Source organism: Bombina bombina, chromosome 1 (assembly GCF_027579735.1).
Source record: "Bombina bombina isolate aBomBom1 chromosome 1, aBomBom1.pri, whole genome shotgun sequence".
NCBI lineage: Eukaryota > Metazoa > Chordata > Amphibia > Anura > Bombinatoridae > Bombina > Bombina bombina.
Genome location: NC_069499.1, coordinates 1,106,234,052 through 1,106,378,230, shown reverse-complemented (window position 1 = coordinate 1,106,378,230; position 144,179 = coordinate 1,106,234,052).

Sequence of the window (144,179 nt, the reverse complement as noted above, 5' to 3'; positions counted from 1 at the left end):
TGCTGTGACTGATTACCTCCCTCAAAAACGAATTTTGAAGACCCCTGAGCTCTCTAGAGACGTCCTGGATCAAGGAGGAAGAAGCAGGAAGACTGTGCTAGAATTTTAACTGCGCAACAAGGCACTAAAAAAGGCCCCTCCCACTCATTTACAACAGTGGGAGACCGGATATAACGGTTTCTATGCAGAAATATACGTTAGCCATGTGGAAAAAAAAGAGAAAAAATTCATGCCCAAAAGGATTTATCACCAAAGTACCTCACAAAACGAATAACATGCCAGTAAACGTTTTAAAAACAAACTTCTTTTAATGTCATGCAAGGTTATCACTAAGCCTGCTACCAGTCGCTTCCACTGCAGATAAGGCTTAAGCATTATTTCAGTATTAACAGTATTTTCTCAGTCAAATTCTAGTCCCTAGAAAATAACTCTACTGTGCATACATTCATCAGCCAGATACCAGTCACTACTACTGCATTTAAGGCTGTACTTACATCATACGGGTAACAGCAGTGTTTTCTTAGTCAATTCCATTCCCAAAAAATATTGTACTGCACATACCTCATTTGCGGGGGACCCCGCATGCTATTCCCATGTTCTGAAGTTACCCCACTCCTCAGAATGTCGAGAACAGCCAGTGAATCTTAGTTACGCCTGCTAAGATCATAGAAAACGCAGGCAGTTTCTTCTTCCAAATACTGCCTGAGATAGAAAAACAGCACACTCCGGTGCCTTTTAAAATAACAAACTTTTGATTGAAGAATAATTAAGTAAAAACTCCAACTCCTCCCGCGACCACCTTCTTTGTTGAGGGTTGCAAGAGAATGACTGGATATGACATGTGAGGGGAGGAGCTATATAGCAGCTCTGCTAGGGTGATCCTCTTGCAACTTCCTGTTGGGAAGGAGAATATATCCCATAAGTAATGGATGACCCGTGGACTGAACACACTTAACAGGAGAAATTTATTCATATGCATTTCCCAAAAAATGAAACTGACAGTCTGAATGAAGGAAATATACTGATTAACCTGAATCATGGCAAATATAAGTATAAAACATATATTTAGAACTTTACATATAAAGTGCCAAACCATAGCTGAGAGTGTCATAAATAAAATAAGACATACTTACCAAAAGACACTCATCTACATATAGTAGATAGCCAAACCAGTACTGAAACGAGAATCAGTAGAGGTAATGGTATATAAGAGTATCGTCGATCTGAAAAGGGAGGTAGGAGAAGAGATCTCTACAACCGATAACAGAGAACCTATGAAATAGATCCCCAATAGGATGACCATAGCATTCAATAGGCAATACTCCCTTCACATCCCTCTGTCATTCACTGCACTCTGAGAGGAAAACTGGGCTTCAGCATGCTCCCAAGCTCATATCAACGTAGAAATCTAGCACAAACTTACTTCACCACCTCCATAGGAGGCAAAGTTTATAAAACTGAATTGTGGGTGTGGTGGGGGGGGGGTGTATTTATAGGCATTTTGAGGTTTGGGAAACTTTGCCCCTCCTGGTAGGAATGTATATCCCATACGTCACTAGCTCATGGACTCTTGCCAATTACATGAAAGAAAGTATCAAATTTGTAAAATTTGGAAAAAGTGTGAAGAGACGACCAAGTTGCAGCCTTGCAAATCTGTTCAACTGAAGCATCATTTTTAAATGCCCATGAAGAAGTCACAGCCCTAGTAGAATGAACCGCAATTCTTTCAGGAGGCTGCTGTCCAGCAGTCTCATATGCAAAACGGATGATACTCCTCAGACAAAAAGAAAGGGAGGTAGCCGTAGCTCTCTGCCCCTACGTTTTCCAGAAAAACAACAAATAATGAAGATGATTGACGAAATTCTTTAGTCGCCTGCAAGTAAAACGGACCACGTCCAAGTTATGTAACAGACGCTCCTTCTTAGAAGAAGGATTGGGACATAATGAAGGAACTATAATTTCCTGATTAATATTTTTGTTGGAAACAACCTTAGGAAGAAAACGAGGTTTGGTACTTAACACTACCTTATCGGAATGAGCAATAAGGTAAGGAGAATCACATTGTAGAACCGAAAGCTCAGAAACTCTGCGAGCAGAAGAAATAGCAACCAAAAACAAAACTTTCCAAGATAACAACTTAATATCTATGGAATGCATAGGTTCAAACGGAACCCCTGAAGAACCTTTAGAACTAAATTCAAACTCTAAGGAGGAGCAATAGGTCTAAACACAGGCCTGATCCAAGTCAGAGAATGACAAAAGGATTGAACATCCGGAATATCTGCCAAACGTTTGTGTAGCAAAATAGATAAGGCAGAAATCTGTCCCTTTAAGGAACTTGCTGATAACCCCTTCTCCAATCCTTCTTGGAGAAAGGACAAAATCCTAGGAAACCTAATCTTATTCCATGAGTAACCCATGGATTCGCACCAATAAAGATATTTATGCCATATCTTATGGTAAATCTTTCTCGTAACAGGCTTACGTGCCTGAATAAAGGTATCAATGACCGAATCCGAGAACCCTCGCTTAGATAAAATCAAGCGTTCAATCTCCAAGCAGTCAGCTGTAGAGAAATTAGATTCGGATGATGAAAGGGTCCCTGAATGAGAAGGTCCTGCCTCAATGGAAGCTTCCACGGTGGCAGAGAGTACATGTCCACTAGATCGGCATACCAAGTCCTGCGAGGCCACGCAGGAGCGATGAGAATCACTGAAACCCTCTCCTGTTTGATCCGAGCAATCACCCTGGGAAGGAGAGCAAACAGTGGAAACACATAAGCTAGGTTGAACGACCAAGGCACTGCCAAGGCATCTATCAGTTTGGCCTGAGGATCCCTGGACCTGGATCCGTATCTTGGGAGCTTGGCATTCTGACGAGATGCCATAAGATCCAGCTCCGGCCTGTCCCATCTGACAATCAGGGTGGCAAAGACCTCCGGATGGAGTTCCCATTCCCCCAAATGAAACGTCTGTCTGCTCAAAAAATCCACTTCCCAGTTGTCCACTCCTGGAATGTAGATTGCTGACAGATAACAAGAGTGAGCCTCCGCCCACCGAATTATCTTGGATACTTCTGTCATCGCTAAGGAACTCCTTGTTCCTCCCTGATGATTGATGTAAGCCACATTCGTGATGTTGTCCGACTGAAATCGGATGAATTTGGCCGAAGCCAACTGAGGCCAAGCCTGAAGCACATTGAATATTGCCCTCAACTCCAGAATATTGATTGGAAGTAGAGACTCTGACCGAGTCCACACACCCTGAGCCTTCAGGGAATTCCAGACTGCACCCCATCCTAGTAGACTGGCGTCCGTTGTCACTATCACCCATGAGGATCTGTGGAAGCACATACTTTGGGACAGATGATTCTGCGACAACCACCAAAGAAGAGAGTCTCTTGTCTCCTGATCCAGATCTATCTGAGGAGACAAATTTGCAAAATCTCCATTCCACTGTCTGAGCATGCTCAGTTGCAGAGGTCTGAGATGAAAACGAGCAAACTGAATGATGTCCACTGCCGCCACCATCAATCCAATTACCTCCATGCACTGAGCCACTGATGGCTGAGGATTGGACTGAAGGGATCGGCATGTATTCAGAATCTTTAACTTTCTGACTTCCGTCAAGAAGATTTTCATGGATATAGAGTCTATTAGAGTTCCCAGGAAAGGAACCCTTGTCTGTGGAATTAGTGAACTCTTTTCTAGATTCACCTTCCACCCATGAGTCCTTAGAAAGGATAGAACCATGTCAGTATGAGACTTTGTCAGCTGATAAGACGACGCCTGGATCAGAATATCGTCCAGATAAGGCGACACTGCAATGCCCCGCGGCCTGAGAACCGCCAGCAGAGACCCTAGAACCTTCGTGAAGATCCTGGGTGCCGTGGACAGTCTGAAAGGAAGTGCCATGAACTGAAAATATTTGTCCAGAAAGGCAAACCTCAGGAACTTGTGATGATTTCTGTGGATAGGAATATGAAGATATGCATCCTTTAAGTCTACGGTAGTCATATATCGACCCTCCTGGATCAATGGAAGAATTGTCCGAATAGTCTCCATCTTGAAAGATGGAACTCTGAGAAATTTGTTTAGACTCTTGAGATCTAAAATGGGTCGGAACGTTCCTTCTTTTTTGGGAACCACAAAAAGATTTGAGTAAAACCCCTGCCCCTGTTTTGGAATGGGATGAATTACTCCCATAATGGAGAGGTCTTTTACACAACGTAAGAAAGCCTCTCTTTTTATCTGGTCTACAATCGTGAAAGAAGAAACCTTACCCTTGAGACACGATTTCTAGTGTCCATGGGTCCTGAACGTCTCATATCCATGCTTGGACAAAGAGAGAAAGTCTGTCCCCTACTAGATCCGGTCCCGGATCGGGGGCCGCTCCTTCATGCTGTTTTGGGGGCAGCAGCGGGCTTCTTGGGTTGTTTACCTTATTCCAAGCCTGGTTGGGTCTCCAGATGGACTTGGCTAGAGCAAAATTCCCTTCCTGTTTAGCGGAAGAGGAAGAGGGGACTCCCTTGAAATTTCGAAAGGAACGAAAATTACTCTGTCTACCCCCTTGATTAGATCAGAGCTTTCCAAACTTTTCAAGTTGGTGACACACTTTTTAGACCTACATCATTTTGCGACACAGTAATTCAGTTGTACTGGCAAACAGGAGGTTAAACTAACTAGTTTTAAGAGATACAGACACATACATAAATTATATAATAACAAAATGTATTTACAAGTAACAGTATGTAAGTATGTGCAAGAATTAAAAAAAGTTTAACACCAATAGCTACTTACTATTTTAATATGATGTTTGAGGTTGATAGGATGAACAGTTTGTGAATATTTAGAGGAATATTATTGCACTACTTGGAGCTAGCTGCAAAACCCCCCCAAAAAACACTGACTTCTGACTTCAGCTCAGTGTTTAAGCTGCCACCCTCAGAGCTCTGTGATTCTGACTAACTACTGCCCGCACTGCAAACACACTGCTGTACCACTCACTGACTACACATGCAGTTACGAGCCGATTGAGACTACACGTGCAGTCAGGAGCCAATGTGCTGCCAAAGCAGTCAATGGGAATAGTTTCAGTTCCCGTTGAGCTGCGCCAATAGGTTAAGATGATCTGTGACCCGATAGGTGTCAACCACATGATATGAGTAGCAGGCAGGCAGAAAGTCGGAAACAAAAAAAAAAAAAATGATAAAGTCCAAAAAATTTGTGTTGAGGCAGGGACACACCTACACACTGCTGCTGACACACTAATGTGTCACGACACACAGTTTGGAAAGCACTGGCTTAGATGTTTTATCCTGAGGTAGGAGGTGACCCTTACCTCCCGCAATGTCAGAAATGATCTCTTTCAAGTCAGGGCCGAGCAGGGTCTTTCCTTTGAAAGGAATAGCCAAAAGCTTGGATTTAGAGGACACATCCGCAGTCCAAGATTTTTTTTATTTTTTATTCAATAAGCTTTATTGTGAAGAAAAATTAAATTATACATAAAGAAGAAATAATAAACATTCAATGTCATAAAATACATTGGCAACAATTAGTAATGTTTTACAAAATTATTTTTGATCTCGGATAAGTGCAGTGAATTCTTTCTATGGTAAAGAGATGTAGCGAAACAGTCTTGAGTCAGCTACAATATTATAGTCCAATGTACTTTGATTCAACCTTGTTTTTACCAAACTTATTTTGTAACAATTTCAAATCACACAATACAAAATAAAGTATCGAAACATAGCTGTGTCCTGAGCTAGATCAGAACTATCTAGTAGGAGTACAGTATTTAAAGAGAGTACAAAGAGAGAGGAATAAGAAAAGAAAAGTGGGAAAAAGAGAAAAAAAAAAGGGGGGGGGGAGGGTTTTCTTATCAGGACGAGGACCTGGCACAATACAGTGCTTGAGTTCAGGGGAGTGACGGAGTCAGTTACAGAGGAGTGCCCCTCCACTGGGCCAACATCATCTCATGAATGATTATTTGGTTAATCTTATAATAGTGTAGTCTTTCTAGTGCTAGAATGTTATTAACTGTCGTTTGCCATTCAAATTTGGAATGTCTGCTTATTTCCATTTTTTTGGAATAAGCTTCTTTGCTCCAGTGATCATGAGTAAGAGTAGGGCCTGAATATGTGTTTCTTTTATTTTCGGTATGTGTAGGAAGGGGATTGTTTCTAGTGCCGCAGACCAAGATTTTAACCATAAGGCTCTGCGCGCTAAAATGGAAAATCCTGCATTCTTAGCCGCCAATTTGCCGATCTGAAAGGCGGCATCCATAACAAAAGAATTAGCCAGCTTAAGGGCCTTAATTCTATCCATTATTTCCTCTAAAGAAGTCTCAGTCTTAAGAGACTCTTCTAAGGCGTCAAACCAAAAGGAAGCCGCAGTTGTGACTGGTACAATGCAGGCCGTCGATTGAAATAGAAATCCTTGATGAACAAATAGCTTTTTTAGAAGACCCTCCAACTTTTTATCCATAGGGTCATTGAAAGCACAACTGTCCTCAATAGGGATAGTCGTACGCTTAGCCAGGGCAGAAAAAGCTCCCTCCACCTTAGGGATCGTTTTCCAAGAGTCCCGAAGCTATAGGGTATATTTTCTTAAAAATAGGGGAAGGTCAGAACAGAATACCCGGTCTTTCCCATTCCTGTGAGACAATTTCCGAAATTCTCTTAGGAACTGGAAAGACATCAGAATAAGAAGGAACCTCTAAGTATTTGTCCATCTTACACAATTTCTCTGGTGGTACCACAATAGAGTCACAGTCATCCAGAGTCATCAAAACCTCCCGCAGCAACAGACGGAGGTGTTCAAGTTTAAAGCTGAAAGACATGACGTCCAAATCTGTCTGGGGCAAAGCACTTCCTGAGTCCGACAGTCCCCCCTCAGACAGGTTCTCCCTACCCCCCAATTCAGAGCACCGGGAGGGTACATCGTAGATAGCCATCAAAGCATCAGAAGTCACAGGGACCACAGGGGCTTCTGTCCTGCTGCGTTTGCCCTGTAACACTGGCAACTTAGACAAAACTTCTGTAAGGGTGGATGACATAACTGCAGCCATATCCTGCAGAGTGAATGAAGTGGACGCGGTTGAGGAACACGGCGTCGCTTGGGTGGGCGTTAAAGGTTGTGACACTTGGGAATAAAGTTGCGGCATACCCTGAGTCTCATCAGTCTGAGAAACATCTTTAGATATATCATTGTTAAAGAAAATCTGCTCTCTACATTGCAATGCCCTCTTAGTGCATGAGGGACAAAAAGTAACCGGGGCTTCCACATTGGCTTTTAAACACATGGAACAAGTAATGGCATTAAGGTCATCCATTGTAAAAAAAAAAAAAAAAAAAAAAAAAAAAAGGTATGCAGTTATGTAATACACTTTTTACATACAAAAACGTTGCAAAATAAAAACAACTGTGCCTTTAAAAAATAAAAAATCTTTTGCTCAGCACACTGTACAAAACACCTTAATAACTGTGGCTTTGGAAAGAAAAATGTTTTGTTTTTACGTATCCCAGTAAAGTTAACTAATTATGAACAGTAACTGCACACTTTAAAAAATAAAATCACCTCGCCACAGCTCTGCTGCGGCGCCTACCTGCTCCCTATGACCCAGACACAAACAACAACCCGAACAGCAGAGTGTCTAAACCGCCAGTGTTCTACCACCCACGCGGTCCAGACAAACACCGGAGTCAAGTACACTATCCGACTCCCTGGAAGACACTGCACAGCTTCTCTCAGAGCGCGAATGAGTGTCCCACCCATCGTGGGCGTACCAAAGCGAAACTCCCGGGCGGCTCAGTACAGAGCAAGAAAAAAACAAAATGGAGCTGCCGGGATAAATGTTACACATAACAAAAATGTCCAACATTTAACTAAGCCAGTCCCCCATTCAAACCAACAACTCCCGGTCTGCTGTGACAAACCCCTGCCGGGAGTATACTAGAGCAGTGCAATTCCCCGGAGTGTAATACTCCAATAAGGTCCCCAGCATCAGCCCAAACGTGGAAGGGTTAAATAGTGTGTCTTTCCTTACTAAAAACACCCCAAATGAATATTATACAGCCCAATAAATAGGCCAAATAATGATAGCAGCCCTCCAGAACCGTGTATAGTAGGACACAGACATAGGGTAGAAGAGCCAGCTCACAGAGGAAAATGACAGTCTATTCTGAGTTACTAGGTGTCACAGAAAGTAATAGATTGCACATACCTCAATGCTGAGTAACAGCATGACTTGTCCCACACTGCCAGAGGTCCTTCTCCTCCAGGAATCTGTGGGAACAAAACTGGGCCTTAGATAAAATCTGCTAAGATCATATTCGGCAGGCCAGCACACAGTCTGGGAGTCACAGAGAAAACGTATCTGAATCTGCACAGATCCCATTGCTTTACCCTTGAGTAAAATAGTACACACTGGTACCATTTAAAAATAATAAACTCTTGATTGAAGAATCTAAACTAACACCTCACTTTACCTCTTCCTATCACTAACACAGGCAAAGAGAATGACTAGGGTGGGAGGGAAGGGAGGAGCTATATATACAGCTCTGCTGTGGTGCTCTTTGCCTCCTCCTGCTGACCAGGAGGTGATATCCCATAAGTAAGGATGAAATCCGTGGACTCGTCATATCTTGTAAAAGAAAATGCTTTAAGGGGCTATCTTTGATTTTTATTAATTTATATACTTCAAATATGTATATTTATATTTTTATGTATTATAGATATATTTTCTGAATATTAAGACATTATAGATTCATAGATGGGTTTTTTTCATTTGACATCATGAACTAATTCTTAATTTAGTAGAGTAAAAGTATTTAATGTAAATATATATATATATATATATATATATCTACACACACTCACACACTCAGAGGCCACTTTATTAGGTACACCTTGCTAGTACCGGGTTGGACCCCTTTTGCATTCAGAACTGCCTTAATTCTTCTTGGCATAGATTCAACAAGGTGTTGGAAACATTCCTGAGAGATTTTGGTCCATATTGACATGATGGCATCACGCAGTTGCTGCAGATTTGTCGGCTGCACATCCACGATGCAAATCTCCCGTTCCACCACATCCCAAAGGTGCTCTATTGGATTGAGCTCTGGTGACTGTGGAGGCCATTTAAGTACAGTGAACTCATTGTCATGTTCAAGAAATCAGTGTGAGATGATTTGAGCTTTGTGACATGGTGCATTATCCTGCTGGAAGTAGCCCTCAGAAGATGGGTACACTGTAGTCATAAAGGGATGGACATGGTTAGCAACAATACTCAGGTAGGCCATGGTGTTTAAACGATGCTCAATTGGTAATAAGGGGCCCAAAGTGTGCCAAGAAAATATCCCCCACACCATTATATCACCACCATCAGCCTGAACCATTGATACAAGGCAGGATGGATCCATGCTTTCATGTTGTTTACGCCAAATTCTGACCCTACCATCTGAATGTTGCAGCTGATATCGAGACTCATCAGACCAGGCAACGTTTCTCCCAATCTTCTATTGTCCAATTTTGGTGAGCCTGTGTGAATTGTAGCCTCAGTTTCCTGTTCTTAGCTAACAGGAGTGGCATCCGGTGTGGTCTTCTGCTGCTGTAGCCCATCTGCTTCAAGGTTCGACGTGATGTGTGTTCAGAGATGGTATTCTGCATACTTTGGTTGTAATGAGTGGTTATTTGAGTTACTGTTGCCTTTCTATCACCTCTAACCAGTCTGCCCATTCTCCTCTAACCTCTGATATCAACAAGGCATTGTCTTCCACACAACTGCGACTCATTGGATATTTTCTCTTTTTCAGACCATTTTCTGTAAACCCTAGAGATGGTTGTGCATGAAAATCCCAGTAGTTCAGCGTTTTTTTAAATACTCAGACCAGCCTGTCTGGCACCAACAACCATGCCACTTTCAAAAAGTCACTTAAATCCCCTTTCTTCACAATTCTGATGCTTGGTTTCAACTTCAGCAAGTCGTCTTCACCACATCTAGATGCCTAAATGCATTGAGTTACTGCCATGTGATTAGCAATTTGTGTTACCAAGCAATTGAACAGGTGTACCTAATTAAGTGGCCGGTGAGTGTTTGATTATATATATAATATATATATATATATATATATATATATATATATATAAATTTGTAATTGTGTTTTTCTAATGCAATTGCATATCAAATCTTTAGTAGATAAATAATTGTATAATCTTTTCTATAGAAGTGTGATAAACCACAGTTATCTACAAACCCTTGGATGACTAATGAGCATTAAAGGGACATTAAACACTAAATAAATGCTTATCATTTTATATTACTAATCTCAAAGTGTTTAATGACCCTTTAAGAACACTATGCTTTTTTATGGGAAGTGGGAGGACTTTAAAGCTCTGTCATGTTGGAGTGTCTTTTGCCTAATCTTAGTGGTCAAGAGGGGAATATCGCCACATGTGATGACTTGTGGACTCACCATCTGATGAAAGAATTTAAGTTATATATCCATACAAATTTTAAACAGAGCTGTGCCTCTGTGCCCAGGATTGAAACTCGGACCACTGTTGCTAGTTCTCTCAGACCTCGCAGAGGTGGTCTGGTTCCTGTCTGACTGACCAAGTGACAACAATGACTTAGTAAATCTAAGAACTCTCAAGTATATCTGAGGCTTCCTGACTTATTTCAGACCCTCCAGCACAACAATAATGACTTTTTTCAAAAGTTGCTAGTTTTTTTCTAGGTTAGTGAAACACTCAATCGGCACAAACAGCTACTACATATGTTAAGACTACCTCATACATCAGTAATCCTGCTAAGGAATCCCTTCCTGTTAGTGAAAAGATAATGAGAAGGACCCAAGGAATTTGTTTCTATTCTGTGTCTGCAAACTATATAATTTCTCATTCCTTTTGTCCAGTTAGACCACTAAAACCTACCAGCTCTGAGAAACAATCCTCTTCTGCTGCAGTATCACCTACATCTGGGAAAATTACAGTGCCAAGTGAAATCTGTGAGAACTACTTAGGGTATTAAGGGAAGTACTACCAGCCTCACAGTCCAGAAATATATTGAACCTGAGGTTAGTTTGGGCAGTGTCTTTATGCAACCCCTTCAGGATGGGAATTCTCCTCCCTCAGAAACACCTATTATTCTACTGTTCTGTACTACTGTGAAATGGATGTTCTACTACTGAGGAAGCATCCGATCAAGAGGAGGATACTTTGGGAAATACCAATAAGCCACAGACTACTGTTGCTACAATCAGAAAATCTAATAATCAGATAAGAAGGCTGTAAGAGAATTATCCATGACTGCCGCTAAGTCTGAGGAATCTGTCTGAATCTGTCTGAGGAGGAACCCTTCCTGAATCAGAGACTTCTTCCTCAGACATCAAATCCCTCGCTCCCACTTCAGAGCGTTGTGAGGGTATATCGGATACGGCTACCAAAGCGTCAGAATGCTCATGATCTGTTCTTAAAATGGAGCTATCACGCTTTGCAGGGAACACGGGCAGTTTAGATAAGAAGGCTGTAAGAGAATTATCCATGACTGCCGCTAAGTCTGAGGAATCTGTCTGAATCTGTCTGAGGAGGAACCCTTCCTGAATCAGAGACTTCTCCCTCAGACATCAAATCCCTCGCTCCCACTTCAGAGCGTTGTGAGGGTATATCGGATACGGCTACCAAAGCGTCAGAATGCTCATGATCTGTTCTTAAAACGGAGCTATCACGCTTTGCAGGGAACACGGGCAGTTTAGATAAGAAGGCTGTAAGAGAATTATCCATGACTGGTGCTAAGTCTTGTAATGTAAAAGGGTTAGATGCACTAGAGGTACTAGGCGTCGATTGCGCGGGCGTAACTGGTTGTGACACTTGGGGAGAGGCAGACGGGCTACCCTCGTTACCTTCAGTCTGAGAATCATCTTGGGCCACATTCTTAAGTTCAACAATATGATCTTTAAAGTGTACAAGTGGGACACATTCTGAGAGGGGGTTCCACCATGGCTTCAAAACACATTGAACAAGGATTTTCCTTAGTGTCAGACATGTTTAACAGACTAGTAGTCTACACAAACAGGGTTGGAAACCACTTTAATCAAAAAAAAAACACAATTTGAAAAAACGTTACTGTGCCTTTAAGAGATAAAAAGAGCACACAATTTTACAAAACAGTGAAAAATGCAGCGATCCTTTTGAAATTTTCACAGTATGTACCTAAAGCCTCAATAAGATTGCACCACAAGTTTCAGAACGATTAACCCCTTAATGCCCAAACCGGAGCAGCCTAAAGCCAACACCCGGTTAAAATACTACAGCACCTTGCCACAGCCTTGCTGTGGCCCTACCTGCCCTTAAGGATCAGATTTGGGGGAATATAGCTTCTTTATGGCCCTCAAACAGCAGCAGGACCCTCCATGTGAAGCAGCCTGAACTTCTCTGCAATTCTAAGTGAACATCTGAGGCGCAAAATTAGGCCCCTCCCACTCTACTCCGGAGCTGTGAGGCCTACTAAATCACTCCTAAGTGAATAAAAAACAGCCATGTGGGTAATAACCCCAAAAAGAACCCAAAAGGGCTTTCAAAGTGTCCTGCAAAACAATTTTTCCTTAGCTAAACAATCGATTGCCCTGAATAAGTGTCAACCAGTATATTAGCCCTATTATGTAAGCATTCAATTCCTTACTAAGTCTGTGAACATAGCTTACCCTCCCCTCATGGGGATATTGTCAGTCTCTTCTAGCATTATCTCAGTCTTGTGTAGAAATAAATGACTAAACATACCTTATTGCAGATCACCCTGCAAACTGTTCCCCCCAACTGAAGTTTTCTGGTACTCCTCAGTCCTGAGTGGGAACAGCAGTGGATTTTAGTTACAACATGCTAAAATCATTTTCCTCTCAGCAGAAATCTTCATCACTTTTCTGCTAGAGAGTAAATAGTACAAACCGGTACCATTTAAAATAACAAACTTTTGATTGAAGATAATAAAACTACAACTCTAACACCACATTCACTTTACCCTCCTGAGAGAGACCCTAGCGCTTAGAGCCGGCAAAGAGAATGACTGGGGGGTGGAGCTAGAGGGGGAGCTATATGGACAGCTCTGCTGTGTGCTCTCTTTGCCACTTCCTGTAGGGAATGAGAATATCCCACAAGTAAAGGATGAATCCATGGACTGGATACACCTTGCAAGAGAAACACCTATTATTCTACCGTTCTGTACTACTGTGAAATGGATGTTCTACTACTGAGGAAGCATCCGATCAAGAGGAGGATACTTTAAGAAATACCAATAAGCCACAGACTACTGTTGCTACAATCAGAAAATCTAATAATCACAAAGTTCTTCTGGCCTTGTTGAGCTATCTCCAGTTCAGGCAGTACTCTATCTACCTCACTTAATGATCTGCTTTCTCCACCTTGCCTAGGAATGGTATATCAATTTTCTATTTCTAAATTGGTAGAAGCCAACAAGCATACCTCTTTACCTTCTAGTTCAGTTTACACAGGGCCGCCATCAGGGGGTGACAGGGGTGACTCCTGTCAGGGGCCCAATGGGCCAGGGGGGCCCCATGAGGCAAAAACTAAAAAAAAAAAAAAAAAAAAAAAAAAAAAATTTTTTTTTTATTACAAGGAGTAAAGTATTAGCATTTGAGAGGATTTCTGAGTGTGCACCAAACCACTATGCACAGTGTGAGACAGACTAGGCACTTACTTTGTACAGTGTGTGCGAGTCAGAAGGCAGATCACTTTCATTTGCTGAGGAGGTAGGACTTACTTAGCAAATGTTTTTTATTTCTTTGTGCAATTTCAAATTGTAACTTCAGTATGGTAGTAGTTGTATGGTGGGGCCAGGGGTCCATAAAAACAATTTTTTTTATCAGCAGTGTATTTATGATTATTTGACAATGCTGTAGAAATTAGGGTGTGTGTATGTCTTTGTGTGTTTTCTGTGGATGTCTCAGTGAGGGAGTGTGTATGTATGTCTTTCTGTGTTTTCTGTGGGTGTCTCTGTGTGTGTGTGTGTATGTCTTTTGTGTGTTTTCTGAGGCTGTCTCTGTTTCCGTGTGTGTATGTGCAAGTTTGAGTTTATGTGTGTGTGTGTCCATTGTCTGTTCCTTTTTAGGACATTTTGACCTTACTACTCATTATTCACATCTTTCTACAGACTTTGAGACTAATGAAACCTTTCCAGAAGTTCCCAATCTACTATTTAACCTTTAAATTATTGTTTGGGCAGTTCAGGGCCCTTCCTTTCAGCCACTGCATGCTGTTGTTATCATTTAGTTGACATCTTCCTTTACAAAAAGATAATCAGAACTCCATATTTTGTTTTCTAAATCTCCTTTTTTTTTTTTTACAAAACTGTAGTTTACCTCATTACTTTTAAGGTCAATGTAAACAAGTGCTAACTGTCTGTTTGGGTGTCTGTGTCTGAGTTTCTTTGCGTGTTTGCTAGAGTGTATATATGTGAATCCTTATGTGTGAGTGTGTGTGTGTTTTAGTGTACGAGTGTGTCTGTGTGTTTGTATGTTACTTCCTTTACAACATTTCCAAGTTTAAATAGACACTTAAGAATAAAGTGCATATACATTTTAGTCACTTGGTCAAAAATTGCACGTGTCAAAGGAGGGGGGGGGCCCTGATCAATGGTTAAGTCAGGGGCCCCAAAATTTCTAGTGGCAGCCCTGAGTTTACAGCCCGACTACTGGTGACATAGGAAAAACCTCTACTTTACCTGTTTCTTCCGCTAGTCTTTCTGTGATGCATTTGGAGACTCTTCCTCCAGGCTGTGTAAAATCCTCTGATGGAGCCATAATCTGCCTTGAAGAGCAAGTTTATGAACAGGCAAAAGCCGCCCAGAGGGCATCCTTAAGGGGGGGGGGGCACTGTCACATCTGTGCCCAAGATTGAAACTAGGACCTCTGAGGGCTCTTGCTCAGGCTGAGAGTTTCTTTGTGCTGCTACCTGCACTGGCTAGCTCTCTGGCTCCATCTGCTTAATAGCTGCAGGTAGTTTCTCAATCAGCACTGCTATTTAAGGAAGCCTCACAGACCACTTCCTACCCTGACATTGTGGTTTATCAGCTATCTTTTATGCCTCTGTCCTGAACCTGAATTTTTGTTGTTAAGCATTTCTCCTAAATCTGGCTTGATTCATGACCTCTCTTTTGGATCTTCCCACTGTATGACAAATGATTGGACTACTTATCTGCATCTCTGAACATTGCTTGTTTTCTGTCTACTCTTCTGGATTCTTCCAGATTCTTCCAGTGTTTGATCAGACTGCTCCCTAGTAACTGACCCTCTGATGACTTTTGACTACTCTCTCTCGTTACCTGCTGGTCTCTGCTCCTGTTATCCTGTGTCATCATCCTGTAGCTAAGGCATCCTGCTTCTGTACCTAAGTTCTGCAGAGGGTACCTGCCAAGCACTGGTATCCTGCTTCAGCACCCAGTTTTGCAGAGGGCACCTGCAAGCACCAGTTTCCAGCTTCCGTATCCAAGCTCTGCAGAGGGTATCTGTCAATTACTTGTATCCAGCTACTGTAACCAAGCTCTGCAGTGGGTATATATTAAGTACCAGTATCACGCTACTATACTCAAATTATGCAGAGGGTATTTGCCTAGTACCAGTCTCCAGCTACAGCCTTGATTCACAGTTCACGGTTTACTCTAAGCTGCGTTTGGATTATAGCTAAGACTGCACTTGCGCAGTGGAACTTTTGCCCATTGTGGCTTCTAATAACAAGCACGTATGGTGCATCCCTTATTGGATGAACCACACACCAGTTAAATTGACAGAAGTGAAATTTTTGACAGTGAGACAGCCGGAGGGCAGGTAACGAGGCAGGATTGAGAAATAAAATTTTAATAGAAATAATGCAAACTGGACAATTATTGTGGTATCAATATATATGTAATAATAAAATAATGTACATAAAGTAATGTCATTTATGTGAATTTACCATCACTTTATTTCCTTTCTCCTAGTAGACTGGAGTTTAAATACCCAACCCAGCTTTAATTCCTAACACTTCCCTGTACAACTTAGAAAAGATAAGCAAGGTCTCCAGCACTTTGTCAAACCAACTTTATTCAGACACAAATAGCGACGTTTCGGTGTCACAGCACCTTATTCATGCTTGATATTGACATGAATAAGGTGCTGTGACACCGAAACGTCGCTATTTGTGTCTGAATAAAGTTGGTTTGACAAAGTGCTGGAGACCTTGCTTATCTTTTCTATGTGTCTGGGGCTTGGCAGCGCCCTTGGTCTACCGTGCACACTCCACACTCCCAGGTGCTGTTCCCCTCTCGGACTTTTGTTCCCTGTACAACTTAGGCAAACATATGGCCAAGTTAGGAGAGTACAAGAAAAGAAAGATTGAAGCAGTGTAAATAAAGTGCAAAATAGAACTGTTGCTAACCGAATAGAAAAAGGGACTGATCTCCTGGACTCTCACTATTATTAAAGAAGTAAATTTATTAGGTAAGCATAAATTTTGTTTTCTTTTATAGGGTGGTGAGAGTCCACGAGCCATCACATGTGGGATCTATTACCAAAGCTATGGAGTCCACAAAAATGCCATGAAAGGGAGGTATCAGTTGAAACTGATCTAGTAAAATTAGCTGTAATGTGTTTTGGAGGAGTCTTCCCTGCAACCAAGTAGGGCCAACGAACCAATTGTTTCAGTACCAGCTGTAGCCCTCTGACCTTTGCGGGATCCCGAAACGTGAACAATGCTGAACAATGTCTAAAATCTTTAGTGGCTTTTAAAATAGTGGCTTAAAATAAAAATTTAGGGCCTGCACCACATCCAGAATGTGCAGGAAACACTCCATAGAATTTTTCAGAGCTGGACATAATGAAGAAACAACAATCTCTTGATTTATGTTATCTGACAAAACCACCTTAGATAAGAAGCTGTAACGAGTCCTCAAAACTGCCTTATCTTGATGAAAAGTCAGATACGGAGACTCACAAGAAAGATCTAAAAGTTCTGAAACAGATCTACCTGAAGAAATGGCCTATTGAAAAATCCTTACTGGATAAAAAGTTGGATATCAAGACAATGCATAGGCTAAAAAGTAGGAGCCTGCAAAAGCCCTTAAAACAAAATAAGATTTTTAAAAGGAGCCCTGCAAAACCCCTTTTAGAACAAATTAATTTTTAAGGAGGAGAGACCTGTTTAATCACAGTTCTAATCCTTATTAAGGCCTGAACAAAGGCCTGAATGGCTGGCAACTTTGCAATATTTGTGTAATACAAAATGAAGAAAGCAATAAGCCCTTGTCTAGACCAACTTGAAGAAACGGCAGAATTCTAGGAATCCTAAAGGAACTCGAAAACCTTTGCTGTCACACCAGGAATAAAATAATTCCATATTGGTGGTAAATCTTCATAGTCACCGGTTTTCTGGCTTGGATAAGCATGTCAATGACTGAATCAGAGAAACCTCTATGGCTCAAAAACAGAATTTATGCTTACCTGATAAATTACTTTCTCCAACGGTGTGTCCGGTCCACGGCGTCATCCTTACTTGTGGGATATCTCTTCCCCAACAGGAAATGGAAAGAGTCCCAGCAAAGCTGGCCATATAGTCCCTCCTAGGCTCCGCCCACCCCAGTCATTCGACCGACGGACAGGAGGAAATATATATAGGAGAAACCATATGGTACCGTGGTGACTGTAGTTAGAGAAAATAATTCATCAGACCTGATTAAAAAACCAGGGCGGGCCGTGGACCGGACACACCGTTGGAGAAAGTAATTTATCAGGTAAGCATAAATTCTGTTTTCTCCAACATTGGTGTGTCCGGTCCACGGCGTCATCCTTACTTGTGGGAACCAATACCAAAGCTTTAGGACACGGATGAAGGGAGGGAGCAAATCAGGTTACCTAAACGGAAGGCACCACAGCTTGCAAAACCTTTCTCCTAAATTTCACCACAGTGTCTTAAAGCATTAAGAGTATTGCACACCAAATTTCAGAGCTTTAACCCTTAAAATAACGGAACCGGAGCCGTTTACAAATTTAACCCCTATACAGTCCCAGCTATAGCCTTTGCTGAGACCTAACCAAGCCCAGAGGGGAATACGATACCAATTGACGCCTTCTAGAAGCTTTTCCAGCAAATTTCAGATCCTCACACATGCATCTGCATGCCCTGCTCTCAAAAAACAACTGCGCAGTAATGGCGCGAAAATGAGGCTCAGTCTACAACTAGGAAGGCCCCCTGACTGGAAAAGGTGTCTAACATAGTGCCTGCCGTTTAATAAACGTTCCCCAAGTTTATAAATGCGAATTGTCAGCATAAATATGAATAAAATGCCCAAATAAAGCAATCGATTTAGCCCATAAAAATGTCTACCAGTTTTTTAGCCCATATTAAGCCCTTTATTCTGTTTGTTTGACTAAGAAAATGGCTTACCGGTCCCCATGAGGGGAAATGACAGCCTTCCAGCATTACATGATCTTGTTAGAAATATGGCTAGTCATACCTTAAGCAGAAAAGTCTGCTAACTGTTTCCCCCAACTGAAGTTACTTCATCTCAACAGTCCTATGTGGAAACAGCAATCGATTTTAGTTACTGTCTGCTAAAATCATCTTCCTCTCACAAACAGAAATCTTCATCCTTTTCTGTTTCAGAGTAAATAGTACATACCAACACTATTTTAAAATAACAAACACTTGATAGAAGAATAAAAACTACATTTAAACACCAAAAAACTCTTAACCATCTCCGTGGAGATGTTGCCTGTGCAACGGCAAAGAGAATGACTGGGGTGGGCGGAGCCTAGGAGGGACTATATGGCCAGCTTTGCTGGGACTCTTTGCCATTTCCTGTTGGGGAAGAGATATCCCACAAGTAAGGATGACGCCGTGGACCGGACACACCAATGTTGGAGAAATCAGGCATTCATTCTCCAAGTCATTAAATTCAGAGCATTTAGATCTTGATAAAATAATGGTCCTTGTGATAGAAGATCCTTCCGCAGAGAAACATTCCAAGATGGATAACTGGATCTTTGAACCAGCTCAGTACTAATAATGAATTAGACTATATCAATAAAATTAAAACACAACTTAAGGATACACACACATATTTGTCCCTAGTAATCAAATTATGAAATCTAAAACCATGGTAGAAGTAAATTGCAGTGGGGAAAGGGTGAAGGTTGGATAGATAAGACAAATTAGTACTTTCAGGTTAAGCATCCTATATGCCCAATCCTATACAACCAAGCTAAAATACATAAAAATCTTGAGTGCCCCCCTGGGAGACCTATAATATAAGACAAGGGCCCTAAATTGCACCCCTTAACGATTTATGTGGATTCTCCTTTACAACCAATAGTAACAAATATACATTCCTTAACAAAAGACAGATAGATATTTTAACCACAATGGATGTGAAAAGCCTTAACACAGCTATACCGCATGTTGAAAGCTTGGATAAGATTAAGAAAGCCCTTGTACACTATCCCTATATTTGACAACCTTGTGATTTCTTGCATAATCTGCTGGAACACTGTTTAAAATTAAATATATTTTGCTTTGAGAACCAACATGTCCTATAGACAGCGGGAACATCAATAAGGTCCAATGTGGCCCGATGACATGCAAATCTGTATATACAAGAATATTAAATATAATGAGATTCTATGAATCTCCAACGTTGGAGGGATGATGAATTATCTTTTCTTGAAAGGGTGGAACAACATAACAATACTGATTTGTCTATACAGTTTAAGTTTTCACACAATGCTAGGCAGACATATATTTCTGCACTTGAAAATGTATAAAACCGATAAGAGCTTTGCTCAGATCTCTTCTTTTAGTAAGCCTACCAACAGAAACTCCATCCTAAATGCTAACATACAGACTACACTCTTAGGATTATTCCAAGGGTACAATTTGCAAGGGTAATAAGAAAAAATTCTAAGAAAGGTAGTTGTGCAAAACAATTGAAAGAAATGTGCTTAAGTTTTAAAAAAGGGATTATAAGAATAAAACAAACTCCTGCATAATTGAGCTAGACTACACAGGATATACTATTGCAACATAAGGAGACTAGACTGCATGAAAGCATCAGGGATAAAGAATTGGCTAACCTAAAAGCCTTAATTCTGTATTGGATCTACTCCAAAGGAGACTCTACCGTCATCAGCTTAGTCCATAGATCCTGAAAGGACCTCTCTAGGAAATGATTTTCTCTTAGCCAGAATAGAAATGCCCTACTCCTATAGGCAACGTGCGCCCTGATATTTAATGGAGGAAATATTGTTTAAAAGACAGGAGACGGGAAAAAAGGAAACCCAGGCTTCTCCTATTCCTGCAAAAAAAAGTAAATTTATGCTTACCTGATAAATTAATTTCTTCTACGATATGACGAGTCCACGGATTTCATCCTTACTTGTGGGATTTATCCTCCTGCTAACAGGAAGTGGCAAAGAGAACCACAGCAGAACTGTATATATAGCTCCTCCCTTCCCTCCACCTCCAGTCATTCGACCGAAGTTAGGAAGAGAAAGGAAAAGCCAAAGGTGCAGAGGTGACTGAAGTTGATAAAAAATATAATCTAAATCGGTCTTAAAAAATGACAGGGTGGGCCGTGGACTCGTCATATCGTAGAAGAAATTAATTTATCAGGTAAGCATAAATTTACTTTTCTTCTACAAGATATGACGAGTCTATGGATTTCATCCTTACTTGTGGGATACAATTCCAAAGCTACAGGACACGGATGAAAGGGAGGGTGAGGACAGAGACCTAAACAGAAGGCACCACTGCTTGAAGAACCTTTCTCCCAAAACCAGCCTCAGAAGAAGCAAAAGTATCAAATTTGGAAAATTTGGAAAAAGTGTGAAGAGACGACCAAGTTGCAGCCTTGAAAATCTGTTCAACAGAAGCATCGTTTTTAAATGCCCATGAGGAAGCCACAGCCCTAGTAGAATGAGCCGTAATTCTTTCAGGAGGCTGCTGTCCAGCAGTCTCATATGCCAGACGGATGATACTCTTCAGCCAAAAAGAAAGAGAGGTAACCGTAGCTTTCTGACCCCTATGCTTTACAGAATAAACAAGGAATAATGAAGATGATTGACGGAAATCCTTAGTCGCCTGCAAGTAAAACTTCAAGGCACGGACCACGTCCAGGTTATGTAACTTACGCTCCTTCTTAGAAGAAGGATTAGGACATAATGAAGGAACAAGCATTTCCTGATTAATATTCTTATTAGAAACAACCTTAGGAAGGAAACCAGGTTTGGTACGTAAAACCACCTTATCAGAATGGAAGATAAGATAAGGTGAATCACATTGTAATGCTGAAAGCTCAGAAACTCTACGAGCAGAAAAAATAGCAACCAAAAACAAAACTTTCCAAGATAACAGCTTAATATCTATTGAATGCATAGGTTCAAACAGAACCCCTTGAAGAACATTAAGAACTAAATTCAAACTACAGGGTGGAGCAATTGGTCTAAACACAGGCTTAATTCTGGTTAAATCCTGACAAAAAGACTGAACGTCTGAAACATCAGCCAAACGTTTATGAAGTAAAATTGACAAAGCAGAAATTTGACCCTTTAAGGAACTTGCTGATAACCCTTTCTCCAATTCTTCTTGGAGAAAAGACAGAATCTGGGAATCCTAACCTTACTACATGAGTAGCCCTTGGATTCACACCAAAAAAGATATTTACGCCATATCTTATGATAGATCTTTCTAGTGACAGGCTTACGTGCCTGAATCAAAGTATCAATGACCGCATCAGAGAATCCCCGCTTAGATAAAATCAATCGTTCAATCTCCAAGCAGTCAGCTGCAGAGAAATTAGATTTGGATGTTGGAAAGCATTTCTCCTAAATCTGGCTTGATTCATGACCTCTCTTTTGGATCTTCCCACTGTATGACAAATGATTGGACTACTTATCTGCATCTCTGAACATTGCTTGTTTTCTGTCTACTCTTCTGGATTCTTCCAGATTCTTCCAGTGTTTGATCAGACTGCTCCCTAGTAACTGACCCTCTGATGACTTTTGACTACTCTCTCTCGTTACCTGCTGGTCTCTGCTCCTGTTATCCTGTGTCATCATCCTGTAGCTAAGGCATCCTGCTTCTGTACCTAAGTTCTGCAGAGGGTACCTGCCAAGCACTGGTATCCTGCTTCAGCACCCAGTTTTGCAGAGGGCACCTGCAAGCACCAGTTTCCAGCTTCCGTATCCAAGCTCTGCAGAGGGTATCTGTCAATTACTTGTATCCAGCTACTGTAACCAAGCTCTGCAGTGGGTATATATTAAGTACCAGTATCACGCTACTATACTCAAATTATGCAGAGGGTATTTGCCTAGTACCAGTCTCCAGCTACAGCCTTGATTCACAGTTCACGGTTTACTCTAAGCTGCGTTTGGATTATAGCTAAGACTGCACTTGCGCAGTGGAACTTTTGCCCATTGTGGCTTCTAATAACAAGCACGTATGGTGCATCCCTTATTGGATGAACCACACACCAGTTAAATTGACAGAAGTGAAATTTTTGACAGTGAGACAGCCGGAGGGCAGGTAACGAGGCAGGATTGAGAAATAAAATTTTAATAGAAATAATGCAAACTGGACAATTATTGTGGTATCAATATATATGTAATAATAAAATAATGTACATAAAGTAATGTCATTTATGTGAATTTACCATCACTTTATTTCCTTTCTCCTAGTAGACTGGAGTTTAAATACCCAACCCAGCTTTAATTCCTAACACTTCCCTGTACAACTTAGAAAAGATAAGCAAGGTCTCCAGCACTTTGTCAAACCAACTTTATTCAGACACAAATAGCGACGTTTCGGTGTCACAGCACCTTATTCATGCTTGATATTGACATGAATAAGGTGCTGTGACACCGAAACGTCGCTATTTGTGTCTGAATAAAGTTGGTTTGACAAAGTGCTGGAGACCTTGCTTATCTTTTCTATGTGTCTGGGGCTTGGCAGCGCCCTTGGTCTACCGTGCACACTCCACACTCCCAGGTGCTGTTCCCCTCTCGGACTTTTGTTCCCTGTACAACTTAGGCAAACATATGGCCAAGTTAGGAGAGTACAAGAAAAGAAAGATTGAAGCAGTGTAAATAAAGTGCAAAATAGAACTGTTGCTAACCGAATAGAAAAAGGGACTGATCTCCTGGACTCTCACTATTATTAAAGAAGTAAATTTATTAGGTAAGCATAAATTTTGTTTTCTTTTATAGGGTGGTGAGAGTCCACGAGCCATCACATGTGGGATCTATTACCAAAGCTATGGAGTCCACAAAAATGCCATGAAAGGGAGGTATCAGTTGAAACTGATCTAGTAAAATTAGCTGTAATGTGTTTTGGAGGAGTCTTCCCTGCAACCAAGTAGGGCCAACGAACCAATTGTTTCAGTACCAGCTGTAGCCCTCTGACCTTTGCGGGATCCCGAAACGTGAACAATGCTGAACAATGTCTAAAATCTTTAGTGGCTTTTAAAATAGTGGCTTAAAATAAAAATTTAGGGCCTGCACCACATCCAGAATGTGCAGGAAACACTCCATAGAATTTTTCAGAGCTGGACATAATGAAGAAACAACAATCTCTTGATTTATGTTATCTGACAAAACCACCTTAGATAAGAAGCTGTAACGAGTCCTCAAAACTGCCTTATCTTGATGAAAAGTCAGATACGGAGACTCACAAGAAAGATCTAAAAGTTCTGAAACAGATCTACCTGAAGAAATGGCCTATTGAAAAATCCTTACTGGATAAAAAGTTGGATATCAAGACAATGCATAGGCTAAAAAGTAGGAGCCTGCAAAAGCCCTTAAAACAAAATAAGATTTTTAAAAGGAGCCCTGCAAAACCCCTTTTAGAACAAATTAATTTTTAAGGAGGAGAGACCTGTTTAATCACAGTTCTAATCCTTATTAAGGCCTGAACAAAGGCCTGAATGGCTGGCAACTTTGCAATATTTGTGTAATACAAAATGAAGAAAGCAATAAGCCCTTGTCTAGACCAACTTGAAGAAACGGCAGAATTCTAGGAATCCTAAAGGAACTCGAAAACCTTTGCTGTCACACCAGGAATAAAATAATTCCATATTGGTGGTAAATCTTCATAGTCACCGGTTTTCTGGCTTGGATAAGCATGTCAATGACTGAATCAGAGAAACCTCTATGGCTCAAAAACAGAATTTATGCTTACCTGATAAATTACTTTCTCCAACGGTGTGTCCGTTCCACGGCGTCATCCTTACTTGTGGTATATCTCTTCCCCAACAGGAAATGGAAAGAGTCCCAGCAAAGCTGGCCATATAGTCCCTCCTAGGCTCCGCCCACCCCAGTCATTCGACCGACGGACAGGAGGAAATATATATAGGAGAAACCATATGGTACCGTGGTGACTGTAGTTAGAGAAAATAATTCATCAGACCTGATTAAAAAACCAGGGCGGGCCGTGGACCGGACACACCGTTGGAGAAAGTAATTTATCAGGTAAGCATAAATTCTGTTTTCTCCAACATTGGTGTGTCCGGTCCACGGCGTCATCCTTACTTGTGGGAACCAATACCAAAGCTTTAGGACACGGATGAAGGGAGGGAGCAAATCAGGTTACCTAAACGGAAGGCACCACAGCTTGCAAAACCTTTCTCCTAAATTTCACCACAGTGTCTTAAAGCATTAAGAGTATTGCACACCAAATTTCAGAGCTTTAACCCTTAAAATAACGGAACCGGAGCCGTTTACAAATTTAACCCCTATACAGTCCCAGCTATAGCCTTTGCTGAGACCTAACCAAGCCCAGAGGGGAATACGATACCAATTGACGCCTTCTAGAAGCTTTTCCAGCAAATTTCAGATCCTCACACATGCATCTGCATGCCCTGCTCTCAAAAAACAACTGCGCAGTAATGGCGCGAAAATGAGGCTCAGTCTACAACTAGGAAGGCCCCCTGACTGGAAAAACATAATTTATGCTTACCTGATAAATTCCTTTCTTCTGTTGTGTGATCAGTCCACGGGTCATCATTACTTCTGGGATATAACTCCTCCCCAACAGGAAATGCAAGAGGATTCACCCAGCAGAGCTGCATATAGCTCCTCCCCTCTACGTCAGTCCCAGTCATTCGACCAAGAATCAACGAGAAAGGAGTAACCAAGGGTGAAGTGGTGACTGGAGTATAATTTAAAAGATATTTACCTGCCTTAAAAACAGGGCGGGCCGTGGACTGATCACACAACAGAAGAAAGGAATTTATCAGGTAAGCATAAATTATGTTTTCTTCTGTTATGTGTGATCAGTCCACGGGTCATCATTACTTCTGGGATACCAATACCAAAGCAAAAGTACACGGATGACGGGAGGGAAAGGCAGGCTCATTATACAGAAGGAACCACTGCCTGAAGAACCTTTCTCCCAAAAATAGCCTCCGAAGAAGCAAAAGTGTCAAATTTGTAAAATTTGGAAAAAGTATGAAGTGAAGACCAAGTTGCAGCCTTGCAAATCTGTTCAACAGAGGCCTCATTCTTAAAGGCCCAAGTGGAAGCCACAGCTCTAGTGGAGTGAGCTGTAATTCTTTCAGGAGGCTGCTGTCCAGCAGTCTCATAGGCTAAACGTATTATGCTACGAAGCCAAAAAGAGAGAGAGGTAGCAGAAGCTTTTTGACCTCTCCTCTGTCCAGAGTAAACGACAAACAAGGAAGAAGTTTGGCGAAAATCTTTAGTTGCCTGCAAGTAGAACTTGAGGGCACGAACTACATCCAGATTGTGTAAAAGACGTTCCTTCTTTGAAGAAGGATTTGGACACAAGGATGGGACAACAATCTCTTGATTGATGTTCCTGTTAGTGACTACCTTAGGTAAGAACCCAGGTTTAGTACGCAGAACTACCTTGTCTGAGTGAAAAATCAGATAAGGGGAATCACAATGTAAGGCTGATAACTCAGAGACTCTTCGAGCCGAGGAAATAGCCATTAAAAACAGAACTTTCCAAGATAACATTTTTATATCAATGGAATGAAGGGGTTCAAACGGAACACCCTGTAAAACGTTAAGAACTAAGTTTAAACTCCATGGTGGAGCAACAGCTTTAAACACAGGCTTGATCCTAGCTAAAGCCTGACAAAAGGACTGGACGTCTGGATTTTCTGACAGACGTCTGTGTAACAAGATGGACAGAGCTGAAATCTGTCCCTTTAATGAACTAGCTGATAAACCCTTTTCTAAACCTTCTTGTAGAAAAGACAGTATCCTAGCGATCCTAACCTTACTCCAGGAGTAACCTTTGGATTCGCACCAGTATAGGTATTTCCGCCATATTTTATGGTAAATCCTTCTGGTAACAGGCTTCCTAGCCTGAATTAGGGTATCAATAACCGACTCAGAAAAACCACGTTTTGATAAAATCAAGCGTTCAATTTCCAAGCAGTCAGCTTCAGAGAAGTTAGATTTTGATGTTTGAATGGACCCTGTATCAGAAGGTCCTGTCTTAGAGGTAGAAACCAAGGCGGACAGGATGACATGTCCACTAGATCTGCATACCAAGTCCTGCGTGGCCATGCAGGTGCTATTAGAATTACTGATGCTCTCTCCTGTTTGATTTTGGCAATCAATCGAGGAAGCAGCGGGAAGGGTGGAAACACATAAGCCATCCTGAAGTTCCAAGGTGCTGTCAAAGCATCTATCAGAACTGCTCCCGGATCCCTGGATCTGGACCCGTAGCGAGGAAGTTTGGCGTTCTGGCGAGACGCCATGAGATCTATCTCTGGTTTGCCCCAACGTCGAAGTATTTGGGCAAAGACCTCCGGATGAAGTTCCCACTCCCCCGGATGAAAAGTCTGGCGACTCAAGAAATCCGCCTCCCAGTTCTCCACTCCCGGGATGTGGATTGCTGACAGGTGGCAAGAGTGAGACTCTGCCCAGCGAATTATCTTTGATACTTCCATCATTGCTAGGGAGCTTCTTGTCCCTCCCTGATGGTTGATGTAAGCTACAGTCGTGATGTTGTCCGACTGAAACCTGATGAACCCCCGAGTTGTTAACTGGGGCCAAGCCAGAAGGGCATTGAGAACTGCTCTCAATTCCAGAATGTTTATTGGAAGGAGACTCTCCTCCTGATTCCATAGTCCCTGAGCCTTCAGAGAATTCCAGACAGCGCCCCAACCTAGTAGGCTGGCGTCTGTTGTTACAATTGTCCAGTCTGGCCTGCTGAATGGCATCCCCCTGGACAGGTGTGGCCGATAAAGCCACCATAGAAGAGAATTTCTGGTCTCTTGATTCAGATTCAGAGTAGGGGACAAATCTGAGTAATCCCCATTCCACTGACTTAGCATGCATAATTGCAGCGGTCTGAGGTGTAGGCGTGCAAAAGGTACTATGTCCATTGCCGCTACCATTAAGCCGATCACCTCCATGCATTGAGCTACTGACGGGTGTTGAATGGAATGAAGGACGCGGCATGCATTTTGAAGCTTTGTTAACCTGTCTTCTGTCAGGTAAATCTTCATTTCTACAGAATCTATAAGAGTCCCCAAGAATGGAACTCTTGTGAGAGGAAAGAGAGAACTCTTCTTTTCGTTCACTTTCCATCCATGCGACCTTAGAAATGCCAGAACTAACTCTGTATGAGACTTGGCAGTTTGAAAGCTTGAAGCTTGAATTAGAATGTCGTCTAGGTACGGAGCTACCGAAATCCCTCGCGGTCTTAGTACCGCTAGAAGGGCACCCAGAACCTTTGTGAAGATTCTTGGAGCCGTAGCCAATCCGAATGGAAGAGCTACAAACTGGTAGTGCCTGTCTAAGAAGGCAAACCTTAGATACCGGTGATGATCTTTGTGGATCGGTATGTGAAGGTAAGCATCCTTTAAATCCACTGTGGTCATGTACTGACCCTCTTGGATCATGGGTAAGATTGTCCGAATAGTTTCCATTTTGAACGATGGAACTCTTAGGAATTTGTTTAGAGTCTTTAAATCTAAGATTGGCCTGAAAGTTCCCTCTTTTTTGGGAACCACAAACAGGTTTGAGTAGAACCCTTGTCCTTGTTCCGACCGCGGAACCGGATGGATCACTCCCATTAATAACAGATCTTGTACGCAGCGTAGAAACGCTTCTTTCTTTATCTGGTTTGTTGACAACCTTGACAGATGAAATCTCCCTCTTGGGGGAGATAATTTGAAGTCTAGAAGGTATCCCTGCGATATGATCTCTAGAGCCCAGGGATCCTGAACATCTCTTGCCCAGGCCTGGGCGAAGAGAGAGAGTCTGCCCCCCACTAGATCCGGTCCCGGATCGGGGGCTCTCGGTTCATGCTGTCTTTGGGGCAGCAGCAGGTTTCCTGGCCTGCTTGCTCTTGTTCCAGGACTGGTTAGGCTTCCAGCCTTGCCTGTAACGAGCAACAGCTCCTTCCTGTTTTGGTGCAGTGGAGGTTGATGCTGCTCCTGTTTTAAAGTTCCGAAAGGGACGAAAATTAGACTGTCTAGCCTTAGCTTTGGCTTTGTCTTGAGGTAGGGCGTGGCCCTTACCTCCTGTAATGTCAGCGATAATCTCTTTCAAACCGGGCCCAAATAAAGACTGCCCCTTGAAAGGTATATTAAGTAATTTGGACTTAGAAGTAACATCAGCTGACCAGGATTTTAGCCACAGCGCCCTACGTGCCTGTATGGCGAATCCTGAGTTCTTAGCCGTAAGTTTGGTTAAATGTACTACGGCCTCCGAAATGAAGGAATTAGCTAGTTTAAGGACTCTAAGCCTGTCCGTAATGTCGTCTAGCGTAGATGAACTAAGGTTCTCTTCAAGCGACTCAATCCAAAATGCTGCCGCAGCCGTAATCGGCGCGATACATGCAAGGGGTTGTAATATAAAACCTTGTTGAACAAACATTTTCTTAAGGTAACCCTCTAATTTTTTATCCATTGGATCTGAGAAAGCACAGCTATCCTCCACCGGGATAGTGGTACGCTTAGCTAAAGTAGAAACTGCTCCCTCCACCTTGGGGACCGTTTGCCATAAGTCCCGAGTGGTGGCGTCTATTGGAAACATCTTTCTAAATATTGGAGGGGGTGAGAACGGCACACCGGGTCTATCCCACTCCTTAGTAACAATTTCAGTTAGTCTCTTAGGTATAGGAAAAACGTCAGTACTCGCCGGTACCGCAAAGTATTTATCCAACCTACACAGTTTCTCTGGTATTGCAACGGTGTTACAATCGTTGAGAGCTGCTAAGACCTCCCCTAGTAATACACGGAGGTTCTCCAATTTAAATTTAAAATTTGAAATATCTGAGTCCAATCTGTTTGGATCAGAACCGTCACCCACAGAATGAAGCTCTCCGTCCTCATGCTCTGCGAGCTGTGACGCAGTATCAGACATGGCCCTAGCATTGTCAGCGCACTCTGTTCTCACCCCAGAGTGATCACGCTTGCCTCTTAGTTCTGGTAATTTAGACAAAACTTCAGTCATAACAGTAGCCATATCTTGTAATGTTATCTGTAATGGCCGCCCAGATGTACTAGGCGCCAAAATATCACGCACCTCCCGGGCGGGAGATGCAGGTACTGCCGCGTGAGGCGAGTTAGTCGGCATAACTCTCCCCTCGCTGTTTGGTGAAATTTGTTCACATTGTACAGATTGACTTTTATTTAAAGTAGCATCAATACAGTTAGTACATAAATTTCTATTGGGCTCCACCTTGGCATTGGAACAAATGACACAGATATCTTCCTCTGAGTCAGACATGTTTAACACACTAGCAAAAAACTTACAACTTGGTTATAATCTTTTTTAGCAAAAAACGTACTGTGCCTCAAAGAGGTACTAACGATTAAATGACAGTTGAAATAGTGAACTGAAAAACAGTTATAGCATCAAACTTTAAAACAACAAAACTTTTAGCAAAGGTTTGTTCCCATTAGTAAAATAACAATAATTAAATTTGACATAAAAAATACAAAGCAACGTTTTTATTCACAGTCACTATAAGAATTCTCACAGCTCTGCTGAGAGAATTTACCTCCCTTCAAAGAAGTTTGAAGACCCCTGAGATCTATCAGAGATGAACCGGATCATGCAGGAAAAATAAAAGTAACTGACTGGTATTTTTTGATGCGTAGCAAAGAGCGCCAAAACGGCCCCTCCCTCTCCCACACAGCAGTGAAGAGAAACGAAACTGTCACAAATAAAGCAAAAAAAAAACTGCCAAGTGGAAAATAATGCCCAAATATTTATTCACACAGTACCTCAGCAATGTAAACGATTCTACATTCCAGCAAAAACGTTTAACATGATAAATAGTTATTAAAAAGGATTAGTGACCTTTAACAGAGTAGTTCCGGTGAAATACCATCCCCAGAATACTGAAGTGTATACATACATGTCATTTTAACGGTATGGCAGGATTTTCTCATCAATTCCATTCAGAAAATAAAAACTGCTACATACCTCAATGCAGATTCCTCTGCCCGCTGTCCCCTGATCTGAAGCCTTTACCTCCCTCAGATGGCCGAGAACAGCAATATGATCTTAACTACTCCGGTTAAAATCATAGTAAAAAACTCTGACAGATTCTTCCTCAAACTCTGCCAGAGAAGTAATAACACGCTCCGGTGCTATTTTAAAATAACAAACTTTTGATTGAAGTCATAAAAACTAAGTATAATCACCATAGTCCTCTCACACATCCTATCTAGTCGTTGGGTGCAAGAGAATGACTGGGACTGACGTAGAGGGGAGGAGCTATATGCAGCTCTGCTGGGTGAATCCTCTTGCATTTCCTGTTGGGGAGGAGTTATATCCCAGAAGTAATGATGACCCGTGGACTGATCACACATAACAGAAGAAAGGTGTCTAACATAGTGCCTGCCGTTTAATAAACGTTCCCCAAGTTTATAAATGCGAATTGTCAGCATAAATATGAATAAAATGCCCAAATAAAGCAATCGATTTAGCCCATAAAAATGTCTACCAGTTTTTTAGCCCATATTAAGCCCTTTATTCTGTTTGTTTGACTAAGAAAATGGCTTACCGGTCCCCATGAGGGGAAATGACAGCCTTCCAGCATTACATGATCTTGTTAGAAATATGGCTAGTCATACCTTAAGCAGAAAAGTCTGCTAACTGTTTCCCCCAACTGAAGTTACTTCATCTCAACAGTCCTATGTGGAAACAGCAATCGATTTTAGTTACTGTCTGCTAAAATCATCTTCCTCTCACAAACAGAAATCTTCATCCTTTTCTGTTTCAGAGTAAATAGTACATACCAACACTATTTTAAAATAACAAACACTTGATAGAAGAATAAAAACTACATTTAAACACCAAAAAACTCTTAACCATCTCCGTGGAGATGTTGCCTGTGCAACGGCAAAGAGAATGACTGGGGTGGGCGGAGCCTAGGAGGGACTATATGGCCAGCTTTGCTGGGACTCTTTGCCATTTCCTGTTGGGGAAGAGATATCCCACAAGTAAGGATGACGCCGTGGACCGGACACACCAATGTTGGAGAAATCAGGCATTCATTCTCCAAGTCATTAAATTCAGAGCATTTAGATCTTGATAAAATAATGGTCCTTGTGATAGAAGATCCTTCCGCAGAGAAACATTCCAAGATGGATAACTGGATCTTTGAACCAGCTCAGTACTAATAATGAATTAGACTATATCAATAAAATTAAAACACAACTTAAGGATACACACACATATTTGTCCCTAGTAATCAAATTATGAAATCTAAAACCATGGTAGAAGTAAATTGCAGTGGGGAAAGGGTGAAGGTTGGATAGATAAGACAAATTAGTACTTTCAGGTTAAGCATCCTATATGCCCAATCCTATACAACCAAGCTAAAATACATAAAAATCTTGAGTGCCCCCCTGGGAGACCTATAATATAAGACAAGGGCCCTAAATTGCACCCCTTAACGATTTATGTGGATTCTCCTTTACAACCAATAGTAACAAATATACATTCCTTAACAAAAGACAGATAGATATTTTAACCACAATGGATGTGAAAAGCCTTAACACAGCTATACCGCATGTTGAAAGCTTGGATAAGATTAAGAAAGCCCTTGTACACTATCCCTATATTTGACAACCTTGTGATTTCTTGCATAATCTGCTGGAACACTGTTTAAAATTAAATATATTTTGCTTTGAGAACCAACATGTCCTATAGACAGCGGGAACATCAATAAGGTCCAATGTGGCCCGATGACATGCAAATCTGTATATACAAGAATATTAAATATAATGAGATTCTATGAATCTCCAACGTTGGAGGGATGATGAATTATCTTTTCTTGAAAGGGTGGAACAACATAACAATACTGATTTGTCTATACAGTTTAAGTTTTCACACAATGCTAGGCAGACATATATTTCTGCACTTGAAAATGTATAAAACCGATAAGAGCTTTGCTCAGATCTCTTCTTTTAGTAAGCCTACCAACAGAAACTCCATCCTAAATGCTAACATACAGACTACACTCTTAGGATTATTCCAAGGGTACAATTTGCAAGGGTAATAAGAAAAAATTCTAAGAAAGGTAGTTGTGCAAAACAATTGAAAGAAATGTGCTTAAGTTTTAAAAAAGGGATTATAAGAATAAAACAAACTCCTGCATAATTGAGCTAGACTACACAGGATATACTATTGCAACATAAGGAGACTAGACTGCATGAAAGCATCAGGGATAAAGAATTGGCTAACCTAAAAGCCTTAATTCTGTATTGGATCTACTCCAAAGGAGACTCTACCGTCATCAGCTTAGTCCATAGATCCTGAAAGGACCTCTCTAGGAAATGATTTTCTCTTAGCCAGAATAGAAATGCCCTACTCCTATAGGCAACGTGCGCCCTGATATTTAATGGAGGAAATATTGTTTAAAAGACAGGAGACGGGAAAAAAGGAAACCCAGGCTTCTCCTATTCCTGCAAAAAAAAGTAAATTTATGCTTACCTGATAAATTAATTTCTTCTACGATATGACGAGTCCACGGATTTCATCCTTACTTGTGGGATTTATCCTCCTGCTAACAGGAAGTGGCAAAGAGAACCACAGCAGAACTGTATATATAGCTCCTCCCTTCCCTCCACCTCCAGTCATTCGACCGAAGTTAGGAAGAGAAAGGAAAAGCCAAAGGTGCAGAGGTGACTGAAGTTGATAAAAAATATAATCTAAATCGGTCTTAAAAAATGACAGGGTGGGCCGTGGACTCGTCATATCGTAGAAGAAATTAATTTATCAGGTAAGCATAAATTTACTTTTCTTCTACAAGATATGACGAGTCTATGGATTTCATCCTTACTTGTGGGATACAATTCCAAAGCTACAGGACACGGATGAAAGGGAGGGTGAGGACAGAGACCTAAACAGAAGGCACCACTGCTTGAAGAACCTTTCTCCCAAAACCAGCCTCAGAAGAAGCAAAAGTATCAAATTTGGAAAATTTGGAAAAAGTGTGAAGAGACAACCAAGTTGCAGCCTTGAAAATCTGTTCAACAGAAGCATCGTTTTTAAATGCCCATGAGGAAGCCACAGCCCTAGTAGAATGAGCCGTAATTCTTTCAGGAGGCTGCTGTCCAGCAGTCTCATATGCCAGACGGATGATACTCTTCAGCCAAAAAGAAAGAGAGGTAACCGTAGCTTTCTGACCCCTATGCTTTACAGAATAAACAAGGAATAATGAAGATGATTGACGGAAATCCTTAGTCGCCTGCAAGTAAAACTTCAAGGCACGGACCACGTCCAGGTTATGTAACTTACGCTCCTTCTTAGAAGAAGGATTAGGACATAATGAAGGAACAAGCATTTCCTGATTAATATTCTTATTAGAAACAACCTTAGGAAGGAAACCAGGTTTGGTACGTAAAACCACCTTATCAGAATGGAAGATAAGATAAGGTGAATCACATTGTAATGCTGAAAGCTCAGAAACTCTACGAGCAGAAAAAATAGCAACCAAAAACAAAACTTTCCAAGATAACAGCTTAATATCTATTGAATGCATAGGTTCAAACAGAACCCCTTGAAGAACATTAAGAACTAAATTCAAACTACAGGGTGGAGCAATTGGTCTAAACACAGGCTTAATTCTGGTTAAATCCTGACAAAAAGACTGAACGTCTGAAACATCAGCCAAACGTTTATGAAGTAAAATTGACAAAGCAGAAATTTGACCCTTTAAGGAACTTGCTGATAACCCTTTCTCCAATTCTTCTTGGAGAAAAGACAGAATCTGGGAATCCTAACCTTACTACATGAGTAGCCCTTGGATTCACACCAAAAAAGATATTTACGCCATATCTTATGATAGATCTTTCTAGTGACAGGCTTACGTGCCTGAATCAAAGTATCAATGACCGCATCAGAGAATCCCCGCTTAGATAAAATCAATCGTTCAATCTCCAAGCAGTCAGCTGCAGAGAAATTAGATTTGGATGTTGGAAAGGACCCTGAATGAGAAGGTCCTGTCTCACTGGGAGTTTCCATGGAGGCAGAGAGGACATGTCCAATAGATCTGCATACCAAGTCCTGCTTGGCATTCTGTCGAGACGCCATCAGATCTAATTCCGGTCTGACCCATCGGAGAATCAGTGAGGCAAATACCTCCGGATGGAGTTCCCACTCCCCCGGATGAAAAGCCTGATGGCTTAAATAGTCCGCTTCCCTGTTGTCCACTCCTGGGATGTATATTGCTGACCGATAACAAGAGTGGGTCTCCGCCCATCAAATTATTTTGGATACCTCTGTCATCGCTAAGGAACTCCTCGTTCCTCCCTGATGATTGATGTAAGCCACAGTCGTGATGTTGTCCGACTGGAATCTGATGAATTTGGCCGAAGCCAACTGAGGCCATGCCTGAAGCGCATTGAATATTGCTCTAAATTCCAGAATAAAGATTGGAAGTAGAGACTCCACCTGCGTCCATACACCCTGAGCCTTCAGGGAATTCCAGACTGCACCCCAGCCCAGAAGACTGGTGTCCGTTGTCACTATCACCGACGAGGGTCTGCGGAAACACGTCCCTTGGGACAGATGATCCGGCGACAACCACCAAAGAAGAGAGTCTCTGGTCTTTTGATCCAGATTTAACTGGGGAGAAAAATTTGCATAGTCCCCATTCCACTGTCCGAGCATGCACAGTTGCAGTGGTCTGAGATGAAACCGAGCAAACGGAATGATGTCCATTGCCGCCACCATCTATCCAATTACCTCCATACACTGAGCCACTGATGGCCGAGGATTGGACTGAAGGGCTCGGCATGTATTTAGAATTTTTGACTTTCTGACCTCTGCCAGATTCTATAGACATGAAAATATTTCTGACAGAGTTCCCAAGAAGGGAACCCTTGTCCGAGGAATTAGTGAACTCTTTTCTAGGTTCACCTTACATCCGTGAGTTCTCAGAAAGGACAACACTGTGCCTGTATGAGATTTCGTCAGATGATAAGTTGACGCCTGAATCAAAATATCGTCCAGATAAGGCGCTACTGCTATGCCCTGCGGCCTGAGAACCACCAGAAGGGACCCTAGAACCTTCGTGAAGATCCTGGGTGCTGTGGCCAACCCGAAAGGAAGAGCCACGAACTGAAAATGTTTGTCCAGGAAGGCAAACCTTAGGAACTGATGATGATCCTTGTGGATAGGAATATGAAGGTATGCATCCTTCAAGTCCACGGTAGTCATATATTGACCCTCCTGGATCATTGGTAAAATTGTTCGGATGGTCTCCATCTTGAAGGATGGAACTCTGAGAAACTTGTTTAGACTCTTGAGGTATAAAATAGGTCTGAACGTTACCTCTTTTTTGGGAACCACGAAAAGATTTGAGTAAAATACCTGTCCCTGTTCTAATCTTGGAACGGGACGAATTACTCCCATAGTAGAGAGGTCTTTTGCACAACATAGGAACGCCTCTCTCTTTATCTGGTTTACAGACAATCGAGAAAGAAGAAATCTTCCTCTTGGGAAAATTTTTTTGAATTCCAGTTGATACCCGTTGGTCATGATTTCCAGTTCCCAGGGGTCCTGAACATCTCTTACCCAAGCCTGGGTAAAGAAAGAAAGTCTGCCCCCTACTAGATCCGGTCCCGGATCGGGGGCTGTCCCTTCATGCTGTCTTTGTAGCAGCAGCGGGCTTCTTGGGTTGCTTACCCTTGTTCCAAGCCTGGTTGGGTCTCCAGACGGACTTGGCCTGAGCAAAATTCCCTTCCTGCTTTGTGGAGGAAGAGGAAGAAGAGGGTACTTCTTTAAAATTCAGAAAGGAACGAAAATTATATTGTTTACCCCTCATCTTAACAGACTTATCCTGAGGTAGAGCGTGACCTTTACCTCCAGTAATGTCAGAAATGATTTCCTTCAACTCAGGCCCGGATAGGGTCTTACCCTTGAAAGGAATAGCTAAGAGCTTTGATTTAGATGACACATCAGCAGACCACGATTTTAACCATAACGCTCAAAAATGGCAAATCCTGCATTTTTTGCCGCCAATTTAGCAATTTGAAAGGTGGCATCTGTAATAAAAGAATTAGCTAGCTTGAGAGCCCAAATTCTATCTAAAATGTCCTCTAAAGCAGTGTTTTTCAACCAGTGTGCCGTGGCACACTAGTGTACCATGAGAGATCCTCAGGTGTGCCGCGGCAGACTGACAATCATTATGATTGTTTGTGAATGAATGTCAATATGTCATGTATAGTTTGTAGGAGGCATGGCATCACAGCACAGTGTATATATATATATATATATATATATATATATATATATACTGTAAATATATATATATCCTGTATTAGGCTACAGTGTGTGATTTTGTAAAATTTTGGGATGGTGGTGTGCCACAGGATTTTTTAATGTAAAAAAGTGTGCCATGGGAAAAAAAACTGCTCTAAAGGGGTCTCAACCTTCAGAGACTCTTCAAGAGCATCAAACCAAAAAGCCGCTGCAGTAGTAACTGGAACAATGTAAAAGGAAACCCTGATGAATAAATAATTTCTTTAGAAGACCCTCTAACTTCTTATCCATAGGGTCTTTGAAAGCACAACTGTCCTCAATAGGAATAGTTGTACGCTTAGCCAGGGTAGATATAGCTCCCTCCACCTTAGGGACAGTCTGCCAAGAGTCCCGAATGGTGTCTGATATGGGAAACATTTCCTTGAAATTAGAAGGAGGAGAGAACGGTATACCCGGTCTGTCTCATTCCTTCTTTATAATCTCCAAAATTCTTTTAGGAACCGGAAAAATATCAGTATAAGCGGGTACTTCTAGATATTTGTCCATTTTACACAATTTCTCTGGTGGTACCATAATAGGGTCACAGTCATCCAGAGTCGCTAAAACCTCCCGAAGTAACAGGCGGAGGTGTTCTAGCTTAAATTTAAAGGACATGACGTCCGAATATGTCTGAGGTAACATACTTCCTGGGTCCGAAAGTTCTCCCTCAGACAAAAGTTTCCTGACCCCCAACTCAGAGCCCTGTGAGGGTACATCGGAAATAGCCAACAAAGCATCAGAGGACTCATTCACATTAATTCCTGTCCTACTGCGTTTACCCTGTAACACTGGTAACTTAGATAATACCTCTGTAAGGGTAGTTGACATAACTGCAGCCATATCCTGCAGAGTAAAAGAATTAGACGCATTTGAGGAACTCTGCGTCGCTTGTGTGGGCGTTAATGGTTGTGACACTTGGGAAGAATTAGTAAGGCCCTTTCAGTACAATAGGTACACAAAGTAAGAGGGGGTTCCACAATGGCATCTAAACACATAGAAGAAGGAGTTTCCTCAAGTTCAGACATGTTAAACAGACTAGCAATAGCCACAATAGTCCCTTTCAGTACAATAGGTACACAAAGTAAGAGGGGGTTCCACAATGGCATCTAAACACATAGAAGAAGGAGTTTCCTCAAGTTCAGACATGTTAAACAGACTAGCAATAGCCACAATAGTCGTAAATCACCTCATTTATTGATTAAAAAAAACTTTTAGAAAAAGTGTATTGCGCCTTTAAGAAATAAAAACGCAACAATTTTTCCCAACTTGCACTAAAAACGTTTAAAAACGCTAAACGATTATATATAATAATTCAATTTGTCCAAAAATTATTGCACCCTATAAGTAAAGGTGAAATTGCCCTTTAAGAGACATTTTAATTCACAAAATATATTTTAACAATAAAAATGACCCCTGCACCTCGCCACAGCTCTGCTGTGGAGCCTACCTGCCCTCAGGGTACTGAAAATTGACTCGACAATGATCCGGTAACTGGAAAACAACTTTAGGCCCCACCGGAGCTAATGCCTGCTGCCTTCTTAGTGAGAGAAAACATAATTTATGCTTACCTGTTAAATTTATTTCTCTTGTGATGTATCGAGTCCCTCGGATTCATCCATACTTGTGGGATATTCTCCTTCCCTACAGGAAGTGGCAAAGAGAGCACCCACAATAGAGCTGTCTATATAGCTCCTCCCTTAGCTCCACCCCCCAGTCATTCGACCGAAAGTTAGGAAGTAAAAGGAGAAACTATAGGGTGCAGTGGTGACTGAAGTTTTTTAAATAAAAATATACTGCCTGTCTTAATAAACAGGGCGGGCCGTGGACTTGATACATCACAAGAGAAATAAATTTATCAGGTAAGCATAAATTCTGTTTTCTCTTGTAAGATGTATTGAGTCCACGGATTCATCCATACTTGTGGGATACCAATACCAAAGCTTTAGGACACGGATGAGGGGAGGGACAAGACAGGGACCTTAAACGGAAGGCACAACTGCTTGTAGAACCTTTCTCCCAAAAATAGCCTCCGAAGAAGCAAAAGTATCGAATTTGTAAAATTTGGAAAAAGTATGAAGCGAAGACCAAGTCGTTGCCTTACAAATCTGTTCAACAGAAGCCTTATTTTTAAAAGCCCATGTGGAAGCCACTGCTCTAGTAGAATGAGCAGTAATTCTTTCAGGAGGCTGCTGGCCAGCAGTCTCATAAGCCATACGGATGATGCTTTGCATCCAAAATGAAAGAGAGGTAGCCGTAGCCTTTTGACCTCACCGCTTACCAGAATAGACAACAAACAATGAAGATGTTTGACGGAAATCTTTGGTTGCTTGTAAGTAAAACTTTAAAGCACGAACCACATCAAGATTGTGCAACAGACGTTCCTTCTTTGAAGAAGGATTAGGACACAGCGAAGGAACAACAATTTCCTGATTGATATTCCTATTAGAAACAACCTTAGGAAGGAATCCAGGTTTGTTACGTAAAACCACCTTATCTGCATGGAAAATAAGATAAGGTGAGTCACACTGTAAAGCAGATAACTCAGAAACTCTTCGAGCCGAAGAGATAGCTACTAAAAACAAAACTTTCCAAGATAGAAGCTTAATATCTATGGAATGCATAGGTTCAAACGGAACCCCTTGAAGAACTTTAAGAACCAAGTTTAGGCTCCATGGCGGAGCAACAGGTTTAAATACAGGCTTGATCCTGAACAAGGCCTGACTAAATGCTTGAACTTCTGGGACATCTGCCAGACGTTTGTGTAAACGAATAGACAAAGCAGATATTTGTCCCTTTAAGGAACTAGCTGATAATCCCTTCTCCAATCCTTCTTGGAGAAAAGACAAAATTCTAGGAATCCTAATCTTACTCCATGAGTAACCCTTGGATTCACACCAACAAAGATGTTTGCGCCAAATCTTATGATAGATTTTCCTGGTGACAGGCTTTCTAGCCTGAATCAGGGTATCAATGACCGAGTCAGAGAAACCACGCTTTGAAAGAATCAGGCGTTCAATCTCCAAGCAGTCAGACGCAGAGAAATTAGATTTGGATGCTTGAACAGACCTTGGATTAGAAGGTCCTGCCTCATTGGCAGAGTCCACGGTGGAACAGATGACATGTCCACCAGGTCTGCATACCAAGTCCTGCGTGGCCACGCAGGCGCTATCAGAATCACCAAAGCTCTCTCCTGCTTGATTCTGGCAACCAGACGTGGGAGGAGAGGAAACGGTGGAAATACATAAGCCAGATTGAAGGACCAGGGCACTGCTAGAGCATCTATCAGTACCGCCTGGGGATCCCGGGACCTGGACCCATAATGCGGAAGTTTGGCGTTCTGTCGGGACACCATCAGATCCAATTCTGGTGTGCCCCATAGCTGAGTCAGCTGGGCAAATACCTCTGGATGGAGCTCCCACTCCCCCAAATGAAAAGTCTGACGACTTAGGAAATGCGCCTCCTAGTTCTCTACCCCTGGGATATGGATTCCTGAGAGATGGCAAGACTGATCCTCCGCCAATAGGATAATTTTGGTTACCTCCATCATCGCTAGAGAACTCCGTGTTCCTCCCTGATGATTGATATAGGCTACAGTCGTGATGTTGTCCGACTAAAATCTGATGAATTTGGCCACAGCTAGCTGAGGCCACGCCTGAAGCGCATTGAATATCGCTCTCAGTACTAGAATGTTTATTGGGAGGAGAGATTCTTCCCAAGACCATAAGCCCTGTGCTTTCAGGGATTTCCAGACTGCACCCCAGTCTAGCATGCTGGCATCTGTCGTTACTATGAGCCACTCTGGCCTGCGGAAACATATTCCCTGAGACAGGTGGTCCTGAGACAACCACCAGAGAAGAGAATCTCTGGTCTCTTGGTCCAGATGCAGTTGAGGAGATAAATCTGCATAATCCCCATTCCACTGTTTGAGCATGCATAGTTGCAGTGGTCTGAGGTGTAGGCGGGCATAAGGAACTATGTCCATTGCTGCTACCATAAGTCCGATTACCTCCATACACTGAGCCACTTATGGCCGAGGAATGGAATGAAGAGCTCGGCAAGTGATTAAAAGTTTTGATTTTCTGACCTCCGTCAGAAATATTTTCATTTCTACCGAGTCTATCAGAGTCCCTAGGAAGGAAACTCTTGTGAGAGGGACGAGAGAACTCTTTTTTATGTTCACCTTCCACCCGTGAGATCTCAGAAAAGCCAACACGATGTCCGTGTGAGACTTGGCTAGCTGGAAAGTCGACGCCTGAATTAAGATGTCGTCTAGATAAGGTGCCACTGCTATACCCCGCGGTCTTAGAACCGCCAAAAGGGACCCTAGCACCTTTGTTAAAATTCTGGGAGCAGTGTCCAGAAATGCCTGTCCAGAAAGGCGAATCTGAGGAATTGATGATGATCTCTGTAAATAGGGATGTGTAGATACACATCCTTTAAGTCCACGGTAGTCATATATTGACCCTCCTGGATCAGAGGAAGAATAGTCCGAATAGTCTCCATCTTGAAAGATGGCACTCTGAGGAATTTGTTTAGAATTTTGAGATCCAAGATTGGTCTGAAAGTTCCCTCTTTTTTGGGAGCCACAAAAAGGTTGGAGTAAAAACCTAGCCCTTGTTCCGCTCCTGGAACTGGGCGAATCACTCCCATGGTATGTAGGTCTGCTACACAGCGTAAGAACGCCTCTCTCTTTGTCTGGTTTGCAGACAATTGAGAAATGTGAAATCTCCCCCTTGGGGGGGGGGGGAGTCTTTGAAGTCCAGAAGATATCCTTGGGACACAATTTCTAAAGCCCAGGAATCATGAACATCTCTTGCCTGAGCAAAGAGAGAGAGTCTGCCCCCTACTAGATCCGGTCCCGGATCGGGGGCTACCCCTTCATGCTGTCTTAGAGGTAGCAGCAGGCTTCTTGGCCTGTTTACCCTTGTTCCAAGCCTGGTTAGGTCTCCAGACTGATTTGGATTGGACAGAATTCCCCTCTTGTGCTGCAGGGGAAGCTGAAGCGGGACCACCCTTGAAGTTCCGAAAGGAACGAAAATTATTTTGTTTGGTCCTCATCTTATTTGTTTTATCCTGAGGGAGGGCATGGCCTTTCGCTTCAGTGATGTCTGAAATTATTTCTTTCAGTGCAGGCCCGAATAGTGTCTTTCCTTTGAAAGGGATGTTCAACAATTTCGATTTTGATGGCACATCAGCAGACCAGGACTTAAGCCATAACGCCCTGCGTGCTAAAATGGCAAAACCTGAATTCTTTGCCGCTAATTTAGCCATTTGTAAAGCGGCATCTGTAATGAAAGAATTAGCCAACTTAAGGGCCTTAATTCTATCCATAATATCCTCTAAAGGAGTCTCCACCTGGAGAGCCTCTTATAGAGCCTCAAACCAGAAAGCAGCTGCAGTAGTTACAGGAACAATGCACGCAATAGGTTGGAGAAGAAAACCTTGATGAACAAAAATTTTCTTTAGGAGACTCTCTAATTTTTTATCCATAGGATCTTTGAAAACACAACTGTCTTCGATAGGTATAGTTGTACGCTTAGCAATAGTAGAAATAGCTCCCTCCCCCTTAGGAACAGTCTGCCACAAGTCTTGTATGGTGTCAGATATGGGAAACATTTTCTTAAAAACAGGAGGGGGAGCGAACGGAATACCTTGTCTATCCCACTTCTTATTAACAATAATCACAATCCTCTTAGTGACTGGAAAAACATCAGTGTAAACAGGAATCTCTAAGTATCTTTCCATTTTACACAATTTCTCTGGGACCACTATAGGGTCACAATCGTCTAGAGTAGCTAATACCTCCTTGAGCAATAAGCAGAGGTGTTCAAGCTTAAATTTAAAGGCCGACATATCAGAATCTGTCCGAGGGAGCGTCTTTCCTGAATCAGAAATCTCTCCCTCAGATAGCAAATCCCTACCCCTACTTCAGAACATTGTGAGGGTATATCGGATACGGCTACTAAATCGTCAGAAGGCTCAGCATTTGTTCTTAACCCAGAGCTGTCACGCTATCCTTGTAAACCAGGCAGTTTAGAGAAAACCTCTGTGAGGGTTTTATTCATAACTGTGGCCATGTCTTGTAAAGTAAATGAATTAGACGTACTAGATGTACTTGGCGTCACTTGTGCGGGCGTTACTGGTTGTGACACTTGGGGAGAGCTAGATGCTAAACCCTAATTTCCTTCTAACTGAGAATCATCTATTGCAATATTTTAAGTGCTAAAATATGCTCTTTACCTTTACCTGCATCTAGCTGTCCGGCAGGAGGACAGCTCACCCGGTATGAGAGGATGCCACTCCTCACAGAGACCTGTGAACAAAAGAAAGAACAGAGTAAACCTACTCAGGCTTTCTATACCAGGGCAGCAAGGCCCACCTCACAAGTTGCTAACTGCTTTAAAGCCACCACTGCCCTACTGAAGAGACTAACGTGGAGTACAGCTAGACCCAATCTTGAGAGGAAAGATCAGAGCAAACTTACTCTGGCTTTCAAAATAATAAAATCTTGATTGAAGTGAAATAATCCAAACTTCTTCAGACACCAAAACTTCACCTCCTCCTTGAACCGAAGGCAAAGAGAATGACTGGGGGTTGTGGGAAGGGAAGTTATACTTAACAGTTTGACTGTGGTGCTCTTTGGGAGTGATATTCCCAACAGTAATTGATTAAACCGTGGACTTAGGAAAGAAAAATATATTTTTTCTTAAATCTTTTCTTTCTTTTCTGTAGTGTAGTGGTCACACCACCGCACACCTCCATTCGATCGCTACTGTAGGGCTCACCCCCACCCTGATTCCCATTTTTTTTTGTAGTGTAGCATCTCTTCCCTCTCCTATCCAAACATATTTTCTGTAGGTAGGTTTCCACCACTCCTTTCCCCCTCCTCCACTGTGCCACCCACCCACCTCCCTCCTGAATCTCCCAACAGCACAAATAGAGATTGTTACAGACAGTGACACAGACCGTATCACTGTCTGTAGCGATCAGGCTGTCTGTATTCATATGGTAACAGAGCACCAACGTGCTCTGTTACCATGCAAAAGCAGATGCCTGCAGCCAGAGCAAGTCAAGAATGCTGGAGCTTCCTGAAGGTCAGACGGATGTAAATATACGTTAGAAGGTATGTTGGGCTATGTACCACATGACGTATATATGTACGTCCGACTGGTGTAAGGAGTTAAAAGGGACAGTAAATGTTTTAACCCTTCCAATAATTTTAATGAACCTTTAAGAATTTTAAACTTGTAATCACAGTTGCACACAAGCACAGTAAGGGTTGATCAGACTGTCTGCATTCATATGGTAACGGAGCACCGACCATGCTCTGTTACCATGCGAAGGCAGATGCCTGCAGCCCAGGAAGAGCAAGTGAAGACTGCTGGAGCTTCCTGAAGGTCGGACGTAGATATACGTTAGGCGGTATGTTGGGCTATGTACCGCATGACGTATATGTACGTCCGACTGGTGTAAGGAGTTAAAAGGGACAGTAAATGTTTTAACCCTTCCAATAATTTTAATGAACCTTTAAGAATTTGAAACTTGTAATCACACTTGCATACAAGCACAGTAAGGATTGATCTACACAAATATGGAAAGTCTACTTTGACAACAAAGGCCAAAACACTTCTCACTGGCTGTGCCTCCTGTTGTCCATTAAAGGGTCAGTAAACTCAGTCGATGTTAAAGATAACTATAAACTCCGATATATACTTACAATTTAACAGCATAGTGCAGTTATCGATAAAAACAGAATTTATGCTTACCTGATAAATTACTTTCTCCAACGGTGTGTCCGGTCCACGGCGTCATCCTTACTTGTGGGATATTCTCTTCCCCAACAGGAAATGGCAAAGAGTCCCAGCAAAGCTGGTCACATGATCCCTCCTAGGCTCCGCCCACCCCAGTCATTCGACCGACGGACAGGAGGAAATATATATAGGAGAAACCATATGATACCGTGGTGACTGTAGTTAGAGAAAATAATTGATCAGACCTGATTAAAAAACCAGGGCGGGCCGTGGACCGAACACACCGTTGGAGAAAGTAATTTATCAGGTAAGCATAAATTCTGTTTTCTCCAACATTGGTGTGTCCGGTCCACGGCGTCATCCTTACTTGTGGGAACCAATACCAAAGCTTTAGGACACGGATGAAGGGAGGGAGCAAATCAGGTCACCTAAATGGAAGGCACCACGGCTTGCAAAACCTTTCTCCCAAAAATAGCCTCCGAAGAAGCAAAAGTATCAAATTTGTAAAATTTGGCAAAAGTGTGCAGTGAAGACCAAGTTGCTGCCTTACATATCTGGTCAACAGAAGCCTCATTCTTGAAGGCCCATGTGGAAGCCACAGCCCTAGTGGAGTGAGCTGTGATTCTTTCAGGAGGCTGCCGTCCGGCAGTCTCATAAGCCAATCGGATAATGCTTTTAAGCCAAAAGGAAAGAGAGGTAGAAGTCGCTTTTTGACCTCTCCTTTTACCAGAATAAACAACAAACAAGGAAGATGTTTGTCTGAAATCTTTAGTAGCCTCTAAATAGAATTTTAGAGCACGGACTACGTCCAAATTGTGTAACAAACGTTCCTTCTTTGAAACTGGATTCGGACACAAAGAAGGTACAACTATCTCCTGGTTAATATTTTTGTTGGAAACAACTTTCGGAAAAAAACCAGGCTTAGTACGCAAAACCACCTTATCTGCATGGAACACCAGATAGGGCGGAGAACACTGCAGAGCAGATAACTCTGAAACTCTTCTAGCAGAAGAAATTGCAACCAAAAACAAAACTTTCCAAGATAATAACTTAATATCTACGGAATGTAAGGGTTCAAACGGAACCCCTTGAAGAACTGAAAGAACTAGATTTAGACTCCAGGGAGGAGTCAAAGGTCTGTAAACAGGCTTGATCCTAACCAGAGCCTGAACAAATGCTTGAACATCTGGCACAGCTGCCAGTCTTTTGTGAAGTAAAACAGATAAAGCAGAGATCTGTCCCTTCAGAGAACTTGCAGATAATCCTTTCTCCAAACCTTCTTGTAGAAAGGATAGAATCTTAGGAATTTTTATCTTGTTCCATGGGAATCCTTTAGATTCACACCAACAGATATATTTTTTCCATATTTTATGGTAAATTTTTCTAGTTACAGGCTTTCTAGCCTGAATCAGAGTATCTATTACAGAATCTGAAAACCCACGCTTTGATAAAATCAAGCGTTCAATCTCCAAGCCGTCAGTTGGAGGGAAACCAGATTCGGATGTTCGAATGGACCCTGAACAAGAAGGTCCTGTCTCAAAGGTAGCTTCCATGGTGGAGCCGATGACATATTCACCAGGTCTGCATACCAAGTCCTGCATGGCCACGCAGGAGCTATCAAGATCACCGAGGCCCTCTCCTGATTGATCCTAGCTACCAGCCTGGGGATGAGAGGAAACGGTGGGAATACATAAGCTAGGTTGAAGGTCCAAGGTGCTACTAGTGCATCTACTAGGGTCGCCTTGGGATCCCTGGATCTGGACCCGTATCAAGGAACCTTGAAGTTCTGACGAGACGCCATCAGATCCATGTCTGGAATGCCCCATAATTGAGTTATTTGGGCAAAGATTTCCGGATGGAGTTCCCACTCCCCCGGATGGAATGTCTGACGACTCAGAAAATCCGCTTCCCAATTTTCCACTCCTGGGATGTGGATCGCAGACAAGTGGCAGGAGTGATCCTCCGCCCATTGAATTATCTTGGTAACTTCTTTCATCGCCAGGGAAGTCCTTGTTCCCCCCTGATGATTGATATATGCAACGGTCGTCATGTTGTCTGACTGAAACCTTATGAATTTGGCCTTTGCTAGTTGAGGCCAAGCTCTGAGAGCATTGAATATCGCTCTCAGTTCCAGAATGTTTATCGGGAGAAGAGACTCTTCCCGAGACCATAGACCCTGAGCTTTCAGGGATTCCCAGACCGCGCCCCAGCCCACTAGGCTGGCGTCGGTCGTGACAATGACCCACTCTGGTCTGCGGAAGCTCATTCCCTGTGACAGATTGTCCAGGGTGAGCCACCAACGGAGTGAATCTCTGGTCTTTTGATCTACTTGAATCGTCGGAGACAAGTCTGTATAATCCCCATTCCACTGTCTGAGCATGCACAGTTGTAATGGTCTTAGATGAATTCGTGCAAAAGGAACTATGTCCATTGTTGCAACCATCAATCCTATTACTTCCATGCACTGCGCTATGGAAGGACGAGGAACAGAATGAAGTACTTGACAAGAGCTTAGAAGTTTTGATTTTCTGACCTCTGTCAGAAAAATCCTCATTTCTAAGGAATCTATTATTGTTCCCAAGAAGGGAACTCTTGTTGACGGGGACAGAGAACTTTTTTCTTTGTTCACCTTCCATCCGTGAGATCTGAGAAAGGCTAGGACGATGTCCGTATGAGCCTTTGCTTTTGACAGGGACGACGCTTGAATCAGGATGTCGTCCAAGTAAGGTACTACTGCAATGCCCCTTGGTCTTAGAACCGCTAGAAGGGACCCTAGTACCTTTGTGAAAATCCTTGGAGCAGTGGCTAATCCAAATGGAAGTGCCACAAACTGGTAATGCTTGTCCAGAAAAGCGAACCTTAGGAACTGATGATGTTCCTTGTGGATAGGAATATGTAGGTACGCATCCTTTAAATCCACGGTAGTCATAAATTGATTTTCCTGGATAGTAGGTAGGATCGTTCGAATAGTTTCCATTTTGAACGATGGTACCCTGAGAAATTTGTTTAGGATCTTTAGATCCAAAATTGGTCTGAATGTTCCCTCTTTTTTGGGAACTATGAACAGATTGGAATAAAATCCCATTCCTTGTTCTCTTATTGGAACTGGATGTATCACTCCCATCTTTAACAGGTCTTCTACACAATGTAAGAATGCCTGTCTCTTTATTTGGTTTGAAGATAATTGAGACCTGTGGAACCTTCCCCTTGGGGGTAGTTCCTTGAATTCCAGGAGATAACCTTGAGAAACTATTTCTAGCGCCCAAGGATCCTGAACATCTCTTGCCCAAGCCTGAGCAAAGAGAGAAAGTCTGCCCCCCACTAGATCCGGTCCCGGATCGGGGGCTATCCCTTCATGCTGTTTTGGTAGCAGTGGTAGGCTTCTTGGCCTGCTTACCCTTGTTCCAGCCTTGCATTGGTTTCCAGGCTGGTTTGGGTTGTGAAGTATTACCCTCTTGCTTAGAGGATACAGAATTAGAGACTGGTCCGTTTCTGCGAAAGGGACGAAAATTAGGCTTATTATTAGCCTTAAAAGACCTATCCTGTGGGAGGGCGTGGCCCTTTCCCCCAGTGATGTCTGAAATAATCTCTTTCAAATCAGGTCCAAATAATGTTTTACCTTTGAAAGGAATGTTAAGCAATTTTGTCTTGGAAGACACATCCGCTGACCAAGACTTTAGCCAAAGCACTCTGCGCGCCACGACAGCAAACCCTGAATTTTTCGCCGCTAATCTAGCTAATTGCAAAGCGGCATCTAAAACAAAAGAGTTAGCCAATTTAAGTGCTTGAACTCTGTCCATAACCTCCTCATACGAAGATTCTTTACTGAGCGATTTTTCTAGTTCCTCGAACCAGAAACACGCTGCCGTAGTGACAGGAACAATGCATGAAATTGGTTGTAGAAGGTAACCTTGCTGTACAAAAATCTTTTTAACCCTCTAATTTCTTATCCATAGGATCTTTGAAAGCACAACTATCTTCGATAGGAATAGTAGTGCGTTTGTTTAGAGTAGAAACCGCCCCCTCGACCTTGGGGACTGTCTGCCATAAGTCCTTTCTGGGGTCGACTATAGGAAATAATTTCTTAAATATAGGGGGGGGGAACAAAAGGTATGCCGGGCCTTTCCCACTCTTTATTTACTATGTCCGCCACCCGCTTGGGTATAGGAAAAGCGTCGGGGGGCACCGGAACCTCTAGGAACTTGTCCATCTTACATAATTTCTCTGGAATGACCAAATTGTCACAATCATCCAAAGTAGATAACACCTCCTTAAGCAGTGCGCGGAGATGTTCTAATTTAAATTTAAATGTCACAACATCAGGTTCAGCTTGATGAGAAATTTTTCCTGAATCTGAAATTTCTCCATCAGAAAATTCACCAAAATTTCACCACAGTGTCTTAAAGCATTAAAAGTATTGCACACCAAATTTCAGAGCTTTAACCCTTAAATTAATTTCTAAACGTTCCCCAAGATTATAATACCAATAATTAGTTAGAATCTGCATAATATGCCTAGTAAAGCAATTGTTTTAGCCCAGAAAAATGTCTACCAGTTTTTAAGCCCTTTCTGAAGCCCTTTATTCTTTTATGTTTAACTAAGAAAATGGCTTACCGGTCCCCATGAGGGGAAATGACAGCCTTCCAGCATTACATGGTCTTGTTAGAAATATGGCTAGTCATACCTTAAGCAGAAAAGTCTGCTAACTGTTTCCCCCAACTGAAGTTACTTCATCTCAACAGTCCTGTGTGGAAACAGCAATCGATTTTAGTTACTGTCTGCTAAAATCATCTTCCTCTTACAAACAGAAATCTTCATCCTTTTCTGTTTCAGAGTAAATAGTACATACCAGCACTATTTTAAAATAACAAACACTTGATAGAAGAATAAAACTACATTTAAACACCAAAAAACTCTTAACCATCTCCGTGGAGATGTTGCCTGTGCAACGGCAAAGAGAATGACTGGGGTGGGCGGAGCCTAGGAGGGATCATGTGACCAGCTTTGCTGGGACTCTTTGCCATTTCCTGTTGGGGAAGAGAATATCCCACGAGTAAGGATGACGCCGTGGACCGGACACACCAATGTTGGAGAAATAGATTCAAACATGTTTTATTCCATTTTTATTTTTGCATCCTAACCGTTTATTTTTGTCCGTTCTCCAACCCCTCTACGGCATCCCCAATGTGGGTGGTATAGACTTATTCTGTACTTCCCACATGTAAATTATGTGACGTAACTCTATCCTCCCACAAAAGCTCGATCACGCTCGTGACTATTAGATGCAATATTGTAAGCATCGAACGCTTAGCGTGGACGTCTGATTGGGGGCATGCGCAGAACGCAAGCAGGAGAAGATGAAGTCATTGTGCGCGCTGTCAAACAAGGTAAATAGCTCGACCGATATAAACGTTATTGGGTAAATGGAAATTCTTGAAATATATGGAAAAAAAGCGGCGGTAGAGAAGGCAGACTGTGAATACACAAGCGGTACAACTTTCAATATAAATTAGATAACTAAAAAAAAAAAGTTTTGAATAATTTGATGAATGAAAGTCTACTTAAATACATGTTGCATATTTAAAAATTGCAATTGAAATTTGGAGTATACTGTCCCTTTAAAAGTAAATAGGAATGTGATGATTAATGAAACCTTAAGATAAGTGAAGAAACCAAAACTTTGCCAAAGATTTCAAAACTTTAGTAAAAACGGAATCAACATGAAAAATCATCATGTACTAACAGGTTATGTATGTATAGTAATTTTCAATAACATTTGGTTCATATGAATATCAATAAAAATAAGAGAGAAATGTAATTGCTTTGCAGATGTATGTTCTATATTTAATGTGCAAAAATACATCCAGACACAGAATATCAAAAAGCTGGAAAATATTTGTATTCACTAAAGGGATATGAAACCCAACATTTTGCTTTCATGATTCAGATAGAGCATTTGATTTTAAACAACTTTTTAATTTACTTATTTTATCAAATTTTCTTTGTTCTCTTGGTATATTTGTTGAAAAGTAGGGACATATAGGCGAGCCCATTTCTGGAGTACTATATGGAAGCAGTTTTGCAAGATTGTTATCCATTTGCAAAATAACTAGATAGCAGCACTATTTCCTGCCATGTAGAGTTTCAGATTTCTACCTAGGTATCTCTTCCACACAGAATATCATGGGAAAGAAGCACATTTGATAACAGAAGTAAAACGGAATTTATTTTTTAAATGGTATGCTCTGCCTGAATCACAAAATATTTTTTTGGGGTTTCAAATCCTTTTAATAGCATTGAAGGATGCAATATTGTACACAAGTCTTTTGTATTCAACTCAGACAAGGGAATTAAAAGAAAATGGAAGCGTGCAAAGAACTCACTGTGTGTGAATAGAGTTGCTAAGGAGGAAACATGTCTGGTTTTTAACAGTAAATACATAGGAAGAGGATTGAGGAGCTGCATTTTGACCGCTGAGTGACCCAGAATGATAGACAGCACTACCATTTGTACCTAAAACACATTTTTATTCATGAACTCACCCAATCAAAAAAGTATGAAGGGGTATGCAGCTAATTTTTACTAGACCTTAAAGGGATAGTAAACACCCCAGTTTTGCATAACCAACACAGTTATAGAAATATACTTTTTACCTCTGTAATTACCTTGTCTGCAGACAGCCTCCTTATATTAAATCTTTTGACTTGCATTTAATGGCAGTCAGTGCTGACTTTTAAATAACTTCACTTGCATGAGCACGTTATCTATATGAAACACGTAAACTAACGCCCTCTAGCTGCGAAAAACTGTCAAACGCATTCAGCTGAGAGGCGGCCTTCAAGGGCTTAGAAATTAGCATATGAGCCTACCTATGTTTAGCTTTCAACTAAGAATAACAAGAGAACAAATTTGATGATAAAAGTAAATTAGAAAGTTGTTTAAAATTACTTGAAAATGTTTATGGTTTAGAAAGATAGAAAATCCCTTTATAACCCATTTCCCAGTTTTGCAAAACCAACACTGTTATATTAATATACTTTTTACCTCTGTGATTACTTTGTATATAAGCCTCTGCAGACTGCCTCCTTACCTGTTCCTTTGACAGACTTGAATTGTAGCCAATCAGTGCTGACTCCACGGGAGTGAGCACAAAGCTATCTATATGGCACACAATAACTAGCGCTGTCTAGCTGTGAAAAACTGTTAAAATGCACTGATATAAGGGGCAGCCTTCAAGGGCTTAGACATCAGCAAATGAGCCTACCTAGGTTTAGCTTTTAACAAAGAATACCAAGAGAACAAAACACATTTGATTATAAAAGAACATTGGAAATTTTTTTCAAATTGCAGGCCCTATCTGAATCATGAAATTAAATTTTGACTAGACTGTCCCTTTAAGTGTTTTTTTTAGGAGCACCAAGTTCACTTACAGTATGCATTCATGAAAATGGATAAAACTTTTATACTATTCAATAAAATATTACCTTTCCAACAGTATCTAGTAAGTTTAAAGAGCTAAAAATGCTCATATAATATGAAAAATAATTCACAAAACATATTTGAGTATTAAAACAGACAATTACATTATTTCACTTATGAGCATTTCTTGCTCTATAAACATTCTTCATTCACAACCTCCTGTCATACTATTTATAGGGTCGCAGAGCCTTCAATGCCAATTAGAGTCTTATTAGCGCCTTGCTGAGTGAAAAATCTTACATCATTTGTACTCTGAGGAAGCACCAACAGCACGGCTTCTTATTGTAGTTGGAGAAACAAACCCACAATGACACAGTACATTTTTAATAAGCAGACTGAGCTGTGAACTTGTGAACCACACAAAGCTGACCCAATGGGAGCTGTTAACTTGTGATACTGGAAAGATATGCTAAGGTAGGAAACAAACGATACATTGCCTTTTCTGTCTCATGCAGTGAGACCTTAATCAGATCATTTTTCAACTACTTTAAGAAAATATATTTTATTGACAATTTCTGTTTTTATGTAACAAAACATCTGGATTTAAAAATGGTGCAGGTCATGGAGACGTCTGACAATGGTTTGGAAAACAAACTCCAGTCAAAAGTTTTGTTGCATTTTAAAGCATTTTCTTTCAAGAGTGATCTTAAAAAACTGGAAAAGGTCAAAACAGAAGTTACTGCATATAGAAAACACACACACACACATACAGGGAGTGCAGAATTATTAGGCAAGTTGTATTTTTGAGGATTAATTTTATTATTGAACAACAACCATGTTCTCAATGAACCCAAAAAACTCATTAATATCAAAGCTGAATAGTTTTGGAAGTAGTTTTTAGTTTGTTTTTAGTTATAGCTATTTTAGGGGGATATCTGTGTGTGCAGGTGACTATTACTGTGCATAATTATTAGGCAACTTAACAAAAAACAAATATATACCCATTTCAATGATTTATTTTTACTAGTGAAACCAATATAACATCTCAACATTCACAAATATACATTTCTGACATTCAAAAACAAAACAAAAACAAATCAGTGACCAATATAGCCACCTTTCTTTGCAAGGACACTCAAAAGCCTGCCATCCATGGATTCTGTCAGTGTTTTGATCTGTTCACCATCAACATTGCGTGCAGCAGCAACCACAGCCTCCCAGACACTGTTCAGAGAGGTGTACTGTTTTCCCTCCTTGTAAATCTCACATTTGATGATGGACCACAGGTTCTCAATGGGGTTCAGATCAGGTGAACAAGGAGGCTATGTCATTAGATTTTCTTCTTTTATACCCTTTCTTGCCAGCCACGCTGTGGAGTACTTGGACGCGTGTGATGGAGCATTGTCCTGCATGAAAATCATGTTTTTCTTGAAGGATGCAGACTTCTTCCTGTACCACTGCTTGAAGAAGGTGTCTTCCAGAAACTGGCAGTAGGACTGGGAGTTGAGCTTGACTCCATCCTCAACCCGAAAAGGCCCCACAAGCTCATCTTTGATGATACCAGCCCAAACCAGTACTCCACCTGCACCTTGCTGGCGTCTGAGTCGGACTGGAGCTCTCTGCCCTTTACCAATCCAGCCACGGGCCCATCCATCTGGCCCATCAAGACTCACTCTCATTTCATCAGTCCATAAAACCTTAGAAAAATCAGTCTTGAGATATTTCTTGGCCCAGTCTTGACGTTTCAGCTTGTGTGTCTTGTTCAGTGGTGGTCGTCTTTCAGCCTTTCTTACCTTGGCCATGTCTCTGAGTATTGCACACCTTGTGCTTTTGGGCACTCCAGTGATGTTGCAGCTCTGAAATATGGCCAAACTGGTGGCAAGTGGCATCTTGGCAGCGGCACGCTTAACTTTTCTCAGTTCATGGGCAGTTATTTTGCGCCTTTGTTTTTCCACACGCTTCTTGCGACCCTGTTGACTATTTTGAATGAAACGCTTGATTGTTCGATGATCACGCTTCAGAAGCTTTGCAATTAAGAGTGCTGCATCCCTCTGCAAGATATCTCACTATTTTTGACTTTTCTGAGCCTGTCAAGTCCTTCTTTTGACCCATTTTGCCAAAGGAAACGAAGTTGCCTAATAATTATGCACACCTGATATAGGGTGTTGATGTCATTAGACCACACCCCTTTTCATTACAGAGATGCACATCACCTAATAAGCTTAATTGGTAGTAGGCTTTCGAGTCTATACAGCTTGGAGTAAGACAACATGCATAAAGAGGATGATGTGGTCAAAATACTCATTTGCCTAATAATTCTGCACTCCCTGTATATATATATATATATATATATATATATATATAAATAAAATTATTAGTTGAGTACAAACAAAGCCCTGGAGCCCTCTTTATAACTCCTCAATGGCTGAGTTTACTAAATGCCATCTGGTTGCATTGGAACTAGAACATGTTATTTCACATAAGTAGTAATATATATTCTTCTCAAATTATTCTATCAACTCGCTCAATTTAGCTTCTACTATAAGAAACATTTTAAAAAAAACATAATTTATGTAAGAATTTACCAGATAAATTCATTTCTTTCATAGTGGCAAGAGTCCATGAGCTAGTGACGTATGGGATATACAATCCTACTAGGAGGGGCAAAGTTTCCCAAACCTCAAAATGCCTATAAATACAACCCTCACCACACCCACAATTCAGTTTAACGAATAGCCAAGAAGTGGGGTGATAAAGAAAGGAGCAAAAAGCATAAACAAAGGAATTGGAATAATTGTGCTTTATACAAAAAAATCATAACCACCATAAAAAGGGTGGGCCTCATTGACTCTAGCCAATATGAAAGAAATGAATTTATCAGGTAAATTCTTACATAAATTGTGTTTTCATTCATGTAATTGGCAAGAGTCCATGAGTTAGTGACGTATGGGATAGCAAATACCCAAGATGTGGAACTGCACTCAAGAGTCACTAGAGAGGGAGGGATAAAAATAAAGACAGCCAATTCTGCAGAAAAAAAAAATAATCCACAACCCAAATCATAAGTTTTAAGCTTATAAAGAAAAAGAAAAAAAAAATGAAATTATAAGCAGAAGAATCAAACAGAAACAGCTGCCTGAAGAACTTTTCTACCAAAAACTGCTTCTGAAGAAGAAAAAACATCAAAATGATAGAATTTAGTAAATGTATGCAAAGAAGACCAAGTTGCTGCTTTGCAAATCTGATCAACTGAAGCTTCATTTTTACAAGCCCAGGAAGTGGAAACAGACCTAGTAGAATGAGCCATAATCCTCTGAGGCTGGGATTTACCCAACTCCAAATAAGCGTGATGAATTAAAAGCTTTAACCACGAAGCCAAGGAAAAAGCAGAAGCCTTCTGACCTTTCCTAGAACCAGAAAAGATAACAAATAGACTACAAGCCTTCCTGAAATCTTTAGTAGCTTCAACATAATATTTCAAAGCTCTCACTACATCCAATGAATGTAAGGATCTTTCCAAAGAATTCTTAGGATTAGGACACAAGGAAGGGACAACAATTTCTCTACTAATATTGTTGGAATTCACAACTTTAGGTAGGAATTTAAATGAAGTCCGCAAAACCGCCATATCCTGATGAAAAATCAGAAAAGGTGACTCACAAGAAAGAGCAGATAATTCAGAAACTCTTCTAGCAGAAAAGATGGCCAAAAGAAACAACACTTTCCAAGAAAGCAATTTAATGTCCAAAGAATGCATAGGCTCATACGGAGCCTGTAAAGTCTTTAAAACCAAATTAAGACTCCAGGGAGGAGAGATTGATTTAATGACAGGGTTGATACAGACCAACGCCTGTACAAAACAATGAATATCAGGATGTTTAGCAATTTTTCTGTGGAATAAGACAGAAAGAGCAGAAATTTGTCCTTTCAAAGAACTTGCAGACAAACCCTTATCCAAACCATCCTGAAGAAACTGTAAAATTCTAGGAATTCTAAAAAGAATGCTAAGTGAATTTATGAGAAGAACACCATGAAATGTAGGTCTTCCAAACTCGATAATAAATCTTTCTAGAAACAGATTTACGAGCCTGCAACATAGTTTTAATTACTGAGTCAGAGAAACCTCTATGACTAAGCACTAAGCGTGCAATTTCCATACCTTCAAATTTAATGATTTGAGATCCTGATGGAAAAACAGACCTTGAGATAGAAGTTTTGGTCTTAACGGAAGTGGCCAAGGTTGGCAACTGGACATCTGAACAAGATCCGCACACAAAACCTGTGTGGCCATGCTGGAGCCACCAGCAGCACAAACGATTGCTCCATGATGATTTTGGAAATCACTCATGGGAGAAGAACTAGAGGTGGAAAAATATAAGCAGGTTGATAACTTCAAGGAAGTGTCAATGCATCCACTGCCTCTGCCTGAGGATCCCTGGACCTGGACAGGTACCTAGGAAGTTTCATGTTTAGATGAGATGCCATCAGATCTATTTCTGGAAGCCCCCACATCTGAACAATTTGAAAAAATACATCTGGGTGAAGAGACCACTCTCCTGTATGTAAAGTCTGACGGCTGAGATAATCCGCTTCCTAATTGTCTATACCTGGGATATGGACCGCAGAAATTAGATAGGAGCTGGATTCTGCCCAGGCAAGTATCTGAGATACTTCTTTCATAGCTTGGGGACTGTGAGTGCCAACCTGATGATTGGCATATGCCACAGTTGTGATATTGTCTGTCTGAAAACAAATGAACGGTTCTCTCTTCAAGAGAGGCCAAATCTGAAGAGCCCTGAAAATTGCACAGAGTTCCAAAATATTGATTGGTAATCTCGCCTCTTGAGATTTCCAAACCCCTTGTGCTGTCAGAGATCCCCAGACAGCTCCCTAACCTGAAAGACTTGCATCTGTTGTGATCACGGTCCAGGTTGGACGAACAAAAGAGGCCCCTTGAACTATACGATGGTGATCTAACCACCAAGTCAGAGATAGTCGAACATTGGGATTTAAGGATATTAATTGTGATTTCCTTGTATAATCCCTGCACCATTGGTTCAGCATACAAAGCTGAAGAGGTCTCATGTGAAAACGAGCAAAGGGGATCGCGTCCGATGCTGCAGTCATGAGACCTAAAACCTCCATGCACATAGCTACTGAAGGGAATGACTGAGACTGAAGGTTCCGACAGACTGCAACCAACTTCAAATGTTTCTTGTCTGTTAGAGACAAAGTCATGGATACTGAATCTATCTGGAAACCTGAAAAGGTTACCCTTGTCTGAGGAATCAAATAACTTTTTGGTAAATTGATCCTCCAACCATGTCTTTGAAAAAAACAAAACACTAGTTGATTTGTGTGAGATTCTGCAGAACGTAAAGACTGAGCGAGTACCAAAATATCGTCCAAATAAGGAAATACCGCAATACCCTGCTCTCTGATTACAGAGAGAAGGGCACCGAGAACCTTTGAAAAGATCCTTGGAGCTGTTGCTAGGCCAAAAGGAAGAGCAACAAATTGGTAATGCTTGTCTAGAAAAGAGAATCTCAGGAACTGATAGTGATCTGGATGAATCGGAATATGAAGATATGCATCCTGTAAGTCTATTGTGGACATATAATGCCCTTGCTGAACAAAAGGCAGAATAGTCCTTATAGTGACCATTTTGAATGTTGGTATTCTTACATAACGATTCAAGATTTTTAGATCTAGAACTGGTCTCAATTATTTTTTTTCTCTTTGGGACAATGAACAGATTTCAATAAAACCCCAGACCCTGTTCCTGAAAAAGAACCAGCACGATTATCCCAGAAGACTCCAGGTCTGAAACACACTTCAGGAAAGTCTGTGCTTTCTCTGGGTTAACTAGAATGCGTGAGAGAAAGAAACATCTCACAGGCGGTCTTACTCTGAAACCTATTCTGTACCCCTGAGAGACAATGTTCTGAATCCAATGATTTTGGACTGTATTTGTCCAAACATCCTTGAAAAATTTTAGTCTGCCGCCTACCAGCTAGCTGGAATGAGGGCCGCACTTTCATGCGGACTTGGGGGCTGGTTTAGATCTCTTAAATGGCTTGGATTTATTCCAGACTGAGGAAGGCTTCCAATTGGAAACAGATTCCTTAGGGGAAGGATTAGGTTTCTGTTCCTTATTCTGTTGAAAAAAATGAAAACGGTTAGAAGCTTTAAATTTACCCTTAGATTTTTTTATCCTGAGGTAAAAACGCCCCCTTCCCCCCAGTAACAGTTGAAATAATAGAATCAAACTGAGAACCAAATAATTTATTACCTTGGAAAGAAAGAAACAGCAACGTCGATTTAGAAGTCATATCAGCATTCCAAGATTTAAGCCATAAAGCTCTTCTAGCTAAAATAGCCAACATATATCTAACATCAATTCTGATTATATCAAAAATGGCATCACAAACAAAATTATTAGCATGTTGAATTAACTTAACAATGCTATACATATTATGGTCTGATACCTGTTGCGCTAAAGCTTCCAACCAAAAAGTTGAAGCAGCTGCAACATCAGCCAAATAAATAGCAGGCCTAAGAAGATGACCTGAACATAAATAAGCCTTCCTTAGATAGGATTCAAGTTTCCTATCTAAAGGACCTTTAAAAGAAGTACTGTCTTCCGTAGGAATAGTAGTACGCTTAGCAAGAGTAGAGATGGCCCCATCAACCTTGGGGATCTTTTCCCAAAACTCCAATCTATCAGTAGGCAAAGGATACAATTTTTTAAATCTTGAAGAAGGAGTAAAAGAAGTACCCAGTCTATTCCATTCCTTTGAAATCATATCTGAAATAGCATCAGGAACTGGAAAAACCTCTGGAATAACAGGAGGTTTATAAACCGAATTTAAACGTTTACTAGTTTTAGTATCAAGAGGTCCAGACTCATCTATATCTAATGCAATCAACACTTCCTTCAATAAAGAACGAATATACTCCATTTTAAATAAATACGAAAATTTGTCAGTGTCAATATCTGAGGCATGATCCCCTGAATCAGAAAGATCCTCTTCAGAGATAGATAAATCAGTATGTTGTCGGTCATTTGAAAATTCATCAACTGTATGAGAAGTTTTAAAAGACCTTACGGAATGGCAGACAAAGCCTTCTGAATGGAATTAGAAATAAATTCTCTCAAATCGACAGGAATATCCTGAACATTAGATGTTGATGGACCAGCAACAGGTAATGCAACACTACTGATGGAAATATTCTCTGCATGTAAAAGTTTATCATGACTATTACAAACTACAGCCGGGGCAACAGTTACTACAAGTTTACAACAAATGCACTTAGCTTTGGTAGAACCTATATCAGGCAGCAGGATTCCAGTAGTAGATTCTGAAAAAGGATCAGATTGAGACATCTTGCAATATGTAAGAGAAAAAAAAACATATAAAGCAAAATGATCTATTTCCTTATATGACAGTTTCAGGGATGGGAAAAAATGCAAACAGATAGGCCTCTGACAAAGAAAAAAAGGACCAGAGGCAAAAGGAAATGAAGTCTTAAATAATGACAGTTTGGCGCCAAGTATGACGCCCACAACTAAAAATATTTTTTGGCGCCAAAAAGGTCCGCAACAAACATGAGCGTCATAGATGACGCAACCTCGTGAAAAAACTCGGCGTCAACTAAGACGCTGGAAATGACCAATTGCGTAAACAAACGTAATTCTCGCGCCAAAAAAGTCTTGCAATACAGCCCGCAATTTAGAAAAAAGAATCAATTTGAAAACCTCAGGTAAATTTTTTATTTAAATGCATTTCCCAAATATGAAACTGACAGTCTGCAAAAAAGGAAATATGCTGATAAACCTGAATCATGGCAAATCTAAATATAAACATATATTTAGAACTTTATATACAAAGTGCCAAACTATAGCTGAGAGTGTCTTAAATAAATGAAACATACTTATCAAAAGACACTCATCCACATATAGCAGATAGCCAAACCAGTACTGAACCGGTTATCAGTAGAGGTAATGGAATAGGAGTATATCGTCGATCTGAAAAGGGAGGTAGGAGATGAATAGGAGAACCTATGAAATAGATCCCCATTAGGATGACCATTGTATGCAATAGGTCATACTCCCTTAACATCCCTCTGACATTCACTGTACTCTGAGAGGAATCAGCTTCAAAATGCTGAGAAGCGCATGTCAATGTTGAAATCTTAGCACAAACTTACTTCACCACCTCCATAGGAGGCAAAGTTTGTAAAACAGAATTGTGGGCATGGTGAGGGGTGTATTTATAGGCATTTTGAGGTTTGGGAAATTTTGCCCCTCCTGGTAGGATTGTATATCCCATACATCACTAGGTCATGGACTCTTGCCAATTACATGAAAGAAATTAGCCTTACTTTGTGTAAGTGCAGGACAAAATGAAATGTGCATCAAAGTTATATTCCTTTTTGTTTTAACAAGTATTTATTATTTTATTAAATCTGCCATGTGTTTTTACTGTTACCTACTACAGTGCTGAAAAAGTGAGAAGGCAATTTGATCTATTTTTTTCAGCCCCATCATCATGTAAAATTTATTTTTTTATTAAACATGAAAAGATAAATATAATTACAATTGGTATGAAAGCTTTTCAAAGAGCAGATCACTCATCATAGAAACAACTGGGGCGCGATCCGATATACGGCACAGGTTTCGGCGCAAGCGTGGAAACCTGCGCCGCCCGTAGTTTCAGCTCGCAACTCAAGCTATCTTATATACGGCGCCGTCAGATGCTAAAGTGCCGTAAGTCTGACAAACTAGCGATGTCCAGAAATCTGCGTAAGTAAAATTTCTGGAGTCGCCAGTGACTTACGGCACTTTAGAAACTGCCGCCGCACAAAAAAACTGACTAAGTTATAAAATAACCCGTTACTGTCTAACACGCCTCCCAAACATAGCCCGACACGTATACCCCTCTATCCGCAATCCCCCCTCTCACTCCTAATAATAAATATATTAACCCCAAAACCGCCGCTCCCGGACCCCGCCGCCAGCTACATATGTCTTACCCCCTAATCTGACCCCCCTACACTGCCGCCAGCTACATTAAATGTTTTACCCCCTAATGTGAGCCCCCTAACCCGCCTCCACCTACATTAACTATATTACCCCCCCTAATATGATAGGTAAGAGCTACTGTAATTCTATTGGCTGATTTGAAAAGCCAATAGAATTACAGTAGATCTTATTCTATTGGCTATTCAAATCAGCCAATAGAATTAAAGTAGCTCGCATCCGATTGGCTGATTTGAATTTGAAGGCTCAAATCAGCCAATAGGAATTCAAGGGACGCCATTTTTAATTGCGTACCTTGAATTCCTATTCAGTGTACGGCGGCGATCGTATGAAGAGGATCCTCCATGCTCCGGCTCCAGTCTTCAGTTCTAGCGTCGCCGATCTTCAGTTCCAGCATCGCCGGTCTTCAGTTCCAGATGGACGGTCTTCAGCTCCGCGGTCATCGGTCTTCAACTCCTTCGCTCCGCGCCGGCTGGATCCTGGAAGAAGAAGAGGTCGCCGCCTGGAAGAAGACTTCTCCACCTGGAACAGGACCTTCCCCCTGCCATTCTTCAGGACAGGTAAGGAGCACTTGGGGGTTAGACTAGGTTTTTTTAAGAGGGGATTGGGTGGGTTAGAGTAGGGGTATGTGGGTGGTGGGTTGTAATGGGGGGGGTTGTTTTTTTCTTACAGGTAAAACAGCTGATTACTTTGGGGCAATGCCCCACAAAAGGCCCTTTTAAGGGCTGGTAATAGAGCTGATTACTTTTTGTAATTTAGATTAGGGTAGGGGGGCTTTGTTATTTTTTATATCTAAGGGGGCTTAGATTAGGTGTAATTAGCTTAAAATTCTTGTAATTTTTTTTTATTTTTTTGTAATTTAGTGTTTTTTTTTTCTAATTTAGTTTAGTGTATTTAATTGTATTTTAGTTTAGATATTTGTAGTTTATTTAATTAATTGATAGTGTAGGTGTATTTGTAACTTAGGTTAGGATTTATTTTACAGGTAATTTGGTAATTATTTTAACTAGGTAGCTATTAAATAGTTATTAACTATTTAATAGCTATTGTACCTAGTTAAAATAAGTACCAAGTTACCTGTAAAATAAATATAAACCCTAAAATAGCTACAATGTAAATTATATTGTACCTATCTTAGGGTTTATTTTATAGGTAAGTATTTAGATTTAAATAGGAATAATTTAGTTAATATTATTAATATTATTTAGATTTATTTTAATAATAATAATTAAGTTAGGGGTGTTAGAGTTAGATAGGGTTAATATAGTTAATATATAATATAATAACTATATTAATTATTAACTATATTAATAATATATATAATATAATAACTATATTAACCCTAATATAATTAGGGTTAATATAGTTAATATAGGCGGCGGCGGTGTAGGGGGGTCAGATTAGGGGTTAATATATTTAATATAGGTGGCGGCGGTGTAGGGGGATTAGATTACAGGTAAAAGAGCTGATTACTTTGTGACAATGCCCCGCAAAAGGCCCTTTTAAGGGCTGGTAAAATAGCTGATTACTTTGGGGCAATGCCCCGCAAAAGGCCCTTTTATGGGCTGGTAATAGAGCTGGTTACTTTGGGGCAATGCCACACAAAAAGCCCTTTTCAGGGTTAGTGGTAGGGAAATTTTAGTATTTTAGGGGTTAATAAATTTAATATAGGTTGCGGCGGTATAGGGGGATTAGATTAGGGGTTAATAATTTTAATATAGGTGGCGGTGGTGTAAGGGGGTCAGATTAGGGGGTAGTACATATAATATAGGTGGCGGCGGTGTAGGGGGATTAGATTAGGGGTTAATCATTTTACTATAGGTGGCGGCAGGGTAGGGGGATTACATTAGGGGTTAATAATTTTAATGTAGGTGGCGGCGGTGTAGGGGGATCCCATTAGGGGGTTAGACATTTAATGTAGGTGGCGGCGGCTTAGGGTTTAAACACTTTATTAGGGATGCGGCGGGGGATCCAGGTTGACAGGTAGCGCATGCGTTAGGTTTTATTTTGCAGCCAGTTTAGGGAGTTATGGGGCTCCAATACACAGCGTAAGGCTTACTACACCTGCATTTTGTGGCGAGGTGAAAATGGAGTAAGATTTCTCCATTTTCGCCACGTAAGTCCTTACGCTGAATATTGGATACCAGGCTGCGCTGGTTTGGTATACCTGTCTATGGGCCAAAAAACTATGGCCGAAGGCAGAAATATACAAGCGTAACTTCTAGGTTACACCGTATATAGGATACCAAACCAGCACAAAATTTGGCGTCGCCAGCTTTTGTGGGCGACGCTGCATATAGGATCGGGCCCCTAAGGTCTAATATCACACTTACATAGAATACTCTATAAAACCAATTCAAAATAATGGAAATTTAATATGCCCTTTGGATGGCAATATATGTAACATAAGTTGATTGTGTATTCACCTTTACAAATATGCTAAACGGTAGTGTACAAATTTATTTCTAAAGCAAATCTTCAGGGGCTCCAAACCCACAGAAACTTCATTAATCTTATAGTTGAAGAGTAAATAAAATCTAATTTTATTTTGATAAAGTTCTACCTGGCAAAGATAACCTGTATTTGAACTTTCACAGAATGGATATTTCATGTATTAGTCCAAAGGAAAACAGAAGAATAATGTTATTTACTGACACTTTTCCCATAAGCCAGGGCTTGACAAGGTCCAAATCAAACAACAAAATTAAGACAAATTTTAAAGTGCTTTTAAAGCCAAATCTACAGTTTCAGCTTATTATTTTTATGAGAGTGATAACTGGCTAATGAATAGAACGCAAATTATAATTATTTGACATTTCTTGTAATATACAGCAAATTGACCCTTGGTTAGTGGAAAAATAAGGGCATTTATAGTGTTCAGTAACATTTAACAAGGATGCATAAGCAACTCAATATATTAATTTATTCATTATTACATTTACACTATGTTGCTTCTCCTAATAAAAAAAAAAATTCATACAAAGTTACCTTTTTCTTATTTTAACCTCACTGTGCATTTGTAGAATACATGCAATATGTAAATATTTCAACAGTTTTCATTTCAGCTAAACATTTTCCTCTTATTTTTGTGGCAAACATGCTGCTTTTTGAGACACACATATCCTTTAAAACCTTTAAAAGTGATTGTAAAGTTTTACTAATTAAAGCCCGGTATCTAAAAATACTTACCTTTTCGTTACTGTAAACACACCGGCAATCCTCGGGCCACTTCTACTTCTGTATTTTGCATATGAATGACGAATCCGGCTTTCTCCAATTGTTGCATGCCCCACGAGCTGGACACCCATAGGGGCACGCAACGATTGGAGGAAGCCAGATTAGTTATCGATCTGCAAAATATAGAAGAAGATGAGGGCGGAGGATCGGTAGTCCGATTACCGTAACAAAAAGGTAAGTATTGTTTTTACAAAGGGTCATTGTAAAGTTTAATAAATTAAAGTGCCCCTGTTTTTAAGAGTATTTTTAGATACCGGGCTTTAATTTGTTAAACAAAAAGTTTTTCCTAGTTTATGTTTTAAAATGATCACACAGTTTTGGCATTATTTACTCAGCATTGGTTTCACCATAATTATCTGCTCTCTTGTTAAGTGCACCGATACATATTATATACCTTTTAACAGACAAATCGGCCTTTCTTGTGTTACTAAATTTGGGTACATAAAATACAGGTGCAAATCACCAAAACCGTAATTGCAAAATCCAAACTTATTCTGAAATTCAAAACTTTTAGGTTATACTTTAAAATAAAATTAAATGATCTAAAATGTACTATTTTTTCCTGCCTATAAGTCAGTCATTTCGGCCTGTGTCTTTTGGTCGTTTTTTTGTGTTCTAAAATGCAAATAACATTCTGTATTTATTTAAAACAACACATGTTACCTGTATGATTATAGTACTGTACTATCTTATGAGGGTATTATGCATACAGAGGTATTAAAATGATATAAAACGAACGTAAGCTTACAGCACTGGTTTTAAAACGTGTCCTCAGACCTCCCCAACAGGCTAGGTTTTCAGGATTACCTTGGATGAGAGCAGGTAAAATAACCATGTTTACTGCTGATCATTTCACCTGTGTTCCAGTTCAGATATCCTCAAAATGTGGCCTGAGGACAAGTTTGAAAACCAGAGTCTTACATGTACAAGATGTATCATGACAAGTTAATTTTGCCTAAATGAGTTAAAGGGACAGTCTAGTTCATAAAAACTTTCTTGATTCAGATAGAGAATGTAATTTTAAACATTTTTCCAATTTACTTTTAACACCAATGTTGCTTTGTTCCCTTGGTATTCTTAGTTGAAAGCTAAACCAAGGAGGTTCATATGCAAATTTAAAAGTCCTTGAAGGCCGCCTCTTCTCTCTGGGAATTTTAACCAGTTTTTCACCACTAGAGGGTGTTAGTTCATGTGTGTCATATAGATAATACTGTGCTCATGCAATTGGAGTTCCAGTGAGCCAGCTCTGATTGGCTAAACTGGATGTCTGTCAAAAGAACTGAAATAAGGGGGCAGTTTGCAGAGTCTTAGATACAAGGTAATCACAGAGGTAAAAAGTGTATTAATATAACTGTGCTGGTTATTCAAAACTAGGGAATGGGTAATAAAGGGATTATCTATCTTTTTAAACAATAAAAATTCTGGTGTAGACTGTCCCTTTAAGATACACTTTATTTAGATAAAATTATTTTAAATGCTTACCTGACAAATTCACTTCTTTCATGATGGTGAGTCTTCGAGTCATCACTTGTGGGAATTCCCTTTCTGACCACTAGGAGGAGAAAAAATATCCCAACATATAAGAGCTTTACATTTCTCTCACTTCTGATGATCCTCAAAAGCAAGAAAAAATGAAATGTATGCTTACCTGATAAATTTGCCTCTTTCTTGACACGGTGAGTCCACGGATCATCATAATTACTATTAGGAATATCACTCCTGGCCAGCAGGAGGAGGCAAAGAGCACCACAGCAAAGCTGTTAAATACCACTCCCCTACCCACAACCCCCAGTCATTCGAACAAAGGGAAAGGAGAAAGGAAGTAGTATGAGGTGCCTGAGGTTTATGAAAAAATAAACTGTCTGAAAATACAGGGCAGGCCGTGGACTCACCGTGTAAAGAAAGAAACAAATTTATCAGGTAAGCATAAATTTAATTTTCATAAACTTACCTGTGAAATAAAAAAATATCTAAGTGTAAACTATAAATTAACCTAACATAACTATTCTAATAAAATTTAAAAAAAACTACCAATTAAAAAATCTAAATTACAAATGTAAAAAAAACCTAACACTACGAAAAAATGTAAAAAAATCTAAAATTACAAAAAATAATAAACACTAAATTACGAAAAATAAAAAAACTCTAAGCTTACAAAAAATAACAAAATTATCAAAAATAAAAACAATTACACGTAATCCAATAGCCCTATAAAAATAAAAAACAGAAATTATGCTTACCTGATCATTTTCTTTTCTTCTGACAGGAAGAGTCCACAGCTGCCTTCATCACTTTTAGGAAATACAGAACCTGGCCACCAGGAGGAGGCAAAGAGACCCCAGCCAAAGGCTTAAATACCTCCCCCACTCCCCTCTTCCCCCAGTCATTCTGCCAAGGGAACAAGGAACAGTAGGAGAAATATCAGGGTGAAAAAAAAAAGTGCCAGAAGAACAAAAAACTACAGCCGCCTTATAGATAAAAACACGTGCGGGAGCTATGGACTCTTTCTGTCAGAAGAAAAGAAAAGAATCAGGTAAGCATAATTTATGTTTTTCTTCTTAAAATGGGAAGAGTCTACAGCTGAAGTTCATTACTTTTGGGAAAACAATACCTAAGCTATATGACACTGAATGCAAACAACGAGTGGGTACAAAAAGGTGGCCCCTTCGAAAGGCACTACAGCCTGAAATTACCCGACACCCTATAAAAATATAAACGGCATGGGTGAAAACCCAAAACCCAGGTAACTGCAAAATAGTTACACCGCCAGCAAAGCCAAACTAGAGACCACTCAGTCCCAGAGTCCGTTGAGCCCAAACAGCCTCCGAGAAGTCAGCCCCGCGGGTCACGACTCCCATGAAGGTACCCGGCCATAAGACAAGGACCGCTATCTGCCCCCAAAAAGGAAAACAGATTCCAAGGATCATTCCACATGGCTCAGCCACATAGAACAACCCACGGTTGTCTTACGATAGTAGCGCCCAGGGAGATGAACTCCCTAGAAACACAAGGACCGAATAAAAAAAGAGATCCATTTATATCCCTGATCCAGTCACATACCCTAAGGTACTCCAGAAAAACAAGAGTTCCCTGTTGTCTTGTATCAGATCGAAACCTGCAGGCTAGGCCAACAAAGACAACGGCAAAAGGATAACTATCCCAGCAGTTATGAAAGAGCTCTCTAAGAGAACACCAAACCGTCTGAACAGGAACCCTCAATGACCAGCTTCCAGGTAGGAAAGTTGACTCAACCATCGCGAAACCCAGACCACAGAGAGACGTTTTAAAACCTGCTAGCACACATTCAAAGTGCAAGGAGATGTAGCTGGTTTCAACTGCTAACCTTCCAAATGCTCAGAGCCCTCCGAATACCGGGTTCCAATGAGTGCCCCCTCCCAGTACCAGACACCAGTAGAAAAGAGGTGGACATCAAAAGTCCTCCCACCAAAGGGGAGGACCGATTCTGGAAGAAAACTATCAACACCACATAGATAACCGATCCCCGAGCTTCCCTCCAGAGTAATGGTCCCAGCCCAAAGGCTAGACAAAGACCCAAGTCAAGAGTCCCAAACCTCTGGAAGAGAAAGGAAGGATCAACGAGGAACAAAGCCCCCGAGTAAACCTCTAACTGATATTACAAACGGCATACTACCGTGATTCAGAATAGGCATTGTGCACGGGTACGTGATCCCCTACACTGCTGTCTTCCCAAAAACGGAACACTTCTCCAGGGAAGAGGGCCCTCAGACCCCCAACCCCTATATATCAGAATCCAACATTTAGCAGGAGCCTCAACAGGATTCAAACCCTCAGCCTCCTGCTGCAGGGAAGGTGGAACCAGACACTACATCGCATCTCCCTTTCCAGGATTCTGAAAACGCAAGAAAGGAAAAGACCCTTACAAGGCACGAAAAACAAGGACCCACAGGTCGCCATATAAAGCTGCTTTAGGCAAGGATATTTGTAGGACTTGCATTATGAAGAGTACATAGCCATAGCTAAATTTGAACTCTTGACCTTCAGCCTTCAAGAAACATGGAGAATTGAGCGAGAACAACGGAAAACCACCCTACCATAGGAGGTGAGACCCCTTGGCCATATCGCTAACCCAGTTGAAAAACACCTGGAGTCTACAGGAACATCAAATGCGCCAGCAGACCAGTAGGGACCCGTCAGAAAGACTTAGAGCCTAAGCCACAGGCAGATAGGCATCTCCCACGAAAAGCAGAGCCCTGCCCTCCTCTGAGTGAGGCACACAGGACCAAAAACACCTAAGGTGAGACTGAACCGTCCACACCCATCTAGGGAGAGACATGGACCTAAGCCAGAGTCCTCAAAAAACGGAATTGAAAGCAAGATCTAACTTCCATAGGAAACCTATGCTGCCTCCTACGATTAGGAGCACACCATCTAAAGTCCGTAGACTTGTCGATCTAGCAACAGCCTCAAACCCAAGAGTATGAAAGAGCTACTGAGCAGTTTAAGAATTTGGCACTCAGTGCATTTGGATTGCAAGGAAATGTAGTAGACAAGCGTTAACACTGTTACACAAACCGGCAAGGTAGCACCAACACCCGAAAGTGAATGAAAACCCTAGACCTTGCTTGCCATCCCAAAGAGAAAGACGTAAGGCACCCTCCACGAAGCCCTAATGGAACATATAGGAGAAATAATCAACTACCTGACCCCAGAAGGGCGACCATCTGTAACCAGCCTCGACTCTTCACTGTTAAGTCCCAAGGCTAGAGTTGCAATGAGGACGCAGAAAAACCCGAATGTTGAGACCGTGGTCAGACCAAGGGTATAATATGGAAGAGACAACAGCCAGAGATCCTTGTAGAATGGATCTTCCAAAAAGAAACCTCTATAACAGGGTAAAAGCTGGAGCCTTGAAGCTCCACACAGAAGGCAGGGAACCCTGCACACCACCCTCTTAGAGTAACACAACTCTGAGCAGAGGAAGAAGGACATGCCCGCACTTGCAGACCAGATGATCCACCCAAGGCAAGAAGGAAGGAGACTCTGCCACCGTAATAAAATGTTTAATAGGCTAAAGAGTCATCATCCGTAAGAACTTTGAGTGAAGCCGCAAATAGTTCACCACTTGGAACACCAGACCACATAGGTCACTCACGTCTCCCAACTCCAAAAGAATGGAAATTACGGTTCTGAGTCGCCAGGGACCTGAAGAACCATGACGACGTCTGCAAAAAAACAGATCTGTATCCCAGGCAAGTAGCCCGAAACAGCCGACCGTAGATCGGTACTTACAACCCTCCAGTCAGAGGGGTTGTATTTAAACAGTAGGCCTCATACTTCGATAGGATTTTAGCCCGGAGTCCATAGCAATAGGCCAAGTGACATTCAGAATCCAGGTAACAGCCGAAAAGCGTCCGACCAGTATCTGCCTAGTATAAGGAAACTCCAGAACTGCCCAAGGTCCAAGAAAATTCGACCAGAAGGATCAATAAATGAACTAGAAAACATAATTCTATTATTCAAAAAGTGCGCAACTTCCGAGGAAGTGCCCACGCGACCACAAAATTTGCCAGTATCGGTTCCAGAGAAGAACGTTCACAAAACGAAAATCTAACAGACATAAGCTTAAGAAAACACAAATGAAACACATCCATCCGGATCAAAAATAAAATGAAGGCAGCACCCATCGGGTGAACGCCCAAAGTGAATGAGAACGCCAATGGGACCAGCCAATCAAAGGCCCCATTCACCCAAGCTCAGAACTGGAACTGAAACATAAAGAAAAAATAAAATGGAGACGTTAAGGGGATTGGCTTCATCCCCAAACGTCATATCCAATTTGCCATCCAGCATCTAAGGCCTCGGATCCCTTGGCCCACTTGGACTGGGATCCTCCTACATTGCCAAAACATGTCTTAAAAGAATAAGAAAATGTGCCAGCGAATAACGGAAGGCAAAATTATCCCTCGCCGGATCAACAAAGGACCCTGGCCCAGAGGTTGGGGCCCCTGAAGCCTCAGAGGCCAGCTTCTTCCCCAGAAGGCCGAACTGAATCAGACGATCGCACGCCCGACGGGCCCTGGTTAACAGAACACAGACAGTATCTTAGCAATATTTCACTTGGGAGAAATAAATGAGTGAACGCCATAGAAATGGCCATGCGGAACCGTGCGGTAACCTCTGGATGAAACAAGCCACCCTACGGAGAAGGAGTAAAGGCCATAGAGACGCCTGCTTGCGTAGCCAAAAAAAGGTCTGGGGCACGTGCCTCACGGGACATGGAAACCTCGGAGGCGGATAGCTCAACGCACTCTAAGCTCCCTGATTCGGGAGAAGAGAGTACTCTAGAACGGCAATCGGAACATAACTGATGGGCATTGATTACCCGGTTCATTTCATATTCATCACAAAACGCATTCTCCATATCGGAGACATCCGTGTCTAACATATCAGAATCCTCCATAATTTTAGGATTACAAAAATGACAAAAACTAACTTGCACCCTTTTTACACCCCCAATGGCTGGGGTACTCACCACCTTCTGTGAACTAAACAACTCACGAGCCAGACTCTCTCTGTCGCACACAGTCAAGTTCGCCACTCGGCATACGGAAGTGAGAAACAACGTAACCACACCCGTCACGAGGTTCAACGTGCCAGTAACCAAAAGGGCGCGCAATCTCAAGAGATCGCGTCACCGAGATAAGGCCATTAGGTTCCGAAGGCCAAGAGCCTAGCTATTGCTACACATTAGCAGATAGAACCAAATAACCAACATGATTAAAGTCCCCCTTGTTCAATAATCCCCCTCAGCAGATATTAACCCATGATTCCTTAATAAGATAAAAGGAGTCCCACTGGGACCCTACCTTCTTTTGTTAACATTACATTCACATATCAAAATAAAATGAAACGATCTTACCGGAATCTACGCCGTGGAACAGAAACACGGCCCTTCAAGTTTGACAGATAATAGCCTCACTTCTGACATGGACTTGAGTGAATAAAGGTAGGCAGCGAAACTCGTCAACGCTGATTACCAAGTAGCTGTTATTATGGGTCGGATGGGTTCGCAGGAAAATTCTCCCTGCATAACTTTCATCCATGCTCTCACTGAGAGGCTGATAGGATTACTTAAAACTCCAGTAGCACTGCGAAGAGTACTACCCTCCATATCCTGAACTTCTGACACTACTCTGCCAACCTCCTGTGATGAGAGGCAAAGAATGACTGGGAGATGAGGGGAGTGGGGGAGGTATTTAAGCTTTTGGCTGGGGTGTCTTTGCCTCCTCCTGGTGGCCAGGTTCTGTATTTCCCAAAAGTAATGAATGCAGCTTTGGACTCTTCCCGTTTAAGAAGAAAAGGCCCCCTCAAAATAAAAACACCCCCTAACCTAATCAGCCAATAGAATTTCAGTAGCTCTCATCCTATTGGCTGTTTTGAACAGCCAATAGGATTTCAGAAGCTCTCATCCTATTGGCTGATTTGAATTTGAAGAATAAAATCAGCCAATAGGAATGCGAGGTATGCCATTTTGAAACGACAACCTTGCATTCAACTTCAGTGTACGGCGGTGACCGTATGAAGCGGAAGCTCCGTGCAGGAGGTCTTCCAGGATAGCTCCGCCCTGCGCCCCCGGGATGAAGATAGAAGACGTCCCCAAGACAGATGAAGGTGTCGCCGCCTGGATGAAGACTTCTCGCCGCCTGGATGTCCGGACTTTTAAGGGCAGTAAAAGAGCTGAATGCCCTTTTAAGCGCAATGCCCATACAAATGACCCTTATTGGGCAATGGGTATCTTATGATTTTTTAGAGTTAGGTTTTTTATTTTGGGGGGTTGGTTGAGTGTGGGGGGGTTACTTTTAGGGGGGACTTAAAAATGTTTATGGTAAAAGAGCTGTTTAACTTAGGGCAATGCCCTACAAAATACCCTTTTAAGGGCTATTGGTAGTTTATTATAGGTTAGGGGGTGTTTTTATTTGGGGGGTATTTTTATAGGGCTATTAGATTAGGTGTAATTGTTTTTATTTTTCGTAATTTAGTGTATTATTTTCTGTAATTAAAGATTTTATTTAATTTTTTCGTAGTGTTAGGTTTTTACATTTTTTAAATTTAGGTTTAAAATTGGTAGTATTTTTTATTTTATTAGAATAGTTATGTTAGGTTAATTTATAGTTTAAATTAAAAGTTTTTTATTTCCCAGGTAAGTTTTTTTTTTTTTTAAAGATAGTTATATTGTAATTTTAATGTAAAGTTAGGGGGGGTGTTAGGTTTAGGGGTTAATAGTTTAATTTAGCATTTTGCAATGTGGGGGCCAGCGGTTTAGGGGTTAATAGGTTTAGTAGTTATGATGTGGAGGTTTAGGGGTTAATAGTTTTTTTTGGGTGTCGGGGAGCAGCAGTTTAGGGTTTAATAGGTTTATATAGTGTCAGCTATGTTGGGGGCGTCGGATTAGGGGTTAATAGGTTTATTTAAAAGTCGCGATGTGGGAGGCAGATTAGGGGTTAATAAGTTTAATAAAGTGTTTGCGATGCGGGAGGGCGGCGGTTTAGGGGTTAATATGTAGTTTATGGGTGTTAGTGTACTTTGTAACAGTCTAGTTATGAGTTTTGTGGAACATTTTTGTTAGCTATACCGCCGCAACTTGTAATATGCGTTCCTGGCCATTCCAGCGTAATGGCCAATTTTTAATTTTAAAAGCTGTACCGCAAAACTCATAATCTAGCCGAATATTTGGTAAACAGGAAATAATAATGGATTTTTTTTCTCTTTTTTTTCTTCCTTTTACTCAACTGAAGCTGTAGTAAGAAATGTTAATTTGGTCAATAAATAATTTACAATTGTTATCCATGATGTACACATTTTTTTTAATGTAGTAGGGTTTCCCATTTGAAAGTTAAATCAAGGGAGAACAACTACAGTCACAAACACCACCTCTCTGCTTACAAAGCTATACTATACTGTTTCATAAAAGCACATCCGCACTTCTGCCTTTCTCTATAAAGAATTTGCCACTGCTGGTAACCAAAATATGCACATATAAAGTGGTGTGTGCTGGGGTTGAAATCAGGTATTCTCTTGTAATCTAGCCCTCTACCACTGAGCTGGGTTCCATCATTTACCCTATATAAAAGCATGTTTCTACCCTCCCACCGGTCCTCTGATACTATATGCAAGTTTCCTGCTGTTGAAATACAGAAAGTAACAAGTCGCTCCAATGGTACAGTATATCAGTCAATCATCTCGCCCACCAAGACCCAAATATTTTTCCACCGTAGAGATGTACTCACAAAAGTGTTGCACTATAATACAGTGCAATTCATGGAAGCTGGAGGTATCAGAGCCCCCAGCTTTCTTTCAAATGGTAGTTTTGAACTCTAAAAAACAAAAATACTTCACCTCATAATTTGGCTTCCAGCCACAATAACCCAGTAAAATAATAATTAAGAATTAAATATCGCCACAATGTAACACAACAACATCTCTTAGATGTATCTAAGACACATCACTAAATTTGGAAATTAGGAATGATTATAAAATGTACAGATTAGTGTAATACATATGCAGCTATTTACCCTATTAGGATTTTATGTGAGCAGTTAAATAATGAAGGGATGTAGTGTTCTCCACAGAATGTTGGTTATTTGAAGTAAAGAAAAAAAAAAACAAGTATTGATTAATCCAGAAATCTGCCAGACATAGTAACACCCTCAGCCAATACTACCCAACAAGTAAAGGAAAAGGTACACCAAATACAACACACTAGGGGGTGGCACCACAGAAAGGAATTCTGGCTGATAAATAATTAAAGCTATTACGGTAAAATAATTAATCAAATTTTACTTTATAATAATACATATATGAAATGCACTATTAAGACACTGGTGTCTGTAGAAATTAAGAATCAATTAAGATAAATACATATACAAAAAACACAGTTTAAAAAACTTTAAAACTTCAAATACTTTAAATCTTATCCTATTTTATCTTTATAAATGTGTATACCCAGACATCAGTTAAAATTTAGCGTAAAAGTGTACACTTAAAGGGCCACTAAACCCAAAATCTTTCTTTCATGATTCAGATAGAGAATAGAAAATTAAACAGCATTACAATTTACTTCTATTATTTATTTTGCTTCATTTTTTAAATATCCTTAGTTGAAGAAAAAGCAATGCACATGGTGAGCCAATCACACGAGGCTTCTATGTGCAGCAACCAATCAGCAGCTAGTGAGCATATCTAGATATGCTTTCCATCAAAGAATATCAAGAGAATAAAACAAATTAGATAATATAAGTAAATTAGAAAGATGTTTAAAATTGCATTCTCTTTCTAAATCATAAAAGAAAAAATGTGGGTGGTATGTCCCTTTAAGGTCCGGATCTCAGAGTCCTGTTTTTGGAAACAGTCAAATTTTTTAATTGTTATCCTTGTCTTACTATTGTTATTGGAACCAATCAACAGTAGCACATAATGTGCTTTTTATCTTTTTTGTAAATTTAGTTTGAATTATTTGTAACATTGAATTAAATAATTGTGTATGAATTGTTTAAGCACATCATCAAGTGAAAAGTAAATATGTCAATATTGCTTATGTACATGGTGTCTATGAGAGACACAAATACGGAGCCACTTCTAGCTGTTCAATACCTTTAAAAAATCAACAGAAGAGAGTGAAGTGTGGCAGATGACATAATTGTGGTTCCACTATCACCTACACTCCCGTAGGTGTCTTGTAATTGATAATTTTACTGTTAATAACAAATGCTGTTTTCATGAATCATGCCTTACCTGTGCCTGTTCATTGACAAAGTAATATTTGAATTAATTTTATCTGCATATGAGGTTTGATTGTATTTGCTGTTCAGACTGCAAATTTTAATTCTGATGGTGATAGTTACCCCTGCAGCAATAACATTGCAACCATATAAATAAAAATATATAGTATCTCACAAAAGTGAGTACACCCCTCACATTTTTGTAAATATTTTTTTATATCTTTTCATGTGACAACACTGAAGAAATGACACTTTGCTACAATGTAAAGTAGCGAGTTTACAGCCTGTATAACAGTGTAAATTTGCTGTTCCCTCAAAATAACTCAACACACAGCCATTAATCTCTAAACCGTTGGCAACAAAAGTGAGAACACCCCTAAGTGGAAATGTCCAAATTGGGCCCAAAGTGTCAAAGTTTTGTGTGGCCACCATTATTTTCCAGCACTGCCTTAACCTTGGCATGGAGTTCCCCAGAGCTTCACAGGTTGCCACTGGAGTCCTCTTCCACTCCTCCATGACAACATCACAGAGCTGGTGGATGTTAGAGACCTTGCACTCCCCCACCTTCTGTTTGAGGATGCCCCACAGATGCTCAATAGGGTTTAGGTCTGGAGACATACTTGGCCAGTCCATCACCTTTACCCTCAGCTTCTTTTGCAAGGCAGTGGTCGTCTTGGTGTTGTAGTTAGTGTCATTATGTTGGAATACTGCCCTGCGGCCCAGTCTCTGAAAGGAAGGGGATCATGCTCTGCTTCAGTATGTTACAGTACATGTTGGCATGGTTCCCTTAATGAACTGTAGCTCCCCAGTGCCGGCAGCACTCATGCAGGCCCACACAATGACACCATGCTTGACACACTTGTCTTTGTACTCCTCACCTAGTTGCCGCCACACAAGCTTGACACCATCTGAATCAAATAAGTTTATCTTGGTGTCATTGGACCACAGGACATTGTTCCAGTAACCCATGTCCTTAGTCTGCTTGTCTTCAGCAAACTGTTGGCGGGCTGTCTTGTGCATCATCTTTAGAAGAGGCTTCCTTCTGGGACGACAGCCATGCAGACCAATTTGATGCAGTGTGCGGTGTATGGTCTGAACACTGACAGGCTGACCCCCACCCCTTTAACCTCTGCAGCAATGCTAGCAGCACTCATACATCTATTTCCCAAAGACAACCTCTGGATATGATGCTGAGCACGTGCACTCAACTTCTTTAGTCGACCATGGTGAGGCCTATTCTGAGTGGAGCCTGTCCTGTAAAACTGCTGTATTGTCTTGCCCACCATGCTGCAGCTCAGTTTCAGGGTTCTTGGTAATCTTCTTATAGCCTAGGCCATCTTTATGTAGAGCAACAATTTTTTTTTCAGATCCTCAGAGAGTTCTTTGCCATGAGGTGCCATGTTGAACTTCTAGTGACCAGTATGAGAGAGTGTGAGAGGGATAACACCAAATTTAACACACCTGCTCCCCATTTACACCTAAAACCTTGTAATACTAATGAGTCACATGACAGTAGGGAAGGAAAATGGCTAATTAGGCCCAATTTGGACATTTCCACTTAGGTGTGTTGAGTTATTTTGAGGGGAAAGCAAATTTACACTGTAGGCTGTACACTCACTACTTTACATTGTAGCAAAGTGTCATTACTTCAGTGTTGTTACATGAAAAAATATAATAAAATATTTACAAAAATGTGAGGGGTGAACTCACTTTTGTGAGATACTTAACCTGTTGTTTAGATGATTAAGACACAATGGTCCTATATTGACTAGATATGTACTGCAGATATGAAATATTTTCATTTTTCAATTTTCCAGTTTTTGTCCTTTTTGAAAGTCTTTAACGAGTTCAATCTACCTCTCTTTACTGTTGAATTTGAGGATTAAGACATGATGGTGTGCACTAAGGATCCGGTTTTCCCTTAAATCCACGGAAATTTAATGCAATTGTGTTGCACTGATGAACTTCTTTAAAGGGCTAGATTTATTAAGTCTTTTTCTCCACTTTGACTGCAGGTTCGCACAAGTGAACCTGCAGTCACTATTTAAAATGTAGATCCCAATCAGCAAGTGCTACCCAACGTTCTGAAACAAAAATGGGCCTGCTTTTTCAAATAAAAATACAGTAAAAACTGTCCAAGACGGACTCTGTATAACACGGAAACCTGTCCATGTTGGAAATATCCCTTCGTCCCAGCGCTTAGTGTATACTTTTATTGTTTTACTATCTGGATAAGCCGGAAACTGTCCAACATGGAAACGGAACGTGGTCACAGTGTTAATTGCGTATACATTTGGTTCACTTACCTGGATAAGCCGGAAAATGTAACGCGGAAGGGTGTGGCAACGCTGGAACGGAAGTGAGGTGGGAACGAGACGACGGAACAGACGAGGACACTGAAGTGATGTGAGAAGGACGCATAAACGGAAGTGGTGTGGGAAGGAAGCGGAAGGGGTGTTGTAAGGACGCTGAAAGACACTGAAGTGATGTGAGGACGCATAAACGGAAGTGGTGTGGGAAGGAAGCGGAAGGGGTGTTGTAAGGACGCTGAAATGGAAGTGGTGTTGGAAGGAAGTGGAAGGGGTGTTGGAAGGACGCTAAAACGGAAGGGGTGTTGGGACGGATGTGAAACTTAAGAGGTGTGGGACACAGAATGAGATAGATAGAGCATGAAATGTTAAGCAACTTTCTAATTTACTCCTATTATCAAATTATTTTCATTCTCTTGGTATCTTTATTTGAAATGCAAGAATGCAAGAATCTAAGTTTAGATGCCGACCCATTTTTAGTGAACAACCTGGGTTGTCCTTGCTGATTGGTGGAAAAAATTCATCCACCAATCAAAAAGTGCTGTCCAGAGTCCTTAACCCAAAAAAGCTTAGATGGCTTTTATTTCAAATAAAGATAGCAAGAGAACGTAGAAAAACTGATAATAGGAGTAAATTAGAAAGTTGCTTAAAATTGCCTGCTCTATCTGAATCACAAAAGAAAAAAAAACAGAATTTATGCTTACCTGATAAATTACTTTCTCCAACGGTGTGTCCGGTCCACGGCGTCATCCTTACTTGTGGGATATTCTCTTCCCCAACAGGAAATGGCAAAGAGTCCCAGCAAAGCTGGTCACATGATCCCTCCTAGGCTCCGCCCACCCCAGTCATTCGACCGGACAGGAGGAAATATATATAGGAGAAACCATATGATACCGTGGTGACTGTAGTTAGAGAAAATAATTCATCAGACCTGATTAAAAAACCAGGGCAGGCCGTGGACCGGACACACCGTTGGAGAAAGTAATTTATCAGGTAAGCATAAATTCTGTTTTCTCCAACATTGGTGTGTCCGGTCCACGGCGTCATCCTTACTTGTGGGAACCAATACCAAAGCTTTAGGACACGGATGAAGGGAGGGAGCAAATCAGGTCACCTAAATGGAAGGCACCACGGCTTGCAAAACCTTTCTCCCAAAAATAGCCTCCGAAGAAGCAAAAGTATCAAATTTGTAAAATTTGGCAAAAGTGTGCAGTGAAGACCAAGTCGCTGCCTTACATATCTGGTCAACAGAAGCCTCGTTCTTGAAGGCCCATGTGGAAGCCACAGCCCTAGTGGAGTGAGCTGTGATTCTTTCAGGAGGCTGCCGTCCGGCAGTCTCAAAAGCCAATTGGATAATGCTTTTAAGCCAAAAGGAAAGAGAGGTAGAAGTCGCTTTTTGACCTCTCCTTTTACCAGAATAAACAACAAACAAGGAAGATGTTTGTCTGAAATCTTTAGTAGCCTCTAAATAGAATTTTAGAGCACGGACTACGTCCAAATTGTGTAACAAACGTTCCTTCTTTGAAACTGGATTCGGACACAAAGAAGGTACAACTATCTCCTGGTTAATATTTTTGTTGGAAAACAACTTTCGGAAGAAAACCAGGCTTAGTACGCAAAACCACCTTATCTGCATGGAACACCAGATAGGGCGGAGAACACTGCAGAGCAGATAACTCTGAAACTCTTCTAGCAGAAGAAATTGCAACCAAAAACAAAACTTTCCAAGATAATAACTTAATATCTACGGAATGTAAGGGTTCAAACGGAACCCCTTGAAGAACTGAAAGAACTAGATTTAGACTCCAGGGAGGAGTCAAAGGTCTGTAAACAGGCTTGATCCTAACCAGAGCCTGAACAAATGCTTGAACATCTGGCACAGCTGCCAGTCTTTTGTGAAGTAAAACAGATAAAGCAGAGATCTGTCCCTTCAGAGAACTTGCAGATAATCCTTTCTCCAAACCTTCTTGTAGAAAGGATAGAATCTTAGGAATTTTTATCTTGTTCCATGGGAATCCTTTAGATTCACACCAACAGATATATTTTTTTCCATATTTTATGGTAAATTTTTCTAGTTACAGGCTTTCTAGCCTGAATCAGAGTATCTATTACAGAATCTGAAAACCCACGCTTTGATAAAATCAAGCGTTCAATCTCCAAGCCATCAGTTGGAGGGAAACCAGATTCGGATGTTCGAATGGACCCTGAACAAGAAGGTCCTGTCTCAAAGGTAGCTTCCATGGTGGAGCCGATGACATATTCACCAGGTCTGCATACCAAGTCCTGCGTGGCCACGCAGGAGCTATCAAGATCACAGAGGCCCTCTCCTGATTGATCCTGGCTACCAGCCTGGGGATGAGAGGAAACGGTGGGAATACATAAGCTAGGTTGAAGGTCCAAAGTGCTACTAGTGCATCTACTAGGGTCGCCTTGGGATCCCTGGATCTGGACCCGTATCAAGGAACCTTGAAGTTCTGACGAGACGCCATCAGATCCATGTCTGGAATGCCCCATAATTGAGTTATTTGGGCAAAGATTTCCGGATGGAGTTCCCACTCCCCCGGATGGAATGTCTGACGACTCAGAAAATCCGCTTCCCAATTTTCCACTCCTGGGATGTGGATCGCAGACAAGTGGCAGGAGTGATCCTCCGCCCATTGAATTATCTTGGTCACTTCTTTCATCGCCAGGGAAGTCCTTGTTCCCCCCTGATGATTGATATATGCAACGGTCGTCATGTTGTCTGACTGAAACCTTATGAATTTGGCCTTTGCTAGTTGAGGCCAAGCTCTGAGAGCATTGAATATCGCTCTCAGTTCCAGAATGTTTATCGGGAGAAGAGACTCTTCCCGAGACCATAGACCCTGAGCTTTCAGGGATTCCCAGACCGCGCCCCAGCCCACTAGGCTGGCGTCGGTCATGACAATGACCCACTCTGGTCTGCGGAAGCTCATTCCCTGTGACAGATTGTCCAGGGTCAGCCACCAACGGAGTGAATCTCTGGTCTTTTGATCTACTTGAATCGTCGGAGACAAGTCTGTATAATCCCCATTCCACTGTCTGAGCATGCACAGTTGTAATGGTCTTAGATGAATTCATGCAAAAGGAACTATGTCCATTGTTGCAACCATCAATCCTATTACTTCCATGCACTGCGCTATGGAAGGACGAGGAACAGAATGAAGTACTTGACAAGAGCTTAGAAGTTTTGATTTTCTGACCTCTGTCAGAAAAATCCTCATTTCTAAGGAATCTATTATTGTTCCCAAGAAGGGAACTCTTGTTGACGGGGACAGAGAACTTTTTTCTTTGTTCACCTTCCATCCGTGAGATCTGAGAAAGGCTAGGACGATGTCCGTATGAGCCTTTGCTTTTGACAGGGACGACGCTTGAATCAGGATGTCGTCCAAGTAAGGTACTACTGCAATGCCCCTTGGTCTTAGAACCGCTAGAAGGGACCCTAGTACCTTTGTGAAAATCCTTGGAGCAGTGGCTAATCCAAATGGAAGTGCCACAAACTGGTAATGCTTGTCCAGAAAAGCGAACCTTAGGAACTGATGATGTTCCTTGTGGATAGGAATATGTAGGTACGCATCCTTTAAATCCACGGTAGTCATAAATTGATTTTCCTGGATAGTAGGTAGGATCGTTCGAATAGTTTCCATTTTGAACGATGGTACCCTGAGAAATTTGTTTAGGATCTTTAGATCCAAAATTGGTCTGAATGTTCCCTCTTTTTTGGGAACTATGAACAGATTGGAGTAAAATCCCATTCCTTGTTCTCTTATTGGAACTGGATGTATCACTCCCATCTTTAACAGGTCTTCTACACAATGTAAGAATGCCTGTCTCTTTATTTGGTTTGAAGATAATTGAGACCTGTGGAACCTTCCCCTTGGGGTAGTTCCTTGAATTCCAGGAGATAACCTTGAGAAACTATTTCTAGCGCCCAAGGATCCTGAACATCTCTTGCCCAAGCCTGAGCAAAGAGAGAAAGTCTGCCCCCCACTAGATCCGGTCCCGGATCGGGGGCTATCCCTTCATGCTGTTTTGGTAGCAGTGGTAGGCTTCTTGGCCTGCTTACCCTTGCATTGGTTTCCAGGCTGGTTTGGGTTGTGAAGTATTACCCTCTTGCTTAGAGGATACAGAATTAGAGACTGGTCCGTTTCTGCGAAAGGGACGAAAATTAGGCTTATTATTAGCCTTAAAAGACCTATCCTGTGGGAGGGCGTGGCCCTTTCCCCCAGTGATGACTGAAATAATCTCTTTCAAATCAGGTCCAAATAATGTTTTACCTTTGAAAGGAATGTTAAGCAATTTTGTCTTGGAAGACACATCCGCTGACCAAGACTTTAGCCAAAGCACTCTGCGCGCCACGACAGCAAACCCTGAATTTTTCGCCGCTAATCTAGCTAATTGCAAAGCGGCATCTAAAACAAAAGAGTTAGCCAATTTAAGTGCTTGAACTCTGTCCATAACCTCCTCATACGAAGATTCTTTACTGAGCGATTTTTCTAGTTCCTCGAACCAGAAACACGCTGCCGTAGTGACAGGAACAATGCATGAAATTGGTTGTAGAAGGTAACCTTGCTGTACAAAAATCTTTTTAAGCAAACCCTCTAATTTCTTATCCATAGGATCTTTGAAAGCACAACTATCTTCGATAGGAATAGTAGTGCGTTTGTTTAGAGTAGAAACCGCCCCCCTCGACCTTGGGGACTGTCTGCCATAAGTCCTTTCTGGGGTCGACTATAGGAAATAATTTCTTAAATATAGGGGGGGGAACAAAAGGTATGCCGGGCCTTTCCCACTCTTTATTTACTATGTCCGCCACCCGCTTCGGTATAGGAAAAGCGTCAGGGGGCACCGGAACCTCTAGGAACTTGTCCATCTTACATAATTTCTCTGGAATGACCAAATTGTCACAATCATCCAGAGTAGATAACACCTCCTTAAGCAGTGCGCGGAGATGTTCTAATTTAAATTTAAATGTCACAACATCAGGTTCAGCTTGATGAGAAATTTTTCCTGAATCTGAAATTTCTCCATCAGACAAAACCTCCCTCATGGCCCCTTGAGATTGGTGTGAGGGTATGTCAGAACAGTTATCATCAGCGTCCTCTTGCTCTTCAGTGTTTAAAACAGAGCAATCGCGCTTTCTCTGATAAGTAGGCATTTTGGATAAAAGATTTGCAATGGAGTTATCCATTACAGCCGTTAATTGTTGCATGGTAATAAGTATTGGCGCACTAGATGTACTAGGGGCCTCCTGTGTGGGCATAACTGGTGTAGACACAGTAGGGGATGATGTAGTATCATGTTTACTCCCCTCATTTGAGGGATCATCTTGGGCAATATCATTATCTGTTGCATTACTGTCCTTACTTTGTTTGGACACTATGGCACAATTATCACATAAATTTAAATGGGGAGACACATTGGCTTTCATACATATAGAACATAGCTTATCTGATGGTACAGACATGTTAAACAGGCTTAAACTTGTCAACAAAGCACAAAAAACGTTTTAAAATAAAACCGTTACTGTCACTTTAAATTTCAAACTGAAAACACTTTATTACTGAATATGTGAAAAAGTATGAAGGAATTGTTCAAAATTCACCAAAATTTCACCACAGTGTCTTAAAGCATTAAAAGTATTGCACACCAAATTTCAGAGCTTTAACCCTTAAATTAAACCGGAGCCGTTTTTACATTTAACCCCTATACAGTCCCAGAATGAGGCTCTGTCTATAACTAGAAAGGCCCCCATCTGAAAAAGGTGTCCAACACAGTGCAGAATTATATAACATTATTTTTAAGGTTTACTGTCCCTTTAAACAAATCCCTGAGAGCCAGTCACTGCTGCTTTGCAGTACTGCTCCATATTTGTCTGTTCTCTTCAAACAGCACTTCGATCTGGATGCACCGTTTTAAGAAAACTTACACAATGCAGGCAGAGCAAAGCTCTGTTTGAAGAGAACACTCTAATGTGGAGTAGTGCTGCAAAGTGAAAGTGCTAACAGTTCCCTCATGTGTCCCATTATTTCTGCAGGCATGCTGCATTTTCTGCGATGACATCTCAGATCACAGCATGTTCTCCCTTGGGGGGCTGATACCATTTGCAAGTGCTTTGTAAAAGCTGGTTTCTCTAATTCAAACAGGAACGATAATGAAGAATTGCCAGAAATAATACAGGTGACTGTAGAAGAAAACAATTATATTTATTCATTATTCCAGCAAGGAGGTCTTGTTGACAGTGAAATAGACCGTTACATTGACATAGACAAAGAACTTGCGACGGAAAGCACATTTACAAATGCTGTGGAACTTTTAGATCAACAACAAGACAGTGATGCTAGACAGATAGCTCAGCATGTTAAGGCACTGTGGCTGAGCTCTGTAGCAGCCCAAGGGTTGCAGGTTTGATCCCCGGCGAGGTCCACTCAGCCTTTCATCTTTCCGAGGTCGATAAAATGAGCAGCGCCTTGAGACCCTTACGGGTGATTAGTCGTGCTTTACAAGTACCCAATACATACATACATACAGTTATGAGAACATGGATGACGATCAAAGTGCTGAAATCACAGAAATTCCCAGTGAGCCATCGATCAAAAGCTACCAAGATGCTATAGAGAAAGTTCACCAGTTGCAAGAGTTTGCATTATTTAATAACTGCCCGGAGCTTCTAGAACCAATAACATCCACTAGACATTTAATTGAAGAAAGGATAACTAATGCCCCAAGAAAACAAGCAACATTATTGGGAATGTGGGGACAAGCAAACCAATAAAGGTATGTACAGTAAAAACATACAGTAGACAGTAACTGTAGTACACTTTCTAAATACAGTACTGCACAAGAGTATGTAAAGCTTAAATACTGTTTTTTAGTACAGTACTTTACATTATGTAACAGTACTGTTGAATACCAAACAGAGAAAAACCCAGACCGGCACCAATAAATGAGTATAAAATAAAGCTTCTTTATTATCCACAGTGTAATTAAAAGATGGTTTGCACACGAAGAAAAAAAGACGGCAATCTTACCAAACAGTAAAATGTTCTGTGTAAAATGTAACGGCTGCAACCTGGGCCCGATGACGTCACTGACGCGTTTCAGGTGTTAACCCATAGTCATAGTTACCGTCATGGGGTCTAGGTGTCTTTAAATAGATGCCTTTACAGGTGTAAGCTGTTAACTAGATAATACACATTTCGAAACCTTTCTTTCACATACTGCGCTAGCTAAGCACATCAGTGGGAATAAACATAAACCAATTGAAAAGTAGCCATCAACAGACATTAATACTCTGGAAGTACTAGCTCCTAATATATGTTTAACTTTAAAATTAAACAAACTAACTCTAGTTTGTAATATAACCTTTTCATGTATCCGTGTCATCTTCACTGATTTTATCAAATTTCCATTACATTTTTTAAGGAATGGTAAGACCTGATTTTTCAATAGGTTCATATAATCTAAGGCATATCATTCTGCTCCTAGCTTGCTTTTATAAAAAGTTCACAACACTCTTAACTAGAAAAATACTATTTCAAAGAACTATATTGTATGTTTGCATACATATCATATGTTTATATTGAACTTCAATAGTATATATTACTGGTATCGACTATTATTTGTATGTTGTGATTCGCTAACATTAGTATTTTTAAACTAAACTCATAGCTTTGGCTTATAGTTTGGAAACAAATGCTCTCAATCATCATAAAGACTTTATCTGATAGGTCCTATCTACAATCAATTCATTATTTAACATATGTTCAATCCCTCTAGTGGAGTAGAGGTTAGCATAGCCCTATTCCTATTTTAATAATTATTATTATTATAATATCATGTTCAGTTAAAATACGGTATATGTCCTGCTCTACCTCACTTATCAATTATTTGACCATATATATAGTTTGAGGGATTTTCTATTATAGGCTATGTGGATATTATAGTTGTCAGAACGTATTCCTCTGTACTTAACTGCATTTAATCTGTGATCCCCTTTGATACTTTACAATACAGTGAAAATTTTCTCCATCTACATAATCAACTGGGATTATAGTCATAAGATTTTAAATATAAGATTTTAAATAGATAGGTATCAACTATTCCCAGTGATTAATTAAATCAAACACTGAATTGTATCCCATGGGGATCCGTGTCTTTAGAGTATAAATCCAGAAAGCCTCACGGCGATAGAGCATCTTTTCTCTATCTCCTCCACGTTTAGGTGGTGACACTCTCTCAATTGCCTGCCATTTAAAGCTGCTCACAACCTTGTTATGATCAAAACTAAAATGGGAAGCCAAAGCTGAACAATCCTTTTCCTTTTCAATATTATTAAGGTGCTCCCTAATTCTCAACCTAACTTCTCTTGTGGTGAGCCCCACATACTGCTTCTGGCATTGTGTACAGGTCACCAGATACACCACGTAATTCATAGAACAATTTATACATTGTGACGTGTTATATTCCTTTCCTGTCACACATGACACAAATTTGTCAGTGATGGTTATATGTTCACAGGCTTTACATTTCCTACTTCCACATCTGTAGGTACCCTTACATGACAACCAAGATTGTATCCATTGACAAAGGTGTCAGTATGGACACCGAAATGTTTGGATGATGTGGATTTTAATTTGATCTATTAAAAGTGATGTTTTATACTACAAAAAAAAAAACAGTGCTGTGACTATCTCCCCTTGGAATTATTTATATATATATATATATATATATATATATATATATATATACATACATACACACACACAAATATATATATATATATATATATATATATATACACACACACACACATACATACACACACACACACACACACACAGTGAGTGTAATACAATTCTTAATAATACAAGTGTAATAAGAGAAAGCACTATAAACAAACACAATTGGTTCAATGGGCTATGAGTTAGTTTATTTTACCAAGACACCCTCCTGTGGCCAGCACACATTACAGATTGGATAAGCCCACTTATTCTTTTTCCCTATAATGCCCACATACACAATCTGAAGTCAACACCATTCTACGCCAAACAATATCACGCAGGCTCTTTCAACAGTAACTGCTCTAAGAACCATCTTCTGTTTCCTACATATTGGGCAATACAAAATCAAGGTTTAGTAAATACTGAAGATCTTACATCTCTTTAAGAGCAAAACAGATGTGCACACACACTTGCTCGTTCTCACTCTATAAGATGAGCCTTTAGGGAACAGAATGAACTTTTGAACCAAAGATGTGGAGCCCAAACCTCCCCTGTTCCCACTTTAATAAACATTTTTTTTCTTCAATTCATTAACATTCAAAGAGGAGAAAAAAAGTCTGGAGAGGATTAATTTGGCATGCACGGCACACACTGATCATACCTTTGGATGCTTATTAAATCTATGCATGATTGCGCTGGAGAAAATTAATGTCATTGTTTTTCTGTAGTGAGCAAGATAGGGAGCAGCATCATGAAGGCAAGAGCATAGTGTTTGCTAACATCTGAAAATCACACTAAAGGAAAATAAATAATATATTGCTAATGTGAGGAAAAAAATAAACACTTAATAAATAAAAGCAGAAGAAACAAGAAAAAGGTGAATAAGCATTTGTGAATAATATATTTTACTGCAGTAAAAACAGAAAACCATTTCCTGAGTTGTTTTGTAGGATTATTAAACATCATGATACAAAAATGGGAGGGGGAAATGATTAGATTTATGTTTTTTTAACATTATAGGACTCCTTCAATTCAGATTAATGCATATGTGCACTGAAGTGTGCACAAACGCTTGCTTATCACTTAAACTATTTCTTTAGTAAAAATTAGATAACAAAAATTGTCTAGTAGGGAGTTAAAGGGCCACTAAACCCAAAATCTTTCTTTCATGATTCAGATAGAGAATAGAAATTTAAACAACATTACAATTTACTTCTATTATTTATTTTGCTTCATTTTTTAGATATCCTTAGTTGAAGAAAAAGCAATGCACATGGTGAGCCAATCACACGAGGCTTCTATGTGCAGCAACCAATCAGCAGCTACTGAGCATATCTACATATGCTTTTTTTATCAAAGAATATCAAGAGAATAAAACACATTAGATAATAGAAGTACATTAGAAAGATGTTTAAAAATGCATTCTCTTTCTAAATCATGAAAGAAAAAATGTGGGTCTCATGTCCCTTTAAGATTGCAATAAATCTTAAAGGGATAGTAAAGTCCAAATTAAACTTTCATGATTCAGATAGGGCATTACATTTTAAACAACTTTCTAATTTACTTTTATCATTAAATTTGCTTTGTTCTTTTGGTATTCTTAGTTGAAAGCTAAACCTAGGTAGGCAAATATGCTAATTTCTAAGCCCTTTAAGAACTCCTCTGCATTTGACAAATTTTCACAGCTAGAGGGTGTTAGTTCATGTGTTTCGTATAGATAACACTGTGAGGTTATTTAATTGTCAGCACTAATTGCCTGAAATGCAAGTCTGTCAAAAGATCTGAGATAAGGAGGCAGTCAGCAGTGGCTTAGATACAAGGTAATTACAGAGGTAAAAAGTATATTTCTATAACAGGGTTGGTTGTGCAAAACTGGGGAATGGAAATAAAGGGATTATCTATCTTTTTAAACAACAACATTATTGACATTTCTTAAACATGTTACATATTAATTTAATATATAGAATCAATAGACTCATAAGAACCATTTACTCTGCTAAATGTTATGGCATATGTAGACTTAAACCTGAAGAAACATGCAAGTGAGAAACACCAATAGTTTCCCTCTCGCCCCAGCTGGAAGGCTATGCCTTGTGTCTACTGCCCTTTCTAAAAAGTGTGCTTTTGGACCATGGAAAATGAACTACTGGAGAGTTGTACATACATCCAGGTTATAATGCCATTACAACAATACAATTTACCTTTGATAATCCCAGCCACTTCCCAGAAAAAATAAAAGTAAAATATAAAATAAAAAAAACTTAAATTATGCTTACCTGATCATTTTCTTTTCTTCTGATGGGGAGAGTCCACAGCTGCATTCATTACTTTTGGGAATTCAGAACCTGGCCACCAGGAGGAGGCAAAGACACCCCAACCAAAAGCTTAAATACCTCCCCCACTTCCCTTATCCCCCAGTCATTCTGCCAAGGGAACAAGGAACAGTAGGAGAAATATCAGGGTGAAAAAGGTGCCAGAAGAATTACAAAAAGGAAAAAAACAGCCGCCTCGTAACAACGCGGGTGGGGAGCTGTGGACTCTCCCCGTAAGAAGAAAAGGAAATTATCAGGTAAGCATAAGTTTAAGTTTTTCTTCTGAAACGGGGAGAGTTCACATCTGCATTCATTACTTTTGGGAAAACAATACCCAAGCTATAGAGGACACTGCATGCAAAAAAAGGGTGGGAGACAAAGCGGCCCATTTGGAGGGCACCACAGCCTGAAATTACCCCAACACCTGACAAAAAACAACTGCTTCACCACAAACAGAAGGATAAAAACTGAAAAGACCAGGTAACTGCCCATCAGGTAAAACCAGCAAGGCCCGAGAGAGACCGCTCAGAACCAATAGATTCCACCGAGCACAAAGCCTCCGAGGAGACAAGTCCTGCAGGCTCCAAGCCCATACTTAAACTTACCCCTGACCCGAGGGAATGAGACCTCCACATACCCCCTGAAGGAAAGAGGAAGAAGAAGAAGAACTCAACAGAGATCTAAAGACCAACAAGCTAGGGTAAAAGGCACCCTAGCGAGCTCCAAGCGCAAACAAAGGTTGCATCAGGACAAAAACACATAAAGGGCGAACTCCAACCCCCGAACAAAGAGAAGGGGGAAAAAACCACTACCCCATCCGAACGGAAGTCCAAGGGACCATGTAACGTCCCAACCCTGGAGACCCAGAGAGACAAGGTAGACCCCATCCAAACGCGATATGACAGAGCGACAGAGGGAAAAAAATCCCCCCCTCCCGCGAACCGCCTAAAAAGAGCACCATAAATCTTATCGTGCTCCAGATGAAGTCACAGGCTTCCTTCTGCAACATAAGTCTAGCAGACTCCAGCAGTGAACATTAGCCAACGAAGCTAGGAACTACTCCAGGACTCTCAGAGAGGAAAAATTCAGAAGGAGTGCAGAAACCCACTCCCTCCCAGGAAAAACAAGGAAGTAGAAGAGCATCCAAAACCAGCATAGAACGCCCCCTGCTGAAGAAGAAAACACAGCAAAGCTCCCAATGTTTAGGAGGAATAACCAATCTATGACAGAACATAGGACGAGTTTGGGATCCAGGACCCAGACACCAATTCTTGCCCTACAAGAAGGAACACTCCCAGGCAAAAAAGAGACTACACTGAAACAACAGTGACAGCAAGATACCAGAATCCAATCCATCATGACGTCCTGCACGCAAAGCAGGAGGGACCCCTCTGAACAGAGGAAGACCTCCGGGGTAGTAGGTGGATACAGTGGTATGCCCCAAACTCCCTAAGGGGAGGAGAAAGCCAAATATAACCGCTCACCCGCCCACAGTCATGGAGTGTGCGACAGCAGACAGACAGCAAAGGCAATACCGATTGAGGAGGAACCTTCCAGCTGCAACAGCCAGCCAAGTAGAGAACAAACAGCCATCGAGCCCCCTTTTAAAGTGCAAATAGCTCCAACAGAATGCGACTGCAATCTCCCACTTGCTAGGCAGCTAAACTACCCCTCAGGTTATTTACAAGTCTCCGATAAGAGAAAACCAAAAACCCCTGAAAAGGCAAGTGGAATTCTCAGAATCAGGAGAACTGAACCGCCCAAGACCCATCTAATAGATGCGGTCAGATATCCAGGAAAAGAACATGTCCAGAAAAAACGGACATCCGGAAACCGGAGCCGACTACAAGGTAGTGACCCCAGAGGAACCATAGTGATACCTCATACGGAGAACCTGTACCCAGGGCCGTCTTTAATATTGACTGGACCCTGGGATAAAATTTTCTTGGGCCCCCCCCCCCATGCAATTTCGCTCTCCACCCCAACATTCCAAAAAACAACTAAATCAATTTTTTTTTAATTATTAGTCCAGCAGTAGATTATCCACTGCTGAGCTAATCATTTAAAAAAATAAAAATAAAAAAAAATTGCAATATGTGAAACTGGACCTAAGCAGTACTAATAAGTAAATAAATATATAAATTCCTCCACTGTGGATTCATTTAATATTCTTTTGAATGTGATTCTGGTGTGAGGTTAGCTGGTTAAAGAGATTTAGGGCAGCAACAGGAGCAAAGCAAGGTAAAGACTGAGGAGGAAGCATGGAGGTGCAGTATAAGTTTACTGACTGGAACAACAGAACTACTATGGGAAGCTGTAAAATCTGAGACAGAGAGAAAACAAACTATAAAAATAAACCTTACATTAATGTGTGAAGTATCAGCATGACACTATACATCAGCCATAGCAGCACATGTCACTTCTTTGCTAGAAACAAGCACTAGACAATGCTGCATGGGGAGGGGTGTGTGCACTCACTTATTCTTCCCACTGACACCTTTCTACAAAGCACTGTTCCCCTAACAAACTTCAGTTTGATCTTAGGGCCACAGCAGAAAGAGCAGGGCTAAGGGGACCAGCAGACTGGATGCTGTCTGTCCAAGGCTGCATGGATACAGTGTGAGATGAGTCACACAGCCTCAAGACTGAATAGAGCAGTGTATGCAGCTGCACAGATGCTCAAATCCTCATGTGCTTGCCGCTCCAGCTTTCTGCTGCATGCGCCTACAGTCAGCCCTACCCAGAAACAATCCCTACCACCAGAGCAGTTACCTGGTATCATTGGTAACCCCAGTAGGACCTTATATGATGCTGTGGGAATGGCTGGATGCCGACTTAGGACTTTGCATTCAGTGCTGCACAGTGCACATGTAAAACAGCACATGGCAATAGCTTGGCATGTCACATGACACCGGCACGGTCTGGCACAGTTTTTTTTAAAAAAAATATATAAGCAGTACTTTTGACTGTGACAGTATTAAGACTGAATGTGTGTGTTCCTCATGTCACATCAGAAGTCTGGTATGACCATAAATAAAAAATAAAATTAAAAAATAAAAATAATTATTATTTTTTTAGGACTCTTGGGCCCCTCAACAGAAACTGGGCCCTGGGCAGTTGCCCCTTTTGCCCTGTGTTAAAGACAGTCCTGCCTGTACCCAAGGGGATGCAACCACAGCCACATCCAAAGGTTTGTGGATACTGGACGATCGCTAAGCATCCCAGAGACAGAAACCATATCTCCTAAAGGCTATAGGGACAACACCCCAAAGTAAGATCCCAAAACTAGATAATCCAGCATAAGAAGATAAAATAGTATCCGACAATCCCTTCAGGATCACCTCCCGGAAACCCCCACAGCTCAAGGAACTAACGATGAGTCTCACAATTCCTGTCTAGCGACAGATAAAGCCGAGACATTTAGTAAAGGTAGCTTCAGGAAAAAACAGAGACAAAAGCATTCTCCAGAGCCCCAACACATGGGGAAAACGAAAAACAGTAGGAGGAAGAAAAAGGCCGTAAATGCCCAAAATTTCCGAACAGATGACCCCCCCAACCAGCCCCAAGAGGGGAAAAAAGAAGCCTAAGACATCTCGACCCCTTAAGGAAGAGATCGTCATCAAGGCCTCAAAAATACATCCAATAAGAATACCGTAAAGGAGATAAAAATCGCCCCAACCTGGTACCCCAGATGTCGAAGGAATCATCTAAACTTCCAGTCCCATTGGGAATGAAAAATCCTAGCTCCGAGGCCAAGGACCTCCGGAACCAACAGAGTAATAGAACCAGCCTGATGTCTAAGAACAAAATGGCCTCCTCTCCATGACTTAGCACCGCAAGTGTCAAGAATTTTGTGAAAACTCATGGATGTTTCTCTCCACGGAAATCATTAGTAAAGGCAAAATCCTTATTGAATCCGAAGAGAACTAGAGTATAACGAACTCCCCATCTGAGTGAACAACTCACCACCCTACCCGGACAGCCAGATATAGCGGCAAAATGAACAGAAAATAGCGCCCAACCAGGAGCAGCCTGCTACATAGGGCATTCAGAACTGACCCAGGCCACAGAAAAATCGAAACCTCAACAGGAATCGACAAAGGAACTTTAGACATAACAATGTACTAACACCTTAACATGCAACTTCCGCGGAAGTGCTCAAGCGACCACAAAATTGCTAGTATCAAATTCCACAAAATTCCAGAAAAGAAATGTTTCCCACCGGAAAAATTATAACAGACATGAGCTTGAAAAAAAAATAAAACTATCCTGCCGGATCAAAGAAAAATAGGGCATCAACCGCAGGTGAACGCCCAAAAAGAATGGGTACACTAACAGGACCAGCCAATCAGAGACCCCATACTCCCGAAGCTCAGAACTGGAATAAGATACTCCAAAAGAAAGTAAATTGGAGACGACAAGGAGATTAACTTCATCCCCCCACGTCAAACCCAGCTTTTCTTATGGCGCATCAGACCGAGAATCCCTCAACCCATTAGGATTGGGATTCTCCAGCACCGCCAAAACATGTTGCAGTAGGACACGAAGGCATGCCAGTCTATAACGAAAAGCAAAACTTACCTCCGACGGGGCAACTGACAACCCTGACTCGAGGATTGGGCCCCTGAAGTTTCAGAAGCAACCGCTTCCCCAGATGGCTGATCTGACCCAGACGATCCCACGCCTGATGAGCCCTGGTTAACAGAACACAGACAGTATCTTATCAACACCTCCCTCTCAGGAAGGTGTAAAAGCACCAATGCCATAGATATGGCCATGCAGAACCATGCCGTAAACCTCTGGAGGAAACAAGCCGCTTTCCTGAGGGGTAACGGCATTAGAGACACCTGCTTGTGTAGCTATGGAAGGATCTAGGGCACATGCCTCGTGGGATGTGGAATCCCCAGGGGCGGATGGTTCGGCAAACTCTAAGGTCCCTGTTGCGAGAGAAGAGAGCACTCTAAAGAGGCACTCAGAACATAACTGATGGGCATGGATTACCTGGGCCATCTGATACTCTTCGCAAGAAGTAGAATCTGAATCAGACATCCGTCTCCAAAAAATCAGAGTCCTCCATAACTTGGACAGAAATTATAGATAGAAGAAAAATAAAAACGGCACCTTACACCCCCAATGGCTGCGGCAATCACCACCTCCTGAGACCCAGAAAAATTAGCTAAACAGACTCTCTCCATCGCCACGTGGTCAGAAATATGGGAATTGATTGCAGAACGTGACCACGCCTAGTCACAAGGTACACTGTGCAGGCCAGAAAAAACAATGTGCTAAGGCCACAAGAGCCGCGCAGCCTGACAAAAAAGGCTGTTATGTTCCGATATAGCCACAAGCCCAAGCGTCACTACACATTAGCAGAAAGAATCATATAACAAACATGATTAAAGCCCCCCTGTTCAATAACCCCCCTCAGGAGATATTAACCCTTGATTCCATAAAGATAAAGGAGTCTCACTGAGACCCTGACTTCTTCATTCATATTACACTCACACATCAAAGTAAAATGAAACAATCTTACTAGAATCTGCACCATAGAACAGGAACACGGCCCTTCAAGTGTGACAGATAGTAGCCTCGCTTCTGACATGGGCATGAGTGAAGAAAGCAGGCAGCAAAACTCGTCAACGCTGATTGCCAAGGAGCTGTTAACATGAGTTGGGATGGTTTCGCAGAAAGACTCTCCCTGCATCTCCGGACTCTAACTTTCATCCATGCTCTCACTAAGAAGCTGACAGGATTACTTAAAACTCCAGTCCCATTTCAAAGAGTACTACCCTCCATAAGAGACTATCTAAAATCTTCCGACACTTCTCTGCTAACCTCCTGTGACGAAAGGCAAAGAATGACTGGGGGATGAGGGAAGTGGGGGAGATATTTAAGCCTTGGCTGGGGTGTCTTTGCCTACTCCTAGTGGCCAGGTTCTGAATTCCCAAAAGTAATGAATGCAGCTGTGGACTCTCCCAGTTTAAGAAGAAAAACAACGGGAGATTGGAGAACCCTACAGAACCCTGACATGTTCACATAACTCTCACAATCCTTCTAACCATCAATTGTCATTAAAGGGACATACTATCTGTGTTTTTTGTGTACATTAACACACTCATAAATGTGTGTGTGTGTGTTAGATCAACACACATGTAGAAACAAAGTGTAGGGCATTGGTATGAACAAGAAATTTAAAGGTTGGAGCTGAATATTTAGCTACATATAGACTAAACACAAAACTAAACTAAACACAAAACAAAAATAAAAAGTGAATGGCCTGCAGATAGTACACGTTCACAAAAATACTTCATAGATTAATTTAATGTTATAATTAAAATATATTTACATACACACTGATTTTGTGTGGACCAACAACATTTAGAAATTTACTGTAATTTAAAAAAAAAAAACAGAATTTATGCTTACCTGATAAATTTCTTTCTCTTGCGATGTATCGAGTCCACGGATTCATCCATACTTGTGGGATATTCTCCTTCCTAACAGGAAGTGGCAAATAGAGCACCCACAGCAGAGCTGTCTATATAGCTCCTCCCTTAGCTACACCCCCCAGTCATTCGACCGAAGGCTAGGAAGAAAAAGGAGAAACTATAGGGTGCAGTGGTGACTGAAGTTTTTAAATAAAAGTATACTACCTGTCTTAAACAGACAGGGCGGGCCGTGGACTCGATACATCGCAAGAGAAAGAAATTTATCAGGTAAGCATAAATTCTGTTTTCTCTTGCAAGATGTATCGAGTCCACGGATTCATCCATACTTGTGGGATACCAATACCAAAGCTTTAGGACACTGATGAAGGGAGGGACAAGACAGGGACCTTAAACGGAAGGCACCACTGCTTGTAGAACCTTTCTCCCAAAAATAGCCTCTGAAGAAGCAAAAGTATTGAATTTGTAAAATTTTGAAAAAGTATGAAGCGAAGACCAAGTCGCCGCCTTACAAATCTGTTCAACAGAAGCCTCATTTTTAAAAGCCCATGTGGGAGCCACTGCTCTAGTAGAATGAGCAGTAATCCTTTCAGGAGGCTGCTGGCCAGCAGTCACATAAGCCAAACGGATGATGCTTTTCAGCCAAAAAGAAAGAGAGGTAGCCGTAGCCTTTTGACCTCTCCGCTTACCAGAATAAACAACAAACAATGAAGATGTTTGACGGAAATCTCTAGTTGCTTGTAAGAAGAACTTTAAATCACGAACCACATCAAGATTGTGCAACAACCGTTCCTTCTTTGAAGAAGGATTAGGACACAGCGAAGGAACAACAATTTCCTGATTGATATTCCTATTAGAAACAACCTTAGGAAGGAATCCAGGTTTGGTACGCAAAACCACATTATCTGCATGGAAAACAAGATAGGGTGAGTCACACTATAAAGCAGATAACTCAGAAACTCTCCAACTTTCCAAGATAGAAGCTTAATATCTATGGAATGCATAGGTTCAAACGGAACCCCTTGAAGAACTTTAAGAACTAAGTTTAGGCTCCATGGCGGAGCAACGGGTTTAAATACAGGCTTGATTCTGACTAAAGCCTGACTAAACGCTTGAACATCTGGGACATCTGTCAGGCGTTTGTGTAAAAGAATAGACAAAGCATATCTGTCCTTTTAAGGAGCTAGCTGATAACCCCTTCTCCAATCCTTCTTGGAGAAAAGACAATATTCTAGGAATCCTAATCGTACTCCATGAGTAACCCTTGGATTCACACCAATAAAGATATTTGCGCCATATCTTATGATAGATTTTCCTGGTGGCTTTCTAGCTTGAATCAGGGTATCAATGACCGAGAAACCATGCTTTGATAAAATGAGGCGTTATATCTCCAAGTCAGACGCAGATAAATTTGATTTGGATGCTTGAATGGACCTTGGATTAGAAGGTCCTGCCTCATCGGCAGAGTCCACGGTGGAACAGATGACATGTCCACCAGGTCTGCATACCAAGTCATGCGTGGCCACGCAGGTGCTATCAAAATCACAGAAGCTCTCTCCTGCTTGATTCTGGCAACCAGACGTGGAAGGAGAGGAAACGGTGGAAATACATAGGCCAGGTTGAAGGACCAGGGCACTGCTAGAGCATCTATCAGTACTGCCTGGGGATCCCGGGACCTGGACCCATAACAAGGAAGCTTGGCGTTCTGACGGGACGCCATCAGATCCAATTCTGGTGTGCCCCATAGCTGAGTCAGCTGGGCAAATACTTCCGGATGGAGCTCCCACTCCCCCGGATGAAAAGTCTGGCGACTTAGGAAATCCGCCTCCCAGTTCTCTACCCCTGGGATATGGATTGCTGAAAGATGGCAAGAGTGAGTCTCCGCCCATCGGATTATTTTGGTTACCTCCATCATCGCTAGAGAACTCCGTGTCCCTCCTTGATGATTGATATAAGCTACAGTTGTGATGTTGTCCGACTGAAATCTGATGAAATTGGCCGCCGCTAGCTGAGGCCACGCCTAAAGCGCATTGAATATCGCTCTCAGTTCTAGAATGTTTATCGGGAGGAGAGTTTCCTCCCGAGACAATAAGCCCTGTGCTTTCAGGGAGTTCCAGACTGCACCCCAGCCCAGCAGGCTGGCATCTGTCGTTACTATGAGCCACTCTGGCCTGCGGAAACACATTCCCTGAGACAGGTCGTCCTGAGACAACCACCAGAGAAGAGACTCTCTGGTCTCCTGATCCAGATGTATTTGAGGAGATAAATCTGCATAATCCCCATTTCACTGTTCGAGCATGCATAGTTGCAGTGGTCTGAGGTGTAGTCCATTGCCGCTACCATAAGTCCCATTACCTCCATACACTGAGCCACTGATGGCCGAGGAATGGAATGAAGGGTTTGGCAGGTGGTTAAGATTTACGATTTTCTGACCTCCGTCAGAAATATTTTCATTTCTACCGAGTCTATCAGAGTCCCTAGGAAGGAAACTCTTGTGAGAGGGAAGAGAGAACTCTTTTTTATGTTCACCTTCCACCCATGAGATCTCAGAAAAGCCAACACGATGTCCATGTGAGACTTGGCTAGCTGGAAAGTCGACGCTTGAATTAAGATGTCGTCTAAATAAGGCGTCACTGCTATGCCCCGCGGTCTTAGAACCGCCAAAAGGGACCCTAGCACCTTTGTGAAAATTCTGGGAGCCGTGGCCAACCTGAAGGGAAGGGCCACAAACTGGTAATGTCTGTCCAGAAAGGCAAATCTGGGGAATTGATGATGATCTCTGTGAATAGGGATGTGCAGATACGCATCCTTTAAGTCCACGGTAGTCATATATTGACCCTCCTGGATCAGAGGCAGAATAGTCCGAATAGTCTCCATCTTGAATGATGGTACTCTGAGGAATTTGTTTAGAATTTTGAGATCCAAGATTGGTCTGAAAGTTCCCTCTTTTTTGGGAACCACAAACAGGTTTGAGTAAAAACCTAGACCTTGTCCCGCATTTGGAACTGGGCGGATTGCCACTCTCTTTGTCTGGTTTGCAGACAATTGAGAAATGTGAAATCTCCCCCTTGAGGGGGAGTATTTGAAGTCCAGAAGAAAACCCTGGGACACAATTTCTAAAGCCCAGGAATCGTGAACATCTCTTGCCCAAGCCTGAGCGAAGAGAGAGAGTCTGCCCCCTACTAGATCCGGTCCCGGATCGGGGGATACCCCTTCATGCTGTCTTGGAGGCAGCTGCAGGCTTCTTGGCCTGTTTACACTTGTTCCAAGCCTGGTTAGGTCTCCAGACTGACTTGGATTGGACAAAATTCCCCTCTTGCTTTGCAGCAGGGGAAGCTGAAGCGGGACCACCCTTGATGTTCCGAAAGGAACGAAAATTATTTTGTTTGGTCCTCATTTTATTTGTTTTATCCTGAGGGAGGGCATGGCCTTTCCATCCAGTGATGTCTGAAATAATCTCTTTCAGTTCAGGCCCGAATAGGGTCTTTCCTTTGAAAGGGATGTTCAAAAGTTTAGATTTTGATGACACATCAGCAGACCAGGACTTAAGCCATAACGCCCTGCGCGCTAATATGGCAAAACCTGAATTCTTTGCCGCTAATTTAGCCAGTTGAAAAGCGGCATCTGTAATGAAAGAATTAGCCAACTTAAGGGCCTTAATTATATCCATAATATCCTCTAATGGAGTCTCCATCTGAAGAGCCTCGAACCAGAAAGCAGCTGCAGTAGTTACAGGAACAATGCACGCAATAGGTTGGAGAAGAAAACCTTGATGAGCAAAAATTTTCTTTACAAGACCCTCTAATTTTTTATCCATAGGATCTTTGAAATCACAACTATCTTCGATAGGTATAGTTGTACGCTTGGCGAGAGTAGAAATAGCTCCCTCCACCTTAGGAACCGTCTGCCACGAGTCCTGCATGGTGTCAGATATGGGAAACATTTTCTTAAAAACAGGAGGGGGAGCGAACGATATACTCGGTCTATCCCACTCCTTAGTAACAATATTCGCAATCCTCTTAGGGACTGGAAAAACATCAGTGTAAACAGGAACCTCTAAGTATTTGTCCATTTAACACAATTTCTCTGGGACCACTATAGGGTCACAATCATCCAGAGTCGCTAATACCTCCCTGAGCAACAAGCGGAGGTGTTCAAGCTTAAATTTAAAGGCCGTCATATCAGAATCTGTCTGAGGGAGAGTCTTCCCTGAATCAGAAATCTCTCCCTCAGACAGCAAATCCCTTACCCCTACTTCCGAACATTTTGAGGGTATATCGGATACGGCTACTAAATCGTCAGAAGGCTCAGCATTTGTTCTTAACCCCGAGCTGTCACGCTTTTCTTGTAACCCAGGCAGTTTAGATAAAACCTCTGTGAGGGTTGTATTCATAACTGTGGCCATGTCTTGTAAAGTAAACGAATTTGACGCACTAGAGGTACTTTGCGTCAATTGTGCGGGAGTTACTGGTTGTGACACTTGGGGAGAGCTAGATGGCATAACCTCATTTCCTTCTGTCTGAGAATCATCTATTGCTATATTTTTAAGTGCCATAATATGCTCTTTAAAATTTATAGACATATCAGTGCAAGTGGGACACATTCTAAGAGGGGGTTCTAAACACATTGAACAAGGAGTTCCCTTGATGTCAGACATGTTAAACAGGCTAGTAATGAAACAAGCAAGCTTGGAAAACACTTTATTCAAAGTAAATAATACTTAGAAGAAAAACGGTACTGTGCCTTTAAGAGAAAAAAAGATGCACAAACTCTGCAAAACAGTGTAAAAAAGCAGTAAACTTTTCGACATTTTTACATTGGAATCATAAAGCCTTAGTAAGATTGCCCCACCAGCCAAATAAACGATTAACCCCTTAATGTAAAAACTGGATTGACAAAACGTCAAAAACCGGAATAAAAACATTCAGCACCTTGCCACAGCTCTGCTGTGGCGCCTACCTGCCCTTAGGGATAGATTTGTGGGGAAAAAGCTTCCTTTAGGCCCTCAAGCACAGCAAGACCCTCTGGAGAAGCAGCTAGATGTCTTCTGTGTAAAAGAAACTGCGCAACTGAGGCATGAAAATAGGCCCCTCCCACCTCACTCGATGTTAGTGGGGCCTAAAAGAAACACACTAAAGTGTTTCTAAACTAGCCATGTGGGTTAATAACCCTTAATAAGCCATAATGACCCCTCAAAGTCCCTCAAAAACGTTAATCTTTCAATAAAAAAATCATTTTTCCTATAAGTGTCACAGTAACAACTGAGTCCTTTATGCGAGCTGGGATTCCATACTAAGTGTCTGAATACAGCTTACCCTTCCCTCATGGAGATACTGCCAGCCTTGTCTAGAATTATCACAGTCTGTCTAGAAAAAAAATTGACTGAACATACCTCAATGCAGCTTAACATGCAAACCGTTCCCCCAACTGAAGTTTTCCTGTACTCCTCAGCCTCTGTGGGACCAGCAGTGGATCTTAGTTACAAAGTGCTAAGATCATCATCCTCCTTGCAGAAATCTTCATCCCTTTTCTGCCAGAGAGTGAGTAGTACACACCGGTACCATTTAAAATAAACTTTTGCTTGAGAAAATAAAAACTAACATTTTTGTCACCACACTCACTTTAACCTTCCTAGTACTTAGAGTAGGCAAATAGAATGACTGGGGGGTGGAGCTAAGGGGGGAGCTATATAGACAGCTCTGCTGTGGGTGCTCTCTTTGCCACTTCCTGTTAGGAAGGAGAATATCCCACAAGTATGGATGAATCCGTGGACTCGATACATCTTGCAAGAGAAAAAGGTATTTATTTATAAAGTATTTATATTTTTTATGCGTCACTATATAGCAGTAAATATAAGTACCTATAAATGTGTAGACAACGGTGCAAAAGAAAAATAGGTAAAAACACATAATGCATGTTGGGCTAATATATGATGTTTCTTCTAATCCTATAAAGCTATACAAAAGGATAAATACAAACAAAGAGGCATACCCTACTTGAAAGCAAAAAAATAAAAATAAAAAAAAAACACAGTCTAATACAATACATTGAACTTGAATTGAGTTATTATTTTGTTGCTCTTATCCGCCTCATTATAACTCTAAACTTGAATTGAAATATGGATAATTACCTTAACCCACTTAGGGATCAGTCAAAGAAAGCAAAGTGTTATGAAGTATCTAGACCATTGTTAGACTATTTACAAAAAAATCTAAGAAAGAGCACAGTTGGGATAGGTAGATACTTCAGTGAATTACATACAGTGGGGAGAAAAAGTATTTAGTCAGCCACCAATTGTGCAAGTTCTCCCACTTAAGAAGATGAGAGAGACCTGTAATTTTCATCATAGGTATACCTCAACTATGAGAGACAAAATGTGGAAACAAATCCAGACAATCACATTGTCTGATTTGGAAAGAATTTATTTGCATATTATGGTGGAAAATAAGTATTTGGTCACCTACAAACAACCAAGATTTCTGTCTCTCACAGACCTGTATCTTCTTCTTTAAGAGGCTCCTCTGTCCTCCACTCATTACCTGTATTAATGGCTCCTGTTTGAACTTGTTATCAGTATAAAAGACACCTGTCCACAACCTCAAACGGTCACACTCCAAACTCCACAATGGGGAAGACCAAAGAGCTGTCGAAGGACACCAGAAACAAAATTGTAGACCTGCACCAGGCTGGGAAGACTGAATCTGCAATAGGCAAGCAGCTTGGTGTGAAGAAATCAACTGTGGGAGCAATAATTAGAAAATGGAAGACATACAAGACCACTGATAATCTCCCTCGATCTGGGGCTCCATGCAAGATCTCACCCCGTGGGGTCAAGAATGGTGAGCAAACATCCCAGAACCACACTGGGGGACCTAGTGAATGACCTGCAGAGATCTGGACCAACGTAACAAAGGCTACCATCAGTAACACACTATGCTGCCAGGGACTCAGATCCTGCAGTGCCAGATGTGTCCCCCTGCTTAAGCCAGTACATGTCCGGGCCCGTCTGAAGTATGCTAGAGAGCATTTGGATGATCCAGAAGTGGATTGGGAGAATGTCATATGGTCAGATGAAAACAAAGTAGAACTGTTTGGTAGAAACACAGCTTGTCGTGTTTGGAGGAGAGAGAACACCATACCTACTGTGAAGCATGGGGGTGGCAACATCATGCTTTGGGGCTGTTTCTCTGCAAAGGGAACAGAACGACTTATCCGTGTACTTGAAAGAATGAATGGGGCCATGTATCGTGAGATTTTGAGTGCAAACCTCCTTCCATCAGCAAGGGCATTGAAGATGAAATGTGGCTGGGTCTTTCAACATGACAATGATCCCAAACACACCGCCCGGGCAACGAAGGAGTGGCTTCGTAAGAAGCATTTCAAGGTCCAGGAGTGGCCTAGCCAGTCTCCAGATCTCAACCCCATAGAAAAGCTTTGGAGGGAGCTGAAAGTCCGTGTTGCCCAGCGACAGCCCCAAAATATCACTGCTCTAGAGGAGATCTGCATGCAGGAATGGGCCAACATACCAGCAACAGTGTGTGACAACCTTGTGAAGACTTACAGAAAACGTTTGACCTCTGTCATTGCCAACAAGGATATATAACAAAGTATTGAGATGAACTTTTGATATTGACCAAATACTTATTTTCCACCATAATTTGCAAATAAATTCTTTCCAAATCAGACAAGTGGTTGTCTGGATTTGTTCCACATTTTGTCTCTCATAGTTGAGGTATACCTATGATGAAAATTACAGGTCTCTCTCATCTTCTTAAGTGGGAGAACTTGCACAATTGGTGGCTGACTAAATACTTTTTTTCCCCACTGTATTGTGTGCACCTACGTACACTGTATTCCTTGATTTTTTATTTATTTTTTATATTTTTTTTTAATAGACACTTACAAAACAGTGATATGATATGTAATCTAAAACACTTCTAAATGAGTTTACAAATCATACACTATGGTGAGTCTATTCTATTTGAAATTATCCTAAAAATGCTTGAAAAGGTAGGTGTAGATATGTTAGAGAAAAGGATGAAGACAACAACATTATTTCTATATTTTAGTATTTAAAGAATTATTAAGTTTAAAAACAAATACTGCAGGAAACTATCACAATTGAAATATAGAATGTATGATACATCAAATAAGGGATAAAGGTGATAACACACCTCCTCAGGATGATGTGATTTTTACCCCTGTGTACCTGTATCACTCTTATTGTGCATTGTGTTGCTGATGAGTAAGTTCCAGGCTGCTTCCGTGCCTGTATTTGAAGGGAGTGACTTCCTCAGACAGCGTCCTAGCTATTAGCAAAAATATTAAATTAGTTCCTGGTGGGAGCAGCTTCTAAATATGAAATCTGGTTTCAGCAGGTGTCATGTTACATGACACCACCTGCTGAAAACAAATCTGACTACTGTCAGCCCATGTCACAGAGGTGTCTGCGGTGATAGGCAGTTTTGTCAACCTAAAGACTGAGCAAAGGGCTTTTCCCTGAGTTTTATTTTATATTTCACATTTTGCTTTAAGCCATGGACATTAAGAATACACAGAAACAGAACAGAAAGCAACCTGTACTTTTTGAACTAGAGGCAACACTAGGCAAGTATTTTATCTCTCACTATTATTGTATGAGTTCCAGAATGTTGTTTGGAAGAGAAGATTCTTCCTGGGACCACAGCCTCCTAGAAGCAGAACTTTTTTTCACTTTCTGCGGACATTTTTTTCTTAATCAAAATTTTTCTGTAGGTCATTTTAAAACTAAATACAATTTTAAAGTAGGCAGTTATACTAAAGCATAAATAAAAAGAGAGAAGCGCTCAACCTAGGAACGAACAATAGCATAATAGCTTGTTCTATGGCTAATTACCACCCAAAAAGCAGCCTCTTTTTGCTCAACATGTACCTTTCACATAGAGGAACTTTCCTGAAGCAGATCAGTCTGATCCTGACTTAACAGTATAGTCTAGCAACGAAATAACGGGCAATCCCTCTCTGAACGAGAGAAACAGCAAAACCCCAGACATACATTTTGGCCTGTTGTGGGCCTCGTCAGTGAGGTGCAGCCATATCTCTCTAGGCACACTGAGCAACGGGTCCACGTCTGGATTCCCGCATTACACTTAGGGAGACATCCCTAAGTGTCATAATTTGCATAAATTAAAAGAGAGAAGCGCTCAGCATGGGAATGAACAATAGCATAATAGCTTGTTCTATGGCAAATTACCACCCAAAAAGCAGCTGGACTGTACTGTGATGTCAGGATCAGACTGATATGCTTCAGGAAAGTTATTCTCTGTGAAGCTATTATGCTATTGTTCGTTCCCAGGTTGAGCGCTTCTCTCTTTTATTTATGCAAATTATGACATTTAGGGAAGTCTCCCTAGGTGTTACGCGGGAATCCAGACGTGGACCTCACTGATGAGGCCCACAATAGACCGAAACATACATCTGGGGTTTTGTTGTTTCTCACGTTTAGATGGGGATTGCCTGGTATTTCAGGGCTGGACTGTACTGTGAAGTCAGGATCAGAGTGATATGCTTCAGGAAAGTTCTTCTCTGTGAAAGGCACATGTTGAGCAAAAAGAGGCTGCTTCTTGGGTGGTAACTAGCCATAGAACAAGCTATTATGCTATTGTTCATTCCCAGGTTGAGCACTTCTCTATTTTTATTCAGTTATACTAAAGCACCTGCACAATTGCAATACACTGATTAACTGGAGAATAAGGCAATTTTTAAGGTTTTATATATTATATTGTAGCAGTTAAAAAGAGGCAGTCATGGACTTCCGGGAGGCGGAGCTATAGAGCGGTCGCACAGACAGAGAGCTCCGGGCAAGCAGCGGCCTTAAATCATTAAAAACTGCTCAAAAAGCTCAAACGCATATGCCTTACATGACCCTAAAGTCCTTTTACATCGGACAGGTCAGTGTCGGCCAAGAAGCGTGAGGGGGAATTCCACCGCCCCGGCACCCAGATAGTCGGTACACAGAGTGGCGCGAAAGCGCAGATTGCATCTCACCGGTAAGGTGCAAGGAAGCAGCAGAGAATCGAAGCGGCAAAACCGGAGGGGAGTAAAAGAATACAGAAATTAACGAAGGAACCGCCAAGTACCCAAAGTAACAGTGAGTAACAGCGAGATCATACCTCTCACAGACACAGACCCACGTGGCAGGGGAGACAATACATAGCGGTGCATACGGAGCTGCAATTAAACACCAAACAGACACAAAACGAGCACACTACAAATAAAAGACCAATAAATACATGAATCGGAAGGGGCATTTGTTGGAGGGGTCATCACAGGGCCTATAAACATTGGTATAAAAGACCCTAGAGGGCAAGCCCTCACATAATCACCACGTGGGGGGGGAAAGAAAGACATAACCAGAAAACTGGGACTTAAAGCTATAAACCCTTAACACAAGAACAGTATTGCAAAGGGGGAAAATCAATTCACTCTAAACAGTGAGGATGAAATATGAGGAGTGATACCCCATGATCTGGCTCTCCCCCCCATAACCCAATACACCCACGCCTAGTTAACAGAAGAGACATCTCCAGCAGGGTGAAGACCAAAAACCTGGTGGAGGTCTAACACTGTCTAACAAGACTTCAGATAACCCCATAGGACCTGAACTCTAGCCAATACATAAAAGGTGCAGCTGAACAAAGGGATACACACACTTCCCTGGGACTCATCTCTAACCTGACATCGGATATCTTAGAAAAAATAAAAGAGAGCCTAACTCCAATCAACTGTATGCACAAATATTATCACAGCTTCAAAAAGAAAACAGAAACAATGACTTCTAAGAACAAGAGTGCAGACCGCAGAACAAGACATCTGGCGGAGATACATGCAGATCCCAACAATGAGGACACAATACAAGACTCTCAGTTAAAAGACACTCACCCCATAGTCTCTCAGCTGTCAGCGTTGTTCCTCCCAAAAATTGAACAACTCCAAAATGGGATGGACTCTCTTTCATCTGAGTTTAAACACTTCTCAACAAGACTGACACAAGTCGAACAAAGAATCTCAGATACAGAGATTAGACAACGTGATACCAACACGAACGTCACACAACTACAGAGACAAAACTCCCTATTACTTGCAAGAGTGGATGACCTGGAAAACAGGTCGCGGAGGAGCAACCTGAGAGTTGTGGGGTTGCCAGAATCAGTCCCAGGCACTGAATTGATACGCTTCGCAGAAGTTACCTTACCACAAATATTAAAACTCACGGAAGCTGACATTCCATGTATAGCAGAAAGGGCTCATAGAGTCGGCAGGACGAGAGAAATGGACAATAGAGATACACCACCCAGGCAAGTTATGATAAAATATCTTAATTTTAAGGACAAGGTTCAACTGTTGAGAGCATACAGACAAGCTGGACCTATCCAGTATGAGGGCAAAAAACTGCACATCTTTCAAGACTACTTGGCGGATGTAACCAGGAAAAGGAGAGAGTTTTCTCCATACTGCAGACAGTTGATCGACAAAGGCATCCCAGTGGCACTACTGTACCCAGCAAAACTAAGAGTTCAGACACCTCAGGGCCCAAGACTCTTTGAATCGACGGGTCAAATACAGAAATATCTAAGACAGGTGGCAGGAGAAGAAAATCAGCAGGAAGAGGAGGAACAACATCCAATGGCAGAGCAGTGAAATCAGAACTACAACTCCCATGGGAGGAACTTCACACAAGCAGGGCAAAACCTGTCATTGGACTGGTAGCAGGAATAAAGAAGAACGGTCTTCATCCAAGGACTATAACAAGGACTATAAAAAGGCACTGAAATGGACAGTACTAACTAAGTATTACAGTTCAAGTTATTGGGGGGGGGGGGGGTTACTCTCTTATAAAGTAAAAAAAAAAGAAAGGAAGAAGGAGGGAAGAGAGAGAGGTTTGTTCAAGTTATCACTGTTCGGTTTAATGTTTTTGAGTTTTCTTTTTTGCTTGAATAAGATTAAGAAAGTTGCGAAGTGGGAAAACACTGCGCCTGAATTAACTTGTTGCTTAAACTGTTTTTCTCTTGTTCTCTACAAGCAGGGTGGACTCAGTTCAAGACCTCCCCTGGGACTCAGCTTCATCACTAGGAAAAGGTGTACAAGTAGGCCATAGACATATCTAAACACCCGTTGTGAACTCAGTAAGGGTAAGTGCATACTCGAACAAAACACACACTACACAAAACTGTATAGCAGACACACAAAAATCACAGGAAAATGTCACTAGATCAGATTAAGATAGTAGCATGGAATGTGGGCGGGGTCACGTCACCCATAAAGAGAAAGGCAATTCTTAAATATCTTAAAAAACAAAGAGCTGACATTGCAGTACTGGAGGAGACACATCTATCACAAGAGGAACACAGGAAACTTCAACAAGATTGGGTAGGAGAAGTCAACTTCACACCATATGAAGCTAAAAGAGCAAGGGGGGTAGCCATTCTCTTCAGGAAACAGTTAACATACAAAATAACTCACAGAGAGATAGACAAAGAGGGTAGATACATCATTTTGAATATAGAAGTGGAACAAACAGCATTCACTCTCTGTGGACTATATGGCCCCTTACACAAGAAGGCTGAGTTTTGGCAGGCCATACAAGGGAAATTATTACCGCACACATATAGCACCTCAGGTACCGGCGGACCGCTTCCCCAACCCAGACAATCCAGGGATTACAAACCACCCAGCCGCATACTGCAAAAAAGAAACCAGGATATTGAATAAATTTAAAAGGGCGTTGAATTTGACAGACATTTGGAGGGCGAGATATCCAGACAGTAGAGACTTTACATGCATATCCCCATCCAAACAGACATTATCAAGGATAGATTTCTTCCTTATTTCATCTACCCTGAGCACACAGATTTTAGACACTAAAATTGACACGGTCACACTGTCAGACCACGCACCAATCTCACTGATTATGAAGGTAGGCCCCAGACGCCCCAAAAGGGAAGGATGGAAATTCCCATACTACTTATACAGGGATGTTAATCTCCTAAATCACCTTAAGGGGGAATGGCTACACTATGCAGAAGCCAACAAAGCACACATGTCAACACCGGCCTTATTTTGGGACACAGCAAAGGCGGTTCTAAGAGGAGTTATCATGACATATGCATCAGGGGTTAACAAGAAATACAAACAAAGAGAAAACATATTACTAAGACAAATCACAAACGCATATAATAAATACCTTAGAGCCCCTAACGCAGAGAACAGACAAAAGTATACCGGAGTCAAACTACAGAGGGACACATTCTTACTACAAAACGCTAAAGGAACCATTAGCAGAGCCAGAGCATGTTTTTACAGATACGGCAACAGGATAAGCAGCACATTAGCCAATATCACTAGGTTAGTAAGAAAACCCAATGTAATCCAGACACTGAAAATTCAGGGCAGGTCTTTAACCACAGAAGCTGAAAAACAGCAAGCATTCTGTGAATACTACTCAGAATTATACACACCACATCCAGTTGACAGAGGACACAGGGAACAGTTTTGGAAGGGAATTAAATTACCCCAAATCACGGAGGAGAACCTCCAACTCTTAAATGCACCGATCTCAGTACAGGAAATACATAAGACAATAGGGCACCTCCCCCTAAATAAGACGGCAGGGCCAGATGGCCTGCCCAATGAATTTTACAAATTGATGAGAGAAGAGGTATCAAACACCCTGGCCAAACTATTTGATAAGATACCAAGAGGGGAAGAACTGAGTGAACGTTTCACGGAAGCACACATTTGTATCCTTCCGAAACCAGGAAGAGACCCAACAGCTAGAGAATCATATAGACCCATATCACTATTAAATAGTGATTATAAAATCTTTACCAAAATTCTGGCCAATAGACTAGCGACCATAATGCCATCCCTGATCCACAGTGACCAAACAGGGTTCGTCAAAGGTAGATCCTCAGTTCTCAATATCAGGAAAGTGCAATTAGTACTACAACATTACTGGAACAACAGGGAAGGGGGGAAAAGTAAGCACTCCAACACAAAGAGCGTGCATGCTGGCGATCGATGCGGAGAAGGCTTTTGACAAGGTATTGTGGGAGCATTTATTCCACACGCTGACCAGATATGGACGGTCGCCAGCATCTACAGGTCAGCCCAGGCCGCGGTGATTGTCAATGGAACGCTCTCTCCAAGATTCCAACTGGGGAGGGGAACGAGGCAGGGTTGCCCTCTGTCCCCTCTCCTTTTTGACCTGGCCATGGAACCAATGGCACACAGAATCAGGACTGAAACACAAGGACTGAGAGTGGGGCGGGCGACTTTACACCTATCCTTATACGCAGACGATATGGTGTTATTCATATCAGACCCAGAAAAAGAAACACCACGACTGATGTCTATTATTGAGGAATTTAGCAAAATCTCGGGGTACCAAATTAATAAAGATAAGAGCGAAATCCTGTGGCTATCCCCAATGGGGCATAAAAAAGACCTAGGATTCAAATTCAAAATACTAGAGGATACTATTAAATATTTGGGGATAAGCTTATCAAAAGACCCCTCCAGATGGTACGCCCTTAATCACAAACCGATTATTAGCAAAATCATAGAAGATCTCAGAAATAGGAAAGCATTACCAGTATCGGTGTCGGGCAGAATTTGCTTGATAAAAATGATCTTGTTTCCAAGGTTAATGAACACATTCCAAATGATTCCCATGTTGTTGCACAAGAAAGACCTGAGGTATTTAAACACACAATTTGCAAATTTCATATGGTCGGGGAAAAAACACAGGATTAGCTTAGAGAAGCTGATGTGCTCGGTCCATGCTGGGGGCTTGGGACTGCCGAACTTGGAACTGTACAACTGGGCCACGTCCAGCAAATACGTTCTGGACTGGCTAAGTAACACAAATCACTTCACACATAAAGAAATAGAGAACAGCATGGTTCAGCCATGGGCTTTAGCAATGTTACCACATATGGAGCTTCACAAAATACGCAAATTGACCAGGGACTCTCCACTCTTTGGGGAATCAATCAGGGCCTGGGCAAAACTGTATAGGTGGATGGGGGTGCCTCATACATACACAAAATTCATACCCATGGGAGGGAACCCAGACTTCCCAGCAGAACTGACTACGAAACCATTTCAACAATGGAAAGATAAGGGCTTACATTCAGTTAAACAGTTGGTGTCAGAATCTACTGGGCTAATCCACACTTTTCAAGACTTACAGAAAGATTTTTCACTACCTAGACAACACCACTTTGCATACTTGCAAATCAAACATTACGTAACGCAATTGCAGAAACACATAAACTTTACAGACCATACTGACCCGATATCAAAACTGGTTTCCATGACATCTCAGGGCGGTCACTCAGTCTCCCCCATATACAAAATGCTGATAGACATACCAAACCAAAAAAACAGGACAAGTCTGAGCAATAAATGGTCGGATATACTGCAGACACAGATTTCGGAAGAACAAATCACAAACAGTGTAGAGAACGTCAGGAAAGCCACCATAGGAGCTGACGTAAGGGAAATGCACACAAAAACGATTCATAGGGCACATATCACTCCTAGGATATATAGCAAGTGGGTGAAGGAAGCAGACAATGTTTGTGTCAGGTGTAGGCAGCCCGACCCTGAATATGTACATTTACTTGTGACATGCCCAAGATTGACAAAATTTTGGGCTATGACGGAAAGATGGATGAACAAGACATGCTCTACCCAGATCAAACTGGATGGGAGGGCCATAATACTTCTAGATATCCCAGGTAACCTAGGCACACAGAAACGACATATATAACATAATCCTCACAGCGAGGAGACTGATTCTCAGGGAGTGGAGGGAAAAAAAACCACCAACACTAGGACAGCTCAAAAGTTTACTGCTGCAACAGATGACAATAGAACAGTTTGATACTATGGGAGATGTAAAGGAAAGGGTCAAAGCTTTTATGAGGAAATGGGAAAAGTTAATCCTACAACAGCCAGTCCAGATACAAAAACAGATAATACACCCGTTCCGTAATTCAGAATACATTTTAACAGCACAACTGAGAGGGGAATGGAACACACTGTAAAGCTCAAACCCAAGGAATGAGAGTCCCAGGGGATGGAAGAGTCCACCGCTGCGCATCAAAGGGGGAGGTACTCAAATGCAGAGAAGTTTCAGGATAAGAAGGATAATTGGTAAGAATCCTTAACAACTTGAAAGCAGTTAAAAGCCGTAGATATAAGAACTGTGAAGATAACAACCAAGGTGAGATGTATGAGATTAAAATTAAGGGAGGGAGGGAGAGAAAAAGGAAAGAGGGGGGGACAGTTTGACGGCAAAAAAGAAAAAGTCTAATACAAAGTTTGCTTTTGGAAATATATCATGTTTATCAAGTTTATTGTAACCACCTGACAAAAGTCTGTAAATGTTGTTGAACTGTCACCCAATAAAAAAGAATATTTAAAAAAAAAAAAAAGAGGCAGTCATCAATCAATGTGCTGCTGCTTTGCAGTGCTACCCCATATTTGACTGTTCTCTTCATACAGTGCTTAGCTGTGGCTGCACTGTGTTAAGGAAAATGTACAGTGCAACCAGAGCAAAGTGCTTTTTAAAGAGAACAGCCTGTTGTGGAGAAGTGCTGCAAAGCAAAAGAGTTAACATTTCCCTCATGTGTCCCATTCTTTCTGCAGACATGCTGCATTTTCTGTGATGACATCTCAGATCACAGCATGTTCTGCCTTGGGACACAGCCCCTGAGCCCTCCTGGGACCCTAGACAGCTCCCCAGTCTGAGAGGCTGGCGTCCGTAGTGACAATATCCCAGGACGGTCTCAAGAAGCATTTGCCCATCGACAATTGATCTTGACAAAGCCACCAAGAGAGAGACTCTCTTGTCAAGTTGTCCAACAAAATTGCCTGAGACATCAATGAGACTTAATTACTTAGTCAAATAAGCCCATTTCATGGTGAGGACGAACACAATGCATCAAAATGACTACCTTGCCGAGAATCCTTTACGCCCTACAAGCCCTTCCTATATCATTGTCAAAATGGTACCAAGCCCAGTTGCAAAAGTACATAAATGCGTTTATTTGGGGCCAAAGCAGACCCAGAATAAATAGGAATACTATGTATAGGGCAGCGGCTAACTGGGGGTTGGGCCTTCCTAATACTTCTGTATACTTAGATGTCATGGTTCTGCAGAGGGTTTTGGATTGGCATAGTTTGTCAGAACACAAAGCCTGGATAGCCATTGTTTCTTATATATTAAAAGCCCCCTCAGTAGGAGCTCTGTGCTGGGTACCAAAGACTCTTAGATCTCACAATGTAAAACACTTACAATCCATAGCCACCTTTTTGAGTCTTGGGACACGCTGATAGCCCAGAATCGCTACATAATGCAAGAAAGATCCCCACTCTTCCCAGTCCCTATTAATGCTGAACTTATGGGAGGTTTAGATAAAAATTACCGGAAAGTGACAGAATGGAACTACACCACACCTCTGACTAGGTTTATCAATGAGAGCAAGCTTTTGGACGGAGACAAAATTAGAGATATAGCAAATGGTACTTACTCTTCATGGCTTAAACATATGCAACTTTCACACTTTGTCTATACTTCTCCACATAAGGCAGACTTCCTCAGACACCCAACCACTCCCGCATCTCAAAAATGCGTATTTTACTGCAGACAACTCATACCACTGAGCGTCCATTCTACACAACCAAATGGCATGAGAAGTTAGGGATAATTTATACTACTAAAAAATGGGAATCCATATTTCGCAACAAAAAAAAAAAATTGTTGACCTATTCTAGGATGTTAGAACTTAATTACAAGTCCTAATGAGGTGGTACCTAACCCATACACTCCATTTAGCCAATGAGCACTATTGGAGAGGCTGTGAGACCATGGGTAGTTATAGACACATGTGGTGGGACTGAGAAGTTGAGACAACTTTGGAAACATGTGGAGATTCTGGAGAACCACTTTCGAAAGATCCTAACTAAAGATTTTACATTAATGCCCAGTATGGCTTTACTAAACAAACTACCAAATTTCCCTTGCAAATTGAGGAGACAGTTATTACAAATTGGGCTAAATGGAGCAAAATCCTTGATCACACTTAAATGGAAAACCCGGGACTCTGACAGGACAAATTTGGATAGACAAAATAACTGAGTTGTTGACATTAGAGAAATACGGCTATCTAAAGAGGCAGAAACGTAATCTCTTCCATGACATGACATTTATTTGGGAAGATTCCCTACATTCCCCTCACGTAGACCTAGACAGACAACGAGACAGAGCTGAAACAGACGGTCTTGATGGCTGAGGTGGACCTACTTCTAGGCATTAAACCACTTTCTACGCATCAAAGTGGTTGGAGATGGAAATTGCAAAAGACAGATAGTCCTCTCAGGGATCTATATGGCCCTACAGATTGGGTTCTAAGGAGAATACTTATATTATTGTATTGTATGGAGCAGCAGCAGAATGTTTCAAGAAATATAAACACAGGAGAATGTACACAGCCTACAAGGTTTACAATACCAGTTTGGACTATTTGTTATCTAGTTTACTTGTTGTTTATGTCTGTTATCTAGTGCAAGGAGATACAAAGTTCCTTCTTCCCGAACTGTAACACATTACTATGTATGACAACACCTTGTACTGGTGGGCGATATGCAATTTCTATGTAACTTCCATGTTTTTCTCTTTGCACAATAAAAGATGGAAAAAAAAAATCGCCTGAGACAGGTCTGAATGATCGCCGTTCCATTGTCTCAGTATACAAAGTTGTAGAGGTCTGAAATGAAATTGAGCAAAAGGAATAATGTCCATACAGGACACCATGAGTCCAATTACTTCCATGCACTGGGCCACTGAAGGTCGTAGAGAGGTCTGAAGCGAAAGACAACTTGCCATTAGCTTGGTCCATCTTTGTTCCGTTAGTAAAATTTTCATGCGGACAGAGTCTATGACCAAGCCCAGAAAAACCACTCTGGCACTGGGAACCAGAGAACTCTTTTCTAAGTTTATCTTCCATCCATGTTACCAAAGTAGATTCAGAAGAGTTACCGAATGTACTTCTGCTAAAGGAAAAGATGGAGCCTGAACAAAAATATCGTCCAGGTAATGGGCTACCGCAATACCCTTTGATCTGTCTATGGGTAAAAGAGCACCCATAACCTTTGTGAATATCCTTGGAGCAGTAGCTAAGCCAAACGGAAGAGCTATGAATTGGAAATGCTGATCCTGAAAAGCAAATCTCAGGAACTGAAAGTGATCCTGATGAATCGGGAAATGTAAGTAGGCGTCCTTCAGATCTTTGCAGTCAGAAACAATCTGATGGTTTCCATTTTGAAGGAAGGGACTCTGAAAAATTGTTTAGACACTTTATGTCTATAATTGGTCTGAAAGTTCCCTCCTTTATGGGGACCACAAAAAAGTTGGAATAGAACCCTAGTCCTCTTTCCGAGGCGGGTACCGGAACTATTACTCCCATGGAAGATAGATACCGGACACAATCTAAAAATGCTGTCCTCTTCTCTGGTCTTGAATATATCCTGGAAAGGAGGAACCTGCCCCTGGGAGGATGAGATTTGAATCCTATCTTGTATTCTTGATATACAACATCTAACACCCAGGGATCCTGTACGTCCTGAAACCAGGCGTTTGAGAAAAAAAGACAGTGTGCTCCCTACTTCATCTGATCCCAGATTGGGGGCTGTCCCTTCATGCAGACGTGTTAACTGTAGGTTTCTTAGTCTATTTGGACTTGTTCCAAGTCTGGGGAGGCTTCCAAGTACCTTTGGCCTGCTCGGGGCTTGAAAGAGGATTGACCTATCTGAGACTTGTCTGAACGAAAGGAACGAAAATTCTAAGACTGATATCCCTTATCCTAGGGAAGGAAGGCTCCTTTTCCCCCAGTAACAGTAGAAATTATAGAGTCCAGTCCTGGACCGAATAGAATCTTTCCCTTGAAAGGAAGAGAAAGAAGTCTAGACTTCGAAGTCATATCTGCTGACCAAGACTTCAACAAGAGGGCCCTGTGAGCTAGGACCACAAACCCTGAACCTTTGGCATTCAGTCGAATAATCTGCATGTTTACATCACAGATAAAAGAATTTGCAATTCTCAGAGCCTTAATTCTATTCTGAATCCCCTTAAGTGGGGATTCTACTTCAATAAGCTCAGATAGAGAGTGACACCAATAGGTAGCTGCTCCTGCAACTGTGGCAACCGCTGCTGCAGGCTGAAAAAGCTATTCCATGTGTTGAAACATCTTTCTTAAATAACTCTCCATTTTTTTTGTCCATAGGTTCCCTGAAAGAAGAGCTATCCTCCAGAGGAATAGTAGTGCACTTGGTAAGCGTAGAAATGGCTCCATCCATCTTAGGTATGGAACCACACACTGTTCCAGAAGAGCCTCGGGAACTGGGAAAAATTTCTTAAAGGTAGAAGAAGGCGAGAATGGAGTCCCAATCCTCTCCCATTCAGAAGAAATAATCTTTGCTATGCGAACAGGGACCGGGAAGGTCTGTGGAGCCTTTGCATCCTCATAAACTCCATCTAGTTTCGGATTTATTGGTTCCTCAAGAAGCTTTGATTCAGGAACCTCTAGGGTAGATAAGACTTTCTTTAAAAGGAAGCGCAGATGTTCAATTTTAAATCTAAAAGAAGATTTCTGACTCCACAGCTCACCCTCAGACTCTACCGAGGATAATTCAACCTCAGAAAGCTGGGACATACTAGCCAAAGTCAGATTGAAAATTAGCTAAATGTAAGTTTGTTGAGTTATGTTTAGCCTTTCTCTTCCATTTTTCCAAGACAGGCAAGGCACTTAAGGCTGCGGACATCGCAGATTGTAACTGCGTAGTATATTCTGCAGGAAAAAAAATCGCCCTCCTGTAGGAGGATTAGGGATCTTGTGGGGAACTGCATGTTAAAGAGGGTTAAAACCAGGTTTAAGAGTGAAGGTAGACATCTGCTGGACTGCTGAGTCCTGAGAGGAAGACGGCTCAGAGGCACTAAACTTATTAGAAGGGCAACCATTCTTTGACAACTTTTTGTTCTAAACAATTGGAACAAAGTTGTGCAGGGGGGCATACTATTGTCTCTTCACAGTACAGGCAATTATTTGAAATAGGCACTGACGCTATAAGAACCCCCTAAAGGGTTAATATCAGAGTCCTCCATCGCTTTATAAAATATTCCGACTCAATAAGAGAAAAAAACCTAGGATAAGTGGCAACTTAATTCCCACACCAATAGCTGGGGCAATCACCACCTCCTAGTGACTCATTAAAGACCCTTCTGGACTCTCTGCCTAATGGAGACCGGACCGGATCGCTAGTGTAACGAACTGTGACTTTTGTATCACTTCAGATTGTTTTATGGATCGGCAACTGTGGATAGTATAATTTGTATCACTTAGCTTTAAGTTAGCATATATGAACGTTAACCCTAGTGGCACAAAGTGAATTACTGAATTATTCAGATATGCAATAATATCTGTACAAGAGTAATTATCACAAGAATATAACCCTTGCAAATTAATCCTGAATAGCAACAAGATATGGTGCACGGAGTCTCAAGTATGCTTAACAGGATAATACTTAATAACTTGTTTCCCTTTAAAGCGATAGCCTAAATATGCTGCAGCAGAATTTCCTCTTTTATTAGGAGTCGTAGTGAGAGGCTGAGGAGAGGCTCTAAGCAGTGCGGCTAACTTGGCAGACAGAGTCTCAGTTGGGAACGTACCCGGTAAAGTGTGCTGCAAGAGCAGCGTTCCGTGGGACTGCAGAGCCGGATAGATCCTTCCGCAAGTAGATCCGTGCTTCTCCGATTTGAATAGAACAGCGTGGCTAGGTGGGATTCTCTGCTTACGGAGGGAAACAGAATCAGCGCGACAGCTGATGTAAACTGCAGGTTCCTTCAGAGGCTTTCGATATGGTGTTGCAAGGCTTGAAAAATTACTGCTGATGCGGTTCAGGAGTCCGACATCCTAAGTATACCAGGTGAGCGTGTAAGGTCTTCCGTGCACAGCGGTTTCAGCAGTACAGCAGTTGATGAATAAAAGGATAGGTCAGGTAGTTATAAAGATCGAATTAAGTCAGCAAAATACTAAACTATTCGTTATGAGCAAAAGCAGAGCACTTTCGTGAAGTGAGCTCAGTTTACTTGGAAAAATTCTCAATCACTAAGCACCTGGCTGACGTCAGGGGAATCCTTAAATAGGTTAGGGGTTGGACTAAGGTTGTAAAGGTGGTATTGAAGGTAAGAGGTACTATTGCAAAAGGTGGAGCAGTATTCCCTGACAGCTAGTGAATTTCAGAAGAAAATCACACCCGATCACGTGGTACATAAAAGGAGCCCCCCCTGCTAACTAAGAAAATGTGCGCTGTGAAATAATTGCGCAGCAGTCAAAAGTGAAAGCAAAACGCTTTGACAAGTTCCTCCGATACAGTCCTGAGCCAAAAATTACCCGGTACCCTTCACAAGTGCTCCCATGTAAAGCAGCACATAAGCCCCAACTGCTCCCACACATCTCCATACATAAGCAGAATTGCTAACCCCCGATCCCAGAGGGTCTATGTGTACACTGTGACCAGACTAAGTCCTGTCCTTAGAGGAAAATGAGCCCTACTAGGGACGTTCCCCTAATAAATAAAATGACTTACCCTCCAGGATCGCTTTGCTGTGGAACAGACCAGCCTTTCATGGTGTGACACTTCCACTGGAATTTCTGACAGGGACATGAGAAAATAAAGGGAGAACAGTGAAACTCGTTAACACTGGTTCCCAAGGATCTGTTAGATCCGCAGTCTGGATGCAGTCATAGAAAAACTTTCAATGTATCTCCAGACTCTAACTTTCATGAACACTCTCACTGAGAGATTTACATGACTACTTCAAGCTCCAGTCCTCGCTTGAAGGGAAGATACCCATTAAAAGGACTATCGTCTATCTTCTAGCACTTCTCTGCCATCCTCCTCTAGTGACGAAAGGCAAAGAATGACTGGGGGGATAGGGGAAGTGGGAGGGATATATAAGCCTTTGGCTGCGGTGTCTTTGCATCCTCCTGGTGGCCAGGTGTTGTAATCTCAACAGTAGGGAATGAAGTTGTGGACTCTCCCTGCCTTTCGAAAGAAAAAGCATGGCGAGAATTTTCATAAGTAGATCACACGGACAAAAGTGACAAAAAAGACCCCCATCTCACTCTATGGTCATCACTGATGTAGATGTATGTTTAAAAACGTGAAGCAGAAATTAACAAATTAAAAGGGACATTTCAGCTAAATGTATTATGGGATTATACAGTTTCGAAATTATTTCCTAACAAAAAAAAATTGCTTTATCACTTCTTTGAGCTTGGCACAACAGCTTGTACTGGAACTTTATTAGCATGGTTTGTAAAGTGCAACCAAATTCAGTACTGCTAGGTACTGTATATGAGGAGGGGTACACAATTCTACTGATCTTGATTACAAGAATCAGAACAAATGGTCATAATCTCCAATTACTATATAGTGGATTCTGGAGTATCTTAGCTAAACACTTTAGAGAAACTGAGGCGCTTGTTGGGCTTACCGATTGTATTACGAGTTAAAAGTAAACGTGATCAGTTGAGCGCAATCATGATTTACGCTAGAATTATTACCGCAACTTCAGAGCTCTGGTTGACTGATTTGTGAAAAAAGTGTCACAAAACAAATTAAAAATGCAATACAAAGTATAGTTACACTCATAATAACAGAATCTAATAGAAAATAAGGAAAAATATTGAAAAAGTTATAAGGGCTGAAAGATATGAGATCTCAGGTGCTAGAGAAAAAAAAAGCCAAGCAAAGGGCTTTAATATTGACATATACAGGGAGTGCAGAATTATTAGGCAAATTAGTATTTTGACCACATCATCCTCTTTATGCATGTTGTCTTACTCCAAGCTGTATAGGCTCGAAAGCCTACTACCAATTAAGCATATTAGGTGATGTGCATCTCGGTAATGAGAAGGGGTGTGGTCTAATGACATCAACACCCTATATCAGGTGTGCATAATTATTAGGCAACTTCCTTTCCTTTGGCAAAATGGGTCAAAAGAAGGACTTGACAGGCTCAGAAAAGTCAAAAATAGTGAGATATCTTGCAGAGGGATGCAGCACTCTTAAAATTGCAAAGCTTCTGAAGCGTGATCATCGAACAATCAAGCGTTTCATTCAAAATAGTCAACAGGGTCGCAAGAAGCGTGTGGAAATACCAAGGCGCAAAATAACTGCCCATGAACTGAGAAAAGTCAAGCGTGCAGCTGCCAAGATGCCACTTGCCACCAGTTTGGCCATATTTCAGAGCTGCAACATAACTGGAGTGCCAAAAAGCACAAGGTGTGCAATACTCAGAGACATGGCCAAGGTAAGAAAGGCTGAAAGACGACCACCACTGAACAAGACACACAAGCTGAAACGTCAAGACTGGGCCAAGAAATATCTCAAGACTGATTTTTCTAAGGTTTTATGGACTGATGAAATGAGAGTGAGTCTTGATGGGCCAGATGGATGGGCCCGTGGCTGGATTGGTAAAGGGCAGAGAGCTCCAGTCCGACTCAGACGCCAGCAAGGTGGAGGTGGAGTACTGGTTTGGGCTGGTATCATCAAAGATGAGCTTGTGGGGCCTTTTCGGGTTGAGGATGGAGTCAAGCTCAACTCCCAGTCCTACTGCCAGTTTCTGGAAGACACCTTCTTCAAGCAGTGGTACAGGAAGGAGTCTGCATCCTTCAAGAAAAACATGATTTTCATGCAGGACAATGCTCCATCACACGCGTCCAAGTACTCCACAGCGTGGCTGGCAAGAAAGGGTATAAAAGAAGAAAATCTAATGACATGGCCTCCTTGTTCACCTGATCTGAACCCCATTGAGAACCTGTGGTCCATCATCAAATGTGAGATTTACAAGGAGGGAAAACAGTACACCTCTCTGAACAGTGTCTGGGAGGCTGTGGTTGCTGCTGCACGCAATGTTGATGGTGAACAGATCAAAACACTGACAGAATCCATGGATGGCAGGCTTTTGAGTGTCCTTGCAAAGAAAGGTGGCTATATTGGTCACTGATTTGTTTTTGTTTTGTTTTTGAATGTCAGAAATGTATATTTGTGAATGTTGAGATGTTATATTGGTTTCACTGGTAAAAATAAATAATTGAAATGGTTATATATTTGTTTTTTGTTAAGTTGCCTAATAATTATGCACAGTAATAGTCACCTGCACACACAGATATCCCCCTAAAATAGCTATAACTAAAAACAAACTAAAAACTACTTCCAAAACTATTCAGCTTTGATATTAATGAGTTTTTTGGGTTCATTGAGAACATGGTTGTTGTTCAATAATAAAATTAATCCTCAAAAATACAACTTGCCTAATAATTCTGCACTCCCTGTATATATATACAGGGAGTGCAGAATTATTAGGCAAATGAGTATTTTGACCACATCATCCTCTTTATGCATGTTGTCTTACTCCAAGCTGTATAGGCTCGAAAGCTTACTACCAATTAAGCATATTAGTTGATGTGCATCTCTGTAATGAGAAGGGGTGTGGTCTAATGACATCAACACCCTATATCAGGTGTGCATAATTATTAGGCAACTTCCTTTCCTTTGGCAAAATGGGTCAAAAGAAGGACTTGACAGGCTCAGAAAAGTCAAAAATAGTGAGATATCTTGCAGAGGGATGCAGCACTCTTAAAATTGCAAAGCTTCTGAAGCGTGATCATCGAACAATCAAGATAGTCAACAGGGTCGCAAGAAGCGTGTGGAAAAACCAAGGCGCAAAATAACTGCCCATGAACTGAGAAAAGTTAAGCGTGCAGCTGCCAAGATGCCACTTGCCACCAGATTGGCCATATTTCAGAGCTGCAACATCACTGGAGTGCCCAAAAGCACAAGGTGTGCAATACTCAGAGACATGGCCAAGGTAAGAAAGGCTGAAAGACGACCACCACTGAACAAGACACACAAGCTGAATATAAAAGTGATAAATAAGTTAATATAGTAATGACAGCCTATATGTGAGGGATTAGAAAAGTAAATAAGCAATAACAATATTAAAAATAATGGAACTGCTACAGAAAGACAAATGGGTGTTAATTTGAAAGCAACCCAGTTCTATGGTAATTCAAAATAAAAATATATCAAGCCTAAATAAAGATACAAGAGTTTAGAAAATGACTCCAGAAGGAGAAACCACTCTAAGTAGGCCTTGCACCTAACTGGGCAAGTAACAACAGATATCGCAGATAGACATGACTATCTGATCCCACATTTAACATTCTCAGTCCTCTACCATAGTAATAATACCTACGCCGCCCCAGCCTTTTAATCCTGTCAGCCGCTTCAGCGCTTCCTCTGCCCATCGCAAGTCCTCTTTGCGGGTCCAAAATGACGAATCTGGCTTCCTCCAATCACAGCGTTGCATCAGGCCATGATCCCCCGGGGAGAGAGCCGTTATTGGAGGAAGCTGGATCCATCATTTCTGACGTAAGAAGAGGCTTCCGACGGCCGGGGGAATCGCTGGAGTGGCCTTCAGAATTAAAAGGGAAGTTTTTGAAGAAAAGGAGTGAAATTTCAATTTTGATTAATTAAAGTGCCCTTGTTTTTAATAGGTTTATTAAAAACCGGGCACTAATTCATCCAAATTGACCTTCACTTTAAGTAGATAAAAACATGAAAAAAACATTTATGCAATATTCATTTTTAATAGTTTTTTTTCCCTGTAAATATTTCACATTCCAATGTTCTGTATATAGCAGAATATGTTCTATGTATTTATAGATATTCCTATATATATCTATACCTATATATAATCATCTATAAATATATATAGGTATGATATACAGGGAGTGCAGAATTATTAGGCAAATGAGTATTTTGACCACATCATCCTCTTTATGCATGATGTCTTACTCCAAGCTGTATAGGCTCGAAAGCCTACTACCAATTAAGCATATTAGGTGATGTGCATCTCTGTAATGAGAAGGGGTGTGGTCTAATGACATCAACACCCTATATCAGGTGTGCATAATTATTAGGCAACTTCCTTTCCTTTGGCAAAATGGGTCAAAAGAAGGACTTGACAGGCTCAGAAAAGTCAAAAATAGTGAGATATCTTGCAGAGGGATGCAGCACTCTTAAAATTGCAAAGCTTCTGAAGCGTGATCATCGAACAATCAAGCGTTTCATTCAAAATAGTCAACAGGGTCGCAAGAAGCGTGTGGAAAAACCAAGGCGCAAAATAACTGCCCATGAACTGAGAAAAGTCTAGCGTGCAGCTGCCAAGATGCCACTTGCCACCAGTTTGGCCATATTTCAGAGCTGCAACATCACTGGAGTGCCCAAAAGCACAAGGTGTGCAATACTCAGAGACATGGCCAAGGTAAGAAAGGCTGAAAGACGACCACCACTGAACAAGACACACAAGCTGAAACGTCAAGACTGGGCCAAGAAATATCTCAAGACTGATTTTTCTAAGGTTTTATGGACTGATGAAATGAGAGTGAGTCTTGATGGGCCAGATGGATGGGCCCGTGGCTGGATTGGTAAAGGGCAGAGAGCTCCAGTCCGACTCAGACGCCAGCAAGGTGGAGGTGGAGTACTGGTTTGGGCTGGTATCATCAAAGATGAGCTTGTGGGGCCTTTTCGGGTTGAGGATGGAGTCAAGCTCAACTCCCAGTCCTACTGCCAGTTTCTGGAAGACACCTTCTTCAAGCAGTGGTACAGGAAGAAGTCTGCATCCTTCAAGAAAAACATGATTTTCATGCAGGACAATGCTCCATCACACGCGTCCAAGTACTCCACAGCGTGGCTGGCAAGAAAGGGTATAAAAGAAGAAAATCTAATGACATGGCCTCCTTGTTCACCTGATCTGAACCCCATTGAGAACCTGTGGTCCATCATCAAATGTGAGATTTACAAGGAGGGAAAACAGTACACCTCTCTGAACAGTGTCTGGGAGGCTGTGGATGCTGCTGCACGCAATGTTGATGGTGAACAGATCAAAACACTGACAGAATCCATGGATGGCAGGCTTTTGAGTGTCCTTGCAAAGAAAGGTGGCTATATTGGTCACTGATTTGTTTTTATTTTTTTTTTGAATGTCAGAAATGTATATTTGTGAATGTTGAGATGTTATATTGGTTTCACTGGTAAAAATAAATAATTGAAATGGGTATATATTTGTTTTTTGTTAAGTTGCCTAATAATTATGCACAGTAATAGTCACCTGCACACACAGATATCCCCCTAAAATAGCTATAACTAAAAACAAACTAAAAACTACTTCCAAAACTATTCAGCTTTGATATTAATGAGTTTTTTGGGTTCATTAAGAACATGGTTGTTGTTCAATAATAAAATTAATCCTCAAAAATACAACTTGCCTAATAATTCTGCACTCCCTGTATAATTGTACCAAAATACTATCAGATATATATTGTAGAAATATGTATTTATGAATAAATAAAACATTCTATGTAAAGAACATTGGAATGTGAAATATTCATATTTTTGCGTCGCACATGGGAAAATGTTTTAGTTTTTGTTTTTTTTCTCGTTTGACTTATGGGGAAAAAGTGAACACACGCGATATTCTAAGTTCGGCTTTTTGCGCTCGTCGAGTTAGCACATGAGCGAAAACTTAAATTATGCTTACCTGATAATTTTCTTTTCTTCAGACGGGGAGAGTCCACAGCTGCATTCATTACTTTTGGAAATTCAGAACCTGGCCAAAGACACCCCAGCCAAAGGCTTAAATACCTCCCCCACTTCCCTCATCCCCCAGTAATTCTGCCAAGGTTACAAGGAACAGTAGGAGAAATATCAGGGTGAAAAAGGTGCCAGAAGAACAAAAAACAAAAATTACAGAAGCAACAAACCAAAAACGCGGGGACGAGGAGCTCTGGACTCTCGCCGTCTGAAGAAAAGAAAATGATCAGGTAAGCATAATTTAAGTTTCTTTTCATAAACGGGGAGAGTCCACAGCTGCATTCATTACTTTTGGGAAAACAATACCCAAGCTATAGAGGACACTGAATGCAAAACGGGCAAGTACAAAACGCGGCCCATTCTGAGGGCACCACAGCCTGAAAACACCCAAACTCAGGACAAGAAAACTGCTTCACTAGAAGCCGAAGTGACAAAAAGAAACAGCCCAAGTAACTGCCCAACAGTTAGAACCAGCAAGGCCTTTGCTAGAGACCGCTCAGGTTATTAGACTCGACTGGACAAAAAATCCCCTGAGGAAACAAAGTCCCACAGGTACTCAGCCCGCAAAACAAACACCCCCTACCCAAAGTAAGGGGAACATCCACATTCCCCCAGAAGGGAAGAAAAAGGACTCAGATAAGAGACTAGGACGAAAGAAACCCCAAAGGTAACTCCAAAAGAGTAAACCAGAATGAAACAAGGCAAAACCAATTAAAAAAACTCTACCGCCCAACAGGACAAAGGGAGAAATCATATCTGCATAGAAACCAAGGATTAATGTCCTGAGACTGAAAGGGAGAAGGAAAACCCCTCCCCTACGCAGAGTGCCAACTCGCAACCAGGAAAAACAACCAAAGACAAAACTGTCCCCGGGAGCTACTGAAACAGTATCAAAGTATCTGAATATACTCCTCCAAAGCCACAGGAGTCCTGCAGCAACGGAAAACTTAGCGGCCCAAGTCACCAAGAAGGAAGGTTCTAGGGGACGCGCCTCACGGGATATGGGATTCCCAGGGGCAGATGGCTCAGCGGACTCTAAGTTTCCTGTTCCGGAAGAAGAGAGCACTCTAAAGCGGCATTCGGAACATAACTGATGGGCATGGATTACCCGGGCCATTTCATACTCTTCGCAAGAAGTAGAGTCTGAATCAGAGACATCCGTCTCCAAAAAATCTGAATCCTCTATAACTTGGTAAAAGATAATTATGGATAGAAAAATATTAATACCGGCACCTTGCACCCCCCAATGGCTGAGGCACTTATCACCTCCTGCGACCCAGACGACTAGCAAACAAACTCTCGCCGTCGCCCCATGGTCAGGAATACGGAAATGGAGAACAGAACGTGACCACGCCTAGTCAGGTACACTGTGCAGGCCAGGAAAAAGCACACCAAGGCCACCAGGGCCGCGCAGCCTGACAAAAACATAAATTATGCTTGCCTGATAATTTCATTTTCTTCAGGTGGAAACAGTCCACAGCTGCATTCATTACTTTTGGGAAATAAGAAACTGGCCACCAGGAGGCGGCAAAGACACCCCAGCCAAAGGGTTAAATACTTCTCCCACTCTCCTCATCACCCAGTCATTCTGCCGAGGAACAAGGAACAGTAGAAGAAATATCAGGGTGAAAAAGTGCCAGAAGAATATAAGGATGCCCCACATAAAATTACGGGTGGGAAGCTGTGGACTCTTTCCATCAGAAGAAAAGGAAATTATCAGGTAAGCATAGTTTATGTTTTTCTTCTTAAATGGAAAGAGTCCACAGCTGCATTCATTACTTTTGGGAAACAATACCCAAGCTATAGAGAACACTGAATGCCAAGACGGGAGGGTACAATAGGCGGCCCATACTGAGAGCACTAGACCTGAACCTCTACCCAAATAAAAAATCCTGCTGCATCTGAAGAGGAGAAAAAATTTCAAAGGAAAAGCCCCAGAGACACTGACTCACTGTCAGTCCAGAGCCAAACTTGAGACCGCAAAAAGGACTCGACTGAGCCAACAGTCCTCCAAGAGACACTGTCGCCCAAAAGACTGTCCCCCCACTCACCCCTCACAAATGAAGGGTAAAGCAGCCGAAATCCCCAAGGGGGACAAGGCAAAGGAGGACCGAGGAAACTGAAAGGCCCATTAATACAAAAACAGCACCTCCAAGAGTGGGGCTAGCACACAGAAACCCAACTGAACCCAAACAGGGAAGGAGGCCACACCTATACCAGGCGAAACCCAGGATAAAACCAGGCATGGAGACCAAAAGACGTGTCCCCAACATCCTGCAAGCAAGGAACACAACTAAAGAAGAAAAATCCTTCCAGCGCCTGCCCTAGAATACCCAAGTATTCAACCGTAAAAGAGCGTGTAACAGAACCAGGCGAAACCCCAAGTTCGAGAACACAGAGTCCCTAACAGGACAACACAGAGGAAGCTTGCAAGGAATAAGAAAAAGCAGCCATCAAAAAAAGGGATGGCACAAAACATCCCCCGACAGATGGCACGCTCCATGCAACCTAAGCCGCCAGACATACTCACAGGTCTCTAAAAATGGAACACAAAGCCTCCATCGAGGCCCCCTGAGAAGGAGCGTATACCCTCAGAACCCAAAGAAAGAGGAAACCATCTCCTGTCAAAGGAGCAAGGAGAAAGGAAAAACCATCTCCTAGCAGACTGAGCTATCAGAATAGCAGAACCAGGCGAAACCCCAAGTTCGAGAACACAGAGTCCCTAACAGGACAACACAGAGGAAGCTTGCAAGGAAGAAGAAAAAGCAGCCATCAAAAAACTGTAATCCAGCACCAGCAGCGCAGTAGGAACCCACATTCTTGAGGCACAAGCCACCCAGCTAACATGGGTTACTCTGTGGCAAAAATTAATAAATACTCTGATAAACCGGGCCAACCCTGACCCGGTCCGTTAGATGGAGCAAGGACATAGCTCCAGTTCCAACCATCGTGGAACATCCTGACCAGCCCTGAGATCCAAAACAACCCAAAACTGGTACAGGAGCAAAGCTAGTCTCCCCATCACCTCCACACAGGCAGAAGACACAGGGGAGAGAAAGGTGCTAAACCTTCCCAGCTCCGGGAAACCCTGAGCTAAGCAAGTCCCTACAGGGATCAACCAACGTCCGGAAAACAGATCCCCAAAAGGAGATCTAACAACCCGGAGACAATGGAAGAAGACCCAAAGGTCTCAGAACTCAGACAGACCCTACGCGGCCCAGAGTAAGAGTCGTGGCTTACACGCACCCACTTAAGGTGCCAAATCTGATACAAGTTTCAAATAGAAAACCTACCACATGCTGTACAGTTATCCTACAAGCTGTTGGATCAAGCCCCAATAGAACCATTCAGAAGCCTAAAACTGAAGGCCAAACCACTCAACCAGTGGTGACGGGGGGGGGGGGTTCACCCGCAAGCCCTATCCCCACATAGAGGAGGAAACTCTAGGTCCTGATGAAATCAGATGTCGGATAGAGTGACGCAGCGGAACCCTCCCCTGTCCTGTCATCTATGACTAAAGGCAAAAAGGACTGAAGCAATCCTTTCCAGCTTCGCAAACCCACAGTTCCTCTCGAATGCTTAGTTGAACATAAAAAACAATGATAACTTGAGCACTCATCGCTCCTACAGAACCAGTCCAGCAGACACAGCTCCATGTGTCTGAACAGCCACAAAACCGAATGAACTCGACAGAACCAGCCTGTACTCAGGGTCCTAACCGGCAAGCTGCATAAATTCTCCCATATAGGGGGAAAACAGACATTATTAAACATAGGACTAACGTGTCCAAACAACTTCTGGAGAAGTAACACAGTATCGATCCCAGATGGTACCCAAAGCAAACAAACACAAATAAAAGACATCCCATCTGATACAAAATAAAATATAAGGCAACCCGAAGGTTAACGCCCAAAAGACACAGGCTCCAGCCAAACGGAGCACCATCTTTAAAAAAAAAAAAAAAATTGGGAAAGATCTCAAACAAATGACAAACAGGGGATAACCCCCCATGTCTAATGAGGTGCACCATTCGAATTATCAGACTGAAATTCCCCATATCTGTTAATGATAGGGTCATTCAATAACTGAAAAAGATGTCTAAGCAACATGCTAAGGCGCGCAATCCTGTAACGAAAGGCACAACACTCCGCAACAGTTACACAAGCGGGGAACTATAGAGGTCCACCCAAGGCGGAAGACATGGGACAATAGGGCTCAAGCACAATCTCAAATAAATGTCTGGACTCTGCAGGCGGACCATCGCTAACATTATCTGAAAGCTAAAACGTGCTGCAACCTCCGGAGGGAACACGCCACCCCGCATGGAGGAACCATAAACTTGGTTACCCGCATGTGTAGAAGTATGAATTGGTAGGGAACTCACCTCCTGGAGGACAAGGCCCCCGGAGGCGGATGGCTCAGCAGGCCCCTGATTCCCCGAGCCCGAGAAACCAGACGCTCTAATATGGCATACAGAACAAAACTGTCCGACATGTGTCAACGAAGCCAATCCGGAGTCATCACCGGACACAGAATCTGAATCTAAAATCAAAATAGTCTTGGTACCAGAATCCTCTGTAACCAAATCTGAAATGAGCACAGTCTCAACAACATTTGTTTCTTTATTTTACAGACAGCAAGATGGCCTATGAATATTAGCTATAAACATGGATATACGTGGATATTTTCTATTTCAACATAGAAATTGATAACATAATTAATGGTGAGACTATATCTGTGGTTGTCTGCTGCCCTCTAGGGGATTAAAACTGGTATGACAGCCAAATAAATGATCTATTTGTACACATGCAGAGCCAGATGAGACAATCAGGGAGGCGTCTCCAAAATAACCAATGAGAGGGACAAGCTCCGCAAGAGCGAATCAGAGACAAGCTCCGTTAAGGGTCTATCGAATTCAGATCACCAATGATTACAATAAGAATAAAAAGGGGTGTGATTATATCGTGTGATATAACCTCAATGCAAGAAGAAAAAAGAAAAAGTATTTTTGTCTGCTGAAACTTGTGATTGAATAACTGCTGCCAAATTGGGATACAGTCACTTTAAGCAAAATCTGAGACTAACTTCTTGATCTATGCAATAACCTTTCTTCATATGAGGTGATCTGAATCTACTTGGAAAAGATTGGAATATTGAATTGGTTCATGTTGGCGATGTATGACTATTCTATATTTTTAATATTTAAATCAAAGGTATTTGGTAACTATAACTAAATTGCAGTTAGTAATTTTAAAAGGGCAGTTTGTATTTTAGCGTGCATTCATAATCCTGTGTAGTTTAAAACAAATCTTTTGTTTGCCAAGTAATTTATAATTGTAGCCATATAAATATATTTTAGAATTTGTCTTATTTGTAGATAATTAAGAATTTATTTTATCTTAGATAAATTGGCATATAAACTAGCTGTTTACAATAAAAATATATATAACTTCTGATGTTTTAATTAGAGTTGTATAGAATCATTTGTGGGCTAAATAGCTTAAGTATATTTGTCTGGAAGTTAACAAACCATACCTTGGCATCTCATTGTGATATTTACATGCAACTCTGATTTGGGAGATTATTGTGAATAAGGTAATTTTTATGATCTTTGTATAGCATATTATAACAGCATAAACGTGTATAGTTTGATTCATAACCTGGTTCCTATAAATATAATTCAATGTGTCTATAAATTTTAACTAATATAAAGAATTTAGGAATTTACATTAATTTTAATTGTTTTGTATATGCATTGTATTGGGGGTTTGTTTTAAAGAAAAATTATTAAATATATTGTATTATAACCCGGCCATGTACATAACCTGGTTCCTATAAATATAATTCAATGTATCTATAAATTTTAACTGATATAAAGAATTTAGGAATTTACATTAATTTTAATTGTTTTGTATATGCATTTTATTGAGGGTTTGTTTTAAAGAATAATTATTAAATATATTGTATTATAACCCGGCCATATACTGACAGAACGTAACCACGCCCAAACACAAGGTGAACGATCGCAGGTTCAATCACATAACAAACATGATTATAAACCCCCCTGTTCAATAACTCCCCTCAGGAGAAATTAACCCTTGATTCCTAGATACTAAAGGAGACTCACTCAGACCCAAATATCATATAGTTAGACCCGCAAGGTGTTGTAGCCTCTGGGGAAAAACATTCACATTACAGTACATTGACGATAAAGTAAAATTAAACGATCTTACCGGAATCTACGCCGTGGAACAGGAACACAGCCTTTCAAGTGTGACGAATAGTGGCATCACCTCCACCATGGACTTGAGAGAAGAAAGCCGGCAGGGGAGCAAAGTTCAATAACGCCGATTGCTTGAGGAGCTGTTAATATGAGTTGGGATGGTTTCGCAGAGAGACTCTCCCTGCATCTCCGGACTTTCATCCAAGCCCTCACTGAGAGAGACTGACTGGACTACATAAAATTCCTGTCCAATGCCAAAGAGTACTACCCTCCATAAGAGACAAAACACAAAAATTAAAAATTCTGACACTTCTCTGCCAACCTCCTGTCTTTGCCTCCTCCTGGTGGCCAACTTCTTAATTCCCAAAAGTAATGAATGCGGCTGTGGACTTTTTCCATTTATGAAGAAAAAAGGCGTTATGTTCCGATATAGCCTCGAGCCTAATTTTCACTACACATTAGCAGACAGAATCATATAACAAACATGATTAAAGTCCCCCCCGTACAATAACCCCCCTCAGGACATAACCCATGATTCCAAAAAAATAAAGGAGTCCCACTGAGACCCTGACTACTTTGTTTACATTACATTCACATCATCAAAGTAAAATGAAACGATCTTACCGGAATCTACGCCGTGGAACAGGAACATGGCCCTTCAAGTGTGACAGATAGTAGCTTCGCTTCTTACATTGACTTGAGTGAAGAAAGCAGGCAGCAAAACTCGTTAATGCTGATTGCTAAGGAGCAATTTTTGCAGAAAGACTCTCCCTGCATCTCCGGACTCTAACATTCATCCATGCTCTCACTAAGAGGCTGACAGGATTACTTAAAAATCCAGTCCCATTTTGAAGAGTAGTACCCTCCATAAGAGACTATCTAAAATCTTCTGACACTTCTCTGCCAACCTCCTGTGACGAAAGGCAAAGAATGACTGGGGGATAAGGGAAGTGGGGGAGGTATTTAAGCCTTTGGCTGTGTGTCTTTGCCTCCTTCTCATGGCCAGGTTCAGAATTCCCAAAAGTAATGAATGCTGCTGTGGACTCTCCTAATTTATGAAGAAAAACAGTTTACTTTCAACTCATAATACGAGTGCAACACGGAGAGCGCAAAAAGCTTAAAGGGACAGTCTACACTAGAATTTGTATTGTTTAAAAAGATAGATAATCCCTTTATTACCCATTCCCCAGTTTTGCACGACCAACACTGTTATATTAAAGGGACATGAAACACAATTTTTTTTTCTTTCATGATTCAGAAAGAGCATGTGATTTTAAACAATTTTCCCTTTCACTTCTATTATTTAATTTGCTTCCTTCTTTTGTTATCTATTGCTGAAAGGTTTATTCTGGTAAGCTCAGGAGCAGCAAAGAACCTAAGTTCTAGCTGCTGATTGGTGGCTGCATATATATACCAATTTTCATTGGCTCACCAATGTGTTCAGTTAGAAACCAGAGATCTGTTAGAAAACAAAGCGCAACCAGATTCAAGTGCAGATATATGACACACCACACTATTAGATTGCACTTACAATGTTGACAATTTTATTAGGCACTACAACATATCCCAATCAACGAAATCAAGGTATCCAAGGTGCAGTCCGTATGGAAAAAACGTCCCTTTCCTTCTTCCAAATGAGTCTCTGAATGCAGTACTCACTACGTGTGTGATTTTGTCCTTCACAGGCTTCCGTACTTGCGGCTTGAATTACGATCGCCATGCTAGAAAAGGCATACACAATGTCTTTACTGCAAGATGCTACGGATCCTCAGATAGCTCACAATTGGCCTCAACGCGTTTCAACCGCCAGCGTGCAGTCTTTTTCAAGAGGTGATATGTCTATGATGCGATGGTCAATCCTATATAGCAGTCAGTCCTTTCTTATTGGTCGGCAATGCTTTGCACTTTGACCTGTGAATAGCTTAAAGACGGCTTAAAACACAACTATAAGTTTAATAAAAACACAACTATAAATTTAATAAAAAATCGTTGTAAGCAACACATAAAAAACATCCTAAAAATACATATGAATGATAAAACATACATACTGGAACAGAACAGTAAATGCAAGATCTATGTACAAAAATTCGATCCATCCTATCATAACGATTTATAAATTAATAAATAAATAAATAAGCTGATAGAATTTGGGGTAGGCCCTTAGATTTCTATATCCTGTCGGACGCAGCCTACAAGTGGATATTGGGAGTATACATACTAGTATATAAAAAAACATTTCATTATAAAATAAAAATATAAAATATATGTACAAAACTTAATTCCCTCATTTAATAACAGTTCATGTGGAAACTGGTGACCACATCAATATAAGAAAATAAACACAGTCCAATTGTATTTTAAACTGGTTAAAACAAAATATTGTACATAGTGTCAATTTACAGGATACTTTATATAATTCATGGTATCCCAAGTTGTAAAACAAGACTAATTAGTTACGCCAAGATTTAGAGTTTTGTCGGTAAAGACCCGCGTAGCTAACGCAGCTTTTTTCCCCACCCCCCCTAAGACAACGCTGGTATTTAGAGTTGTCTGAGGGGCTGTGTTAGGCTCCAAAAAGGGAGCGTTGAGCAGAATTTACCGCCACTTCAACCCTCAATACCAGCATTGCTTACGGTAGCGGTAAGCTGACAAAACGTGCTCGTGCACGATTCCCCCATAGGAAACAATGGAGCAGTTTGGGATGAAAAAAAACCTAACACCTGCAAAAAAGCAGCGTTAAGCTCCCAACGCAGCCCCATTGTTTCCTATGGGGAAACACTTTCTAAGTCCGCAACTAATACCCTAACATCAACCCCGAGTCTAAATACCCCTAACCTTACACTTATTAACCCCTAATCTGCTGCTCTGTACACCGCCGCAACCTACATTATACCTATGTACCCCTAATCTGCTGTCCCTAACACCGCCGACTCCTATATTATATTTATTAACCCCTAATCTGCCCCCCCACGTCGCCGCCACCTACCTACATTTATTAACCCCTAATCTGCCGACTGGACCTCGCCGCCACTATAATGTATTAACCCCTAAACCGCCACACTCCCGCCTCGCAAACCCTATAAAAAAAAGTATTAACCCCTAATCTGCCCTCCCTAACATCGCCGCCACCTAACTTCAAGTATTAACCTCTAATCTGCCGACCGGACCTCGCCGCTACTCTAATAAATGTATTAACCCCTAAAGCTTAGTCTAACCCTAACCCTAACACCCCCCTAAGTTAAATATAATATTAATCTAACGAAATAATTTAAATCTTATTAACTTAAGTATTCCTATTTAAAACTAAATACTTACCTGTAAAATAAACCCTAATATAGCTACAATAAAACGAATAATTATATTGTAGCTATTTTAGGATTTATATTTATTTTAACTAGGTACAATAGCTATTAAATAGTTATTTACTATTTAATAGCTACCTAGTTAAAGAATTACAAAGTTACCTGTAAAATAAATCCTAACATAAGTTACAATTAAACCTAACACTACACTATCAATAAATTAATTCAATAAATTACCTACAATTACATACAATTAAATAAACTAAATTATAAAAAAAAAAACACTAAATTACAAAAAATAAAAAAAGATTGCAAGAATATTAGGTTAATTACACCTACTCTAAGCCCACTAATAAAATAAAAAAGCCCCCCAAAATAATAAAGGTCCCTAACCTATTCTAAATTAAAATGTAAACAGCTCTTTTACCAGCCCTTAAAAGGGCTTTTTGTGGGGCATGCCCCAAAGTAATCAGCTCTTTTGCCTTTAAAAAAAATACAACCCCCCCAACATTAAAACCCACCACCCACATACCCCTACTCTAACCCAAAAAAACCTTAAATAAACCTAACACTACCCCCCTGAAGATCTCCCTACCTTGAGTCGTGTTCACCCAGCCGGGCCGAAGTTTTCATCCCATGGGGCAGAAGAGGACATCCAGACCGGCAGAAGTCTTCATCCTATCCGGGCAGAAGAGGACATCTGGACCGGCAGACATCTTCATCCATCCGGAGCGGATCCATCTTCTTCCAGCCAACGCGGATCCATCCTTCTTCACCGACGCCTACTTGGCGAATGAAGGTTCCTTTAAATGACGTCATCCAAGATGGCGTCCCTCGAATTCCGATTGGCCGATAGGATTCTATCAGCCAATTGGAATTAAGGTGGGAAAAATCTGATTGGCTGATTAAATCAGCCAATCAGATTGAGCTCGCATTCTATTGGCTGATTGGAACAGCCAATAGAATGCAAGCTCAATCTGATTGGCTGATTGGATCAGCCAATCGGATTAAACTTGAATCCGATTGGCTGATTCAATCAGCCAATCAGATTTTTCCTACCTTAATTCGAGGGACGCTATCTTGGATGACGTCATTTAAAGGAACCGTCATTCGACGTCTAGTCGTCGGGGAAGAAGGATGTTCCGTGCCGGAGGTCTTAAAGATGGAGCCGCTCCTCGTCGGATGGATGAAGATAGAAGATGCCGCTTGGATGAAGATGTCTGCCGGTCTGGATATCCTCTTCTGCCCCATCAGATGAAGACTTCGGCCCGGCTGGGTGAACACGACTCAAGGTAGGGAGATCTTAAGGGGGGTAGTGTTAGGTTTATTTAAGGGGGGTTTGGGTTAGAGTAGGGGTATGTGGGTGGTGGGTTGTAATGTTGGGGAGTGGTATTGTGTTTTTTTTTTACAGGCAAAAGAGCTGATTACTTTGGGGCATGCCCCGCAAAAAGCCCTTTTAAGGGCTGGTAAAAGAGCTGGTTACTTTTTAATTTAGAATAGGGTAGGGACCTTTATTATTTTGGGGGGCTTTTTTATTTTATTAGGGGGTTTAGAGTAGGTGTAATTAGCCTAATATTCTTGTAATCTTTTTTTATTTTTTGTAATTTAGTGTTTGTTTTTTTTGTAATTTAGTTTATTTAATTGTATGTAATTGTAGGTAAATTTTTTAATTAATTTATTGATAGTGTAGTGTTAGGTTTAATTGTAACTTAGGTTAGGATTTATTTTACAGGTAATTTTGTAATTATTTTAACTAGGTAGCTATTAAATAGTTAATAACTATTTAATACCTATTGTACCAAGTTAAAATAAATACAAAGTGTGATGAGAGCAGGATGTGATGTCACTAGTTTGGGGGCGGGGCTTATTTCCGGTAGTCTGTGTCGCAGTTAGTTAGTGAAGTCAACCTGACTAGATGTATATTTCTATGCTCTGTAATAAAATAGAGTTGTACCATCATTGCTGTGTCTTGCATATGTCCTGCATCTCATGGTGTCAGTAGTTCTGGCCTGAGCTTCTGTTCCTGATCGATGACAATGTCAAAGTTTACCCCACCTGAGCCTTTTGACTTCTCTCAGCCTGCAGCTTGGCCCACATGGCGTCAGCGGTTTCAGCGCTTCAGGATTGCTTGCAAACTGAAGAAGGAGAGTGGTGAAGTACAAGTTAATTCTCTTTTATACTCTATGGGGAAAGATGTGGAGCCAGTGTTCAATGCTTTTACTTTCCAAGAAGGGGAAGAATTTAACTTTGATATAGTTATGGATAAACTCAGGCCTACTTTGTGCCCAAAAGAAATGTGATTCATGAGAGAGCTTGTTTTCACAAACGTAATCAGCGTGTGGGAGAATCTGTGGAGTCATTTGCGTGCAGCCTGTACGAACTAGCTGAATTCTGTGAGTTTGGTGTTGCTAAAGAAGAGCAAATCAGAGACAGAATAGTTATTGGGATAGCAGATGCTGAAGTCTCACTGAAGCCTGATTTAACATTAGATGGGGCTATTAGGATGGCCCGCCAGAGTGAACTGGTGAAAAAGCAAAGTGCTGATCTGAGGTCTGAGAGTATTGTGGATGAAGTGCAACAGTCCAGGAAAACTGCTAGTGAAAGGCACAGTGTGAGCGGTAGATCTAAAATAATGGATAGACCTAGAAGTGGATGGGCGCAGCATGGCCGATGCACATGGTGCTACCGTGCCCATGATCAGAGTGTTATATGCCCGGCCAGACATAAAAGATGCAGAAAATTTAACAGAATGGGCCATTTTGAAGTGGTGTGTAAAACTGAATACATTAAGGAGATGCAGGTGGACAGTGACCAAGAGGGTCAGGAAGTGTCTTTTGTGGGGTCTGTTGTGGAACGGCCAAGCTCAGAGGAAGATTGGAAGGTTACTTTTACTGTAATGGGAGACAAAGTTGATTTTAAGATTGACACAGAAGCAGATATCACTGTAATGTCTTTTATTGCATTTATGAAACTGCCTCAACAGCCCCAGCTGGCAAAGGTTACTACAAATGTCCATAGTCCCGGTGGCCGCATTGATTGTGCGGGGAAATTTCTTGCCAGCTGTGAGTACAAGCAAAGAAAATTCACCAGTGGGTGCATGTGATTCGAGGCCAGTGTGTTAGCAATTTATTGAGCAGAAAAGCAGCCTGTGATTTTGGCCTCGTGGCCAGAGTAAATGAGATCTCCGAAGATATGTTTGGCGAATTGGGCCTACTGAATTGCAAGCCAGTTCGTATAGCACTTAAAAGTGACGCAGTCCCATACAGTATTTCTACTCCCCGTAGAATTCCGTTCCCGCTCATGCCTCAAGTGGAGAAGGAGCTTATGCGCACAAAGTCTATGGGGGTTATTGAAGAGGTTGTTGAAGCAACTGACTGGTGTGCCCCCATTGTTCCGGTTGCAAAGAAAAATGGAAAGGTGCGCATCTGTGTGGACCTGAAAAGGTTGAATGAGGCAGTGAAGAAAGAGAGATTTGTGCTGCCAACATTAGAAGACATAGCTCCAAAGTTGGCTGGGGTAAAAGTTATTTTCTACATTAGGCGCTTCTAGTGGCTTTTGGCAGATCCCCCTGGATCCAAAGTGTCGCAAACTGGTAGGTCGGTTTTGCTTCTGCAGACTCCCCTTCGGGATATTCTCTGCCCCAGAAATTTTTCAAAGGGAAATTAGTTCTCTCCTAAGTGACCACGTGGGCACAGCAGTCATCATGGACGACATTCTGGTTTATGGGTCTACAGTGGAGGAGCATGATCAGCGTTTAAGTTGTGTGCTGCAGGCTATCAAAGAGTCTGGGCTGAAGTTAAATAAAGAGAAATGCCATTTTAGGAAAACTGAATTATGTTATTTTGGGCATACCATCAATGGGGATGGCATCAAGCGAGACCGCGAGAAAATACGTGCTATGGAACAGATGAAAAGTCCTTCTGATGTACATGAGCTGAGACAGATATTGGGCCTTGTAAATTATGTGGGCAAGTTTCATCCAGATTTATCAACAGTTCTACACCCTATCACAGAGTTGCTAAAGAAAGATGTTGCCTGGGTCTGGGGACCTTCACAAGAAAAAGCTTTAATGCAGGCCAAGTCCCTGCTGGGGCCTGCCCCAGTGCTGGGGTTCTACGACCCTTCCAAAAAGACTGTGGTTAGTGCTGATGCAAGCAGTTATGGGTTGGGTGCTGCTCTCCTGCAGTTAAATGAAAATAAACTACAGCCCATCGCCTACTGTTCCCGCACACTGACAGCTGCGGAGTCACAATACACTCAAATTGAGAAAGAGTGCCTGGCTGCAGTTTGGGCCTGTGAGCGCTTTCAGCGTTATCTAGTGGGTTTGGAGAAATTTAGTCTGGAGACTGTCCCCAAACCGCTAGTCCCTCTAATCAACTCTTATGATATCGACAAAACACCCTTAAGATGCCAGAGACTTTTAATGAGGCTGCTCAGGTTCAATGTTCAGGCAGTGCATGTGCCGGGGAAACAACTGGTTGTGGCGGATACACTATCCAGGCTCCCGCTGGCTGCTGCTGAAGAATCCTCCACGGAATCTGATGTGAAAGTGTATGTTGATTCAGTTCTGGCCTCTAAGTCCATTTCTTCAAGGAAACTGGAGGAGATAAAGAAAGAGACATATTTGGACACAGATCTGCAAGAGGTTATAAAGTACATAAAAGAAGGCTGGCCCGAGAGCCGGGCAGCCTGGATGTCTTTAAGTTCTTACCAGCCAGAGAGGTCGCAGCTCACGGAGCTGGAGGGGTTGGTGCTGTTCCAAGACAGCATCGTAATTCCTGTCAGCATGAGGAAGGAGATGTTAAACAGGATTCACGATGGCCACCTAGGCATTTCAAAGTGCAGAGAAAGGGCAGCTACAGCTGTGTGGTGGCCTGGGATCAGCTCCGACATTGCACATCACGTGTCTAAATCTGCCTTTTGCCGGGAACGTCGGCCTACTCAGAGAAGGGAGCCCTTGATTTCTACTCAGCTGCCTGCGGGGCCGTGGCAGAAAATAGCTGCTGATTTGTGTGAACTGCACTGGAAAAAGTTCCTTGTTGTGATCGACTACTATTCCAGGTATTTGGAAATTGCACGTCAAGCTGTTACCATTCGTCTGAAGAGCTTGTTCGCCCGGTGGGGCATTCCAATGGAGCTGGTGAGTGATAATGGTATGCAGGGCGCTTCTACAGAGTTCAGTGCTTTCAGCAGGGAATATGACTTTGTACATTCCAGGTCAAGTCCACATTATCCGCAGGCCAACAGAATGGCTGAAATGGCAGTTCAAACAACAAAATTCATTCTAAAGCAATCTGAGCCGTACCTAGGCCTCTTGTCATACAGGGCGACGCCCATTCAAGCCACCGGGTTTAGCCCGGCACAGCTGATGCTAGGACGCCAGATTTGCACCACTTTACCCTCAGTGGGTGTCTTCAAGCCGCCTGGCCCTGTTCCTCGGGACGAAGTCCTTAGGAGGGATGAAGAGGCCAAAAAGGGTTATCGTTTCTTCTACGACAGGAGACATTCTGTCAGGCCCTTACAGGAACTGAATGCGGGGCAAAGTGTCAGAATTAAACTGGATGATGAGAAGAAATGGAAGACGCCTGCTACGGTAATTGGACGCTCTCCAGAACCAAGGTCTTATACAGTCCTTACTGATGGAGGGACAGTTACACGCCGTAACCGAAGACATCTTCAGCCTGTACCTGAGAGTCTGGAACTGGATGCCTCAGTACCACCGCCGGTGGGATCCCCTGTTCTAAGAGAGGTGCCTTCCCCTCAGCAAGATCACAGCGGGGATATATCTTTGCCTCCAGCGGACTCTTATTCACCATCTTCTGTATCAGAGGACAGTTCATGCAAAGTTACATCAAGCGGAAGAGTGGTAAAACTTCCGGCCCGATGTCCAAGTCAGGATGTAATTTATGTGTTGATATTTTCTGAACCTATTTGTTTATATATTGTTCAAAAAAAAATGTTGTATACTCTGTTCGTATACCTTGTTATTTGTTATATTCAAATGTATGCTTCGCCTTTGAAAAAGGGGAAGATGTGATGAGAGCAGGATGTGATGTCACTAGTTTGGGGGCGGGACTTAGGTCTGGTAGTCTGTGTCGCAGTTAGTTAGTGAAGTCAACCTGACTAGATGTATATTTCTATGCTCTGTAATAAAATAGAGTTGTACCATCATTGCTGTGTCCTGCATATGTCCTGCATCTCATGACACAAAGTTGCCTGTAAAATAAATATAAATCCTAAAATAGCTAAAATATAATTATTTGTTATATTGTAGCTATATTAGGGTTTATTTTACAGGTAAGTATTTAGTTTTAAATAGGAATACTTTAGTTAATAAGATTTAATTTATTTCGTTAGATTAAAATGATATTTAATTTAGGGGGGTGTTTGGGTTAGACTTAGCTTTAGGGGTTAATACATTTATTAGAGTAGCGGCGAGGTCCGGTCGGCAGATTAGGGGTTAATACTTGAAGTTAGGTAGCGGCGATGTTAGGGAGGGCAGATTAGGGGTTAATAAAATTTATTATAGTGTTTGTGAGGCGGGAGTGCGGCGGTGTAGGGGTTAATACATTTATTATAGTGGTGGCGAGTTCCGGTCGGCAGATTAGGGGTTAATAAGTGTAGTTAGGCAGCGGCGACGTTGGGGGGGCAGATTAGGGGTTAATAAATATTATGTAGGTGTGGGCAATGTTAGGGGCAGCAGATTAGGAATGAATTGTATAGACTCCAATATAAATTCTTGGCGTGCAATGGGAAATCCCCATTTGGCCAATTCTATTTTGACCGCTATTATTCCATTACCATGTGGTATCGACGTATAGTATATAATGCTGATACGTCACATGTGATCCAACAGTAGTTCTCTTTCCAATCAATCCCTTCAAACAATCCAATAGCATGTGTAGTGTCCTTCAGGTAAGCCCTTGTGTTTTTCACAATATTCTGTAAATAGTAATCAATATACTTAGATACTTTATCAGTCAGGGAACAAATCCCTGAAACAATGGGCCTACCCGGAGGACACCCAACACACTTATGGATCTTCGGGAGATGGTAAAAATATGGTATTTTGGGATCCAGTTCTTGTAAATACTTAAATTCGTCATTGTTTAAAATTCCTTCAGTTTTGGCACTAACTAAGATGGAATTTAATTTAGATAAATATACTTTAGTCGGATCAGTCTTCAAGACACAATAAGTTTCCTTGTCCCCTAGGAGGTTATGGGCTTCTTTTAAATACTCAGATCTCAATTGAATTACTATCCCCCCTCCCTTGTCGGCGGCCCTAAATACTACTGTATCATCACTCATTAGTTTTTTAAGGGATTTCCTCTCCAAGATGGTTAAATTATCATTAAATTTATTTAATAGGCACTTCTTTTTTGTTTTTATTTGGGATAGAATGTCCTTGGTCACTAAACTAGTAAAAACAGGTATTTGGAAACCCCATTGTTTCAGTCGCAATATCGTCAAATATCAGAGATATATTGACGATGTGATAATTTTATGGGAGGGTGATCTCAGTGTAGTCAAAAGACAATAAACCATACAGACAATTCCTTAGGAGGCCGATATTCTGGCAAATAAATTTAAGGAAAAGAGATATGACCCCGAAATTATATAAAGATTAAAGGCTTTGGGGCAAACTAGGGATCAATTGTTAAGGAAAGAGGGGGACCTTAAGACATATAGGAACCGAAAACAACAGAATAGGCAGAATAAAGACCAGATCAGATTCATTACAACTTTCAATGAGGGGCACAAAATTATAAAAGATGTTTTTAAGAAACATTGGGGAATTTTAAAATCAGAGAGTTTTTTAGCACCATCTTTGACAAATAATCCATTGATCACCTTTAAGAAAGGAAGAAATTTAAAGAATCTATTAGCCCCAAGTAAACTAAAACCCATTAAAAAAGAAAAAACAACATCTATCAGGAGTAACTGGTTGAGTCTAAAAAAAGGTACCTATAAGTGTGGGAAACGAAATTGTGGAATGTGTAAGCATGTCAAGACAGAATCCAGTTTCACAAACAGTGATCATACTCGAGAGTTTCAAATTCAGAGTTACTGCACATGCAATTTCACACATGTGGTCTACCTGCTAACTAGTGGGTGTGACCTTATGTATGTGGGTCATACCAAAAGGAAGATCAGGCGTAGATTTACGGAACATTTGAATAACATCAAAAATAAAATTGATAACCATAGTGTTCCACTTCATTATAGAGATGTCCATGGTGGGGATTCCAGATCTTTAAAAATTCAAGTTATTGATTGGATCCCTCCCAATGGACAAAATAGATTACTTGTCCTCCGCAAACGGGAGACCTACTGGATACAGAAACTTATTTGTCTGTGCCCATGGGGTCTCAATGTAGAGCTAGAGTTGGCTGCCTTTATGTAAAGTTGTCTCCGCATTATTAGAAGGGAGCTTTCAGTGACAAAATCAATTAGGTTTTCATTATATATTACTTCATCACTTTTATGTTTACTAACTAATTAGTCTTGTATTACAACTTGGGTACCATGAATTATATAGAGTATCCTGTAAAATGACACTATGTACAATATTTTGTTTTAACCAGTTTAAAATACAATTGGACTGTGTTTATTTTCTTATATTGATGTGGTCATCAGTTTCCACATGAACTGTTATTAAATGAGGGAATTAAGTTTTGTACATATATTTTATATTTTAATTTTAGAATAAAATGTTTTTTTTATATACTAGTATGTATACTCTCAATATCCACTTAAAGGCTGCGTCCGACAGGATATAGAAATATAATGGCCTACCCCAAATTCTATCAGCTTATTTATTTATTAATTTATAAATCGTTATGATAGGATGGATCAAATTTTTGTACATAGATCTTGCATTTACTGTTCTGTTCCAGTATGTATGTTTTATCAATCATATGTATTTTTTATGATGTTTTTTATGTGTTGCTTACAATTTTTTATTAAATTTATAGTTGTGTTTTTATTAAACTTACAGTAGTGTTTTAAGCCATCTTTAAGCTATTTACATGTCAAAGTGCAAAGCATTGCCGACCAATAAGAAAGGACTGTCTGCTATATAGGATTGACCATCGCGATCATAGACATATCACCTCTTGAAAAAGACCGCACGCTGACGGTTGAAACGCGTTGAGGCAAATTGTGAGCTATCTGAGGATCCGTAGCATCTTGCAGTAAAGACATTGTGTATGCCTTTTCTAGCATGGCGATCGTAACTTAAGCCGCAAGTACGGAAGCCTGTGAAGGACAAAATCACACACGTAGTGAGTACTGCATTCGGAGACTCATTTGGAAGAAGGAAAGGGACATTTTTTCCATACGGACTGCACCTTGCATACCTTGATTTCATGATTGGGATATGTTGTAGTGCCTAATAAAATTGTCAACATTGTAAGTGCAATCTAATAGTGTGGTGTGTCATATCTGCATTTGAATCTGGTTGCGCTTTGTTTTCTAACAGATCTCTGGATTCTACCATATTCCGGACGGCATGCAGGACACCACCGGTAAACAGCTGCACCAGGTCTTGTAATCATTTATATTCATTTAAGTATACCCAAACCTTTGCGGTTTGGGGTGAGAACCGTTTTTGTTGTTTTTTAATCATTGCATGTTTTTGAGTGTTTTATTTAACCATTCTACTTAAAGATATTGTGTTAGGGTTTAAGCATAAAGTGCAGGTTTTAATTAATTGCAGTTTTAATTTATTGCATTGTTACATTCAGGAACAACTTTAGACTATACGTTGGAGTATTATTTGACATAGTCAATATACAGTTGATATCAATACTGAACATCCATTAGTTATAGTGATAGAATCTTTTCCTGTTTGGAAGTAAGCGCTGTTTAATAATTGTTTTGTTACTTGTATCAGTTAGAAACCAGCAGTGCATTGCTGCACCTTCGACAAATGATACCAAGAGAATGAAGCACATTTGCTAATAGACGAAAACTGAAAAGTAGTTTAAAATTGTATGTTCTACCTAAATCATGAAAGGAAAGTTTTGGGTTTCATGTCCCTTTAATATACTTTTTACCTATGTGAATACCTTGTATCTAAGCCTCTGCAGAATGTCTCCTTATTTTAGTTCTTTTGACAAACTTGCATTTTAGCCATTCAGGGCTGACTCCTAGGTAACTCCACGTGCGTGAGCACAATGTTATCTATATGGCACACAACTAATGCCCTCTAGTTGTGAAAAACTGTCAAAATGCATTCAGATAAGAGGCGGCCTTCAAGGGCTAATAAATTAGCATATGACCTACCTAGGTTTAGCTTTTTTATTTTTGACTAGACTGTTTCTTTAATTCTAGCGCAATTAACACTCGAGTGGGATTGTTAATTAGCGCTCCATTTATAATCTGTCACTTTATTAAAATGTTCCCTTTAAATGGAAGTTAAGACCTATCGGATAACAACGTTTTTCTGCAGCTACAGCATCAATCTGAGAGGAGCATCCTGAGCAAACTTGTTGGATAATTGTTAAACGATTGCTTATAACGATACTGTTGATGAAGCTGTTGATTGGCAACAAGAGGGTTATCAGTAATAAGCTATAGGCTGTGTGTATTTAAATCCTTTATTATTGTTTTAAAAATATTCATATTAATACTGATTTATATTTAGTAAGAAATTAGGCGCCTCTTTATATTGTGTGGTTTTATGCATAGGCCACTACTCAATATTTATCTTACTTGATCTGTCTGCTGCCTTTGACACCGTTGACCAACCCCTTCTCCTACAGACTCTCAGCTCCCTTGGGCTCTCTGACACTGCCCTTTCCTGGATCCATTCTTATCTCTATAATAGGTCCTTTTCGGTCTCCTTTGCTGGCGACTCCTCCTCTCCATTGCATCTGTCTGTTGGAGTACCTCAAGGCTCTGTTCTGGGTCCTCTACTCTTCTCTATTTAAACATCCTCACTGGATAAACTTAGCAGTAGCTATGGCTTCAACTACCACCTCTATGCTGATGAACCCAGATCTACCTATCCTTCACCCTCTCCTTCTGTCCTTTCTCACATCAGTGTCTGCTTATCTGGCATTTCTTCTTGGATGGCCTCTCACCA